At 41.7% G+C, this 144,179-nt stretch overlaps 2 protein-coding genes and 2 long non-coding RNA genes across 6 annotated transcripts; all 4 read right to left on the bottom strand.

The window, feature by feature from the left end:
* Window positions 1–40,792: 40,792 nt before the first annotated feature.
* On the bottom strand, window positions 40,793–42,906 carry LOC125309781 (eotaxin-like). Of its 2 annotated transcripts, none has more exons than XM_048266888.1 (4): window positions 42,773–42,906; window positions 42,174–42,246; window positions 41,386–41,456; window positions 40,793–41,068 (listed from the first exon to the last, which is right to left on the bottom strand). In XM_048266888.1, the coding sequence occupies exons 1-4, from the start codon at window positions 42,843–42,845 to the stop codon at window positions 41,049–41,051; spliced, it is 237 nt and encodes a 78-aa protein (XP_048122845.1). In that variant the 5' UTR covers window positions 42,846–42,906; the 3' UTR covers window positions 40,793–41,048. The 2 variants fall into 2 exon arrangements, with proteins under 2 accessions (XP_048122845.1, XP_048122844.1); XM_048266887.1 differs by having other exon boundaries at window positions 42,073–42,190.
* Window positions 42,907–47,923: 5,017 nt separating this feature from the next.
* LOC125309963 (C-C motif chemokine 8-like) lies at window positions 47,924–49,442 on the bottom strand. Its single transcript, XM_048267092.1, has 4 exons — window positions 49,370–49,442; window positions 48,758–48,872; window positions 48,363–48,433; window positions 47,924–48,221 (listed from the first exon to the last, which is right to left on the bottom strand). Exons 1-4 carry the CDS (start codon window positions 49,428–49,430, stop codon window positions 48,205–48,207), a joined length of 264 nt encoding a protein of 87 aa, XP_048123049.1. The 5' UTR covers window positions 49,431–49,442; the 3' UTR covers window positions 47,924–48,204.
* Window positions 49,443–54,026: 4,584 nt separating this feature from the next.
* LOC125309745 lies at window positions 54,027–69,650 on the bottom strand. Its single transcript, XR_007196182.1, has 4 exons — window positions 69,607–69,650; window positions 54,965–55,088; window positions 54,777–54,847; window positions 54,027–54,598 (listed from the first exon to the last, which is right to left on the bottom strand). It is a non-coding gene; the product is annotated as an uncharacterized LOC125309745 (long non-coding RNA).
* Window positions 69,651–86,539: 16,889 nt separating this feature from the next.
* LOC125309529 lies at window positions 86,540–90,260 on the bottom strand. 2 transcript variants are annotated; one of them, XR_007196141.1, is made up of 8 exons: window positions 89,466–90,260; window positions 88,718–89,336; window positions 88,464–88,508; window positions 88,175–88,302; window positions 87,790–88,048; window positions 87,518–87,635; window positions 87,258–87,335; window positions 86,540–87,088 (listed from the first exon to the last, which is right to left on the bottom strand). It is a non-coding gene; the product is annotated as an uncharacterized LOC125309529 (long non-coding RNA). The 2 variants fall into 2 exon arrangements; XR_007196142.1 differs by having other exon boundaries at window positions 89,194–89,336.
* Between the last annotated feature and the right edge of the window lie 53,919 nt (window positions 90,261–144,179).

Genomic DNA, 144,179 nt, shown 5'->3' with positions numbered 1-144,179 from the left:
TACTATGAAAGGTGGATAGGTTTTAACCGAGGTATGCTGCCATGGCAATTTACGCTGCATCTCAAACCTGCTCCGAGCAGGTTATGTTCTTGGTTAACCCGAGGTTTCCGTTAACCACAACCTTTATAAGTACCACCCCTCCACTAACAATTTCTCCCGAGACATGTCGGCGTACCTGTGGGGTATACTACGAATCTCGATTAGTGGGTTAGCGAGGTATGTTGCGCTCAAAGTCAGGGTATGCTGTGACACGAAAGTGGATCTGTTTTAGTGTCGCTATATCACCATGGTATTGTGGTGAACTGAGGGGGCAATGCCTGGAGATAATGAGGGAGCGTTTGATGCCTAATTGCCCTAATTGGACTCACCTGGGTAGGAGACAATATGAGCATGCAGAGGAGCAACGTCTTGCGGGAGAGAGAGTCGAGGTTGATCTGGGCGCCCAGGCTAAACCGGTACGAATTGTGCTGGTTAGCGGGTCAGTAGGATCGCCGCCAGTGAAGATAGCTGTAGGGGGGGGAGGAAACCTTAGTATAGGCCTTTGTCAAAACCCTAGACCAACGCCGCGACTGGCGGGCGAAGTTGGACTACTGGACTCGTGAGCCCCCTGCACGAACTCCTCAGAACTTTCATACTGGAATTACAGACTAGAACTTTCACACTGGAACTACATACTGGAACTTACACGGGGAATTTACATACTGGAACCTCGCTGGCCACCTGAAAGTTCGATTAAGCTGTCCCTTGCCATCAGCCCCAGGGGAGGGTCTCAGGGAGCAGGAAGTCTCCCTTTAATAACTCTCATTTGACTAATATGTATCTGTGTCTGTTTTTATAATTGAAAGTCGGGTAGCTTTTGTGCAACATAATTTATTAGTGACAGGGTTGGGTGGGAACCTTTTATTGAGAACACTGGAAAGGTGTGCTGTGATAACCCGAATGGAGATGTTTTCCTCTTTGTGGTGTTTATGAATTGCTGTGTTTTATTGGATTGCTGTTTTGCACGGAGTTGGGAGTGAGGATCCCAAATCATGTCAGTTGATTAATTATAATGTCGGAGCTGCCTGGCTGTGCTTGTGGAAATAAATAAAGCTACTTTTGTACCGTCCGTGGTGGTGTGGGGTCTACACATTCTCTGAGTTGTCTACCTGGGGGAAGGGACAAAGGGGGTCGCTAGAGGGGACCTTTTCCTACCCAGCAGATTTATTACAGTATCTTATGCTGTCAACCAAACCTGGTCGGGAGGAGGTTATGTGCTAAGTTATAGCTCAAATCGTGTATTCTACGCCCACTGACCAATCAATTGTCTTAAAAGCGAAGTTCTCTCCGTGTAGGATTCTGTCATATATCTTACAGGTGGAGCTCCGCCGCCTCTACTAACATTTTTGGATCACCGAATGCGCTTTAATAGTGCTGCAATGGTGCAAATATCCCACTATGGGCGTGCATACCATACAACAACTGATGACAATTGATTTATTTGATGTTATAGGTTAGACACAAAAAATTACCGCAGTGTAGACTACACTATCGCTCATAAATGCGGAAGTAATTGTTTTTAAATAGAGGCGGTCTTGTGCGTCTCCACGTTTCACGTTGGCCAACGTCATCCCAACACCGAGAATGCGCACAGATCTGAGCTGAAAGCCTAGTTTGACATAGCCTGGCTAGCGCCACCACTTCTCAATGAGACATGGTCTGGGAACCAAGCGTTAATTTTCTCATATTTGAAAAAATGCCCAGATCCGTTTATTAGGTGCCACGGATGTCTATCAAATGCGTCTGTGCATAGCTAATCATCGTCTTGCTTTCCCCCTTGTTCTGTGATTGGTCCCCTATCTCAGGCGAAAATTTGCTCCATGGTCTCCAGGCTGCCTTAGCAGCGTGAATCAAATCGCGCGCAAGGCAGCATGGGAACACCCAGGCTAAGACAAATATATCACATAACTGCTATCGTAGTATCCCTTAACGTATACCCCTGAGTCAAGGCTTTGTCTAGCCTCAATATGTCTACATAGCCTAGATATGTCTAACGTGCTTCGTAGTATACCCCACTGCAGGGTCGGACTGGGAACAAAATTCGGCCCTGGACCGCCCCCCCACACACACACACACAAGCCCACCGATGCAAAATCCCCTGATTCCCCATAAATAACAAACACACAGTATCATGCTGTAGCTACACTTCATAAACTGAACCCAAACATTTAGATTCGGACCTATAGGTTATTATATAATCAGTATCGTAATTTCTGTCAACTATGACGATCTCCATGCATGTTCAGTAGCCTATATTTTTCATTTAGTCAAGCAGTGACATGTGGTTTAATCAGTGTTGGGCAAGTTACTTCAAAATCGTAATATATTATGTATTACTTATTACTGTCATTTCAAAGTAATTCATTACATTATAATATTACTGTCTCTGAATTGTAATGCATGACACTACTATTGTATTACTTTTAAGTTACTTTTACCAAAATATCTGGAAATATGGATTTGGAATTCTAAATGCAGTTTATTATGCTCAATGCAGCTCATTGCACTTCTAATGGAGGGTGATGTGGTACAACATAATTACTGAGCTAGGCTTAAGGCTAACAACAGTGGAATGCAATAGGTGCAGTGATGGCTCATGATGCAATACAAGGAACAATCATAGCCAGAATTCTTTTTACAGAAGACAAAAGGTCAAAGTCTGGTCAATTGTGATAGAAATTATGTAACTTTAGGCTTAGGCCTACTCATTAAAATCAACAGAGAGCCCACTACCTGTATATTGTAACCCAAAACTTAAAGACATGTCAAGATAGGCTACACAGTGCAGCTCCTGGCCATTTTGTGCCCCCTAACTGGTGAAATACAGTATTAACCTAAGTATGTCATTATATGGCCAACTATAAAGATGTAATCTGCCTGTTCCCAGGGATGGGTAGTATTTCTGAAACATGTAATATGTGTTTCAAATGCAAAATAATAATTTTGTAATTTTAAAAATACTGCAAAATACTATATGTGAAAAACACAAAAAAAGTAGATACTACAGACTGGTGTAATGAATAATTGGTAATTAGGCAACAATGGTTTATGTTTATCGCAGTCAGCTAATGTGAGAACAGCTGTGTTCAACAACACTTACAGCTTTTCAGTGACAGCTATTGCTGAAGCATCAGCTCTGGTCTGAAGCACTGGTGTGAAGTGGTACGCAAGTAAAGATGAGCAAGTTTACCAAGGACAAGTTCACATAAGGACACTGACAAAGGCAACCATGTCCCATTGTCTCCATGCCAATCTTTAACAGAAAAATGTCAGATATCTCAAACACAATGACATCAAGATGGTAAGGTGTTGAGTGTATTTGAATTCCCTTCCGTGTAGCAACAATTCTATTTCCTTATTGTGCTGCCAAATCAGGAAGCAAAATCTGTGGCACGGGTCCTGGTAGAACAGTGGGTGTGTCGGTTTGGGGCTCCACGCAGCATCCATTCTGATCAAGGGAGAAATTTTGAGTCCATACTGTTCAAAGAGGTTTGTCAATTGCTCTGTATACATAAGACACGAACATCTCCCTACCACTCTGAATCGAATGGGATGGTTGAGAGGTTTAATCGCACCCTGTTGTCCATGTTGGCATTGTTTGTAGAGGACAACCAGTGTAATTGGGATGTATTGTTACCCTATGTGCTCATGGCCTACAGGAGTAGTGTTCACGCCTCCACTGGGTTCACACCGCATAAGGTATTGTTTGGGCGGGAGATAATCCTTCCTGTGGATGTGATGTGGGACACAGGTCATAGGAAAAGGTTCTCTGCAGTGACTGATTATGTGGCGGGGCTTACTGACACATTATCTACAGTGGTTGACGCAGTGAAGAGACATCAAGACAGGGCTTCAGTGCAGCAGAAGGCTGCATTTGATTTCAAAGTCAACCATCAGTACTACACTATCGGGGAGTTGGTGTGGGTCCAAAATAAAGCCAGGAAGAGGGGTCGTTGTCCAAAATTGCAGAGGCGTTATAAAGGCCCATATAAAGTGTTGGGATCCATTTCAAATGTGCTCTATAAGTTGGTTTTGCCTGAAGGGGGTCCTGAAATGATAGTACATTTTAACCGACTGAAACCTTTTGTTCGTCTGTCTGCTTCAGGGGAGCCATCGGAAACCCCAAGGGACAACACAGTACCCAATGACCGACCTGCCTCATCAGCATCCCAGGCCAGTCAGGCCACAGGAGGAATGCAGCCTGATGGGGATGATGCTGAGAGGGATGTGCCATCAAGTACGTCTCCCGTGGCTGGAACGTTGCTGGAGGCGACAGGGGCTGTAGCTGTTTCAGAGCAGCAAGCACAGGAGGGGAATGGAGGCTGGCCTACCGAGCCAGGTTCTGAAACCAGCGGGCAGGACCCAGAGGGAGCCAGTGAGGTGGGGATGGGTGATGGGGCCCATCCCCCCCTCACGGCACCAGCACGTCCACGTCGGGATAGGCGGCGACCTGCCTGGACTAATGATTTTCAGCTAGGATCAGACTGACTCGGGGACGAGTCTCTTTTCATTAGGGAGGGAGAAGTGTGGTGAACTGAGGGGGCAATGCCTGGAGATAATGAGGGAGCGTTTGATGCCTAATTGCCCTAATTGGACTCACCTGGGTAGGAGACAATATGAGCATGCAGAGGAGCAACGTAAGGGAGAGAGAGTCGAGGTTGATCTGGGCGTCCAGGCTAAACGCTGGGGGCGTTGGTCAAAACCGGTAATGCAATTGTGCTGGTCGCGGTCAGTAGGATCGCCGCCAGTGAAGATAGCTGTAGGGGGGGAGGAAACCTTAGTATAGGCCTTTGTCAAAACCTAGACCAACGCCGCGACTGGCGGGCGAGTTGGACTACTGGACTCGTGAGCCCCTGCACGAACTCCTCAGAACTTTCATACTGGAATTACAGACTAGAACTTTCACACTGGAACTACATACTGGAACTTACACACGGGAATTTACATACTGGAACCTCGCTGGCCACCTGAAAGTTCGATTAAGCTGTCCCTTGCCATCAGGCCCCCAGGGGAGGGTCTCAGGGAGCAGGGAAGTCTCCCTTTTAATAACTCTCATTTGACTAATATGTATCTGTGTCTGTTTTTATAATTGAAAGTCGGGTAGCTTTTGTGCAACATAATTTATTAGTGACAGGGTTGCGGGGAACCTTTTATTGAGAACACTGGAAAGGTGTGCTGTGATACCCGAATGGAGATGTTTTCCTCTTTGTGGTGTTTATGAATTGCTGTGTTTTATTGGATTGCTGTTTTGCACGGATTGGGAGTGAGGATCCCCCAAATCATGTCAGTTGATTAATTATAATGTCCGGAGCTGCCTGGCTGTGCTTGTGGAAATAAATAAAGCTACTTTTGTACCGTCCGTGGTGGTGTGGGGTCTACACATTCTCTGAGTTGTCTACCTGGGGGAAGGGACAAAGGGGGTCGCTAGAGGGGGACCTTTTCCTACCCAGCAGATTTATTACAGTATCTTATGCTGTCAACCAAACCTGGTCGGGAGGAGGTTATGTGCTAAGTTATAGCTCAAATCGTGTATTCTACCGCCCACTGACCAATCAATTGTCTTAAAAACGAAGTTCTCTCACGTGTAGGATTCTGTCATATATCTTACAGGTGGAGCTCCGCCTCTACTAACATTTTGGATCTCGAATGCGCTTTAATAGTGCCAAAGTGCAAATATCCCACTATGGACGTGCATACCATACAACAACTGATGACAATTGATTTATTTGATGTTATAGGTTAGACACAAAAAATTACCGCAGTGTAGACTACACTATCGGCTCATAAATGCGAAGTAATTGTTTTTAAATAGAGGGCGGTCTTGTCGCCTCCATGTTTCACGTTAATAACGTCATCCCAACACCGAGAATGCGCACAGATCTGAGCTGAAAGCCTAGTTTGACATAGCCTGGCTAGCGCCACCACTTCTCAATGAGACATGGTCTGGGAACCAAACGTTAATTTTCTCGTATTTGAAAAAAATGCCCAGATCCGTTTATTAGGTGCCACGGATGTCTATCAAATGCGTCTGTGCATAGCTAATCATCGTCTTGCTTTCCCCCTTGTTCTGTGATTGGTCCCCTATCTCAGGCGAAAATTTGCTCCATGGTCTCCAGGCTGCCTTAGCAGCGTGAATCAAATCGCGCGCAAGGCAGCATGGGAACACCCAGGCTAAGACAAATATATCACATAACTGCTATCGTAGTATCCCTTAACGTATACCCCTGAGTCAAGGCTTTGTCAAGCCTCAATATGTCTACATAGCCTAGATATGTCTAACGTGCTTCGTAGTATACTCCACTGCAGGTTCGGACTGGGAACAAAATTCGGCCCTGGCAATTTGTTGTACCACATCACCCTCCATTAGAAGTGCAATGAGCTGCATTGAGCATAATAAACTGCATTTAGAATTCCAAATCCATATTTCTAGATATTTTGGTAAAAATAACTTAAAAGTAATACAATAGTATGATGCCTTACAATTCAGAGACAATATTATAATGTAATTGTTATGTCAGGTATCAAGCCAGACGAGACGTATACCAAGTTGTCGTAGTTTATTTATAACAAGTGCTGCTGCCGACATCCAACATGAACTTCTACACACGCTGTCTGTTTTACATCTCCTGCGCATGCCTAGCTCTACTGAGCATGCTGGGAACTGGAGTACTTAATGTTATTAACACATAACACCACATCTTCTCCCCTATAAAGAGATCTAAGTTTCTATGTAATAAAACTAACCAACAAATGATGTCCCCCCCCCCCACTTAAGCATTTAGAACCATGGGCCCTACAACATTATAACATTGTCAGGTTTCACATTTCAACATTTTCATTACAACTCACATGTTTTTTCTCTTTTTTTTTTCTTTTCAGGACAACACTGGTAAGTAAAGGTAGGTAATGTAACCATAAACAGTCCTTTTTTTTTTTTTTCAGGAATTCGTATTACTAAACAGTCAGTGTTACTTTTCAGCAAATCTCAATCAACCTCTGAGTTGGCTTAGTATCCCTCCTAGGTCTGGAAAGTCTCTCAGCAGCTGGTGAGCTAGACACCGCTGTCAAATCACTGTCAGCATGGTCCTGCTTGCTGCTGAATGGTACAGGAGATTCTGGAGTGTGTTGTGAAACCTCCCTCTCCTGAGCTGTTGTTTCTTCATCAGTCTGTTGCAGCTGAAGATCAGTGCGATTTCTCCTCAGGGACAGTCCACACTCCGTCTGGACCCTGTAGGAACGTGGAGCAACTTCTTCCTCAATGCATCCCTTCTGTCTCCATGTGCCTGAGTTGATGTCTCTGAGACATACTCTGTCTCCATGCTTCAAGGTAGGTAGTCGTTTAGCTGTACTTTCCGGGTGTGTATAACATCTGGACGTCGTACTTTTGCAGTCTAATTAACATGCGTTGTATTCTTACAGGGCAATCGTTCAGTGGCTTGGACATGATCGACACGAGTGGTTTATGGTCCGTTTCTACTTCAAATTCTTGGCCATAAACATATTGGTGAAATCTTTCACACGCGTACATACTCGCCAAAAGTTCCTTTTCTATTTGGGCGTACCTGGTCTCTGCGCTCGTCAAGGCTCTGGATGCATAGGCGACCGGTAGCCACTTCTCCTCCGCATGTAGTTGTAGTAGCACCGCCCCCAAGCCGTACTGTGATGCGTCTGCAGAGATCCTGGTACTCCTCTCTGGATCGTAGAACTTTAGCACAGGCTCCTGTGTTAGAGTCTTTTTCAACTGCAGAAAGCATTGTTCCTGTTCATGTGACCAGACAAACTCATTTTTCTGATCGAGAAGGCTTCTGAGAGGTGCAGATTGTGTAGACAACTGTGGAATAAACTTGGCGAGGTATGTTACCATGCCGAGAAACCGTCTGACCTCGTCTTTATTCTGGGGTTGCTGCATGTTGTTGATCGCTGATGTCTTCCTTGGATCCGGCTTCACCCCCTCTTCACTGACAACATCTTCTTCTCGGGTAGATCCCCACACTATTATGTCGTCCATCATGGTGTCAACTCCTGGTATGTGCTCAAATATCATGTGGATGGTTTTGTGGTAAACCTCAGGTGCCGACAAGATGCCATATGGCGGCCCGGCGGTACCTGCCCTCAGGTGTGTTAAAGGTACAAAGCTTTGAACTCTGCTCTTCAAGCTTTAGCTGCCAGAAGCCTGACGAGGCATCCAACTTGCTGAACCATTTCGCTCCAGCAAACTGCACCATGATTTCTTCTCTGGTTGGCAACTTGAAGTGTTCTCTTTTAATGGCCTTATTGAGATCCCTCGGATCGAGACATATTCTCAACGCACCAGTCTTCTTTCGCACTATAACCAGCGAGCTGACCCATTCTGTAGGCTCATCGATTTTCTTTATGACCTCCATTTTCTCCATGCGTGCCAGCTCCACTTTCAGCTTGTCCCTGAGCTTGAACGGGACTTTCCTGCAGGGATGCACGACTGAGGACACACTTTTGTCTACATGTATCTTGTGTTGTCCAGGTAGACATCCAAGTCCTTCAAAACAGTCTCTGTACTCCTCCATGAGCGAGTTGTGGTCGTTTGCAGCCTTTGGTGATGTCACTACGAACACCCTTTTTACCAGATTGAGCTTCTCACATGCCCAGAGTCCGAGGATTGGTTGTACACTCCCTCCCTTTTCTCCTTTTTTTTGGTCGGTAGGTTTGACAAAGTTCACAAGATGCTGTTGTCTGATGTATGTCGTGATTGATTCTTGGCCAGTACATCACCTCTCTGGCCCTGCGCTTGCACTTGACTTAGGTGGCCTTCGTGTATCTTTTGGAGCATTAGTTTCCGTAGCGAACAAGGTATGACCAACTTGCTTCCCTTGAGAACGATGTCATCCACCACTGTAAGCTCTGCTCTGTGATTCCAGTAGTCCTGTATTTCCTTTGGACAGTCTCTTTTGCGTTCAGGCCATCCCTTTCTGTATCAATATTTCAAAGTACTTTCATGGTTTCATCTTCATTGGTTTCTTTTCTGATGTGCTCAGTTCTGTCAGCTGTAACTGGTAGTGATGACACGATCATGTTCACATCGCCTGTATGTTCATGCTGTCGACGCTGTTTCCTCCTTGTCCACTGCTCTGGACAGGGTGTCCGCGGTGAACATGTACTTTCCGGGTGTGTATAACATCTGGACGTTGTACTTTTGCAGTCTAATTAACATGCGTTGTATTCTATATTTGTATGTAGGTTGCTATGCAGCTGCCTTTCACTGGTACGACTTCTCCAGTGTATCCTGTCATTTTTACAGGAAGAATCTTGCTTTTCACAGCCAGGGTTTTGTAGTCCTCCATCGATAGCAGGTTTACCTGGGCTCCTGTATCAAGCTTGAATGGTATTACGGTCTTATTTACCTCTATAGGCACAATCCATTCGACTTTGTCTGCTTTCTCACAAGTCTGCACACTGTCACAAACAAAGTCACTATCACTATCCTCATCCTCTTCAACTGTGTGAACTTTCTTTATCTTTTTCCCTTTATTTTTGTCTGCTCTGCAGCATTTATAGAAGTGATTGTTCTTTCCACAGTTATTACACGACTTGCCATATGCTGGGCATGATGCAGGCTTGTGGCTGTATCCACATTTACTACACTTAAACTCTGTAGCTTTCCCTCCTTCATCTTTTTGTTTAGTAACTGGTTTTCTTCTTTCGTCTTTTTCCACTGCCGTTTCACCTCTGCGCAGCTCCTTGGCCTGTGCCCGAGTGGTTTCTGCTGCTCTACACGTAAGAACACACTTCTCTAGCGTCAGTCCTGTGTCACGGAGCAGTCTTTCTCTGAGAACATCGTCATGAAGTCCACAGACTATTCTGTCTTTGACAAGGGAGTCCTTTAAAGTTCCAAACTCACATGTTTTGCTCAGTGTGTGAAGCTCTGCTAAATACTGATCAAACGGTACACCTTGTTTCTGGTCATGAGTGAAGAATTTGTACCACTCAAACGTTATGTTCTGACTAGGCACAAAATACTCAAATTTGGCTATTAGAGCCGCCAACGTCAGGGTATCTTCATTTAGTCTCCAATGACATGCAATAAAATGGACGCTTTAAGTTTGTCATCCTCACCCCCTGCCCCACTTGCCGCCAAATAGATGTTGAATCTTTGCTTAAAACGCTTCCAATTGTCAGCAAGATTACCAGTCAACTGCATGCACGAAGGTGGAGTGAGTTTATCCATGACGTGTCTGGGCACCAGGGCTTCCACTGCTTGAATTATTCCTTGACCTCGCTGGTTGTTTTCAGGAACTACATTCGCATCTCTCTGTGGTAATGGTTCCACTTGTTCTTCAGCATCAACGAAATTTTCACTGTCCAACATGCAATCACCGTCGATCTAGCAAGCTAGCTTGTTTCATAGTTTGTTTTCATTGCTAACCCAGTGGCTATCCAAAGCGACCGGACTTTTTCTCCCACAGCAAACTTTCACTTTCTTACGGCTCTCGTTGCAAATCGCGGATCTTCTATCTTCCTTACTTGCAAACGTCCACTTCTGACACCATGTTATGTCAGGTATCAAGCCAGACGAGACGTATACCAAGTTGTCGTAGTTTATTTATAACAAGTGCTGCTGCCGACATCCAACAGGAACTACACACGCTGTCTGTTTTACATCTCCTGCGCATGCCTAGCTCTACTGAGCATGCTGGGAACTGGAGTACTTAATGTTATTAACACATAACACCACAGAACCATGGGCCCTACAACATTATAACATTGTCAGGTTTCACATTTCAACATTTTCATTACAACTCACATGTTTTTCTCTTTTTTTTTTTCTTTTCAGGACAACACTGGTAAGTAAGGTAGGTAATGTAACCATAAACAGTCCTTTTTTTTTTTCAGGAATTGCATTACTAAACAGTCAGTGTTACTTTTCAGCAAATCTCAATCAACCTCTGAGTTGGCTTAGTATCCCTCCTAGGTCTGGAAAGTCTCTCAGCAGCTGGTGAGCTAGACACCGCTGTCAAATCACTGTCAGCATGGTCCTGCTTGCTGCTGAATGGTACAGGAGATTCTGGAGTGTGTTGTGAAACCTCCTCTCCTGAGCTGTTGTTTCTTCATCAGTCTGTTGCAGCTGAAGATCAGTGCGATTTCTCCTCAGGGACAGTCCACCTCCGTCTGGACCCTGTAGGAGCGATGGAGCAACTTCTTCCTCAATGCATCCCTTCTGTCTCCATGTGCCTGAGTTGATGTCTCTGAGACATACTCTGTCTCCATGCTTCAAGGTAGGTAGTCGTTTAGCTGTACTTTCCGGGTGTGTATAACATCTGGACGTTGTACTTTGCAGTCTAATTAACATCGTTGTATTCTTACAGGGCAATCGTTCAGTGGCTTGGACATGATCGACACAGTGGTTTATGGTCGTTTCTACCCCAAATTCTTGGCCTCCGGCTTATATTGTGAAATCTCTGCGCAGCGTACGCCACTACGTAAAAATTCCTTTTCTATTTAGGCGTACCTGGTGCTTTCGTCAAGGCTCTGGATGCATAGGCGACCGGTAGCCACTTCTCCTCCGCATGTAGTTGTAGTAGCACCGCCTTTAAGCCGTACTGTGATCGTCTGCAGAGATCCTGGTACTCCTCTCTGGATCGTAGAACTTTACTTTGAAACTCTGTGTTGATCTTTTCAACTACCGAAAGCATTGTTCCTGTTCATGTGACCAGACAAACTCATTTTTCTGATCGAGAAGGCTTCTGAGAGGTGCAGATTGTGTAGACAACTGTGGAATAAACTTGGCGAGGTATGTTACCATGCCGAGAAACCGTCTGACCTCGTCTTTATTCTGGGGTTGCTGCATGTTGTTGATCGCTGATGTCTTCCTTGGATCGGCTTCACCCTCTTCACTGACAACATCTTCTTCTCGGGTAGATCCCCACACTATTATGTCGTCCATCATGGTGTCAACTCCTGGTATGTGCTCAAATATCATGTGGATGGTTTTGTGGTAAACCTCAGGTGCCGACAAGATGCCATATGGCGGCGGTACCTGCCCTCAGGTGTGTTAAAGGTACAAAGCTTTGAACTCTGCTCTTCAAGCTTTAGCTGCCAGAAGCCTGAGGCATCCCAACACTGAACCCCCCGGCTCCCGGCAAACTGCACCGCAGTTTCAGCTACTCTGGTTGGCAGCTTGAAGTGTTCTCTTTTAATGGCCTTATTGAGATCCCTCGGATCGAGACATATTCTCAACGCACCAGTCTTCTTTTAAGCTATAACCAGCGAGCTGACCCATTCTGTAAACTCATCGATTTTCTTTGCCGACCTCCATTTTCTCCATGTCGTGCCAGCTCCACTTTCAGCTTGTCCTGAGCTTGAGCGGGACTTTCATGCAGGGATGCCGCGACTGAGGACACACTTTTGTCTACATGTATCTTGTGTTGTCAGGTAGACATCCGAATTCCTTCAAAGCAGTCTCTGTACTCCCTCCATGTAAAGGCGAGTTGTGGTGGATTTGCAGCCTTTGGTGATGTCACTCTGAGAACACCCTTTTTACCAATTGAGCTTCTCACATGCCCAGAGTCGGTTGGTTACCTCCTCCCTTTTCTCCTTTTTTTTTTTGATTGTTAGGTTTGACAAAGAAGAGTTCACAAGATGCTGTTGTCTGATGTATGTCATTGATTGATTCTTGGCCAGTACATCACCTCTCTGGCCCTCGCGCTTGCACTTGACTTAGAGTGGCCTTAGGTGTATCTTTGGAGCATTAGTTTCCGTAGCTTAACAAGGTATGACCAACTTCTTCCCTTGAGAACGATGTCATCCACCACTGTAAGCTCTGCTCTGTGGATTCCAGTAGTCCTGTATTTCCTTTGACAGTCTCTTTATGCTCAGGCCATCGCTTTCTGTATCATGTCTTTAAGTACTTTCATGGTTTCATCTTCATTGGTTTCTTTTCTGATGTGCTCAGTTCTGTCAGCTGTAACTGGTAGTGATGACACGCATCATGTTCACATCGCCTGTATGTCTGCGATTTCTGTCGGCGCTTTCCTCCTTGTCCACTGCTCTGGACAGGGTGTCCTTGATGAACATGTACTTTCCGTGTATAACATCTGGGCGTTGTACTTTTGCAGTCTAATTCAACATCGCGTTGTATTCTATATTTGTATGTAGGTTGCTATGCAGCTGCCTTTCACTGGAATGCGACTTCTCCAGTGTATCCCGTCATTTTACAGGAAGAATCTTGCTTTTCACAGCCAGGGTTTTGTAGTCCCCATCGATAGCAGGTTTACCTGGGCTCCTGTATCGTTTGAATGGTATTACGGTCTTATTTACCTCTATAGGCACAATCCATTCGACTTTGTATTCTTTCTCACAAGTCTGCACACTGTCACAAACAAAGTCCTTATCACTATCCTCATCCTCTTCAACTGTGTGAACTTTCTTTATCTTTTTCCCTTTATTTTTGTCTGCTCTGCAGCATTTAGAGAAGTGATTGTTCTTTCCACAGTTATTACACGACTTGCCATATGCTGGGCATGATGCAGGCTTGTGGCTGTATCCACATTTACTACACTTAAACTCTGTAGCTTTCCCTCCTTCATCTTTTTGTTTAGTAACTGGTTTTCTTCTTTCGTCTTTTTCCACTGCCGTTTCACCTCTGCGCAGCTCCTTGGCCTGTGCCCGAGTGGTTTCTGCTGCTCTACTGCGTAAGAACACACTTCTCTAGCGTCAGTCCTGTGTCCACGGAGCAGTCTTTCTCTGAGAACATCGTCATGAAGTCCACAGACTATTCTGTCTTTGACAAAGGGGAGTCCTTTAAAGTTCAAACTCACATGTTTTTGCTCAGTGTGTGAAGCTCTGCTAAATACTGATCAAACGGTACACCTTGTTTCTGGTCATGAGTGAAGAATTTGTACCACTCAAAGCGTTATGTTCTGACTAGGCACAAAATACTCAAATTTGGCTATTAGAGCCATAGCGTCAGGGTATCTTCATTTAGTCTCCAATGACATGCAATAAAATGGGACGGCTTTAAGTTTGTCATCCTCACCCCTGCCCCACTTGCCGCCAAATAGATGTTGAATCTTTGCTTAAAACGCTTCCAATTGTCAGCAAGATTACCAGTCAACTGCATGCACGAAGGTGGAGTGAGTTTATCCATGGCGGTGTCTGGGCACCAGGGCTTCCACTGCTTGAATTATTCCTTGACCTCGCTGGTTGTTTTCAGGAACTACATTAAGCATCTCTCTCTGTGGTAATGGTCCCACTTGTTCTTCAGCATCAGCGAAATTTTCACTGTCAACATGCAATCACCGTCGATCTAGCAAGCTAGCTTGTTTCATAGTTTGTTTTCATTGCTAACCCAGTGGCTATCCAAAGCGGGCGGACTTTTTCTCCCACAGCAAACTTTCACTTTCTTCGCGCCTCGTTGCAAATCGCGGATCTTCTATCTTCCTTACTTGCAAACGTCCACTTCTGACACCATGTTATGTCAGGTATCAAGCCAGACGAGACGTATACCAAGTTGTCGTAGTTTATTTATAACAAGTGCTGCTGCCGACATCCAACAGGAACTACACACGCTGTCTGTTTTACATCTCCTGCGCATGCCTAGCTCTACTGAGCATGCTGGGAACTGGAGTACTTAATGTTATTAACACATAACACCACAGTAATGAATTACTTTGAAATGACAGTAATAAGTAATACATAATATATTACGATTTTGAAGTAACTTGCCCAACACTGATTAAACCACGTCACTGCTTGACTAAATGAAAAATATAGGCTACTGAACATGCATGGAGATCGTCATAGTTGACAGAAATTACGATACTGATTATATAATAACCTATAGGTCCAAATCTAAATGTTTGTGTTCAGTTTATGAAGTGTAGCTACAGCATGATACTGTGTGTTTGTTACTTATGGGGGGGAATCAGGGGGATTTTGGTATCGGTGGGCTTGTGTGTGTGGGTGGGGGGGTCGTCGGTCCAGTAGTGGGCCGGTCCAGGAGAAAATTGCCAGGGCAGAATTTTGTTCCCAGTCCGAACCTGGCAGGGGGGGGCGGCGATCGTAACACACACTGAACCTGTCATGAAGAGGCCAAAATGATTGACCTGTCACCCCCCAATCCAAATGGATGCAACTGCATTTATAGGCTCACAGGTCACCGGCCCACCGCCCGGTTGTACAGATTACCAGTCCGAGCCTGCCCCACTGGATGATCCATACGACATTGGAGCGCAAATCGTGAGGACTCTCTTCGCAGGGCCAGTGGCGCAAAAAGTGGGTATGCACTATATCGCATAAGGGGCGCAACTCCATGGGGTACCAAAAGCGATGGTAAAATATATATATATATATATATATATATATATATATATATATATATATATATATATATATATATATATATATATATTTGGTATTTTCTATATGTAGCTGCTGTCCGTTTCTAAATCATTTCAACTTTTTCTCAACGTTCTATAACATTTTAGAGGACTAACAGGCTAGAGTAAAGCCCTATCTCATAAGATTCCATTATAGAATTTTTGACATAAGAGGGAGTGAAATTAGTGGAGCTGGGAGAGCAGATAGGCCCTACAGTATTGAGTTGCCGTCTATGGAAAAAGATGGATACAGCAAAAAAAAGCTGTTGACGACTAAAATAGAAAAAGAAAGAGGGAAAAGGAGATGGCATGTCAAGGGATGCAAGCGGCAGTGGGAAAATAAGTCCCATCGGGGCGAAACAAGACCCCTGCGGCTGGCTGCCGGGTCCGGTTAAGCCTGTAGGGACTTATTTTCTCCATAATGACCGGCGTTCTATACATTATCCCTTACTTATTATCGGCTCTTCACAATGCAAGTAGAATGCTCCACTGACTTGATTTCCGAAAGTTCTAGCGGTCATTATTTCTTGGGAAAAGGACCTCTGGTAAGAATGACAGCTGTCAATGGCAACAGAGTTTGTGCTTGGAACTTCATTCAAAAGTGAAAGCAGGCGGTTGATCAGCTGCGTTCTAAAGAATGTTTGATTCAAGTTCACGCGTGTGTTGCTAACTATTTGTTTCTCAGCAAAAGCCCGCGACAAGCGGTGGCGCAAATAAATGTAAACAGACATATCATGAGTTTATTTTTTCATTTTTGGCAAGTAGCATAATAAGATGATAATGTATAGAAGCGCCGGTCATTATGGGAAAATAAAGTCCTTCAGGTGAGAAACAAGAACCCTCGCTGAAGTCGTTGGTCGGGTTAAGCCCACTCGGGACTTATTTTCCCCATAATGGCGTTCAATATATACATAATGACCGGTTCTATACATTATCCTTACTTATTACGATCGCTCTTCATAGTGCTGCAGAATGCTCCATTCCTTGAATGGGCCTTCCCAACGTTCGGTCTGCTAATTCTGAATAACAGACCGAATTTGCTAAGTAGCCTATAACGGACCAGCTGTCAAGGAAAATGGGCTTTGTGCTTCTAAGTCAATTCTTTCATATCACTACGCTTGGGATTGGAACTTCATTCAAAGTGAAAGCAGGCGGTTGATCAGCTGTGTTCTAAAGAATGTTTGATTCAAGTTCAGCGTGTGTTGTTGCGAACTATTTGTTTCTCAGCAAAAGCCATGATGAAACGGTAACAAATAGGCTATAGCCTAGGTTATGTAGGCTAAAGAGTCATATCATGGGGAGTTTATTGTGTCGTTTATTGTGTCTCCCGACAATGACCGGCGTTCTATACATTATCCCTTACTTAAGATAACCAGGTTTTGTCAACCCCGGTTTAACAAAGTAACCCTGGGTTACATCTGGGTAGGTTAAGCTCCCTTCGTAGTACAGGCCCCTGTTGTCACAATACCAAAATTATTGTTTCAATACCAATACTAAGTGAAGAATCTCGATTTCGATACTTTTGCGATTTTTAAATTTGATTTGGTTTGTGTGATTTGTGCGATCATTCACATCAGTAGATCATAGAATTTGATTGACCCTCCACACACACACACACACACACATAGAAAGTGATGGTTGTCATCAGTGTTGGGCAAGTTACTTCAAAATCGTAATGTATTGTAGCGTTCTGTGCTTAATGAAGAACTAGTTTATCATAACGGGTTTAATGTTGACTGTTGTCGGCCACCAGTCCGCGCCACAGAACAAGTTTACACTCCGTGCTGGGCCCAACTCGCACACCTCATCGTAATTTTCCTTACTGTTTTCCCCAAAACTACACATTACCCGAAGCGGTACTAACCAGGCCCGGGTAACAGAGCCTATCATAACCATACACACATTAGAAACTTAGACCACTACTTTAGGAACTTAAGACAAGCTACATTACCCCCCCTTCTTAAGTCCTCGTCCCGGGGACAAAGTCTTTAAACCTCAGCGGTCCCGCCCGCCTCCTCCTTCTCGATGGGCCTGACGGCGTCATTATCCTTCTGTTGCCCCAGGTGTTGTTCCTGGGTCAGGTGGCTTCAAACCCGCCGAGATGGCAACTGCATGCACTTGCAGTGTCCTCGGGCTACCTGCAGCGACTTCCCGGTTGGGTGATGCCGCGACAGGCATCCAAGGTGTTTCCTCACCTCCACCAGCTGTCTGAGGGGAGGCGATGCCCAGGTAAGGTGCCAGCCTGTCCGGTTAATAGCGCCCACCCGGCCCCCTCCCAGGCATCTCTGCACCCGGTGAGCGACCTCTCCAAGCCGCATCCAGGACCAGACACAGTCCCACCCAGTGGCTATCCAGCTTGGGGCACCTGCCTTTCTTCCGCTTAGGAGTGTAGGTCCACACCAGCTCCCCAGCCACAAAGTGTCGCCCCTTGGCACGGATATCATAATTCCTCTTTTGTCGCACCCCCGCACTATGCATTTGCCTCCAGGCATAAGCATGTGCAGAGTCTCGCCGGTCCCTGCAGTAGCCTTGGCGTAGTTTGGGCCCACTTGGGGACCTGCGGCGCATCGAGGGGCGTCCAAGGCCAGCTCTTTTGGTGTTCTCAGCTCTCTGCCCAGCATGAGGAGGGACGGTGTACATGAAGTGGAGTCATGGACTGCAGTGCGACAGGCCATTAGGACCAGGGGGTAAGTGCATATCCCAATCCGCTGATGGTGGTTGTCAGGATAGATAGCTGTTCGCCCAGAGTCGGGTTAAATCTTTCCACTAATCCATCACTCTGGGGGTGGAGTGGTGTTGTACGGGTCTTTGTGATGCCCAGGCGTGTACACATAGTGGCAAAATTTTTAGATTCAAAATTTCTCCCCTGATAAGCTATGGATTGACTCTGGGACCCCAGCCTACTGATTATTCCCCTCCACTGGGGCGTGGCACGATGGTCTCGGCCTCCTGGTCTTTAATGGCATGAGCCTCAGGCCATTTAGTGAAAATAATCCACAGTAAGAGCGGTATGTGGCGATTACCTCTGTCTGTGAGGTGGGAGGCCCCAGGGCATCTACCCCCAGCAGCTGCATGTGGGCTCCCCACTGGAAACTGCTGCAGCTGAGCCCTGGACTGGCCCTGTGGTCCTTCCATGAGCCGTGCAGAGATCACAGCAACACCGACAAAAGTCCTCAACGCGTCTCTCCCTCAGCCGCCCCCCAATAGGAAGGCTTGGCCTTTTCGCCCGGAGTGTCTTGGTGCCCCAAAGTGACCCGGACCTGCCATGCATGGCTTTGAGAACAGCCCCTGCATCCCTTTGGGTACCACTGTTTGCCACTTTTTCTCTCCCGACGCTGGTTCCAACCATGCTCGCTGGGAGGACCCCATCAACCAGCTGCAAAGAATTAAATTTAGCCCACAGCCCTTTTTTTGTCCATGGGAGAGAGCTGCCACCTCCTCCCAGGGCGGCCGCTGCCGTGCCTCCACCCACAGCATCACTGGCTGCAGGTCCGGGTCTTGTTGCTGTTCGGCGGCCCAGACAGCATTGTCCACGACCAGCAGCTCTCTACAAGCCATGACAGTCTCTTCACACCCCTCTCTGTCCCGCTTGTCCGCCCCTAGAACCAGCTGCTGTTCTCTGGCCTCTCTGCGGTCACAATACCGGCAGTCGTCTTCACTGCAGGGTCGACGGGACAGTGCGTCAGCATTGCCATGCCGTTCTCCAGCGCGGTGAATCACGCTGAACTCGTAGCCTTGCAGCTCCTTCAGCCAACAGGCCAGCTGCCCCTCAGGCTCTCTGAATGTCATCAGCCACTGCAGTGAGGCATGATCAGTGCGTATGGTGAAGGGGCGGCCACACAGGTAGTACTTAAAATGTCGTGTGGCAAAGACAACAGCCAGCAACTCCCCACGTGTGGCCCTTAATGCCCCGCTCAGCTTTATTCAGGGCTTTGCTGTAGTAGGCCACAACCCTCTCTCCTTCCGGCCATGCCTGTGATGGGACTGCCCCCACCCCTCACCGCTTGCATCTGTGTCCAGGACTTAAAGGCACTTCCGGGGTCAGGGGCTGCCAGGATAGGTGCTTTGACAGAGCCTCTTGGAGGGTGTTGAATCTGCGATTTTACAGTCCTCTGCCCAAACAAAGGGCTGGTCTTTCTGCAGTAGCCTGTACAGGGGGCAGCAATGCCCGAATATCCCCCAAGACAAATTTCCTGTAATAGGAAGCTAAACCTAAAAACTTTTTAGTCCCCTCTGGTCTGTTGGGGTGGGCCACTCCATTATGGAACGCACCTTCTCTTCCACTGTGCCGATACCCTCGCTGCCTATTGATTGCCCCAGGAAGGTCAGCTCTCTGCACAGCAGCTTGCATTTGCCAGGGTGTAACTTCAGTCCGCCCCCTTGATCCTTTCCATAACTTTGCACAGTGCTGCCATAGCCAAATCAAATGAGCTGCCATGGGCTAGAATGTCATCTAAAAACACCAGGCACTCTGTGTGTGGCAGGCGCATTACACAGTCCAAAGCAGAGCACTTTAAACTGCCACAGCCCCATTCCTGTGCAGAATGCGGTCTTGGGCCGGGCCTCTTCGGCCAGGGGGACCTGCCAGTAGCCGCTCCTCAAGTCCAAGGACGAGAACCAGGAAGAGCCGGCTACTAGGTCCAGACATTCATCTACGCGTGGGAGGGGGTAGGAGTCTTTTTTGGTGACATCATTAAGCCTCCTATAATCCACACAGAAGCGCCACTCACCTCTTTTTTTCGGCACCATCACGACTGGTGATGCCCAGGGGCTCTCAGAGGGCTCTATTATGCCGGCTCGCTGCATTTTCTCCAAAGCCTGCTCCGCTGCGTCTTGTCGGCCCAGGGGGAGGCGACGTGGGCGCTGCCGTATAGGCACAGCATCACCCGTGTCAATTGTGTGCTGTACGAGAGAGGTCTGTCCCAGCTCATCCTCGTCACATGAACTCTATCAGCAGCTGCCATAGTCGCTCCTGCTGTTCAGAATCCAAGTCTCCGGCACTCCTTTGCCAGACCTCGCGCAGAGCTGTCATCCTTTTTTCGCGCCCGGCTCTTATGCAGACTCTCACAGCCCTCCGCTGCAGATGCGTCACCCGACAGGAGAGTCCAGGCTCACGTGTGGCTGGCTTAGGGCATAGCCGAGGCTCCGACAGGTACGAACTGGCCACCCTTGTCTGTTTGCCTTCCCCCACACAGCACCTGTGAGGCCCGGCTGTGTGTGTAGCTGCGTGCTGGGAATCCAGCGGTCTCATATGCACCACCTACCCATCACTAAAGCTCAGTGTGGCTTTCCCCAGGTCTAACTGACAGCCCTGCTCCCGCAAAAAGTCCAAGCCTAAAATACAGGCATCTTGTACTTCCGCTACCCACACAGTGTGTCTCATTTTCTGTCCCCCCACAGTCAATATCAGCTGCCCTCTCCCTTTCATTGGTGCTAGCTCACCAGTTACTGTGCGGAGCTGAACTGCTGTGTCCTCCAGCTGTGTACCCACTGGCACCACCTCTGGCCGGACCACTGTGACTGTAGACCCCGTGTCCACTAGGGCGGTGCATGAAACACCCTCGATGCAAATGGGAATGTGGCAAAAGTCTGATATGGAAGTCCTTCCCACCACAACCACATTCTGCCCCCGGCCCATGTTGTACTGAGAGGCCCTGCTGGCCTCCACCAGTGATGAACGGGACTTTTAGGGTGGGGGCAGCATGGCGTCCCGCCTGCGTCCTTGCCATTCCCGGGCTTTAGTCAAGGCAGGGCAATTCCTCACCAGGTGTCCAGCTTGGCCACACCCCAGCAGAGGCGGCTGTTGTTGTGGCCGCACCAGGGCTTGTGTTTGTTGGCGCCTGGCAGGAGGCATAGCCAGCCCCTGATCATCTCGGTCACCTCATCCACCCACAGTGGCCGCTCCGACATTGTCTCTCCTACTGTCCTGACCATTGGAGAGGCATCGTGCTGTCGGGCCCATGACCATCTCCCTCTCCAGTGCGTGCTCCAGTCGCGTCAGTCAGGGTTTGGGGGGCGAGCCAGCTGAGTGTGAACTTCGCGAGATCAGATGGAGAGAGTGCCCTGATGAACTGATCACGTGCAAGCTCCGCTTGGTATGATAAGATATGCTCGCCCGTGCCAGTCCTTCCGATGTCGTTTCGCCAACGCACGCAGGGGTTCCCCAACTCGTCTCTGGCGTCCATGCAGCTCTGAGCGCAGCAGCTCGAGAACGAAAACATTGTCCAAACCGGCGCCCTAGAGCACCAGCCAGGGCTCCATAATTACCCCCTTTCACTCGGGTCAAAAGCAGCAGGCAAGACAGTGCATCATCTGTCAAACAAAGGGAGGCGAGCTGGAGGGCTTTCTGTTCATCTGACCAGCTGTTTGCACAAGCTAAAAGCTCGAACTGAGCATGAAAAGCCTCCCAGTCCGACTTCCCCCGCATATTTCGGGCGTTTTTATGGCTACCGGCACTTGCTGTCCATGGGCGCCGCCATCATTGTTTACATTTTGTCCCTGCACGTTCCGGCTGGCAATTTTGGCGCAGGCCGTGTAGCTAACTTCAGCGCGTAGCAGTCGCTAAGCCAGGACCCCAGCGGATGTTGGTGGCTGTAACTCGTTTCATCTCCCCTCCTTAACTGTCCACGGAAAAACATTGTCCTCCCAGGTCTTGAAGAAGATGAGGATATCCGTACTCGTTGCCCTCCTCCTCCTTCTTGACATAAAACCTCTGCCAAAAGAACGCTCCATCTCCACCAGCAAAAGTGTCCTCCAAACAGTAGTCCGCCAATGCCCGAGCGGTCGACTACGTTATCAGAATCAGACTAAGTTTTCTTCTGACACCAGTTGTAACGTTCTGTGCCAAAGAAGAGACCGTCTATCATAACCGGGTTTAATGTTGACTGTTGTCGGCCACAGATCGCCACAAGAACAAGTTTTACACTCACATTATAGGAGCCCAACTCACACACCTCATCGTAATTTTCCTTACTGTTTTTCCCCCCAAAACTACACACATTACCCCCGGAAGGGGGCGGTACCCCAACCCTGGCCCAGGTAACAGAGCCTATCATAACCATACACACATTAGAAACTTAGACCACTACTTTTAGGAACTTAAGACACGCTACAGTATTATGTATTAGGCTACTCATTACTGTCATTTCAAAGTAATTTGTTACATTATAATATTACTGTATCTGAATTGTAAGGCATTACACTACTATTGTATTACTTTTAAGTTACTTTTACCAAAATATCTAGAAATACGGATTTGGAATTCTAAATGCAGTTTATTATGTTCAATGCAGCTCATTGCACTTCTAATGGAGGGCGATGTGGTATAATATAATGACTAAGCTAGGCTTAAGGCTAACAACAGTAGAATGCAATAGGCACAGTGTTGGCTCATGATGCAATACAAGGAACAATCATAGCCAGAATGATGTTAAAAGCAGACCAAAGGTCCAAGTCTGGTCAATTGTGATAGAAATGCTGTAACTTTAGGCTTAGGCCTACTCAATAAAATCAACAGAGAGCCTGTATATTGTAACCCTAAACTTAAAGACATGTCAAGAAAGGCTACACAGTGCCGCTGCTGGCCATTTTGGTGCCCTAACTGGTGAAATACAGTATTAACCTAAGTATGTCATCATCTGGCCAACTATAAAGATGTAATCTGCCTGTTCCCAGGGATGGGTAGTATTTCTGAAACATGTAATATGTATTTCAAATACAAAATAGTATTTTGTCATTTGAATTGTATTGGGTTGAAGGAAATGGCTCTGTATTTTGTATCAAAATACTTTATTGGTGTGTATTTTTGTATTTTAAAAATACTGCAAAATACTATATGTGAAAAACACTAAAAGAAAGTAGATACTACACACAGGTGTAATGAATAATTGGTAATTAGGCAACAATGGTTTATGTTTATCGCAATCAGCTAATGAGAGAACAGCTGTGTTAAATTTATTATAGATAGAATTAGTGCAATCCCAATTAGTGAAACACACTCAGCACACAGTGAACACACAGTGAGGTGAAGCATACACTAATCCCGGCGCAGTGAGCTGCCTGCAACAACAGCGGCACTCGGGGAGCAGTGAGGGCAGGTGCCTTGCTCATGGGCACTTCAGCCGTGCCTACTGGTCGAGGTTCGAACCAGTAACCCTCCGGTTACAAGTCTGAAGCGCTAATCAGTAGGCCACGGCTGCCCTGAAGCAGTGGTGTGAAGTCGTACGCAAGTAAAGATCAGCAAGTTTACCTGTGCAAGGACACCGACAAAGGCAACAATATCCTATTGTCTCCATGCCAATCTTTAACAGAAAAATTGTCAGGTATCAGGTGTTGAGTGTGTTTGAATTCCCTTCCTTGTAGCATCCTGTAGTGTTTTATGTAAGGAATGACGGCGTAGGCAGAGTATAAGGGACGATACTTTACTCAGTCACGAAGCATGGCATCAGTAGAACATGGCAGCATGTCCGGAAGCATTACTACATCATTTGTAAACATCCTGTATACCTACTTCCTGTAGTTTTAATTAAGCAGTGAACACAACACATCCTTATCTGCTGTCCACAGTGGGCAGAAGTTCACCTTGTTTAAATAAATAACAATTCTATTTCCTTATTAGCTGCATACTTGAGGTTGGAGATATTAAGGCAAGTCAAGTTTCTCACATACTGGAAGTTCAAGATACATAGCCTTATGATTTTCTTATTCAGTTCTGCACTGGACTTGACGAAATTCGGCACAGATACACAATTATGATTTTGGCCTATTGATTATAATGTGGTTAATTAAGTAAGTATAAGTATATATACTCTTTTGATCCCGAATATTTAATCTCTGCATTTATCCAAATCCGTGAATTAGTGAAACACACTCAGCACAGTGAACACACAGTGAGGTGAAGCACACACTAATCCCGGCAGTGAGGGCCACGGCTGCCCAAGCTTTTTTTTTATCCCAAACATTGAGCCTATTAAAACTAGTAAAAAACAATACAATTTGGCCCCTGTCATGCCAAATAGTATACCGTATGCAAGTTCATGGGGGTTCATGTAGTGTGATCAGAATTAAGAATAATTCAAGAATTTACATTTACATTTAGTCATCTAGCTGATGCTTATCCAAAACGCTGACAGAGCTTTCAATTGGGCAGCTGTGGCCTACTGGTTAGCGCTTCGGACTTGTAACCAGTGAGGGTTGCCGGTTCGAACCCCGACCAGTAGTCACGGCTGAACTGCCCTTGAGCAAGGCACCTAACCCCTCACTGCTCCCCGAGCGCCGCTGTTGTTGCATAATAATTCAGTGGAAATGCATGGATTCCAGTTTCTTAGCAGCAACTGGAATCCATGCATTTCCACTGAATTATTTTTGGAATCTGATCCCTTATCATACCTGTTCATTCTTACTTTCGTTGCTCGACTTATCGCGGACTAAATTCAAGATGGCTGCAAACGCTAAACTTCGTGAAGATACTGTCTGTATAAATCGTCTTGTAAGTGAACTACCAGTGCTTTTTCAAAGTTCTCAATGTCTCGTTTTAAATGTCAGGGCCCTCGGAAGTCTACCAATGAAGTGTGGAGATACATTGAGCCTCGTAAATAGGTGTAAAACAGTGATTTATTTGCATGGCTAGCCCGATGCCGAAGCACCACTATTGAAAAAGCTGTTGGTAGCATCGGCTAACTAGCGCCAGATTTTGGAGTGCAGGGGACAAGCCGAGATGGGCTATGAGACATACGTTCACACTCAGTATCATGTTTCAATACACTTTAGGTCAATATCACACCGGAATTCTCCTTTAACATTAGATTATGACATCGCAATAGAGCAATTAGAATCTTATGCCAGGTGTTCAGGCCACCTGGAGCCACTGTCTCAGGCTTTAAGCATACAATATGGCTGTATTAAGACTGCAGATCCTGTTCAACTGCTTCCTGTGCCCACAACTGTTTCAATATAAAAGTCCCTTTAAACTATCCAACTTTTTAACTGTTCAACTGTTATCAACTGTTACTGTAACTGTTTGTCAACTATGACTCCCATCAACTGTATCCTCTGCCTTCAACTGTTTCAAAATAAAAGTCCACACTAGCTAGTTAGCATTGTTAGCATAGTTAGCATTTTAACAGAACTGCTAAAAATGATTAGCTAAGTTAGCTGAGTCACATGGTTAGCATACTTAGCATAGTTAGCATGTTAGCATTTTTAGTAAAACTGCTACAAATGATTAGCTAAGTTAGCTAAGTAACATGGTTAGCATAGTTAGCATAGTTAACATTGTTAGCATAGTTAACATTTTAGCATAACTGCTAAAAATGATTAGCTAAGTCACATGGTTAGCATAGTTAGCATGTTTTCCAAAACTGCTAGAAAACATGAGCTAACCCACTGAGCAAAGAGACGTTCACAGGACGTCTTTCTAAGTCATTATTGGACGTCAAATGTAAGTCACCTGGACGTGCAGACTGTTACTCCAGGCGACGTCTTTTTTGACGTCTATTGAACGTCCATTTATGACGTCCACAGTACGTCCGTATAGGAGCTATTTCTAGTCCAAATGTGGTCTTTGTGGACATTTTTTCGACGTCATTTTGTGGACGGTTTTTGACGTCATCTTTGTGGACGTCTTTTTCGACGTCAAATTCGGACTCATTTTAGACATTGATTTTATACTGTACTGCTTATAGTTTCTATGCATAACTGCAGTCCCATTTCAGAAGGTGGTATGCTGTTCCAGTAAATTTTCCTATAGCTTTATTTGACTTTCTCACCAGCAGATGGTAACTGGAAATGCCTACATTTCCACTTCAAATCTGCTACCGAGCCAAATGAAGCTTCAGTAAAATTAACTGGAACAGGTTCCTACCTTCTGGACATCAGACTACAGTCAGATTAACAATAAATCACAATCCAATCCCGACTGTTGTTTTCCCCATCTTTATTGCAAACATGACCAGATTATTGCAAACATGACCAGATTCACCTAATGGAAATAAAAACTAATTCTGGGCTCTTTTTTTACACAGATAAATGGTTAATGGAATGGAACAACACACATTCCCTTTGTCTATCCTATCATAAAAAAAAAATAAAAAAAATACAACACACAGAGGACAGCAGCTACAGTGTCACATGCACATGTAAAACAACAATATGAGCTACATAGCCTCTTTTTTAACACAGATAAATGGTTAATGGAATGGAACACACATTCCCTTTGTCTATCCTATCACTAATAAAAAAAAAAATACAACACACTGAGGACAGCGGCTACAGTGTCATATGCACATGTAAAACACTATTAGTTGCATAGCTAAGCATAGTTTCTTGACCAGAATCACCTAATGAAAATTTTAAAAAATGAATCTGGACTCTTCTTTTTTTACACAGATAAATGGTCGATGGAATGGAATAACACATTCCTTTTGTCTATCCTATCATTAATAAAAAAAAATAAAAAATAAAATACAACACACTGAGGACAGCAGCTACAGTGTCATATGCACATGTAAAACAACAATATCAGCTACATAGCCTCTTTTTTTAACACAGATAAATGGTTAATGGAATGGAATCACACACAACAAAAACAAAATCAGCCTTGAGTGACTGTGAAGCCCCCCCTCCATACATGAATCTATTTTCCCCCACCCTAGAAGTCACTCATAATTGAAAAGCTGAGTGAACAATAGAGGGAGAGAAGGTGGTGGTTTCAAAAGTGTCTCTTGCTCAGCGTCCTGTCGTTCATATTAAACTACACACTTACCATCCCAAGGCAATGGGAACGTCCACCTTCCACTCCCAGTCACTGCATCTGCACCACAGAAAGTATGTTTTAGAAATTACCAAATGACAAAACTTGACAGATACACAGAATACATCAATGCTACTAACTGAGGTGTTTTGATATATAATTGCGGTCTTTGAACAACTCACTAAGCCTTGGTGTGTGATGGGGGGGGGGGGCTGGTGAAATCACATCTGGAGCTGGTGGGTGTCCTTAGAACATCTCTGTTGCTGCCGAATCTGTGGCGATATCTGGAGTCATCACTGTTGCTGCCGGATCTGTGGCGACCTTTAGAGGAGTCTCTCTTGCTGCCGGATCTGTGGCGATCTTTAGAGGTGTCTCTCTTGCTGCTGGATCTGTGGCGATATCTGGAGTCATCACTGTTGCTGCCGGATCTGTGGCGATGTCTGGTGGTGTTGTGTCTGCGCTGGGACGTGGATCTGGACCTGTATTGGGAGACTTTGTTGCGTTGGTTGTAGGCATCAATTACATGACCTCTGGCTGCATGTCAAGATCCTGAAAAACACAAAGAATGTTCTTCACAAGGCCTGATAAAATAGCAAAGTGATGAGATGAACACAGAGAGAGCTTTAAAAAGATAAAGAATGTTCAGAGATGGAAAATTATCAAAATGTAAGCAAAAATATGAGCATTACTTCTGATAAATATTTACCCAGTGTTGACGTTTCCCTTTCCCCAGATCCACTGGCACGCTCCACCAGACCAGACAAGGCTGAAACATATGATTGAGCCTGTAACTACTGTCTTGTGTGTAAATATGTGTATAGTGAATATTGCAAAGGGAGAAGTAAATACCCACAAGGACTGGACATTTCCCTGCCCTGAGAGTTGTCTGCACACTCCGCTTGTACATGAGGCTGTTCATCTCCAGAGGCTGAAACACATCCAAATCAGCCTGTAACCATCATGTTGTCAATACAACACATTACCATGCTTCATAAGCAGTGTTTGGAATAACGTTGTTTAAAAGAACGGCGTTAGGTAACAACGTTATTTTTTCAGTAACTGGGTAATCTAACTAATTATTTTTCCCATCGTTACAACGCCGTTAACGTTACTGGACGTTAAAGGGAAACTTGGCAGGATTTCCCCCTCTGCTGGAGAAATTGTGCATTATGCTATTTCAAACTGTGGGAAAAGGTAACGATAAAGCACATGGATTTGTTTACAAGCTAGCGAACGGTTAGCATAAGTTTGGCAGAACTATGTGGATGTTACAAGGTAAGAAACACGATTTAAAAACGAAGTTTCTTGTTTCTCACTTCTCTTTCGGGACGGTAAGTCTCAATGTTGCAAGGTTGGTTTTTCGCCTGGGGAAGAAGCGGGGAAAGTCACCATTTTCACCGGAACAGGTCATTTAACCATCCGAATGATTTCTAAACGGGTTTATTACGTTGAAATAGTTGCCAAGTTCCCCTTTAAATGCGGTGCGTTACTATGCTTTGATTGAATAGAGCTGCACAGTCCCGCCCACAGCCAAAATGCGGTTAGGTGCCGGATGTAAGATTCCTATTCATTTGTCCCATTGACGTTTGGAAAAATCTGTATCTAAAGAGTTTTGCAGCATGTCTTAGGCTAACCAGCTACGGCATAACTCAGAAGCATACAACATATCATTTCCAAAATCCAAAAGTCAAAGGTACAAGACTGTGTACATATTTTCATTTCTGAGCGAAGGAACTACTCATCCCATAAACCACCGCGCCTCACTGAATAATATAGGCAAAATCGGCGCAATTTATTTTGCCATTTCCAACCGGCGACAGCACGCGAACCCTTTCCTCCAAACAGTGATTTTTATATAATGAATGTGTTATGCAGTTATTTCAGGAGTAATCGTGTAAATAATAGTGTTTTGATATTGAATTTTATATTTATCATCGTGTATTTTATATCGTGTGTGTGTGAAAGCGGTTAACGTTAACGGCAGTGCTTCGTAATGTTACCTGACTCATCCTATGCTGTCATCACTGCTCAGTCGGGCTGATGCATGGACTGGTGCATGGTCTGCTCTTGGACCACCATATTCAGTTTATTAATTTGCCGTGAATTATTACACAAAATGTTCATTAAATGCACGAAGTATTCCTAGGTTAATATGAATCATACAGTATGAAGGCTACAGTAGCCTAGCTAATGTTAACTAGCACTGCTAGCAGCATTAACGTTACCAACCTCCCTGCTTAACTCACCACAACTTTGTAGGTCTTGTCCCTCATGCTGGCCCTTACAAAACCCACAAATCTACTCTCGGACACACAACAGTCAATAATGTGACCCGATTTAAAGTGGCTTTCACCCCTTTGGACACTCACTAAAACAATATATTTCATACCTGTGTTGCAGCATGTAGGCTAATGTTAGCTGCATTATGTAATGACATACAATGTCGGAAATGCTAAAGGTTAGCCTGTCGGCTACCTGAAAAGTTTAAGTGTTTAAACTAACATTTACAGTGGTCTATTTGACAGTGTATTGGCCCTGACTAAGTTCGTGTGATGTATAAACCCCAATCCTTGTTGATACAAGTACCAATATTCGTCAAGAAAGTTTTTAATCACATTAAGATTTTCGCCATAGGCAGTAAAAGACTCCGCCATCTTTGTCAATATTTTTCGCTGAGAAAGTTTCAAACTATGACCATAGCGGCCTTTCCACCAATCAGAGGCATCACTGTGGGATTGTGGGATTGTTCAGGATTGTGGGTAATGAAGTACTTATCCAAGAGATCGCGAATAAAAGGCATTTATCTCAAAACAAGGTTAGTGCCCCATGAACTCTTGGTGTCTATAGGAGCATATACAATCGCTTAGTACAGCCGTAGCTGGTTTTAAGTCTACCAAGTGCAGTTAAGTTTTTATGGCTTATACCGCAATTGTCAATGGAGAAATTGCATTGAATTTTTACATCCGGGATCGGCTGTGGGCGGGACTGTGCAGCTCTATAGCCTAAACTGTGTAATCCGAACGCACCCCTGGCTCACAGCTAGCGAGGAGGTGGGTTAATAACGACGTAGGCGATTAGAAATGGCTAAGGCGGAGTCAGTGTTTTTACACACTTGTCAGCACACGCGCCACACACGTACACGCAACAGCTAAACGAGATTTGACGAAACAGCAGAGGTCAGGAGCAATCCGACGATGAAAAGTTGGCATTTTCAAGGTGGAGATATAAGCACTACTTCAATTCATTGTGGTCAAAGGCAAGGACGTGCATGTAATGTGTACATTATGTCGAAGCGAAGACTTTGTCGACATCCGTTGTAAGCAACTGTAATTTAATGAAGCATCTCACACACGCATCTAAAGCTAGTGGCCAAAAAACACCGATACCTCCATCACAGATGATTGCTAGTGGATGGCGAGCTAAGAAGGACTCGGAGCAAAGTCCTCCAAGCAGCAAAAGCTAGATCTTTCTGCCTCACAACAAAAACCTATGACACAAGCTGAAGTCAACCGTAGGTCTGTGGATGTGCAATATCTTTGAATTTCCCCTTGGGGATCAATAAAGCATCTATCTATCTATCTATCTAATAAATATCGAAAGTTATGTAGCCTACAAACATCTGTCTGTTCTACTAATTTCAACTGGCTGCTCAAAACTGCTAAAAAAAAATCCAAATTCTTTGACATATAGCAACTTTTTTTTTGTAACAGTAACGCAAATAGTTACTTTCTCTGGTAACGAGTTATCATATCATAGAGTAATTCAGTTACTAACTCAGTTACTTTTTGGAACAAGTAGTGAGTAACTATAACTAATTACTTTTTTAAAGTAACGTTCCCAACACTGCTTATAAGGGCCGTTGTGGTGAGCTAGTTCGATGCTAACTTCGGCTAGCGGTAGCGGTTAGCATGCACCGCCAACACCCGCTTCCCAGCTCACCAAAACTCACTACCTTTACGACTACACAAATAAACATGTTTCGTTGTAAACGGGTCGTGTTCAAAAGCAACTAAGTAACTTGGTCAAAATAATTAGCTTTGTTAGCATAACTGCTAGCAAACATTAGAGCCATTCCGACTGTCAGTTGTCGTCAACTATCTACCTATATAGAGCCTTTAAACTATTTGTCTATCAACACGCATTAAACTATCAGTCTGTCAAAAACTTTTAAACTATCTACATATAACTTTTAAACTTTCAACATTCATTAAACTATCTGTCTATTAAACTATCTGTCTATTAACAACTGTTAAACTATCTACATTCAACTTTTAAACTGTCTACGTCTAAACTATCAACTTTTTATTAAGCTATGCTATGTCTGTCCAAGCTTCATTTTCATGCACTCGTAATTCCCTGGAATTACATTCTCTAGTTCTATCTATAATACATTGTAACAGCTGTTCGCACATTAGCTGATTGCGATAAACATAAACCATTGTTGCCTAATTACCAATTATTCATTACACTTGTGTGTAGTATCTACTTTCTTTTAGTGTTTTTCACATATAGTATATTGCAGTATTTTTAAAATACAAAAATACACACCAATAAAGTATTTTGATACAAAATACAGAGCCATTTCCTTCAACCCAATACAATACAAATGACAAAATACTATTTAGATAGATAGATAGATAGATACTTTATTGATCCCCAGGGGAAATTCAAGAAATTCATTTTGTATTTGAAATACATATTACATGTTTCAGAAATACTACCCATCCCTGGGAACAGGCAGATTACATCTTTATAGTTGGCCAGATGATGACATACTTAGGTTAATACTGTATTTCACCAGTTAGGGCACCAAAATGGCCAGCAGTGGCACTGTGTAGCCTATCTTTCATTTGATGTATATGTTCTGATGGTTAATTTATTTTCACATCTTCATCACCGCCGTCATTATCTATCAGCCAAACATCATACAGTTAACCTATTGTCATTCCATTACTTTCCTGTATAGTGAAATGAACTGTTAAAGTATGTTTTACAGTTCAGATTTCAGTAACTGCAACATACAGTTACTGGATTACTGAAGCATCCTTTTCTGCATTACCGACGCCCTTGTCAATGCATGTTTTTTTTCTGCTGGAAATGGAAAGTTCTAGTCATGGGCTAAACTTGAATATTTATTTCTCTATTAACAAAGACTTTTGAATTGCCCTGATGAAGGCCAGTTCGGCCGAAACGCGTAGGCGTAGTAGCCAAATAAGAAAATACATTTTTGATGCATCCTTTTTGAGTGCCTCTGATTTGTCTTAATTTTTTATTAAATCTGGAATCCCTGCGCCGAAGAGCACCAAAAAGGACTCATACCCTCTACCACTCCAAACAGACCTGTTTTTTAATGATTCTATTTTTCATGATGCTTTGCTTGTAGCTTCCATAATCTTGAATGTCCCACCCTCCAAACTGGCTTTTCTTGTAAACTGCCACTTAAGAATAAGACAATGCTGAACATCCATTTCACCGAAAACGAAACCCAAGCATACAGGTCTCCCAACCTGCAGAGTGAAACCACTTCAGATGATCCAGAACGCGGCGGCACGCCTGGTCTACAACCAACCCAAAAGGGCACATGTTACCCCGCTGCTCATCCAGCTATGGCTACCTATGGCGGCCTGCATCAAATTCAAGGCTCCAACGCTTGCCTACAAAGTAGTCTCTGGTTCTGCTCCCACCTACTTGAATACCCTCATACAGACATACGCTACCTCCAGACCATTGGGCTCCTTAGACGAACGACGTCTAGCTCTACCACCGGTACGCTCAGGCCAATCCAAACTTTTCTCATCTGTTGTTCCTCATTGGTGGAACACACTGCCAGTTCCTACAAGAGCAGGGACATCCCTTTCCATTTTCAAAAAACTCCTGAAGACCCTGCTCTTTAGAGAACATCTCCTCTCATAGCACCACTTAAGTCTTGCTGATCCTATCACTTACCACCTGTCTTGAACTGACACTCAACTGTTTAAAAACAGCACTCACTGATGCACTTATTCCCACTGTACTCTACCGTTTTTAAATTGTCCTAAATTGTTGATAGATTTGCTTTAAAACTTAAACTGTTTACCATGTTGTTAGTCGCTTTGGTTAAAAATGTGTCAGCCAAGTATAATGTAATGTAATGTAATGTAATACTTTCTTGCTGACTAGATCTTCTGTTTTGAACTGGACAGGACAGAATGTTTCCTTCATGCAATAAATTCTAGAGGTGACACCCTCACAGTGATGTGAAGAATGATAGTCTTCTTTGCCGTGGAGCTGATGGGTTGGTATCGGATGAGCACTGCATTATAAAATGAACGTGTTGTGGTACTCACTTCTGTTTCAGATGTTTTAGCGTTGACTCAGTTTAAATTGATCTTTTAGCAAATCATGGATGAAATGATAAGATAGGTCATTATCATACAAACATCTAAACCTTTTTAAAACAGGCATGGTGACATTGTGACATCTTCTTATGCAAATGGCTTCACCTGCATTCTTCATGAACACTGCATTATCAAAGGAATGTGTTGTGATAACATTCACTTCTTTTTTTTCAGATGTCGGTTGAAATAGTTTAAATTTATCTCAGTAAATCTTTTCTTTATCATCATTATCGCCATTATCAGACACACATCAAAAAGCCTTTTCAAACAGGCATTGTGACCACCTACAGTATGCCTCACCTATAATCTTCATAAATTTTATTTGATATTTCCCTGATGGTTTATTTACTTTCACATATTCACTGCAGTCATTATATCAGCCAAACATCATACAGCTAATACCATTGTGTCTAAATGTGAAGTTCAATACATTTATACCGTTAATTTCAGTATAGTAATATTTATAGGGACGTTTATGAAGTGATTTAACATCTAAACATCCTTTCCTGTGTTCTGAACTTCCTGACACCCTTTGTTTCTGCTGGAAATGGACATTTCTAATCCTGGACTAAGCTATGTTTATTTGTGTTACTGATCAGAAACAATGAAGCACATTCAAAACAGTGTGCTCTCAAACAGTGTCTCTATTCTACATTATGCTTTGCTCATGCTTCCAAAAACCTAAAAAAAAACCTGCTGCCCCACCCTCCAACCTGGCTTTACTTGTAAACTGCCAATGCATTGTGATTATAAAACCAGGAACCATTTACTCATCATCACCGGAACCTTTCATATAGACCAGAATGTTTTATAATCATGCAAATATTTTAGTGATGACTCACCCCTCACAATGTTGACTCACCCTAACACTTGTTTGCAAGAGACTGGATATGTTTCAAAGTTTTTACTGTATTGTTCTGTTCATACTGCAATTTCTTGACATTGTTATAGTATAATGAAAACAAAGGCTGTTACAGCATTGAAATGACCAATTTACAGGAAAACACTACTTGGGTAGAGCTGTGCACCACTGTAAGCCAGATTTACTGTATAGGTAAATCTTTCTATACCAAATGAAGGTTCATGAGATTCACCTCTGAGCTATTATCACAGAACTGGTTGATCATTGGAATCAATATGTACATTTTGACCAACATAATATTAACAATTGAAAATTAAAAAAACAAAAACATTTGTACACAATCAAGTTGCATTGATGTACTAAATCATTTGTTGTTTGTTCCAGGTTAGGAAAAAATGCTTTTAAGATGTGCACAAATTATAGGATAATATACAGTTTAAGCAAGCAGTTTTCAGAATTTTGAGAAATAGTGACTGAGCAAACCTGTAAATCTATTGAGACTGAGGAATGTACATTACATGAATTCACCACATGGGGTCAGTGTTGACTTGGTTACACCTGCACTTGACCAATACATAACATGAACATGAACCTGAAAAATGCATAAATGAACATGAAAAATGGCTGTAATGGTCATATCATAGCAATAACTGTGTCTGATAGAAATAAACAGGATGGCAATGAATGGAATCAGCAATATTACAATATGGCAAAACTAACCTAAGTCCTTCATGATAATGTTAACCGATTCAATAAAGAGCCCAACAAATACAGAGTAAGTTGAGATAAATAGCAAGTAGTATGGCCACAAACTCACTAAACTGTAACACTACACTTCAAGACTGATTAATAACTTCTAAACTGATACATATGAACATCATATGATTTAATATTTCTCTCAAGGGTTTTGAACACCCCTGTTATAATGTGTGTGTGTGTGTGTGTGGTATACTTTACAGCCAGTAACCTTAAGCTGGTGTGCCATGGTGTTTTGGTTTGACCTTTGTGCATTAGCCTCAAAAAAGGTTGAGAACCTCTGGCCTAATGCATCAAAGTTGAGGTGAAAGGTGCGCATGGTTTTATGTTGCTGGTTTGAGGATTGTCAGCAGTTTGTGTTAGTGGAGTTATGGCAATTTCAATTCTGAAAATCTTCTGCGTCCCACCGAAACATTTATTTGCAATTCTCAGACGAGACTAAGATAAAGTATTTCCTTATTATTTATTTCCTGTAATTACACATGCATTGTCAAAAAACTAAATTAAGACCGCACACAGACATTCAGGTCCCACACTAGTGAATCAGATAGTCATCACACTAAGAGTCATTTTTTTCACTGATTCACTGTGAACCAGTAACAACTGATTAACAACTTTACTTTTACTTTTATTTGGACTTTTCCTGACAAACACCACTCCATTATAGCACACTTAAAGGTGCTCTAAGTGATGTTACACGGTTTCTAAGCTAAACATTTTTTGTCACATACTGCAAACATCACCTCACCATCCGCTAGCTGCCTGTGCCCTGAATACACTGTAAAAAATGTGGTCTCTGTGGACAGCCCAAAAAACGGCAACAAAAACAACTTGGTCCAACCTGGAGTATAAAAACATAACAAATTGTTCCAGCAAATCACCGACGAGATGCGCGTTTAGGAGAGTTTCAATTGCACAGGAGCAAGGACGAGGGAGTAGTGAGCTAACTCTCTGTTTTGTTTGAACGTCAACAGAAGTGACGTTACCCAACAGCTTAAAGCACCTTTAAGTTTAGCGTTCCCCAATGGTGAACCCATAAAATAAGCTCCGGATCAACATCAAATGTACATCAGTTTGAAGAATAGGCTTATAATGTAATTTAAATATCTGGCTACTTTTGAATTTGAACTATTTAATAATTGACTTTTACTGCATTTCAACCTTAATGACAAAATATTGAAAATTAATAAATAATTAATGTAGGCTCTCTCACAGCCTACCTGATGGCCTACCAGTCGGCCGAGGCCCACACTTTGGGAAACACTGATTATGCAAGTAATAAGTTTTACTAGTAGTACGTTTTACTTTTTGTCCATAACACTCAATAATCACTTTATGAAAAAGTATCTGTATAAGAAAAAACTTTAATGTTCTCAAGAGCACATTTGTAATACAGAACAGACATACATACAGTGTGTGTGTGTGTGCGCGCGTGCATGCGTGCGTGTGTGTGTGTGAGCGCGCATGCATGAGCATATGCTTAAGCGTGTGTGAGAAAAAAATCTATCAAACACATTTTGTTGAAGTCAGCAAAAACATACAGTGATATTCAGTTTTGATTTAACACTCATTTTTGAAAAGTATAACATTCATTTCACTGTTTCCACTTCCTTGGTGATGTGTTATAGAACTCCAGTCTTGTTCAATTGGTCATAATCAGAGCTGTAAAGATGATAAATGAACAAACAATCAAACAAATACACAAGCACACAAACAAATAAGCAAACAGAGAGACAAAGCAAACAAATAAATTAATTACAGTTTTTCTCAGCTGCTTTGGTAAAAAAACAAACAATTAATGTATACTGCAGCAGACGATGGATTACCTGCAAAAGCATGTAACTTGCTCAAAATGCTTAGTTTATGTCTCAAAAGCAACAAATTATGCCAATTAACATGTCAGTCTTATCAACACATGTGATGAACAAGTCATACCATCATTAATAAATATGTGTCACCATAGAGAAAGGTAACACAACTTAGCATGCATACAGCTTTTTAAAGCCTACCTCTCAGAACATCAGGCACCCAGGGGGCTTTTGGATTGGTGCAGAACTGTTTTCCATCATTGGTGGTAAAGCTGCAGTTAAGAAAGTGTACACAAACTTGAATCAGAAATTAGAATAACATACAATGGTGCAATAGAAAATAATCTTGTTTTTCAGGTGTGTCAACTTAGAACAAAGAGCTATTGTTAGTGGCCCTGTAGCTTGACAATTTACACTGGCTGTTATTTTCTTTAATCTACTGACATTGGCCTTCCTACATAGCCTGTATGTTTCTGCACAGTTGAGAATTTAGCATAGCTAGCTAGCACATACATCTCTGGAAAAACTTAAGACACAACTGCAATTTTCTGATGTCATCCTATGGTTGATGAGTGACATTCATTGTTCATTGTTCAACTGTTTACCATGTTGTTAGTCGCTTTGGTTAAAAATGTGTCAGCCAAGTATAATGTAATGTAATGTAATGTAATACTTTCTTGCTGACTAGATCTTCTGTTTTGAACTGGACAGGACAGAATGTTTCCTTCATGCAATAAATTCTAGAGGTGACACCCTCACAGTGATGTGAAGAATGATAGTCTTCTTTGCCGTGGAGCTGATGGGTTGGTATCGGATGAGCACTGCATTATAAAATGAACGTGTTGTGGTACTCACTTCTGTTTCAGATGTTTTAGCGTTGACTCAGTTTAAATTGATCTTTTAGCAAATCATGGATGAAATGATAAGATAGGTCATTATCATACAAACATCTAAACCTTTTTAAAACAGGCATGGTGACATTGTGACATCTTCTTATGCAAATGGCTTCACCTGCATTCTTCATGAACACTGCATTATCAAAGGAATGTGTTGTGATAACATTCACTTCTTTTTCAGATGTCGTGTTGAAATAGTTTAAATTTATCTCAGTAAATCTTTTCTTTATCATCATTATCGTCATTATCAGACACACATCAAAAGCCTTTTCAAACAGGCATTGTGACCACCTACAGTATGCCTCACCTATAATCTTCATAAATTTTTATTTGATATTTCCTGATGGTTTATTTACTTTCACATATTCACTGCAGTCATTATATCAGCCAAACATCATACAGCTAATACCATTGTGTCTAAATGTGAAGTTCAATACATTTATACCGTTAATTTCAGTATAGTAATATTTATAGGGACGTTTATGAAGTGATTTAACATCTAAACATCCTTTCCTGTGTTCTGAACTTCCTGACACCCTTGTTTCTGCTGGAAATGGACGTTTCTAATCCTGGACTAAGCTATGTTTATTTGTGTTACTGATCAGAAACAATGAAGCACATTCAAAACAGTGTGCTCTCAAACAGTGTCTCTATTCTACATTATGCTTTGCTCATGCTTCCAAAAACCTAAAAAAAAACCTGCTGCCCCACCCTCCAACCTGGCTTTACTTGTAAACTGCCAATGCATTGTGATTATAAAACCAGGAACCATTTACTCATCATCACCGGAACCTTTCATATAGACCAGAATGTTTTATAATCATGCAAATATTTTAGTGATGACTCACCCTCACAATGTTGACTCACCCTAACACTTGTTTGCAAGAGACTGGATATGTTTCAAAGTTTTTACTGTATTGTTCTGTTCATACTGCAATTTCTTGACATTGTTATAGTATAATGAAAACAAAGGCTGTTACAGCATTGAAATGACCAATTTACAGGAAAACACTACTTGGGTAGAGCTGTGCACCACTGTAAGCCAGATTTACTGTATAGGTAAATCTTTCTATACCAAATGAAGGTTCATGAGATTCACCTCTGAGCTATTATCACAGAACTGGTTGATCATTGGAATCAATATGTACATTTTGACCAACATAATATTAACAATTGAAAATTAAAAAAACAAAAACATTTGTACACAATCAAGTTGCATTGATGTACTAAATCATTTGTTGTTTGTTCCAGGTTAGGAAAAAAATGCTTTTAAGATGTGCACAAATTATAGGATAATATACAGTTTAAGCAAGCAGTTTTCAGAATTTTGAGAAATAGTGACTGAGCAAACCTGTAAATCTGGCTGAGACTGAGGAATGTACATTACATGAATTCACCACATGGGGTCAGTGTTGACTTGGTTACACCTGCACTTGACCAATACATAACATGAACATGAACCTGAAAAATGCATAAATGAACATGAAAAATGGCTGTAATGGTCATATCATAGCAATAACTGTGTCTGATAGAAATAAACAGGATGGCAATGAATGGAATCAGCAATATTACAATATGGCAAAACTAACCTAAGTCCTTCATGATAATGTTAACCGATTCAATAAAGAGCCCAACAAATACAGAGTAAGTTGAGATAAATAGCAAGTAGTATGGCCACAAACTCACTAAACTGTAACACTACACTTCAAGACTGATTAATAACTTCTAAACTGATACATATGAACATCATATGATTTAATATTTCTCTCAAGGGTTTTGAACACCCCTGTTATAATGTGTGTGTGTGTGTGTGTGGTATACTTTACAGCCAGTAACCTTAAGCTGGTGTGCCATGGTGTTTTGGTTTGACCTTTGTGCATTAGCCTCAAAAAAGGTTGAGAACCTCTGGCCTAATGCATCAAAGTTGAGGTGAAAGGTGCGCATGGTTTTATGTTGCTGGTTTGAGGATTGTCAGCAGTTTGTGTTAGTGGAGTTATGGCAATTTCAATTCTGAAAATCTTCTGCGGCCCACCGAAACATTTATTTGCAATTCTCAGACGAGACTAAGATAAAGTATTTCCTTATTATTTATTTCCTGTAATTACACATGCATTGTCAAAAAACTAAGTTAAGACCGCACACAGACATTCAGGTCCCACACTAGTGAATCAGATAGTCATCACACTAAGAGTCATTTTTTTCACTGATTCACTGTGAACCAGTAACAACTGATTAACAACTTTACTTTTACTTTTATTTGGACTTTTCCTGACAAACACCACTCCATTATAGCACACTTAAAGGTGCTCTAAGTGATGTTACACGGTTTCTAAGCTAAAAATTTTTTGTCACATACTGCAAACATCACCTCACCATCCGCTAGCTGCCTGTGCCCTGAATACACTGTAAAAAATGGTCTCTGTGGACAGCCCAAAAAACGGCAACAAAAACAACTTGGTCCAACCTGGAGTATAAAAACATAACAAATTGTTCCAGCAAATCACCGACGAGATGCGCGTTTAGGAGAGTTTCAATTGCACAGGAGCAAGGACGAGGGAGTAGTGAGCTAACTCTCTGTTTTGTTTGAACGTCAACAGAAGTGACGTTACCCAACAGCTTAAAGCACCTTTAAGTTTAGCGTTACCCAATGGTGAACCCGTAAAATAAGCTCCGGATCAACATCAAATGTACATCAGTTTGAAGAATAGGCTTATAATGTAATTTAAATATCTGGCTACTTTTGAATTTGAACTATTTAATAATTGACTTTTACTGCATTTCAACCTTAATGACAAAATATTGAAAATTAATAAATAATTAATGTAGGCTCTCTCACAGTAATAAGTAATAAGTTTTACTAGTAGTACGTTTTACTTTTTGTCCATAACACTCAATAATCACTTTATGAAAAAGTATCTGTATAAGAAAAAACTTTAATGTTCTCAAGAGCACATTTGTAATACAGAACAGACATACATACAGTGTGTGTGTGTGTGCGCGCGTGCATGCGTGCGTGTGTGTGTGTGAGCGCGCATGCATGAGCATATGCTTAAGCGTGTGTGAGAAAAAAATCTATCAAACACATTTTGTTGAAGTCAGCAAAAACATACAGTGATATTCAGTTTTGATTTAACACTCATTTTTGAAAAGTATAACATTCATTTCACTGTTTCCACTTCCTTGGTGATGTGTTATAGAACTCCAGTCTTGTTCAATTGGTCATAATCAGAGCTGTAAAGATGATAAATGAACAAACAATCAAACAAATACACAAGCACACAAACAAATAAATTAATTACAGTTTTTCTCAGCTGCTTTGGTAAAAAAACAAACAATTAATGTATACTGCAGCAGACGATGGATTACCTGCAAAAGCATGTAACTTGCTCAAAATGCTTAGTTTATGTCTCAAAAGCAACAAATTATGCCAATTAACATGTCAGTCTTATCAACACATGTGATGAACAAGTCATACCATCACAATAAATATGTGTCACCATAGAGAAAGGTAACACAACTTAGCATGCATACAGCTTTTTAAAGCCTACCTCTCAGAACATCAGGCACCCAGGGGGCTTTTGGATTGGTGCAGAACTGTTTTCCATCATTGGTGGTAAAGCTGCAGTTAAGAAAGTGTACACAAACTTGAATCAGAAATTAGGAATAACATACAATGGTGCAATAGAAAATAATCTTGTTTTTTCAGGTGTGTCAACTTAGAACAAAGAGCTATTGTTAGTGGCCCTGTAGCTTGACAATTTACACTGGCTGTTATTTTCTTTAATCTACTGACATTGGCCTTCCTACATAGCCTGTATGTTTCTGCACAGTTGAGAATTTAGCATAGCTAGCTAGCACATACATCTCTGGAAAAACTTAAGACACAACTGCAATTTTCTGATGTCATCCTATGGTTGATGAGTGACATTCGAATGAATGGACGGTCATATTCAAATTTGCAGTGGTCTCCTAATTTTGAATATGATTGTCAACTCATTCAAATGTCACATAGCAACCGTAGGATGACATCAGAAAAATGTGCAGTGGTCTCTTAATTTTTTCAAGAGCTGTATATTGCCATAAGGCCTTGTCGCAATGCATTTAAAGTGTCAGCGAGTTAGGACTTATATGTCCCCTGCAAGTCTAAGTAATAAGTCAATGTGCAGTATGTCCTGTGAGTTATGTCCTTATTTGTGACGGCGTTAATTGCATGTGTTCACGGTAAAAGCACTCACACAATAGCCTCTACACATGGATGCAGAGCACTCTGGGCCCTGGCACTCGTGATGTTGCGGATGACGGCATTGTTAACTCTAGTACAGCACAGAGTGCTCACCTTGGTAGGCCTGCGGACTGCAATGAAGAAGCACAGTAGTCAAGTAGAAGCAGAAGTGAGGAGGAAGTTGAAACTGGCACACAGAGATAGGTTAGTCACAGAGACATTTTCCAAAGAAAACGCAAAACCAACAAAGAAACTCAAGTGACAGAGAGGCAAAGCCACACATGTGAATAGGTGTCAACAGGAAGTCACACTTTGACGTGGTGAATGTAAGCTGTGCACATCAACATTATGGCAAACGTGCTTGTCATTATTCCTGCCACTAAACAACAAGTTATATTAAGTCTCAAATACGAGAAAGAAAATTAAACACCAATAAATAGGCCTACAAAATACAGACATCAATAAATAAGCCTACTTTGTTTTTGCTTATGTGTGCTGTGTGATGATCCATTCCATTTTGGCCCAAGTAAAAGTATGACCATCATTACGTAATAATTCACTTGAGTTTAGTACTGTATGTATGTATATAGGATATAGAATTAAACAAAAAATTCCACTCATGTCATCGTAATAAGGTAAGCATTTAATCTGTAGTGAATATCCGTATCCATATATATGCAAATGTTAGGGATCTCTTTTCCCAAGGTACTTACATTGACGGCGTGGCAGCGCTATAGCAGCCACAAGCAGGGCCCCCAAGATGGCGATCACCAAAGTATACCTCATTGTGCTGATTACTCTCTGTCTACTCTATTTTTCACTGACCAAAACCAAAAGCTATTTGCTATGATAGGCCTACAGCTTCAATAAGGCTTGTCATCGTTACCCGAGATCACTTTTTGAGTTGCAATAACAGAGGAAGTAACAACTCCTCCCCAAAACCATACCACAAAACGACATGCCAGGTTTAGGTAATTATCTGACTCTTAGAAGTGTTTGCACTTCATACCCATGGACCAACATGATATATGAATCCTAGTCTTGCTGATTTGCTTGCAGGCCTGACAACATTGCATTGTAATGGGTGCTAACTGGAATGGCCTCTAGCATGTCACCCAGTGGTAGCCTGTTGCAATCACAATATAAATACTGGCTGAGAGATATGCATACAACATAGGGCCCTGCTGTGTTAACATTACTTCGAAGTTAAAGTAAACCTGCTAACAGCTGTACCCACCCTAGTAGCGTCACAAAGCATGGGCACATTTTGTAGACAACAAACAGGAGATCTGAAACACTTACATCTCCCCACTTTACAATTCACCCAGCCAGACAGCAGGACCAGCAGGGTCAAAATCAAAATTTGTTTCATCATCTCCAGAATCAGGGCACGTTGGTTTGATGGGCCTGTATAGGTAGATGTAACAACTGAAAGGTATTGATGGGGAGTCTTTTCTTTTTGTAGCCGAATCAATCAAGGTGATTTTGGAAAACCTGACTATGTCAGTCAATGTGACATCAGCAGCATCTAAGTTTGACAGTAGTATTGGTCACAGATACAGGTTTCACTCACTGATGACAGAGAATGAGAATGGGGGAGGATTATGGGTGAGGGGTTGGTGGCCCTGAGATGCAGGCTTTTGTAGAAGTTTTAATATTGCAGTAGTGTCACGCTAGAGCGTAGTGCATACAATTATAATTGTGTCAGCGTTTTCTGGAATGTGTGGAAACCAGATTTGATTAGTAGGCAACATGCAGGTGAGTTAGTGAGTGCCAGTTGTACATGTTCATTTAAAAAAATAAAAATAATAAAGAGGTCAGTTTGCTTTGCAAGTCACAATTATATTAGGGCCATACTTTGATGAATAATTAGCCAATTTAGTTTGTTCATCTTTGAGTCTACCAGGAGTCTTCTACTTAAGGCCTCAATTGGCTACATAAATTGATATGAGTCAAAGCAGGTAGGTGCACTGGATGAGTAGGTTTGCACATTTGAGACAATTTGTTCCACTACAGGAACACTGTAACACATAAATGTTTTAATTAGATGTGAGCATCATCAGAAACTTCCACTCTTAGCAGAAGTCCTAACCACAACCACACATTTGGCATAGCACCCTCATCACAGTGTCACGGTGGATTAAGTGCTTGGGTTTATGTTTGATTGTGTTTCTGCACATCACACACCATAGTTCTAAGAAATCAATTGATGCAACCAATCTCTGATTGGTTAAATAAATGTATATCAATTTGCATGCCACATAACAAACATGTTGTAACAATCTTGCAAAGTTGTTTTCAAAAGGTCTTTATTGGTTACGCACCAAAACACACGAACGCATAATGCCAGGCCAGACCTGGCTCTTATGCTCCAGCACTAAACATCTTTGTGAGGCTGTATCTACAACACACACTAGTTAGACCCGGTTATGAACACTGTAATCAACTATAAACATAAACACGACAGTCAGGACGCACAACATTGGTAACTTGCATGGTTAACATTAACATTCAACATAACACATCAACCGAACAGCATCATGGGAGCACAGTCATCAACAGCTAGGCTCAGATCATTACAATGTTTTATAGGTTAGGCTAGGTTAAATTGAACATTGTCTAAAGGTTTCAAATTTATAGACTGGGTGGCTTGTCTTCCCTTGCAAATACTTTTTCATGTGAAAGAAGAACCTTCATCACAAACACAAACACGGATATATTTAGATAGATTTGTTTCTCACACACGCTTAAGCATACGCTCATGCATGTGCGCACGCACACACGCACACGCACGCACGCACGCACACACACACACACACAATTTTGTATTTAAAGGAATTATCCGGAGTAAAATGCACTTTAGATCAATTTACGGATGATTGGGAGTACATGCGTTGAGTTGACATCAAAATCATATCATTCGGATGTGTTTTGAAAAAGTTCGATTTTACCGTTTTTAGTCAAAACTCGTTAGCCTGGAAGTGACCAGGGCATGTCATTTCGCCACTACAAAACGCTATTTTTATACCTCTTCTACAGTTCCAAACAACATTAAACTTACGTGGTAGTGAGTAGAGGGTCCCTAAAGCCAAACCAAAGTATCCCGAGGTCTTTATGTGGTCGGATAGAGAGTCCAGAATGAACTTCATCAAGCCAGTACCTTTCCGGAAATGTTGCTGCTGCAGCTGGCATCTTTAGGGGAAAGTCCGTAGGAGTCGATTGCCGAGTGTGGAGAAACACGCTCTGGAAATTCACAATTTTGTCGCCGTTTAAAAAAAATAAATAAAAAAAACATAGTCCAGTATTTCTTTCGAAATTGAAATGAAGTTGTATGCAACAGCAAACCCTAGCTTACTAACAGGTTGGAATTTTGAAATGTCATGTGACATGATGTCGTGCAATGCAATACTGGTAAGGGCTTTGGGCTTGTAACCGAAGGGTTACCGGTTCGATCGCCAACCAGTAGAAAAAATGTGGGCGGGGGAAGTAGTTGAGCACTGCTCTCCCATGCCCACATCCACAGCTGAAGTGCCCTTGAGCAAGGCACCTAACCCCTCACTGCTCACCGAGCACCGCTGTAGCAGGCAGCTCACTGCGTCGGGATTAGCGTGTGCTTCACCTCACTGTGTGTTCACTGTGTGCTGAGTGTGTTTCACTAATTCACGGATTGGGATAAACACAGAGACCAAATTTCCCTCACGAGATCAAAAGAGTATATATACTTATACTTATACTATACTTAAATAGATCCAATGTTGGAGGTCTATTTCTCTCGGTCTAATGTATATTGCAAAGAGGACAACAGCTTCTGCAGTCACTTAAAAATAGAGAACAGTGGCCAAGTGCAGGACTGGTCCTGCACAAGCATCACAGCTCAGTTTGTTTTAGTATCATCAACTTCTTTGCAGTGAATTCAATGTATGCAACGTTCGCTAGATTCAAGAGAGGTGCTGAATAGGAAACTGGTTTAAGATAGGCAACCAGATCACACAATTCTGGGGGGGGGGTGTGATGATGTATATTTTACATAAATCATGGGCTCTACATTGGAATTGTTAGACACACTTTTAACCTGGCAACTAAATATGTGCATTGCAAAATAGTGGTGGTTAGGAGTTTTTTCAGACCACAAATGCACAGTGTTTTCTGTTTTACACCAGAAACAGAGAACATGAAGGATCAAGTTTAGGTTTTGAAAAGTGCTCATTCCTACTGTAATGCAGTGATATAATAATGAAACTAACAGATACGGTAATGTGGGTAATATGCAGAGTGAGACTGAAGGGCGTGGATGTGCAGGGCTTGTGGTTAAGCTACAATTAGACATTCAGTCAGGTCAGCGTGGATCATAAACAGGTCCAGGAGGAAGATGTATAATAATACTAATACTAATAATACTACTACTAATAATATATACAGTATATACCTCATATATAAACTGTATATAAGAGGTTCCACCTCTTAAGGCACTGCTATAGTAGGTGATGGGCAAAATGTAGTATAAGTATAAGTATATATACTCTTTTGATCCTGTGAGGGAAATTTGGTCTCTGCATTTATCCCAATCTGTGAATTAGTGAAACACACTCAGCACACAGTGACCACACAGTGAGGTGAAGCACACACTAATCCCGACGCAGTGAGCTGCCTGCTACCATAGATATTAGAAAGCTAGATACCGCATTGGCCGTTGAGTTCTCGGTGGCATAGTAAACGCGGCCGCCATATTGCTTCGGGCAACACCTTTACTGTCTATAGACCTCTCTAGAATAAGTCCCGCCTCCGTAACTTCCGTATTCATCCAACTTCCGGGCGTCGATTGTCTATGGGAAATAACATGGCGTTTCGAAATATCATACCGGTAAAATATCTGTAGGTAGTGAAGTAGAAGCTGGTGGGCAGATTGGCCTACACACTTCTGCCATCTAGTTTCCACTGGATTTTTTGATTGTCGTGCCGTTTAAGTAGTATACTATAGACTATACTACTTAAGCGCACGAAAATCAAAAATCCAGTGGAAACTAGATGGCAGAAGTGTGTAGGCCAATCTGCCCACCAGCTTTTTCTACTTTGTCACCTACAGAGTTTGACAGAATACGATCTTTCAAAGCGCCATGTTATTCCATAGTGACAACGAACGAAGGTTGGATGGATCTGAAGTTAGGAGGCGGACTTATTCTGAGAGGTCTATTGGCAACACTTGCCAGTAATCGGAGACACCTGTTTCATTTCCAGTCAGAGTCACATGCTCCTCCATTGGCCTCCAGTGATTGCTGCCCCCACCAAGATGGCGACGCTATTTACGTACGTTCTGAAGCCCAATGCGGTGTCTATTTTAAAAAAAAAATGGCCAGAATATAATAAGGGGATTTGTAGCCTAATTAAGATTGTGAGTAACTAAATTGTAGGTAATTGTGCGGGTGTGTGTGTCTGTGTGTGTGTGTGAGAGAGAGAGATTGAAGGACTCCGGGTTAGGCTACATATGATCAAGAACTACCTCAGCGGCCAGAAAATTTAATCATGCTCCATAGATGTTGGTAACACACACATTTCCTGTCATAGTCTGTGGACTCTACGAAATAGCCTCAGCTACCCTCCGGCCACCCTGTGTCTTGTTCCACTACTGTAAACAACCCCTAAGTTCATGACCATAATTCTTGCTGGATAAGAATGCATTATGATATGCATGTGTGATATAATTTGGGGACCCACCACAAGTGAACAGTTAGAGTGGTCCATCATTAGATTGGATAGAGATGTCGATTGTGATGATTTTAACCATATAACTCAGGAATATGACAAAAGGCTCTAATGATCATCACACAAGTATTAAAGAAAAATAGTTTTAATGATCACAGCTGCAACACAGACAGAAAATTAAACAATTAAAAAATGCAGTTCTGTATTTATTCCAAAATGCCATAGTCACACCCATGTTAAATGCAATAAATGTGATCCTAAAACCTTTCAGTAGTACAAACTGTGCAGATTTCCACCATCAAGATTATTTATCAGTGGATTTTTGAAGTGTAAAGCTTAGAGAGTAAATATATTAGCATTTGAATATTATAGAGAAAGACAACTTCCTGATCCCGCTGCAGGTTCTACTCCAGGGTAGCTCTTTGTTAAGCAAAGATGTTGGTATTCATTGTGGTTTCAGATCTGGAAAAAGAAGAGCAAGTTTTATTTATTTACCCACTGAACTGTATTGGTAAGTTAGTTTGAATATGCTGTAACAAATATGATCATTCATGAAAAAAATAACATAAGATTGTAGGCTACAAGAACAGAGAGAGACCTGACCTTTCAGCTTTTTTGCCACCCATCGTGCCTTTGGGTCAGTGCAATAATTCTTATTATCCTTTGTGGTAAAACTGAGAAAAAAATATAAATATTATAATTACCTATATTTTCCTGTTAGAAATATAAACATAATACTTCTATGCGATAACAAGCATACAATCACAGTGTTATTCAACTGGAACAGAATTAAATAAATGATGGTTATTACAACATCTTGCCAAAGGACTGCAGTTGAAAATTAGCTGGCTGGCTCACACTGGCACATTTACAGAAATGTTAATCATTGTGTCCTGCCCTTATACATAAATAAATTAAATTAAATTAAATAAAAATGGAAATACTGATTTAAATGTGTTTATTGTCATTTAAAACACTATCAGCCTCCTTGTACTCACACAATGGCATCGAGGCATGACTGGTGTGCATGCAGGCGTGTAAAGGACTCAATGTTTTTGATTGGAGCATTGGAAACTTCCTCGCAGCATGGAGGATAGTACCTTGGCCTGCGGTCTGAAAGATAAGATAATGCTTAAAAATAGGTTGTGACTTTTTAAGGTATGTTTTTTTAGAAACATCAACCAGTGTAACAGAGAATAATTCTGTAGGCAGACACAAAGAGATGGTTGGAGGAGTCAAGTCAACAGAAATACCAAGAAGGCAAACGCCAGCACTAATGAGTCAGTAACGTAATTGAGGATCATGGAAAGAGTATTACAGAGAACAAGAGAGACATCATATACAAATACAGGTATGCATCCACTCACACAGACGCCTGCACACATAAACCCACCTCCACTTAAGTGCATTGCATGTTTAATGTTTAGATATGGTCACATATGCATGTTCTAATTCTATTTAGGGGCAAAATTGGCAAATATACAAAAAGCTTGTTTATTCTAGGATGAAACATAGCTTCGGCTCATAATATCCTGCTCTGAAACAGAATGCTTGACATACTTAACCAAACAATAATAACAACAAGAAATGTCTGCCACTGATTTACTTACCACCAGTGACGGCGATAACCAGTGCCCCCACTACAACAATCAGCAACATTTGCCTCATCATGCTCTAATCAACAGCAGGTTTCATATGAACAGAAAATAGCAAAGTATGTTAGGTTTAACCCCAGACCATATAAACGTCACTCACACAGGAAGTGGAGGCAATTAAAACTCCACCCTCAACCATGAAATAAAGCTAATGTAAAGGTTTATTAATATAAAACAAGCCCCTTACTAATCATTAGCATATCTGTTTATTTATCTAAAGCGACTTACATTACAAAACGACTTACAATTACTACAAGGACCATTCTCCCCAGAGTAACTCAAGGTTACGTGCCTTGCTCAAGCGCACAACAGTGGCAACACAGAACACAAACACCTTAGCCACTATTCTACCCCAGCTCCGGCATAATCAATAATAGCATGGGGACAGGATTAGAAGAGATCATTTGAGATAATGATCTTTCTTGAAAGTGCAGTGCAAAGGTATAGGCCTACTGCCTCAGTGTGTCAGTGTAAGTGTCAGAGGCTTGATTGTCTGTGTTTGTGTGCTTGTCTTGCTGGTGGACCATGTCAACCTCTCTTGAGTCAGAGGGATGAGCGCAGTGTAATTCAATCACATGTTCTTAGGGGTCACAACTCAAAAAAGGTTCAGAACCACTGGTCTAAGAGACAGTGCACCCATTTATCATTTCCACTGTAAAGGGTTCCACATGTGTATTAAAAATGCTCTGGAACAAGGGTAACATTATTTATATACAGTTTGTGATAACATAGCAAAACTATTTCCACAGCCTTTCACAGGATGTCACAGTCTTTCTTTAGATGTGTGACAACAAGGGCCATTAACATTTTCCACCATTGTTAACAGAAGCTCTGACAACATACAATGTCCAGTGTAATGTAATGCTCAATCATCACACTGTCTTAGGATGACACAGTAGTATGCTGATCAACGTATAATAGTGAAGCCAATGAAAAATGAAAATGTCAAGCATGGATATATGACTCTGTGATCTATGAGCTTATGTATTGTCAGGCCCCTCAGAAGTAGAAAGTGGTTGACTGCAACAATGAGGTTGGAAAGTGAAACCATGACATGTGGACCACATATACATTGGGGGGCTATGTGAGATGCAATATTTGCACAGTGCACTGAAGAAATTCTCAGGCTATGGTTAAAATGTGAGGTCAGACTTGGGTGATATATGCCTTATGTCACGTCTGCATGCACCACACACTAAAGCCGATGATTTTGTTGACACAATTCATCTCTTCTTTACTGGTCTATGGTATGGTTCTTAAATCGTCAATGCAGGTATCAAAACACTCAGATTTTTTTTTTAGGAAGAATATTTATATCTTTTTTGTAGATTGTAGAAATCAACCTATTGTGAAGGGAAACAGAATATTTGTCATGTCCTGTTGGTGATACATTTTTAAAATTAGCGATTGTAGAGAAATTAGTATTGTTATAACGGTTTGAGCTATGGCTTATCAAACGTATCCCTAGCAATGGAAATATATGCTTGGTCATTGGTCCATGAATGCCTACTAATCTACACACGTCAAGGATTAGTCGAATACCAGATATCCGACTATGTCACCAGGTCTCCAATTCCTGTATGTTTTTCCTTTGGTAGACCTCAGATGAAAGCACTTTTGGGGTGTTAGCGGACATCACTCGCATGTGATTTCCGCTAATGGCATCCCAGGACCATGGCCAGCTACCAAGCCAAATTTGCTATTCTCTACACTCAGTCTAAGCAATTTAATGGGCAAACTAGTGAAATTATGTTTTCTAAACAATGTTCGGGAAGAGCCCATATGGTTGACAGTGTTGGGTAGTAACTGATTACAAGTAATGTGGATTACGTATAATCAGAGTAAAAAAATAAGTAACTATAATCAGGCCAGATTACATAAAAAACAGATTATAATATAAGATTACTTGATTGCATTTTGTTTATGTGTTTCAATACATACAGGGATGGGAGAAAATACATCAGGGTGTGGCCTATTTTAAAATAAAATACCAAATTCCCTGTTTTTTAAATTGTTACGACCCCGTATCCGTATTATCCGTAAATTAGTGAAACACACACAGCACACAGTGTACTGTACACACAGTGAGGTGAACCACACACTAACCCGGAGCAGTGAGCTGCCTGCTACAGCGGCGCTCGGGGGAGCAGTGAGGGGTTAGGTGCCTTGTACAAGAGCACTTCAGCCGTGTATGTGGAGAGCAGTGCTCAACCACTTCCCCTGTCCACATTTTTCCTACTGGGTCGGGGATCGAACCGGCAACCCTCCGGTAGCCAGTAGGCCACAGCTGCCCCTGTAGCCAGCTGGTACATATCTGTGCAGTAAGTATGTTGTGTAAACTTCCTTCCCAGTGCCTCAGAGTTGTGCTAGCTGTGCCAGCAGCCTGGGCTTCTATCTTGATTGTTAGCACACTCGACTCCCGAATCCAAGGTGTTGCTGTTTACGGGGCGAGTGCAGGACTGAGCGTGCAAACCAACACAAGGCATTGGTGCCGTGACCCGGATCAGGGCCTAGTTTCCCGATAACGACGGAGACACGCTCTTACGAGGGTTTTCTACGATTCATCTTACGATCGTTCGTTTGGTTATTCCGACTGTTTCCCGAACATGCTCGTAGCGGGAACGCGCGTGCACTGCTCTTAATATGCTCTCAAGGAGAGCTGTCCACGTTAATAGTTCTGAAATATCCTCTCATTTGATGGTAATGTCAGGTGACTGCATGTCACAGCTGTAGGCCTACCGTTTAAACTTCGGATCTACACTTTAATTCACATCAAGACGAAAATAGAAAAATTCTGACATCCGCATGTAAGCATCCCAAGTAGGCTATATACCACACACAGACATACATAATGATTATTTAAGATTAGATTGTTGCACCGTTTATGTCTATGTCACTTAAGAAGACATTTGAAGATAAAGAAGTCAAGTAGGCTAAGAAAGTGAGGAAATGTTTAGGCTTAAATAACATATAAGCCTACAATATGCTTAGATTTTGACGCAGCACAGACTAAACCACATGTTCCTTTCTCTGTTTTTACCTCATAGGCCTAATAAAATATAGCCTTCACTTAGCAAAGATAATGGCAAACTATTCTGGCAACGTCTCATTTCATAACTTGATTGCATTTTTGTCCGCTTTTAATCACATTATTATGACCATGAAATGTATGCTATTTTGCACGTTAAAATCTGATTCATCACAAGTAAACACAATAAAGAATGGGAACGTAAGTTGGTTAATGTATTCTAAGTTGTAATTCCCCTGTATGTCCTGTTGGTGACCTTAGTGAGAAGTACTGTTAAGACACTGTTAGCCGGTAACGAGAACTCTGGAGCACTCGTAGATCTACGAGTGTTTTCACGACGCTCTTAAGCTACGATGGTTTCGGGAAACAGTCGGCAAATCTTAAGAGGTTCGTAAGAGGGACTTTACGACGCTCTTAGGCTTAAGATGCTTTCGGGGAACTGGGCCCAGGAGTGGGTAGAGTACTGAAAATCTATACTCAAGTAAAAGTACAATTACTCCCTTCAAAAAATACTTGAGTAAAAGTAAATATTATCATCTCAGAAATCTACTGAAGAAAAAGTACTTTGTTAATAAATTACTCAATTAACAAGTAACTTTTTTTTTACATTTTGATACTTCTGATGGCCCTTTTAAAATTAGGCCTATCCTTTACGCCTGGCTTCACACACTCTCACGCCAAACCCCCGATTTCTCACAGTGAAGTATCAACCCGGTGGGTCAAGCACCTTTTTACTGGGGTACGTGGCCCAATACTGAACTGCTGTACCCCACTAAAAAGTCCAGGTTCAACTAGACCTACTCGTCACACAGATATCACACAGCATATCACATAAACAAGTGGAATCTAAGCTCACCCCCACACACACACACACACTTTACATAATGCAATAGAAGATATTCTGGACATTCTTGGCAATGGCAGACATCCTATTCTCCGTAAATATCAGTGTAGCATCAAAATGATCTTGATTGAGTGTCTTTTTTATTCAATGTATGATTTTTGAGTTTTTTATTTGAAGTAATCCAAAAGTATTCAGATTATGTTACATTATTTTTGTAATTCAATGGGTTACGTTACTGATGACAAAAATTGGTGTGTAGTCTGTAATGGTTTACATTTCAAAGTAATCTGACCCAACACTGAGGGTTGATTGACATCCATCACTCACCCCACTTCCGTTCATAGGATATAAAACCCTCCTTACTGCCCTTTACGTCATGCTAGAGTTGCAAAGCCTTGCACCTCCTCCCCTGCTCCTCCATTTCACTATCAGCACTAAGCTCTAAATCACCCCTCATCCATAGGGGTGGTCAGTGGACATCACTCACATTGTTTCCGCTATTGGCATCCCAGGACCATGGCCAGCTACCAAGCCAAACTTTTCCAACCAAGCCAAGCCAAGCTACCAAGCTATTCTCTACACTAAGCAATCCAATGGGCGAACTAGTGAACCATATAACCCAGGATTAATGACAAAAGGCTCTAATGATCATCACACAAGTATTAAAGAAAAATAGTTTTAATGATCACAGCTGCAACACAGACATACAATTAAAGAATTAAAGAAGGTTATATGAAATTAATTTCAGTTCTGTATTTATTCCAAAATGTCATGTTCACACCCATGTTAAATGCAATGAATGTGATCCTAAAACCTTTTAGTAGTACAAACCAGAATGATTTTCATTTCGGTTCGTTCATTATTTTTTCGTTCCTGTTCCAGTGTTCCCAGGCCTCTCCTCTAAATGGTAAACCGGTTAATAACGGTTAATAATGTTCCTTTAAAAATTACATTGTCTTTACAAATTGATTTATGGCCAACTGTCAACTGCATGACAGGGCTAAAATGGAAAATAATGTTTTCACTTCGGAACAAGTGAAATTGATTTTGTTCCTGTTTTTGGTTACTTCCATCCAAAAACTGTGTTCTTTTTTTCTTTTGTTTTCATTATTTGAACTGTTTCTAATCCCTGGTACAAACTGTGCATTTTTCGCTCCATCAAGCTTATTTATCAGTGGGTTTTTCAAGCGTAAATATATTAGCATCTGGATATTATAGAGAAAGACAGCTTCCTGATTCCGCTGCAGGTTGGTTCTACTCCAGGGTAGCTCTTTGTTAAGCAAAGATGTTGGTATTCATTGTGGTTTCAGATCTGGAAAAAGAAGAGCAAGTTTATTTTTTTTTATCCATTGAATTGTATTAGTAAGTTATTATGTATATTAGATGAATATGATGGAACATATATGATCATCCATTTAAAAAAAAAAAAAAAACCTTAACATACAATTGTACAAGAAACCTTAAAGTTTAACATTTTTTGGAGACCAGACCTTTTATAGTTTTTTCCACCCATGGTGCCTTTGGGTCAGTGCAATACTTCTTCTTATCCTCTGTGGTAAAACTGAGATAAAAATACAATTATAATTACCTACATTTTCCTGTTAGAAATATAAACATAATACTTCTATGTGATAAATGTGTTTATTGTCATTTAAAACACTATCAACCTTGTACTCACACAATGGCATCGAGGCATGGATGCTGTGCATGCTGGCGTGTAAAGGACTCGATTGTTTGGATGACAGCATTGGAAACTTCCCTGCAGCATGTAATAGGCCTAGGGAACTTGTGTGGCCTGCGGGCTGAAAGATAACACAATGCTTGAGATTTTTTTTTATCTTAAAGAAACTTCAACCAGTGCAACAGAGAATAATTCTGTAGGCAGACACAAAGATATGGTTGAAGGAGTCAAGTGAACAGAAATACCAAGAAGCAGGCGCGTCGTTGGACCTGGGCATTCGGGGCTATAGCCCCGGATCCTCTGGGGATAGCCCCGGATCTATGGGCCGTCAACAACAACAACAAAAACTCTAATCGTGAATGAAATAAATAGCCCCGTAGAAGAGACTTTTGTGTTTTGTGTCCATTGTGTGCATTAACAGCAGCGCAAGAAAATGAGGTATGTAAACACTCGAAAAACGCAGAAGAGCCCCGTATAAGAGCTCTGGTGTGATAGGCTGGTTGCGGTCATGTGACACACGCAACCAACCACGTCAGCAACGCCAGTAACGTCAACGCTGGTGTCTGGAGCATGTGTACGTAGAGAGACGAAGTGACACGAACGAACGCCGAAGCGCTCAACTCGGAGAGGTTTTGTAATTATAAAAGTAGTATAAAAGTATAATTTTACGCAGGAAAATGGCTGGAAGTAAGTTGATACGTTTTTTTTCCATTTGGTTGCATTTTATGTTTTTTGTTTTAGGTGTTTTTTTATAGTTTCATCAGGTTCTTATAATATAGGCCAGGGCTCTTATTGCGCTCGGGGCTTTTACTTTGGGGGACTTTTGCCAGTGACTGCATACACATCTTTGCAATTGCAAAATTCATTCACCTAATATATTAATGTTTTTGTGTTTTTGTTGTTCTTGTTCTTTTGTTGTTTTATAGCTCCATCAGCCAGGGCTCTTATAATATAGGCCAGGGCTCTTATTGCACTTGGGGCTCTTATTCTGTAAATTTAAGTGATTGCATATGTGTTTTTGTTTTGATAGATTCATCAGCCAGGGTTCTTATAATATAGGTTAGGGCTCTTATTAGTTAACACTCTTTTGTAGGTTATGAAGACCTTTGTAATCACACCTGCAGTGTATTAGTTATTAATGAGATAGATTTTATTTGTGCATATTATTACATTTCTAAGGACTCTTATTCTAGTGACTGTAGGCTATACAAATCTTTACAATTGCAATTGCAAAGTGCATTCACTTTTATATATATATATATATATATATATATATATATATATATATATATATATATATATATATATATATAAAATGGTCAGACCTTATATGACACAGGATTCCACACAACTTATTGTACTGGTGTAATTCACTGTTAATTGACCTACCTGTTTGTGCTCCTATAGGGGCCAGAATAAAATTTAAATGTCAAATTCAGTGGTTCCTCGTTTGTGTCTAAAGATCTGTTATTAAGATCTACATCTGGTGTCTAAAGATCTGGTTTAAAGATCGGTTCAGCATACTCTAAAGCATACACTTAATTAATGAAAGGGTTGTTTTTGTCTCTAAATCATAACCATAACTATAATGAATATGATTTTTTGTGTGGCTGTTTTTTCCGCTTCATCTTTAATTGAATTATATTCAGCTCTATCTTTGCAACTATGATGCAATTAATAAAACAATCTTGTCACACTTTCTGACGCTGACCAGTGTGGTAAAGTCTGAGAGCAGCAAGAGAAAAGGACCTGCGTTGAAGAAACCTGTCACTGAAGGAGGACAGCCCACTAGGCGGAGCCCAAGTAGAGAGAGCAGCTTCAAGTATGTTGGAGTACATATAGGCTATTTGAGGACTTGACCTTTGACCTGGGTTAATCACATCCAAGCTCAAGTAAACAATTAGGAGGGAGGGGGGCGGGGTGGGGTTGTGGTGCAGCATCCATGGCTGTATAGCGTCCATACCAGCTCTTGGGGTGTTATTGGGCAAGGTGGATGATATGTGCCTGACGACCCTTACATACTGAGTGTGGTTTGTCCTGAATCCAGTTGCATATGCTGGAGCTGTTGCAGGTGCTGAGTCCAACTTCATGTAATTTGCTACGGAGTTTGTTCGGCAAGATTGTATTTAAAGCTGAGCTAAAATCAAAAAAGAAGCCTTGCATGTGTGTTCCTGTGCTCTAGATGTTCTAGCAGAGGGTGTAACACAGTCTGTGCCATCCTCTGTCAACCTGTTATTTCTGTAAGCAAAACTGGTATTGGTCTAGTGAAGGTGGTATGGCAGATTTTATCTGTGTGATGACCAGTCTCTCAAAGCATTTCACTGCGATGGGGGTGAGTGCCACAGGCCTGTAATCGTTCAGGCCTGTGACACTTCATTGCTTGGGAAGAGGAACTATTGTCGCTGATTTGAGGAATGCAGGGACCCATGAAGTTGCCAGAGACAGGTTGAAGAAGAAGACTGGTACGGAGTCTGACATCATGGGTGCTCAGGACCGGGCTGGTGTCATTAGAGAGGAGAGGAGGCAACAGAGAGTCTTTGTTATCCTGGCAAATTAGACATAAAATAGGTTTAGCCAGAGACTTTCTAATGAGACACCGCACTCAAATCTCCCATAGAAATGAATGGGGTTTCCACAGCTAAAAGTTGACATGTGAATACATCACGCCAATCATGTGGTGTGTTGTGAATACATTGTGCCAATCAGGTGTTGTGATCTTGCAGCTGGAGCGAGGTTGGTGTGTTGTGATTCATGAAGCATTGTGCACGCGCAGTTAAGCGAATAAGTGTCGTCCCACACCTGCTGGGGGTTTACTAAAAATGGGCTTCAATGTAATTTTTGTACGTCGGTTTGGCATATCTAATGCCCTTTCTCAGAGCTGTCCTGGCTGCACTGTATGCCTTGATATCCCCAGATCTATATGCTGCATGCGTTAATTAATGATTCTGCCTTTTGAAGTCATCCAAGGTTTTTGGAGTAGTTTTTGGCTCAGAGATCAGGGGACAATGGCCTCAGTGAGGTGTCTAAGAGGACATCCTTGAACTTTCAGCACAGTCCTTCAGCACCAATCCAGGAATGTTGTCTGGTGGTTTGTAGCAAAAGGTAATTTTCCCTGAATTTCCCTAATGTTTGATTGCTTTGTTTTGTATGGTACAGGATGCTGCGTTATTTGAAGTTATTTGGGGTGATGGGCCTCTTTACGACTTCAGCAAAGTCCCTAAGAGGAAGAAGAGGCGAAGTGCCCAAGAGGTGGGAGAAACCAGTAGAGACAACAGGATGGCAACAGGGCCATGCATTTCAGAAAGCAGAGCTGCACTAGAGTCAGAAATTGTATGTATTCGTTCAAAATCACTTGTGCATTGTGTTCTGAATCATCCAGTGTTACATATGCCTTGCATTACCATTTTAAAGGCAGTCACCCAACCAACACTGCCTATGTTGCATTGCATTACTCATTATCATATTTAATTTCTTCAGGGTTAAACCATCAATGCGTTTGTGTAGATCTCTTGTTGAATACATTCTTAACCTTGTGATCATTATGACCGCCGCGCAGCGAAGCGGCGGTCATATAGGTTTAGTCAGATTTTTTTGTTTGTTTGTTTTTTTTTTTCTTTTTCGCATGGCCAAATTTCCGTCAATGATTCCCGGGACACTGAAAGACCGGGGTACACGAAACTTGGTGGGCATGTAACCCCACATGGATAGCATGGAACCATCGTTTTTCGTTTTGATCTGTAGCCCCCCCGCTGGACTGGACCCCCCGAAAGGAGGGTAGGGCAGAAACAGTTTTCTGTGAATATCTCGAAAACCGTAGGGTTTAGGAGGACCATTTTTTTTTTGTATGTTGATCTCAAGGGGCCATGTCAACCCATTCCATAACCACTCATTTCATGTATAGCGCCACCTAGTTAAACACAAAAAAGTAAAAATGAGTCAAAGTCAAAGTCAAAGTCAGCTTTATTGTCAATTTCTTCACATGTTCCAGACATACAAAGAGATCGAAATTACGTTTCTCACTATCCCACGGTGAAGACAAGACATATTTTACCAATTTTAAGTCCACAGACAAACATAACATTCAAGTAAACAAAAAAGTAAGTAAATAAGTAAATAAGAGGGCACATATAATAATGAAAAAATAAGAGCAGCAAAATTTTGTTGAAATTGTGCATAGACAGTCAATAAAAAACTAGTGCAAAGTCAGGCCAATAAGAGGCTTGGGTAGTTCTGTTTGACCTGAGTAATAAAGAAAGTGGCATAGTGGTGCAAGTTATGTAAGAGCAGCAGAAGTGTTGTGTTTTCAGGATAACAACACCAAGTTGTAAAGTGTACAAGTGTGCAAGTGTTCAAGTGTGCAAGTGGAGTAGTGCAGGCGGCCATTGTGGGTCCAATGTCCAGGATGTTATGTAGCTGAGGGTGGAGGGGGAGAGAGGGGAGAGAGTTCAGCATCCTTACAGCTTGGTGTATGAAGCTGTTGGTGAGTCTGGTAGTGCGGGGCGCAGAGGCTTCTGTACCTCTTCCCAGAGGGCAGTAGATCAAACAGATTGTGAGCGGGGGTGACTTGCATCACTCACAATTTTGGTGCCTTGCGGGTGAGGTGGGTGGTGTAAATGTCCTTCAGGAGGGGGAGGCGCCAATGATCCTTCCAGCTGTGTTCACTATGCGCTGCAGGGCTTTCCTGTTGTATTCAGTGCAGCTTCCGCCCCACACAGCGATACAGCTGGAGAGGATGCTCTCAATGGTGCCTCGGTAGAATGTGGTCATGATGGCTGGTGGAGCACTTGCTCGCCTGAGTTTCCGCCAGGAAGTACAGGCGGCGCTGAGCCTCTCTTCGCCAGTGATGCAGTGTTGGTGGTCCAGGAGAGGTCTTGGCTGATGTGCACCCCAGGAATTTGGTGCTGCTCGCTCTCTCCACCACAGCACCGTCGATGGTCAGTGGCAGGTGTTGGGTGTGACCTCTCCGGAAGTCAACAACAATCTCTTTGGTCTTGCTGGCGTTCAGCAGGAGGTTGTTGTCCCTGCACCACGTGGTCAGATGGTCGACCTCCAACCTGTATTGAGTCTCGTAAGCCCTTGGTGATGAGACCCACCAGAGTTGTGTCGATCAGCAAATTTCACTATGTGATTGTTGCTGTAGGTTGCAGTGCAGTCATCGTCAGCAGGGTGAAGAGCAGCGGACTGAGCACGCAGCCTTGGGGGGCCCCTGTGCTCAGTGTGATGCTGCTTGAGGTATTGTTGCCAACACGTACTACTTGGGGCCTCTGACAGAGGAAGTCCAGTAGCCAGTTGCAGAGGTAGGTACTGAGTCCCAGTTTGTCAAGTTTGCAGATGAGTTGTTGTGGTATTATGGTGTTGAATGCAGAACTGAAGTCTATAAACAGCAATCTCACATATGAGTCTCTTTTTTCCAGGTGGGTGAGGGCTGGGTGGAGGGCAGAGCAGATTGCATCCTCTGTAGACCGCTTGGCTCGGTATGCAAACTGGAAGGGGTCCAGGGTGGGGGGAGAATGGCTTTGATATGTGACATGACAAGCCGCTCAAAGCACTTCATGATGATGGGTGTCAGTGCCACAGGGCGGTAGTCATTGAAGCAGGATGGAGCAGTTTTCTTACGCACAGGTATGATGGTGGCAGCTTTGAAACATGATGGGGCGATGGCTTGCTTCGGGGAAGTGTTAAAGATGTCTGTGAAGACATCCTTAAGCTCCCCATGAGTCCTTCAGCGCCACGACCTGGGATGTTGTCTGGACCTGTTGCCTTACTGGTGTTGATAGCAGCAAGTGTCCTCTTCACGCTGTCGGCAGAGAGGCACAGGGGCTGCTCATGTAGAGGGGATGGGTCTTCTGTGGGCAGGTGCTGTTTGTGCTTCAAAGCGAGCAAAGAAGCGGTTCAGGTTGTTGAGCAGAGGGATGTTGCTCTCACAGCTCTGTGGCTTGGGCTTGTAGTCCGTGAGGGCCTGAATGCCCTGCCATAGGCTTTGTGAGTTCCTGCTGTCTTTTGAAGTGGGTGGTTATCTTGTGAGTGTATTCCTTTTTTGCTTCCTTGATGCCACGGGACAGGTTGGCTCGCTGTTTTCATGCCAGCTTCATCCCCAGCTCTGTAGGCTTTGTCTCTGGCCCTCAGCAGCCTGAGGACATCCCTGTCAGCCATGGCTTCCAGTTAGCCCGAGTGATGATGTCTTTTGTGTGGGTCACATCATCGATGCACTTGGTGATGTAAGAGGTTACAGTGTCTGTATACTCCTCTATGAGGTGGTGTAATTGAAGGTATCTGTGACCTAACATAGTCAAAACTGCACGAAATTGGAAGTGTAGGATCATTATGACACCCTCTGTATGCACGCCAAGTTTTGTGGAATTCCGTTCATGGGGGGCCACACAATAAATTAATTTATGTTACTATACACCAACTGGCCTGTAGGTGGCCGGAGACAGTTTTCTGTGAATATCTCGAGAACCGTAGGGCCTAGGAGGTCCACCTTTTTTATGTATGTTGGTCTTAAGGGGGGCATGTCAACCCATCCCATTACCACTTATTTCATGTATAGCCACCTAGTTAAAAATTAAAAAAAAAAAAATTAGGTGTTTTCATCACAATATCACTGGCTGACAAGGTCAAAACTGCACGAAATTAAAAGTGTAGGATCATTATGACACCCTCCGAATGCATGCCAAGTTTTGTGTACTTTTTCGTTCATGGGGGGCCTTACAATAAAATAATTTATGTGTACATTTAGTGGCGATACACCAACAAGGATTCCGGGACACTGAAAGACCGGGGTACACAAAACTTGGTGGGCATGTACCCCCACATGGATAGCATGGAACCGTCATTCTTCGCTTTGATCTGTAGCCCCGCTGGACTGGACCCCCGAAAGGAGGTAGGGGCAGACACAGTTCTCTGTGAATATCTTGAGAACTGTAGGGCCTAGGATGACCAATTTTTTTCCGTTATGTTTGCCTCCAGGGGTCATGTTAACCCATTCCATGTGCACACATGTGCATGAACAGATAGATACACTTTCACACACATACATTTACAGTAATCATACATTATGACACATACTCACACAGTAGACATATATGCGCATGCATGCACATGCACAAACACACATACGCAGGCAAACACACAAGCACACATATACACACACACACACACCCACACACATAAACATAAATTTGTACTGCGCACACATGCACACAATTCAAAATTTTTCCCGTCATCTACTCCCTGAATTTTTGGTCATTGATACCGGGACACCGAACCACCGGGGTACATGAAATTTGGTGGGTATGTAGCCCCACTAGACTTTTACGGACAAATTTAATTTCGTCCCCGGGGGTATGCCAAGTTTCGTAGAATTTCATCCATGGGGGGGTCTAAAAAAATTAGGTTATCTGTACATTTAGTGACTGTACACTCATTGGCCTGTAAATGGCGGTGCACACATATACACATGCACACACACAGGCACCCACATACTATCGGTATTAGAACGGCCGATACATAATTACAAATTCAGTAGGATTAAAAGAAAGCCAAAATAAATATTCATCATCATCATGGCTGCATTTTCAGTATTGGCGATAAGTAGTCGTTTGTCCAGTAGATGGCGCATCGTTGCAGTGAGACGTAATTTTGTTGGAAGTTAAAAGTGGGTTGGAAAAAACAATAGACGCTTCCTACAAGGACTGTAATTTATGTGTAATTTTAATGTTATTACAACTTTTCGCCACGATATGACAGTTTAAGTCCGCTTGATACTGTAAGGCGTAAGCCATTGGTTTCCCAAGGAGATTTTATTTGTGTCGCCAGCATAGCCTATTGACAATTTATGTTGTAAATAGGCCTACCTTATAATCCTACCTGTAGCTTAGGGAAGCTAACAGCTTTCTATTAGGATCTAGTTTGTTAGTTACCGTTTTGTCATAACTCTCTGATGCATTTTTGCATTTAGAATAGCCAGAGCGTGTATATCTCAATCGGAAAATTAAACAATATCGGGTGCCTATGGACTAGGCTAGGTGAACCCAGCCTGATCTGCCGCTATTTATTTTTTGATTTCTTAAAAGATTGAGCTTGGTCTGATGAAAGCCAGACTAGCCATGGACCTCAGTTACACAATGCAAAGGAACATGCATTCAGCCTATATTTGCACGAACAATAACGGACAAAAGCTCTTCAACTTTGGCCCGTTAAAATGTGTATGAACAGTCTAGCGACGCATTTCATCAAGGCCCATTTGGACATGTCAGTTATTTGCACCACTGGTTAGATGTAAAACAGCATTTCGTTTCAGACTAGGCTACTGTTACTTAATTTGTGCATTAACAATAACGTTTTCAGACTACTGTTACTTAATTTGTGCATTGACAATAAAAGTATTACATGAACTAAAGATGACTAAAATCTTATGTAGAAGAAGAAACATTCACAAAAATCCATCCATCCAAAATGACCTTTGTTTTGATAGCTGTTGAAAACGGCATGGAACTGACAGAGATGTTTTGTTTATAAATACATAAAAATAAATAAATAAATAACATTATGCTGATACCTTTTGCTTTTCCCAAATACTGTAGCCTACAGGTGTAAGTGACCTTTCATCAATCCAGTTGCAATGGATGAACTGTGATGAACTGCCCTACTTGTGATTGTTTAGAGATTTTAAAGGTTTTATAACAATGTTACATCTTCTTTGGCTATTCTACAATCTATTCACCTTTTCAGCACCAGTAGGCTACTTTCTGTGCAGCCCTTGCACACACACTCAGGCATGCCAAACAAGCATACACAAAAGTTTCAAGAGGGGGGGATGGAGTAAAATATGGAGACAAATTGAAGTGTGATTTATTTTCGCGGAACGGATGTACAGGACTGAGCGGCGGTCATATTTTGTACCGCTATGCGGTACATGTAGTTAAGACCTAAACTATCTGTATCTTCCTAAACAGTGATAAGGCAAAACTATTGTAGCCACATCAAAGCTGTCGAGCAGATTGTGGAAGGGTTCGACAGTGGATGTGGAATTCATCCAGTGATCTTTTCAGATCACAATTACAATGCTGCTGACAGCAGTTGTGGAGGACTTGAGGTGTTTCATCTTGACATGTAATTATTATAAATATAAATTATTAAAAATAAACTGTGGTATGGTATTAAAATAGTTTTCTATCTTTTCTTTTCATGATCTGTGATAAGACAATATGTCTTAAGTCTTCGGACACCTTCTGCTGCCTCACCTGCTGCAACTCCAAATGCTGTCATGCATCCGAAGTTAAGATACATCTTTATAAGATGTCCTGCAGGGCCTGTGGATTGGCACAGGGAAGCCCTGGTGAGGGAAAGGATGTTCCTCTCATTGCAAGGAACTTTTTGTATGAATGCAAAGGTTGGTATACTAACAGTGGATGCACCATAAGTCATATTTCTGCAAAATGTCTTAGCTCTTCCATTTGGTCTTGTATTTATATAAGAAATTGCCTGAAATTTGTGTTCATGTGTCTTGTTACAGTGTCTTCCTATGTATGTGTCGAGTGTGGCAGTGTGATGGTATGGTTATGATGGTAGTGAGGACGCCATTCTAAACATGGGGGCATATCTTGTCTCCCATGAAGTGCTAAAGGACTACATGTACCACTTCATGCAGACTGGGTGAGCGTTTTAACTCTGCAGTACATATCTGATCTGGTTCCATACTATCCATGTGGGGTTACATGCCCACCAAGTTTCGTGTACCCCGGTTTTTCAGTGTCCCGGGAATCCTTGACGGAAATTTGGGCATGCGGAAAAAAAAAAAAAAAAATAAATTCTGACTAAACCTATATGAATGCCGCTTCGCTGCGCGGCGGTCATAATAATTGTATGAGAAAGCTCAAAGTAAGTATCTTTATAAAGTACAAAGTAAGTATCTTTTTTCCTAACAATACAAACTAGATCTTTTTATCTTAATATAAGATTATTACACTTGGTTAGATGTCAGATTTTGCAGCACATGGTACAGAACACAGGGCACTGTGCCCTGTGTTCTGTACCATGTGCTGCTTTGTTTTCCCTTGTCATGTGCTTTTGTTACTTCCTGTGTTCTGTACCATGTGCTTTTGGTTCTTGTCTCCTCCCCTCACCTGAGCCATGTTCCCTAATTGTTGCCTTGATTGCTTTCCACCTGTGCCTTGTTAGTCTTGTTATATGTTGTGTATTTAAACCCTGTCTTGTGCGCTTTACTGGATTATTTCGTCAGGTTCGTGCTATGTTCTTGTCTGTTATGCAATTGTCAGTCTGTGTGAAAGAATATGCATTAAAATCTAGTTTGATTCCACTTCCGTTCCACTGATTTGGTGTTTAGGTCCAATCAAAAATGCCTTTTGTTTTGCCTATTTGTAACAGTCGGGCATGATTTATAAGCTTTGAATGTTATGTGATGCTTGGTTATGTCGCTTGTTTGGAGTGGGTGTGTAAGTTTCAATTTACTGTCACGTCTGCCCTGATTGGACTGGGGGATTCACGGGTTGATTGCTTATTGAAGCAATTAGGAGGGAAATGCATCCATTTAACTGCCCGTGGCTTCCTCCACTCTTGCACAATGGTGAAATTGTTAATTGGGAGGAATTATTTGACTGTCATGCTGATTGCGGAACTGACTCCTCGACATGCGATGTGATATGTTATCTAATGTGTGGCGTGTTGTGATCTCTACTGTTTGTTGTGATCTCTATTGCTTGCAGTGATCTCTATTGGGTGTTGTGACCTTTATTTTTCTGTGAATATCTCGAAAACCGTAGGGTTTAGGAGGACCGTTTTTTTTTTTGTATGTTGATCTCAAGGGGCCATGTCAACCCATTCCATAACCACTCATTTCATGTATAGCGCCACCTAGTTAAACACAAAAAAGTAAAAATGAGGTGTTGTAATCGAAGGTATCTGTAACCTAACATAGTCAAAACTGCACGAAATTGGAAGTGTAGGATCATTTTGACACCCTCTGTATGCACGCCAAGTTTTGTGGAATTCCGTTCATGGGGGGCCACACAATAAATTAATTTATGTTACTATACACCAACTGGCCTGTAGGTGGCCGGAGACAGTTTTCTGTGAATATCTCGAGAACCATAGGGCCTAGGAGGTCCACCTTTTTTATGTATGTTGGTCTTAAGGGGGCATGTCAACCCATCCCATTACCACTTATTTCATGTATAGCGCCACCTAGTTAAAAATTAAAAAGCAAAAAATTAGGTGTTTTCATCACAATATCTCTGGCAATATCTCAAAACTGCACGAAATTAAAAGTGTGGGATCATTATGACACCCTCCGATTGCATGCAAGTTTTGTGTACTTTCGTTCATGGGGGGCCATACAATAAAATAATTTATGTGTACATTTAGTGATGTACACCAACAAGGATTCCCGGGACACTGAAAGACCGGGGTACACAAAACTTGGTGGGCATGTACCCCCACATGGATAGCATGGAACCGTCATTTTTCGTTTTGATCTGTAGCCCCCCCGCTGGACATGGAGCCCCCGAAAGGAAGGTAGGGCAGACACAGTTCTCTGTGAATATCTTGAGAACTGTAGGGCCTAGAATGACCATTTTTTCCGTATGTTTGCCTCCAGGGGTCATGTTAACCCATTTCATGTGCACACATGTGCACAAACAGATACACACACACACACACACACACACATACATTCACAGTAATCATACGTATGACACATACTCACACAGTAGACATATGTATGCTTGCATGCACTGGCACATGCGCAGGCACACACACAAGCACGCACACACACACACACACCCACACACATAACATAAACATAACACAAACAATCAAGAATTTCTCAGAATTATGCACAGGCAAGATGGGGGTGGGGTCAATTTTACATGTGAAATCTATGAACTAATCATGTTTTGGTACTTGTTGTCTAGCAGATACCAATGAGAATTGAGTGCGGATAATGCAATTTAGTGAGACAGTTAGAATCATATAGGCCTTTCAGCGTGATTTATTTTTGTGGAAAAAATGTGCTGGACTGGGCGGCGGTCATATTTTGTACCGCTCTGCGGTACATCTAGTTTTATTATTTTTTTTTCTCATCTGGGGGTTGTGCTATCAGTGGTATTCTGTTCAGCCTGGGCCTTGGGAGGAGGGGTAGTTGCCTACAATGTCGGTTCTGGTTTAGCTACTCTACCAGCCTGCCTGTCCTGTTATTGTGTGTTGTGGACCATGCTCTCTGTACAATAAAATAACATTGCCAATATTTGTGTGGTATTGTGTCTCCGAACCTATCAGTGGTGGAGTTAAGGCTACGACATATTCAATTGCCTATTCATTGTAAAGTTGTCTGTCTTTAATAAATGTAATATATGTTATTGCTACTCCACGTGTGACTTTTTCTTTCCTGTGATCTTGCCCTGAGCCAGGCTATGTAATGCTTTTTGTAAAATGTCCTATTGAAACTCCCCATAGGACTTCTGGTAAATCAAAATGCATACTGACAAAAGCCTTATTGTGTGGCAACCTCTTGGTGTAAAGCATAATTCTGGTCTCAAATGAAAGGTAACACACTGAGGTTTCTTGTAGACTATTTGGATTGTATGTCCAGTTCTGATGTAGAATGACTACACAAATAATATCTAATGGAATATGGAATAATAACACAAAACACTATTTTTGCATTTTCTTTTGGTTCAGATAGTTCTGTTGGTTCAGATAGATAGATAGATAGATACTTTATTGATCCCCAGGGGAAATTCAATTCAATGGGTGGGTATTAGATGGACTATACATCTGCACAACTAATATTGAATGAATATTCAATTTCTATGGGTTCCTGTAAATATTTCAGTACCCAATATGCTGCATCTACCTATTCCTAAGGATACACACTGCAGCTAAGGTAGGGAAGCACCAAAGGTGGAGGAGAGGGAGGTGTGCATTTTTTATACAAATTAATTGAGACATATAAAGATTAATCTGACAATGTAAATGCAGCCCAAACAAAGGCAATGTCCTCTGTCTGTGGTAGTTTCAGAGGATGCTGCCTTCAGGAAAGTGAAAGTATCATAACTCACAAATATGGGTTTGTGTCTGTCAATTATACCTAGGGTGATGAGAATTAGTCAACACATTAATGTCTCTCTATTAATGTCGTTAATTAATTAACGACTCCTACGACTTTCCCCTAAAGATGCCAGCTGCAGCAGCAACATTTCCGGAAAGGTACTGGCTTGATGAAATTCATTCTGGACTCTCAATCCGACCACATAAAGACCTCGGGATACTTCGGTTTAGCTTTAGGGACCCTCTACTCACTACCACGCAGGGGTGAAAGTAAGCCGGTACTGGCCGGTACGGAGTACCACTAAAATATTTGGAGAGGGTACGCCGTACCGGAAAGAAAACTATACTGTCTCTGAAAAATATAGCACTTTCAGCATGACAACACAACTGCTAACGTCAAATTACCAGAAGCAACACGTTTCCCCCAAAATATATTTCATATACATCGTTCTGAACTGTATCTGAATTGTGTCTAAACCTCCCGTGCAGCTGGACAGACAACGAGCAAGCTATAGCGCGCGTACAGTTGCCTACAGTAATTGCGCCAACGTGCACTGGTATCCAAAGTGTTTTAGCAGACGGACGTTTCTTGGAAAGTCTCCCAAATAAAAAAAAAAATACAGGCTAAAGAAAAATATGTTGATGTTTCAATAGCCTATTCTGGTTTTATGTGTGCAGTGTTTCGCTGGAGAGACAGGAGACAGACAGTGCGTGTACGGCTTAACCAGATCTTGCGCAGCAATAATGAAAGTGTTTTAGCGGACAGAAGTATGTTGCAGTCTCCCAAATAAAAAGGCATGACTCAAAGAAACGTGTTTCATGATATACAGTAGCCTATATAAAAAAAATTGATTGGAAGTGGGAGCGAGCAGAGTAACTAGGAAAAATAAATAAATAAATGATGAAATTAAGTGTTTGCAATTTATTCATAATCAAAAACAGATGCAGGTGGGTTAAAGAGTGATACTAGAGTGATAAGAAGTCCTAGTGAATGCTTGATAAGTAGACTATAATACAGTAAATGAACAAATAAATAAATAATAAATAATTAGGCTAAGTGAAATCTTTGTAGCTCTGGCTCTGGCATTATAACTCTATATCATAGTACCACCAAGAAATAAAAACTACTTTCACCCCTGCTACCACGTCAGTGTAATGTTGTTTGGAACTGTAGAAGAGGTATAAAAATAGCGTTTTGTAGCGGCAAAATGACATGCCCTGGTCACTTCCAGGCTAACAAGTTTTGACTAAAAACGGTAAAATCGTTTCTCAAAACACATCCGAATGACATGATTTTGATGTCAACTCAACGTATGTACTCCCAATCCGTAAATTGATCTAAAGTGCATTTTACTCCGGATAATTCCTTTAAGTGCATTGCATGTTTAATGTTTAGATATGGTCACATAATTCTATTTAGGGACAAAATGGCCAAACATACAAAAAGCTTGTTCATTCTAGGATGAAACATAGCTTTGGCTCATAATATGCTGCTCTGAAACGGAATGCTTGACATACTTAACCAGACGATAATAACAACAAGAAAAAATGTCTGCCACTGAATTACTTACAACCCGTGACGGCGATAACCACTGCACCCAGAACAGCAATCAGCAACATTTGCCTCATCATGCCCTTATCAACAGCAGGTTTCATATGAACAGAAACTAGCAAAGTATGTTAGGTCTTAGCCCCAGACCATATAAACGTCACTCACACAGAAAGTGGAGGCAATTAAAAGTCCACCCTAAACCACAAAATAAAGCTAATGTAAAGTTGTATTAATATAAAACAAGCCCCTTTACTATTCATTAGCCTATCCATTTATCCATTTTCCTGCGACTTACATTACACAGCGACTTACAATTACTACAAGGACCATTCTCCCCAGAGTAACTCAAGGTTACGTGCCTTGCTCAAGCGCACATGGCAACACAGAACACCAACACCTTAGCCACTATTCTACCCCAGCTCCGGCATAATATATCAATAGCATGGGGACAGGATTAGAAGAGATCATTTGAGATAATAATCTTTCTTGAAAGTGCAGTGCAAAGGGATAGGCCTACTGCCTCAGTGTGTCAGTGTAAGTGTCACAGGCTTGATTGTCTATGTTTGTGTGCTTGTCTTGCTGGTGGGCCATGTCAACCTCTCTTGAGTCAGAGGGATGAGCGCAGTGTAATTCAATCACATGTTCTTAGGGGTCACAACTCAAAAAAGGTTCAGAACCACTGGTCTAAGAGACAGTGCACCCATTTATCATTTCCACTGTAAAGGGTTCCACATGTGTATTAAAAATGCTCTGGAACAAGGGCAACATTATTTATATACAGTTACTGATAACAAATAGCAAAACTATTTCCACAGCCTTTCACAGGATGTCACAGTGTTTCTTTAGATGTGTGACAACAAGCGTCATCAACACTTCCCACCGTTGTTAGCAGAAGCTCTGACAACATCGTGCAATGCTTAATCGTCACACTGTGTTAGGATGACACAGTAGTATGCTGATCAATTTATATTAAAAACCTTTTTAGATTCAAATTACAATGTTAAGCCAATGAACAATTGTGCCAAAAATGTCAAGCAAATGTCAAGCATGGACATTTGGTTCTCTGATCTATGAACTGGCCAGGCCCCTCAGAAGTAGAAAGTGGTTGACTGCAAAAATGAGGTTGGAAAGCAAAACCATGGCATGTGGACCACATATACAGTACACTGCACTGTGTTCATGGCTGGGGGGGCTATTTGAGATGCAATATTTACAACGAAGAAAGGCTCAGCCTATGGTTAAAACGTGAGGTTAGACTTGGGCGATATATGCCTTATGTCACATTTGCATGCACCACACACAGCCGATGGTTTTGCTGACACAATTCATTTCTTTACTGGTCTATGGTATGGTTCTTAAGGTGTTAAAACTCTCAGATTCTTTTTTGAAATATTTCTATGTTTTTTTGTAAATTGTAGAAATCAACTCATTGTGATGGGAAATATTATTCATGTCCTGGTGGTGACACATTTTTAAAATCTGCGATTCTGGTGCAAATTAGTATTTTTATAACTGTGTGAGCTATGGCTTATTGTGATGAAATTAAAGTCTCAGACTCAAGTGCAGTTTGGTATTTTTATCAGCAAAGGTACTTAGTCCACAATCCAAAGAGTATCCAACAAAACAAGCCAAGGTAGGTACACAGGGACTCCAAAGACAGGGGGAACAATCCCAGACGTAATCCAAATAAGCGTTGTTAAAAAACAGTCAGGTAAAGTCAAAATTGAATAGTGGATAGGCTAAACAAGTTCACTAATTACAGCCAGGTACACTAAACAACTGTGTAAGATCATAAGGAAGGCTGGATATGTTGGGGACAGCTCTGGAGCCCCTGAAGTTGGTGGTGGAGAGAGGGATGCTGCACAAATGGTTTAATATATTGGACAATACCTCACATCCACTACACAACTTACTGGTGAAACAAGTTTTTTTAGTTGGAGGCTACGCCAACTAAGCTGTAAGAAAGAAAGACAAAGACTTACAGTATTTACCCACTGCAATAGCACTTTATAATGACTCTCCTGAGCAGAGGGAGAGGAATAATATTTTTAGAAAAAAATATGTATGTAATGTATGTATGCATGTATGTACAGTATGTATGTATGTATGTTTAGTATGAAATTTCCCTTTAATATCTATCTATCTATCTATCTATCTATCTATCTATCTATCTATCTATCTATCCATCTATCTATCTATCTATCTATTCTATCTATCAACACTTAGTACTTTTAAGTCTTACCAAAAGTCTTGACAACGTTTGCATATACCACATCAGTGCAATCTTAAGGCATTTTGTTCACTTGATATGAAACTTCCTTCAGAATCCACACAAAATAACAGTGTTAAGCCAGTAAATAATTATGTGAAAATAAACATGCCAGGTAATGCATTTGCTGTACACTTCTGTGAATTATGAACTTTTTCACAGAAGTAGCAAAAAGTGCACAGAAGTAGACAGTAAGACATGTTGGAAAGCAAAAGCATGTTATTTAGACCACATGTAACACATTGCACTGTGCTTTTCAGCTGGCTGGTGTAAGGTGTGATATTTGCAAGTTGCACAAGCAAGGCTCAGCTTTTGACGTAACATAAGGTTGGGTTTTTGGGAGTCACGTATGCCCCCACCACACAACTACTGATGAGATTGTTGACTCAGATATTTACCAGTTTATGTTCAGTCGCTCTATTGTCAGGTGTCAGACACATTTGTGGCAAGTGATTGCGCTGAGCAAAGGCAACAAAACACTGACACCGCAGTACTATGGCTCCCCCCAGCATGTAAACATTTCTGAACACCTCAAAGGACATTTTTATATGACAGCTTTTGGATTGTGATCATCTTTATCCCTCTTTTGGACACTGATGATAAAACATCAGCTTGCACACAATTCGCCACGTCCTTTTGCACATATGCATATTTTAAATATAGATATTTAAATGGCTACAGTTGAGAGAGGTTCAAATTTGCAATCTCCAAACTACCAGCATTTGCTCTTTGTCAGCAGTTAAGTTGTCAACTTCCTTTTCTAAAGAAACACTGAGCCCACTTCCCTCCACAATTAGCACCTCACCCCCACCTCTCCTACCCCGACACACATACAGTACATACACATACTTATGTCTTGATGTGTGATGAGCTAAGATATCTCTTCGGTGATGGAACTCGCTGACTAATTTAACTTACAGTCAAACCATATTTTCGAAATAACTTAGTCATGGTGTCTAGATTACGCTGTGTTTAAAAGTTTATACTCAGAATCCTTTTCTTGTAAATTTGTCTGCCAACAGAAGGGGCCAGTGTCTAAATTCAGCAGTACAGCAGATCAGTGCATAATGTGTTACAGCCTTTAGCCATATGAAGCGCTGTCATCATCTCCACGAGCCTGGGATTGTGGTTTTGATAAGAACTTCAATAATAGTATACTTATATATAATATATCATTATATACAGTGTTATATAAAGTACTAGAAAGCAATACTTGAGTAAAAGTACAAGTATTGTACTAGAAAAAGACTTTGGTAGAAGTGAAAGTTACCTTTTAGAATATTACTTAAGTAAAAGTCTTAAAGTATCTGATATATACTGTACTTAAGGATCAAAAGTAATTTTCTGATATTTAATGTACTTACAGTAAGTATTTGAAGTAAAAAGCAAGCGGTTTTATTTTGAACTTTTATTGTGAACTTTATTTTGGCTTTTTTATAGTAAAGCATATTAAGGGTTCCCAGGTTAGGTTAATCTCACTCATCAAGAAATTTAACTTTTGTATGAACTTCAGGTAAAAATGAAAAATAAATAACTTATTTCTTTTTTTAAAAAAATGACCTGCTTGTAGGGAGAACATTTTGGTCATGTGGTATGAACATTTCTAGGGCTTACTCCCCAGGTCACCATCTCACTCTCACACACACTCACAGGCCACCTATGTCCAGCAGCTACTAATATGCCAGTCATTAATTGAAACGGAAAAGGTGTCTGTTCATCTTCAAAAGAAGCTGGTTTTCAAAGTTGCCAGAATTCAGTGCCCGGGAGTTTCAGGCCCAAGACCGGCCCACGTTTTCCATATGGTGGAAATTGGATAAATGAAGCAACATTTCAGCTCTTACTATCCTTGTCAGACACCAAACAGGACGAGGACCACAAAAGTGTCACGTTCAAAAGTTTATTTAAGGGTTGGGGGTTAAGGGGGTTTCAGGGGTTCCGGGGGGGGGTACAGGAGTTCCAAGAGTCTGCGTGTGTGTGTGTTCCCCCAGTAGCCGAACAGCGATGGCAGGAGCTGGATGATCCGGGAAGTCCTGGGGGAAACACACACACAACAGCAATTGAAACGAAGCAGCAGTACAGTCAAGGACTAGGCGGTATTTGTAGAAGAGGGACGGAAGGCAGGTCAAGATTACGGGGCTGGAGAACACAGAAGTAGTCGAAATGGTCCGGGATCACAGGCAAAAGAGTCAGAGGCGTTTTCCCAAAACAGGCAGGTAACTGGTGCTGGTTGCAGACGATCTGACAAGTGTGGACTGAAAAGCAAGGCTTTATATACAGGGCATGATGAGTGGTGAATGCAGTGCAGCTGGTAGGTAAACGAGGGTGAGGCAGAGCAGAGCAGGAACAGGTGGAGGTCATCAGACTTCAATCAGCGCGTGTTACCAGGCAGAGAGAGAGCTCATGACAATCCTGTAGTTTTTATTAGTACCATGGTTCAACAAATGTGTAAAGGTTATATAATAATTCACTTCAACTGAGAAGTTAACAAAAAATATTCCACTATTCCACAAGTTAACAAAAACAGAAAGAAAGAAAGAAAGAAAGAAAGAAAGAAAGAAAGCCTTTGAAATGTAGCCTATCCCACGCTTCCACAAAGAGGCATATTGAACTAATGTTTAGGCTACATGTTTTTTGCATGGGTAGGCTATATTGTTGTTTGGTGATTTAGCCTACTCCTTTACCCTCTTCTGAGCAAACAAGGCATATAGGTTTATCATGTGGGGTAATTGCTCTTTCTTACATTAAATAACTTTAATTTATCCTCTCTACTTGTCCCTGTAGTCATGGCCTTCTCATCACTAATTTAGGGCTCATCATTTTCAGTGGTCGACTGGTTGATCTTCTGCTCAGTCTCTCCTGGCCACTTTCTACCATCCATTCTTCCTGACGCTTGTGTCTAGCCTACTGTAGGGCCGGCTCAGCTATCCGTATCTGAGAAAACTTTTTGGAAAAGACGGGCTATATGGACCCAACCAACTCTTTTTGGGAGGGGAGTACTGGCTACAACCCATGCAGAGGCATTGGTGTCATGCACAGAATGCGGAACGTGTCCTACTTTAAGAAAAGATAGACTAACGTGACAAATGTCAATATTTTTTTCCTCGACCAGCCCAAAAGTGAAGCGGCCCACCGGGAATTCTCCCGATTACCCACCCCGGGCCTGATTCAGTCTTACTCTTCCTGGACTGAAGACAAGTCCTGCCATGCTAAATAGCCTTTCACAGGCCGCTGAGGCAGGTAGCGGAGTGTTCAGCTACACAGAAAGCTGCCAATGTACAGAAACATTTCTTGCAAATACGGCCAATAAGAGTAAAATGTTTTTATGCGCCATGCCATTTTGCATTGCATGCATTACTAAATCTATGAAGGGGGCATAACAGAAAAAAAATACTAATGTCCCTCTAGGGGGAGCAAATAAGCCAAGTAAAGTGTGTAGAGTTTGCAGGACATGCTAGAGGATCCAGACACTAACCGCTTTGTTTTCAATACCAGTTTCAAGTTTTTGCCTGAAATTGCACAGCGCCTGCTTTAGAGGCTACTGTTCCCACCTAGTTTGGCCTAATCAAATGCTTGACCTCTTTGAAAAGCTGAGACAATGCAGTTTATTGGGGAAACAAATCAGAATAACTGTGTGATGTACAGGCACAGAGTTAGGCTAGAATATTGTTTTTTCTTTCTGCTAGATTACAAGCATCTCTGAACTGACCATATTTCAGCCCTCTAGGTCACTTGATACGCTTAGCCCTCTAGGTCACTTGATACACTTAGAAACGCATCTGAGCCCTAGTACCAGGTCTTGTGAAGCTGTGCTTTTATTTGTTATTATTGTTTGGTTTTGTTTATGTAAAGCACATTTAATGACCTCTGTGTATGAAATGCGCTATATAAATAAACTTGACTTCACTTGACTTGTGTGTAAAAGTTGACAATTTTGAATTGAGACATAGTAAGATAAATTTGATCATGTAAAGCACTACACATATTTTACATGAAAAAGAGTGTCATTTATTGATTCCCAAGAGTTCAAGCTTTCAAATGCCACTGTACATAACAATCTGATGTATAAAAATGATTTAGAATGCTGGGGGGAGGTGGGGGAAGGGGGTAGTATTTAGTTTGTCAAGTCTAAATACAATACATTTCTGTCAAAAAAAGCCTACAATAAAGTCAGATTGGGTCAGGTGTGACTAGTGACTATAGCAGTGTCCTATACCATTAATGGGTTTAGTGCCCATGGGGGCCTAAATTCGAGTCTAGTCTGAGGTAATTTCTCGAACCCTCTCCCCATCTCTCCCTCACTCATTGCCTGCCATCTCTTCACTAACTTGTCAAATAAATGGTAAAAAGCTCCCAAATACAACTTGAAAGATAAAACCTGTGAAAAATAAAGATGGCGCAATAAGATAAAGCCAGCCATAACTGGGGGGTTTGGGGCCATGTTCTGGGAGAAATTTCTGCTTTTTGTCATTTCATTGCTTAAATAAGTCCCGACAGGGCGACAGGACCCCAGTGAGCCAGCTGAGGGGTCTTCCTTTGTCCTGAAGGCGTTCTAAACATTATCCCGCTTATTACACGGCTACTGGCGGTAATTATATGTTTGCAGCGGTAATTACATGAATATATTTTACCGTAGAACATTGGGAAATATTCAAGTCAGTGGAGTCTTCTACTAGTATTGTGGAGAGCCATGTAATAAAGTAAAATAAAGGCCAAACCCTAAAGTAAGGGGAAAGAGAGAGAGAGAGACAGAAAGAGGAAAAGAGAGAGAAAGAGAGTAACCTCCAGCCAGCAGTAGATCAGAAGAATACGAGGTAGAATAGCAAAGAAGAGAGGAAAAGAGAAAGAGAGACCAGAGAGAGCAAGGCCTCCAGAAGAAGTAACAGGCAGGGCAGAGCTTAAAGACAACAGAGAAGAGAGGAGAAAGTGAGAAGAATCTGTGTTCTTCCCTTTATATCTAAACCAACTTAACATATTAACAGATGGCATTCATCTGGAAACCCTCGAAATCACCAGGGTATCTCTGTTATCTGAGATAGATAGATGGACTTTAGATAGAGCAGAGGGTGTGGGCGCATCCCATCAGAGAATGCATCAATATCTTAGGTTACAGAAACATCGTATGCATTAACTTTACTGTTCTACAGCTGACAATATATCACATGGAGACTTTTAAAATGATATCAAACACGAACAGATTATAATTTGTCCTTTAACAAGTATAATTAGAGTTCAGGTATTTTTCTGTGGTCCAGGAGAGGCCTAGGACTGAGTTAAAGCCCTAAGCAGGGTATAAGTATAGTATAAGTATATTTTGATTCTGTGAGGGAAATTTGGTCTTTGGCATTTATCACAATCTGTGAAATAGTGAAACACACTCAGCACACAGTGAACACACAGTGAGGTGAAGCACACACTAATCCTGACGCAGTGAGCTGCCTGCTACAGCGGCGATCGGGGAGCAGTAAGGGGTTAGGACTTGCTCAAGGGCATTTAAGCACTTTTTGCCGCCGAGGGTGCTGAGTGCTGTGAACGCTGAACTTCATAGGATATGTATAGAAAATAGCCGCCGTCGGCGCAAAAATGCGGTTGGTGGACACAGGCCCTAAAAGCTGTCTCATGCCACATGACGCCATTAGTTCATGCGTAAGAACTTTAACAGCACTTACATTAGAGCCCTTCATCCTTACAAACAGCAACTCTTTTAAAACATCAAAAATGACCGTAAGAATGCTTGATCACACAGCAAACTTCAGTTTTTTCCTCTTTTTATTTTGTGGTCAAGGACACACATTCTACAGTCAATGGTACATTGTACACCGTGTAGGGAAAAAAAATCATAACTGAGTTAAAAAACAAATTACCATCACTCATGGATGAAAGTGTAATAATTCTCCAGTGCACACCATTTCAAATGTGAAATAAATTGAAGAAATACATTCTTCCAAAAAAAGTGCGATAGAATTATTATTAACACACAACATTTTTTATTATCAAAATATTACCTCATCTAACCACAGCATATGTGTCAGTTTAACAAATTCTGGTCTTGAACACCATACTTTTTGTGTTGTAATAAATTAGATAAATACATAATTCAATATGAAATATTTAACCATAAATCACTTAAATAAAAAACATTTAAAAAAATGTTGTAAATCAGACTGGTGATCTGGTGAGTTGCATCTTGGTTCTTTAAGCCCTTTGGCTGGATGTTGTGATACGAGACAGTAGTGAGGGCTTAGTCTGTGTCTCCCTGTCCAGGTTCCTCCTATTCCAGACAAGAGAAGAGAAGATGAGATCAACATGAGGAAGATTCTCCTCCACCGCAACTAAAGTGGATGGCTTTAATTTAATTTTGTGAAAAAGGCATTTGATGATTACTGTTACTTACATGAACTCCATAATCTTGGGTTTCAACCATTTAGCATGAGGAGAGCAGCAAAACTGTTCATTTTTCTCCGTCTTAACACTGCATAGAGATACAGAAGAGATTGAGTTCAACACTGATGGAGACCACAGAGTTGATATGACTGCTGGTTACTGTTTCATTTTATTTATTGGACATTTCTGAAACTCCAGAGGTCCATGCATCATCAGTTCTTTCTTAGCAGAACCATCTATGTGAAATAGCTGAAAGAAGGAGATTTTTCTTACATCACTGCAGCGACACATCCAGTCACATTGTTTGGCCTCTGTGCTTTGAATCCAGTGATTGGGTCCATCACCTCTTCATTAGACACTCTCGTGCAGCAGGACTGATACTTTTCTGGTTGCGCATCTGGAGGACATGTGAAATGTATATCAGTTTCTGTTTGAATTTACACACACTGCACTGACAACCACATTGTCAAGAAATACTGTGCTACAGCATACAATAACAAGTATGATACTTCTTCTGTCTTCTGTTAAAAAACACAAGAAATAGATAATTGTTTTACCTGCTCTTTGCCAGAAAACTGAAGCAATGGTAGCCATGATGGCCAGGCTGCTGATGAATGTCCTTGAAGACTGCATTGTTATTGCTCTGTGGCCTGATGAAGGAGAATGTGAAGTGGAGGACACTCTCACCGCCGTATTTAACAGCCACAGAAAGCAGCAGTGGGTTGTGACACACTCCCGCAATATTTCCATTCTCCTTGCTTCCACCAACTCAAACACCCCTTCCATGAGTATGACATGAGGTCATCATTAGGTCTGCTTCAGCTAATCAATTACATGTGGTTGGCCATGACAGGAAGTCATGTTTGATTATAAAAACTAACTTTTGTGGCATTTGTTATCACTTTTATCATCCGATTAGTGTTATTAGCCCTAAATGATAATTTACCTCTCTATCGCTGAGGGTATTATAAATATGCTGTTGTTCCAGTCATTCAGTCAGTCACTATGTGGTTCATTTGAAACCACATGTTGATGTGTCTGTAATGCAACTCTGCTTCCTTCCTGTTCATAACTGCCTCTCTACATCAAGTCATGAGAGGAGGAAACCTGCAATGATTAAACATAGCATCACACTATTCTACACTACACACTACACACACTATTCTATTCTATTCACTATACACTATTCTACTAACTGTCTTGAGAGAAACCTGGAACTTCTAGTCTACAGTACTTTCCATTTACACAGGGTAATTTAGAGTAATGGACAGTGTTGAGCAAGCAAACTGGCACTAACCACAGAATGAAGAAAAAAACAGCTTGTATATCCATCAACAGGGCCTGTTAAATCAACACGTCCTTAGTTTTATTTTCAGATGATATAACAAGTTATAAGTGAAAACGAAATTGATTAGTTTCACTGGTAACATTCCAAAATAAGGTGCCATAATAAATAGCAAACTAGTAATTACCTAACCTTTGTTAATATTTGTTAATTGTTACTAAAATATCTATTTGGCACAAGTTAATAGTTTTTTCATCATTAATTAAATATTAGTTGTTTGCATAAAACATGTTAAAGTTTTAACAAATCTATTAACTAATATTGTATTAATATATGTTAATAGTTAACTAAATATATTTTTGGCACTAATTAACAGTTATTTCTTACATCATTTAAATGTTAAATGTTTATTTACAAACTATATGCTAATATAAAAGTTAATGACATATTATTATTTATCTAGCTTTTCTGATTAGCTTTGTGGATAATTTATGGAATTTATGGTTTATGGCTTTATGGTCTTGTGGGGTGTATAAGGCACCCTACTGCCAGTGGTTGGTTGTGTGAGAGTTTGCGCTCCTCTTCTTCCACTTCATCCTTATTGGATACCTCTGTGGTTGGCTGTCCTGTAATTGGTGACTCTCTGTCTAGTGTTTGAAAGTAGTGTACTCTTTGCCTTTGGAAGTACTATTTGGTTGCTGCTGGAATTTGGTGAAATTCAGGGGAGGGGGGTGTAACAGAGTTAGACATGTAGTTTAGTGTTTGTATGTGATTTTCGCCGTAATTAAGCAGCTTTATTGAGATTGGTATTTTGGAGCCCCCTTTGGAGAAACGCTACACTGCAGCTCTGCTGCATTTTGTTCTTGTATTGTTGCCATAGCCGATCAGAAGCGGTATGCTTTGCATTGCGTAGGTTGACTGTATACATGGATTTCTATGCAACGTCACGAAAACATGCGTGCGCAACCAAGAGGCAGAAAGCACCATAGAACAGCATAGAGCAATGCAAAAGAGCAAAAGAATAAAATGAGTTTTTGTGCTGAAAACTGCACCAATTCGAAATCACGATGGTTAGAGAATGTTAAATATGTTCAATATCCCTAACGGAATGCATGTCTTCGCCAAAAATGACAAAATACGATATTATATTAATAATGCAAATGAACATCAAACTTTAAAATAGAGTCTGAAATGAGATGTTATTATCATTGAGACAACAGGGGTACACAAAAAAATCCGATTGTAGCTTACAGCAGCTGACTATTTAGGTTAAGTTTATAACCTTGTGGACGGCCACCAAGCGTCTTCTGCCTCGCGTCTGCGCGCGCATCTAGTTTTGTTGGTAAATGGGAAACCCGTGTATAAAGCTCTCCCCACTTTGTTTTAATTTTGTAACTGGAAAATGTCGTTTAAGTTGAAAACTTTGATATACCACCTGTATTATGTTACTTTACATGTATTGTTAAGAGTTGTGTGCAATTCTAGCAACTTAGAGAACGTTTATTAATGTTTTCATTATGACCACGAGTTCATACACACTAAGTCTAACGTGACTAGCTGTAAACTCCGCTAGCAACTTTCCATGCATTCAGTGTAGTTTAGCTTAGTGTGCATGGAAAGTGCAATTTAGTCTAGCAGGAAATGAATGTACATTTAGTTTAGCATTATGTTTATGCATTACCTCTGTATGGTCTACGTCTGTGAGTGTTTAGTGAGTCTCAGAATATTAATAAACTGTCGTTCTGTGCACCTGAACATTCCATGTCGCATGTCTCCCTTGCTAGTACTAGGGCTGACAGTGATGGTATAGGAATGATGCATGTAATATAGCCCATTCAACAACTTGTTGTTTTGTTTTAACTTTTCCTAAAGGAATAAATGTGATAAGCCAGTTTTGGTCTCAGTCTCTTCACCGTCTGACTAGTTATATATAATTAATATATTAATAAAGCTTAACCAACTTTATTATAAGGCTCCCCCATACTGATAGTTATATATTACTAATATATTAATTAAGCTTAACCAACTTTATTATAAGGGGCTCCACACTGATAGCTATATACTACTAATATATTAATTAAGCTTAACCAACTTTATTATAAGGGGCCCCACGCTTATAGCTATATACTACTAATATATTAATTAAGCTTAACCAACTTTATTGCAAGCGGTTCCGGCGCCGACAACAGTGGCAGCATGTCAAGGTAGCTCCGTGTTTTTTTCTTGAATTTCCCCTTGGGGATCAATAAAGTATCTATTTATCTATCTATCTATTGTAAGGGTCCTATGGAGAGCGGTTCATATTGGGATAGGCAGAAGCACAGTTTAATAACAATTAGTTAAATAATAATAAGTCATTGACTTTTCTATTAACATATAGTTTGCAAATAAACATTTTAACATTTAAATGATGCAAGAAATAACTGTTAATTAGTTAATTAGTAATAGATTTGCTAAAACATTAACATACAGATTTTATGCAAACAACTAATATTTTAATTAATGATTAAAAAACTATTAACTTGTGCCAAATAGATATGTTAGTAACAATGAACAAATATTAACAAAGGGTTAGGTAATTACTAGTTTGCTATTTATTATGGCACCTTATTATGGAGTGTTACCGTTTCACTTTATTCACAGTTATTTAGTTTCTTTTTAGCAAATTGCCTTCATTAAAGAGACTGAATTAATTAGTTTGATAGAATTTGATTAGGTTTCCTGTTGTCAATCTAGTTTTAAGTCTATTATTTTCTTTCTTACTTTAGATTTCTTAGATTAGTCTATTATTGAGGATTCAGGGATAGGAAGTCATCCTTTTCAATCTGTTTATCAGAACAGTTCGAACACAGGCTTGAACAGTTCTTGCTCATGTTCACTTTTCACATACTGTTTTCACTTTAGGAATCCAAACACTCCCACACTCGGTCTTTGCACATGTAGGCCTAAAGGTAGTTTACAAAAAATAGAGCACAGGGCTTTACACAGAATATAACTGGCAGCCAAAAATGTTAATTAGGAATTTGTCAATGTAGCCTGCTAATTTCCTGTACCAGGTTTGGAGTGCCCCTTTGAAACTACTTTCCCAGTATAAATCTTCTGCATCCATAGACATGATTGTTTCTGATATACGGTCATTTGAAGAAGGGTGATTTCCCCTAATGTTTGACATTTTCTGCTGACATTTTCTGCATTTCGGACTTCTGTAGTATAACATATTACAGGCATTAGCTTGCATGCCCCACTAGGCAGTGTCCCACTTTAGGGCAATTTATCCGACATATAAACACATTGTTTACACCAGCCATCAAGTGTATGCACAATGCAGGGTTAATTTACCAAATAGTTGATACTGTAACTATATACAGACGTTCACAAACACTGTTATTAAGTTTGATGACTGTAAAAGTGAATTCAATGTCATTTATTTAATAAGGTAAGCCTATATGAACAAATGAATAAACTTGTTGACCAAAGGATTTAAAAATAGAAGTAGCATAATGAGCTGTCATTGCTTTCCACAGTGGAAGAGTTGTACTGCAGCATGCATGGAGATGTGGTTGTGAGCGTAACCCTCCCTACCCCTACAGAGGCAATGCTATTTTTGCAGTTGAGTTAGTCCCCGAGATGATGGGGACTTCTTTCTATTGGCCATTTACGGCTACATGTTTTCAAAAATAGCCATGAAACAGTTAATTAACACCTTCATTATTCAGTGTGGCTTCAGTGGTTAGGGTAGGAGGTGTGTAGGCCTAGTTGCTAATGGTTGATGTGGCTCCGACTTTTCTCACGTAATAAAATATTATAGGAGCCTTATTTTCTGTCTAAAGCATTCCGCCTTGTTCCAAATTGTTATACTGTACTTAGAAGTCTGGTTTTACAGACTGTCTTAGACTTTTTATTTTCCTGTTATAAAGTTTTCCATGTCTCAACAAATATCAATTAGAAACCTAAATATATTTATAATTATTCATTTGCAAACAAATAACTGGCGTCAGTGACGTCTTTGACATGAAGATCCCTGGAACTATGCTTCTACTAGCATTCTACCACAAGTCGAGAGGTGTAGTTGTAACTACACAACTTTACGATAGTGGTTGCGAACATTCGTTCTATGCTACGCTACTATGGTTTTGGGAAACACTAACGTAGTGTAACGATGCATTGGACTATGTAAGTTCCAAATATGAATGTAATTCTGCGGCATAAAGCAGATGTATTTGTTTATTGTACAGAAAAATAAAAATGACATGTCAAACAGTCAATTGACTATGCAGTCAAGAAGTAGGGCAAATTAATTTATGAAACCAAAACGTGGGTCATAGGCTACTGTAGTTGTCTAAGCCTCTATAGCGTAGCCTGTTAAAAAACGTCGCAGAAGCCTACCCAAGGCTACAGATTAATTCCAAAGATCCTTGATTACTAGCTCCGCTTTGACCCTCTCTGTTAATTCTGAACAGTTATTTCTCTACCACACCACTTTATCACACCACTGTTTCGATTTGCGTAGTTGCGTTACCCCAACACTGACAATAATGTAGACAGCAAATTTCGACTTCGATTTTCGTTACCACCGTGTAGTCAAGCCTTAAGCCATACCCAAGTAGCCTAAATCGAGGTAAATCGAGCTTTTTCAGAAGGGGCGGCAGGCAGAGCGATGTACAGTGGCAGAGCGACGCACAGTGGCTGAAAGTGGTACTAAAGCCTCACACAGCTTCACGCCAGAGACTTTCTAATGTGGAGACACAGCACTCAAAAAATACTCCATAGAAATGCATGGGGCTAGTTTGTCACGCCAATATGGCCGTTGTCTACACATATCCCACCCTTTTCTCGGCAAAACGTCGACATGTGAATACATTGAGCCAATTATATGGTGTGTTGTGAAGACATCGTGCCAATCATGTGTTGTGATCTCGCCGCTGGAGCAAGATTGGTGTCGTGAAGCCTTGCGCACGCGCATTTCTGCCGAAATGGATGCCCGACAAGTGCCCAAAAAGCGTTGTCAAATGGCCGCCGAGTGGAGGGACTTGCCTAAAAGGACTTTGTTCATGCCTCGTAATGCGCGACTGAAGTGGCCATTTGAAAGCGATGCCCACTGTAGACTTGACCTGCAATCAGTTCATTGGATAAACCAGAAACTCATTCCCCATTCCCAGGAGGCTTTGTTCCATTCTAGCCTAGGTCTGCGTTCATTTAAGAACAAACAAAGAAATTAAATTGTCATTTTTTTTTTTTTTTTTATTTATGACCATGAAAGTTCTGTAACGCCTGAATAAGACAAAAATTAATTAAGATAAAAAAAAATAACACAAAATTTTCACAAAAATCAGCATGGGAGAAATGAATGTGCAGGGTAACCATGAATGATATATACACAGTAAGCGAGTGGTATAAATATTGGTTGGACTCCCCTGTAAATTGAAGTATATATCTCTGAGATTTTCGCGGAAATGTTTACATGAATATCTGATGAACGACTCAGGGCCGCGTCAAAAGCTATGAGGGCCGGCCCGCACCTCGACCGGCCCACCGGGAAAACTCCCGATCTTCCCGATTGCCACTCCGCCCCTGGTGTTACTGAACTTATAACGGCTTGGAACAACTTAATATGATGCATAGTATTGTAGCGTCGGTGGATGTACATGTTTAACGTTGAATGAGTGTCTCCCAGAATGCAGTGCGAGTGAATGCTATAGTGTGTAATGTCGGTTATAATAGTTGTAGGTTTACCATGTTGTGTAGTTGTTAGCGTGTTAGTCTCTTTGGTTGTACCTCATGTGTTATCCTCGTGTTGATGTGTGTGGTAACCCCTTATTGTGTGTTACATGTGCGGCTGAGACTACCCCTGTGTTGCCCTATGTAGTTATCCTAGTATGTCTGATTGTGTTTGAGTCTTCCTGTTCCAATAAATGGCCGTCCTGGCCAAAGGTGAATCTTGTCTGAGGGTGATATCGCTACAGTATTGTTAATATTGTGTTATCAATGTGGCACAAACAAACAAAGCTAGAGTTTATGGAATAGCCATATCTTACAAGAGCTGGTGAAAGGGTTTTATGAGAAAGCTTAGACTGAGTGACTTTAAAGTGACAATGCACCATGTAGGGGCATTAGAGGGCTTTTTGCTGTGAACGCTGAATTTCATTAACCTGACTCCGCCAGATGGATTTGCTCCGCATATCTATCTGGGAACTTTTCATTGAAGAACTTTTGGGAAGGGGCGGAAATACTGGTTAGCTGATTGGATAAACCATCTGTCTATCACCACTTTTGTTGGTTATAGACGGGCCAAATCAACCAATTAGATGAACAAAGTGTTCTTCTAATGACTTCGTTTAACATACAATTAAGTTAGGTAACATGACTAACGTTAAGATGTTTTAACTTACCATTTGTATGTGACATGAACCTAATCAACGACAATTCCCATCAAGTTTTCACGGTAGGCCCTGCACTTCTGAAGAAAGTATATACCTCCATTATGAACTGGAATCAGCCGTGGAGGATGTCTGTGTCGTTCATTCCTCCCAGCTACATGGCTGAGATTCATAGCTTCACAGCTTACCCAGGAATACTTACTAATTTTAATAAAACTTGCGCGATAGCTATGCTCATCTCTGTGGATGCTGTCATGTTGTTTGTTGCGTCACACCTCAACCCGCCTCAAAGCCAATGCTGATTGGACGTTCGTTTGGTGAACTACTCCAAATTCTCTAACGGAAAGTATCCAGACTGATCTGCGAGTGAAACCCTGAAGCTCGCGAGATCAGGATGGTCTCGCGAGGCTAGAATTTCATAGGATATGTATAGAAAATAGCCGCCGTCGGTGCAAAAAAGGCGATTGGTGGACACAGGCCCTAAAAGCTGTCTCATGCCACATGATGCCTTAGTTCATGAGAACTTTGCACAGCACTTACATTAGAGCCCTTCATCCTTACAAACAGCAACTCTAGAACATCAAAAATTACTGAAAGAATGCATGATCACACAGCAAACTTCAGTTTTTTTCTCTTTATTTTGTGGTCAAGGACAAACATTCTACAGTCAATGATACATTGTACACCGTGTAGAAAATAAAATAACTGAGCTAAAAGCCACCATCTCTCATGGATGAAAGTGTAATTATTTCTCAAGTGCACAGTGCATTTCAAATGTGAAATAAATGAAAGAGTTACATTCTTCTTTAAAAAAGTGCGATATTGACACACAACATTTTTCATTATCATAATATTACCTCATCTAGCCACAGCATATGGGTCAGTTTAATAAATTCAAGTCTTGAACACCATACTTTTTGTGTTAAATAAATTAGATAAATACATAATTCAATATTAAATGTTTGACCATATAAATCGCTTAAATAAAATAAAGCTCTGTATGAATTAAAACAAAAAATTAAAAACAGCTCTGTATAAATCTGAAAAAAAAAAAAAACATTTTAAAAATACTGTAGACCAGATTGGTCATCTGGTGAGTTGCATCTTGGTTCTTTAAGCCCTTTGGCTGGACGTTGTGATACGAGACAGTAGTGAGGGCTTAGTCTGTGTCTCCCTGTCCAGCTTCCTCCTATTCCAGACAAGAGAAGAGAAGATGAGATCAACATGAGGAAGATTCTCTTCCACTGCAACTAAACTAGATGGCTTCAGTGTCATCACCTCATATTTCCCTCATTAAGACATCCTGAATTATTAATTTAATTTTGTAAAAAAGGCATTAGATGATTGCTGTTACTTACATGAACTCCATAATCTTGGGTTTCAACCATTTAGCGTGAGGAGAGCAGCAAAACTGTTCATTTTTGTCCGTCTTAACACTGCATGGAGATACAGAAGAGGTTGAGTTTAACACTGATGGAGACCACAAAGTTGATATGACTGCTGGTTACTGTTTCATTTTATTTATTGGACATTTCTGAAACTCCAGAGGTCCATGCATCAACACTTTCTTAGCAAAGAAATCTATGTGAAATAGCTGACAGAAGGAGATTTTTCTTACATCACTGCAGCGACACATGATTTGTCTGGCCTCTGTGCTTTGAATCCAATGATTGGGTCCATCACCTCTTCATTAGACACTCTCGTGCAGCAGGACTGATACTTTTCTGGTTGCGCATCTGGAGGACATGTGAAATTTATATATCAGTTGCTGTTTGAATTTACACACACTGCACTGACCACCACATTGTCAAGAAATACTGTGCTACAGCATATATAATAACAAGTATGATACTGTATCTTCTGTTAAAAAACACAAGATCATTGTTTTACCTGCTCTTTGCCAGAAAACTGAAGCAATGATAGCCATGATGGCCAGGCTGCTGATGAATGTCCTTGGAGACTGCATTGTTATTGCTTTGTGGCCTGACGAAGAATGTGAAGTGGAGGACACACTGCCGTATTTAACAGCCACAGAAAGCAGAAGTGGGTTGTGATGCACTCCCCAAATATTTCCATTCTCCTTGCTTCCACCAACTCACACACCCATTCCATTGAGTATGACGTGAGGTCATCATTAGGTCTGCTTCAGCTAATAAATTACAATTGGTTGGCCATGACAGGAAGTCATGTTTAATTATAAAAAATAACTTTGTGCCATTTGTTATCACTTATCGGCTTTATTGATTAGTGTTATTAGCCCTAAATGATAATGTACCTCTCCATATTAAAAATATGCCGCTGTTCCAGTCAGTCAGTCAAACACTAATATTGAACATGTTGGTGTGTCTGTAATGTGACTCTGCTTCCTTCCTGTTCATAACTGCCTCTCAACAGAAGGGAAACCTGCAATGATTAAACATAGCATCACACTATACTGGTCAAACAATGAAACTATAGCTGTCTTGAGTATCTTGAAATGAAACCTGGAACTTCCAGTCTACTTTCCATTTGTAAAGGATCATTTAGAGTAATGGACAGTGTTGAGCAAGCAAACTGGCACTCACCACAGAATGAAGAAAACCACAGCTGTGTATATCCATCAACAGGGCCTGTTAAATCAACAAGTCTTATTATTTACAAGTTTTATTTTCGGATAATATAACAAGCTATAAATGAAAACAAAATTGATAAGTTATGTAGTTTCACTTTTTCTTTTTAGCAAGTTGCCTCCATCAAAGAGACTGAATTAATTTGATAGATTTTGATTAGGTTTCCTGTTGCCATTCTAATCTTAAGTCTACATTATTTTCTTTCTTACTTTAGATTAGTCTATTATTGAGGATTTGGGGATGGGTAGGGTGTCACACAGGTCATCCTTTTCAATCTGTTTATCAGAAGTTTAAAAATGACATCACAGGCTCGAACAGTTCCTGCTCATGTTCACTTTTCACAGACTTTTTCACTTTAGGAATCCAAACACTCCCACACTCAGTATTTACTCATGTAGGCCTAAAGGTACAAAAAAATAGAGCACAGGGCTTCACACAGAATATAACTGGCAGCCAAAAATGTTAATTACTGTAGGAATTTGTCAATGCCTGACAATTTTCTATACCAGGTTTGAAATGCCCCTTTGAGACTACATTCCCACTACATATCTTCTGCATCCATTGACATAATTGTTTCTAATTTGGTGATTTGAAGGAGGGTGAATTGCCCTAATGATTAACATTTTCTGCATATTGGACATGTATGTAGTATAACATATTATATTCTGCCAACACATTAGCTTACATTCTCCACACAAGGCAGTGTCCCACTTTAGGGAAACTTAAACACATGTTGTTTCCACCAGCCATCACGTATACTGTATGCACAATGCAGGGTTGCGTTTGGCCTTGCAGCTGCAGAGATAAAGACGTCATCGGAGGCGGGCTCTACTCAAAACAGATAGGAAGAGAGAAAACGAGTGAACGATATGCAACCCATGAACGATGTATGACCTGTGATCACTGTATAAACTCTGTGTAAACCTCTGAACTTGTGTTACGGTGAAAAGTTTGTACCCTTGGCAGCAATAGTGCTGACTTGCAAAGATAAGACCGATCAACAATCCTTTCATAACGCCATCTGTGGGATCGAAGTTGCCAAATGTTGTGTCAGCATCTAAGGAGGGGTATAAATGTTGGTGTTGGTGTTTGATGTAGTCATTAAAGGAATTTTGCACTGAACTCTGCCGGACTTTTGCGTCTTCTTTTTGGGATACGTTTTTGACTTCAGCACTTATAATGACGTATTTTTGTTACGTTGTACATAAGATATTTGGACTCAATTTCTGGCCCGAGTCTAAATATCTGGTACGACAATAGAAGTAGCACCTTTGATGAGCTGTCATTGCTTTCCACAGGGGAAGAGTTGTACTGCAGCATGCATGAGATGTGGTTGTGAGCGTAACCCAGAGGCAATGCTATTTTTGCAGTTGAGTTAGTCCCCGAGATGATGGGGACTTCTTTCTATTGCCCATTTACGACTACATGTTTTCAAAATAGCCATGAAACAGTTCATTAACACCTTCATTATTCAGTGTGGCTGTCAGTGGTTAGAGTATAGGACGTGTGTAGTTGCTAATGGTTGATGTGGCTCTGACTTTTCTCACGCAATAAAATATCATAGGAGTTACACCAACTTATACAGTACCAGTGCTTGTCTGACATATTCCATCTACCAGAAGTAATACTATCGTAACTTCATGGAAGTATTGGGCCTTTGGAATTGTTACACTGTACTTTGTTCCTTCAGAGAAGTCTGGTTTTACACTCTAGTCTGGTTAAGACAGACTGTCTTAGCCTTTTTATTTTCCTGGTATAAAGTTATTACTTTGTCCATGTCTCACAGTAGTCATAACAACTCAGAACTAAACTACTGAATCTCAGGTGAACAAATGACTAATCTTTTGTTAATCCAAAAGTGAAACTAATTATGTTTTGTATATTATATGGGCAGACATGTGCTCTATTCTACAAAGTACTGCAAGGTAACAGAACATCAGTTACTGTGAGGCCAGTGGTGATTGCTGCTCTTTGGAACAGGGGAAGCTCTGATAAAAATGGTAAATTATTAAATTAATATTATTAAGGTGCTATATTGTTCTTTGAGGGCAAAAAGTATCCCAAACAGTAGGCTATAGAGTTGGCATGGCAGACGTGGCATGTAGCCTACACGCTACCTAATTTAGCCTAATACACAAGTGGAACAAAAGCAAGTCACAAACTCTGGTTATATTTAAAACTACGGTTTTATTTACAGTATGCTATTTACAAAGACAAATAGAATCCGACTGTATTGCTCCCAAATTATGAGAATTTGAGCTGTAACTTGCCTTGTCTCTCAGCTTCACCTGCCAACACGGTACCGATTCACTTCATTTTGTCGTGTCGCATAGATGTCGCGCTGCCTCCCCACGTTCAGTCGTGTGTGGGCGTTTTGTTTAAAATGTCAGTTACCAGCTCATACTCAGTTTGTTTTAACGTATCTTAAGTTTTTTTCCATAAATGGACCACAATTTTAGGCATGTACTTAACAGTATACAACACATTAATAGCCTAAACAAACTATGCAAGCCATTTCGAAATCTTGTTTTATTTAAACTACTCAAAGCAATCTCAAATCCTCACCAGAAACACCAACAGTCAATATATTCATCCGCGATGTTATCCACCAAAAATATTGTTCAGTGTCTATACAGTAATAATCTTCTAACTGTGAAAATGTCAGATCCTATTTTGCCTTATTTAAAAAAATCAAAATTACTCCTTTTGTCTCATAAACGAACTACAAAAGAAGTCACGTGACTTTACCCTTCGACGTTACTCACGGTAGCATGGTTTGTTTATAAGCCTGGTTAGCATTGACACTTAACACTTACAGCTAGCTCTTCACGTGAGTAGAAGCACAACACCAGTTATCCAGACATAAAGGGTATCACCACGCGGTTTACATCACGTTCCGTTATTACAAAAATATGTTAAGCCAGTTATGCAAATTGCCGTATTGATCAGTTAGAGATTAAGCGCCCAAACCTGTGACGTCACATGCAACTGTAGTTCGTTATCACCATGTTATGACAAAAGCTCAAAACAATTCAACTGATCCTAAAAATAAGGTATGCCCACTTGAAGCAATAGAGGTGACCCCAGTTCCTAACATATGGAAGGCATTAAATTAAGATCCCAATGTGCACCGAGATTTATTTTTTCAAAAAAAAAAAAACGCAACCACTAGATAGCGATGAGATTACGTTCCCTCCCTATAAGCGCAAAAAGACATTGCTCACGTGCACAAAACATGGCGGACATTAGTTTTTTTGTCAGCAGAAAGTGAAGAATTCTGAAAGGTTTCGGCACTAATATCTGTTCAAATTAAGTTAGATTGAAAAGTTGTGTTTTATTTTTTATAATATTCGTTCAGTGAACACATACAACCGTCAGTTTGTTAGTTAACACCAATCTAAATGTGGATGTAGATAGTGCAGTGGTCACAGACATGGTTAAGTATGTGGGAGACTGGGGTTTGAATCCCGCACAACCCAGATAGCAATTACTCATTGAATCTGTTAAATCAACATTATTTTGTCAATGTTAAAATCATTGAGTCAACGTCGCACTTAAACATTGATCCTATAACATTTTGCACCCTCTATTAATATTGAAGCAATGTTGAAATTCCAACTACAGATCAACGGAATTTCAATGGTATTTCAATTAAAATGAATATTGAAACAACGTTGAAATTACAACCAAACTAAAGATCAATGCGATTTCAATGGTATTTCAATTGATATTAAACCTCAGTAGAAGCTAAACCACTTTAAATCTGGAAAAATATTGGGAAATTCACATCCTGCTTTATATACAGCCAGGATAAATTTGACTAGGCCTAGTATGGCTGGTTTAGGCTACACAATCGTGCATAAATAACCAGACAACTTATCAGTTTGAAAATCAAGTGCATTTATTAACTCTTCTTCATTTAGAAATTCACGTGTGTTGTGCTTCCCTGCCATCCATTCAGTATAGCATTCATAGACCACCCGTCAAGAAGTTAGCCCTCCACCATCCAGTAGCAGAGTGAAGTGGCACCTAACAGAAACAGAAGAAAAAAGAGATAGACAGTGTTAGATAAATATGTTCAACTGAAGGCTACTTATAATTGAAACTTTAGAATAATCATAGAATATATATTCTATATGTTTGTTGAGTTTGCTGTCAAAATGCCAGGCTGAAGATGGTGTTAGAATAATTCAGTTTCGCAAGCTGGGTGAGCTCATTGAACATGCCGTGTTTGCTAGCAGCACCAGCCATTCGGGCAGCTCTGTTCGTCCGAACACTTTTGCTGCCCAATGAACGGTTAATGATAGCAGTCTAGTCAGATATGACTTAAAGTTGACTTATATCAGTATTGCTAAAGTTAGCCTATTAAACTCACAAAAATATGATCACCAGGAGTTACATAAATGTTAGCTAAATCTCCACGTAAACCAGCAGCACATCTTCAGCCTATAATTTTGACAGCCTAGAAGCTAACGTTACCGGTAGGCCTAGCACTACTTCATATTTTATTATCATGAGTATAATAAACGGTAACTTACTGACAACAAAGGTAGGACCTAATTATAAATCAGACTGCCGAGTAACGTTAACCTAACATTATGATGAACTGCCATAACGTAAGTTAGCCTAAACATTAATTTGACAACAGCAAGTAAATTTAGCTAGCCTAGCATTTGAATCAGTTTGTAAATCTGACAGTACGATGTACATAGACTGTAAACATGACCGAATTTAATGTAGTACACTTTTACAATAAAACATTATCGTTTGATAAATAAATGCTTGCTTACCATTAAGGAGGAGTGAACTTGACAGAGAGCTGAACACCCTCGTTGGTCTGACTGAACTGTTGCTGAAAATGAACTGGACAGTTCAAAAATTGCCGCTACGTCAACTATAAATCCACTACTTTTCAATCACCACGTTAAGATTTCCCAGTCAACCACAAATCCATGACTTTTCAATATCTTTTTAGTGAACTATGTATCGATGCTCTATCGATTATGGCAACATAAACTATAAACCAATGTTGTTTCGATATCTCTCTTATCGATATTCATGCACTGTCGGGTTTTTGTCAGGATCGTAATGCTGATTCAATGTCTATTTACCATTGAGATTTCAATCTCAACCAAAATGATGATTTGGATGGAAAATCAACATCATATCAATGTCACCTTGCTATCTGGGAATGCATTTTGGCAGAGTGAGTGCGCACGTGTACAAACGTCTCTGGAGAGAAGGCGTGCAATTTGAACAAGAAATCGGTTCTCAAACGGAACTTTTGATTGCAACAATTAGCTAGTTCACGCACCAGGGTGTAAATAGCATACATTACTATACACCTGGGCAAGTATAGCATTCACTTCTAATTATACATTGATGCAAACAGCATACCTTATTCAGAGTGTCTATTACACAGCTGAGCTATTCACACCCTGTGACATAACAAAAACATGTTGCTCATTTTTTTTAATTTTTTTTATTACATTGTGTGATCAATATGCCAGAGTAAATGCACAGGGGTGCAAATAGCATACACTGATATTTGTACCAGACGGGGTATTAATAAAACACATTGCTGTGTGCACCGGGGTACGAATAGCATTGACAGTGTTTCCCCTACAGTGTATTTAACAGCGGCGCAGCGCCGCCGCTGGATTTTCAGCGCCGCTGCAACATAATATCACGAGATTCACTTAACACACTGTAAAAGCACAACGCCAACGCCATCTCGAAATTGTTTTCTGAAAGTCTTGAGTAAGTTAAGTGCATCAAACCGCACTTAGCCTCTCATTATTCAGGGACATATATGCGGCATGATGTGTCAGGTGATTACAAGCCCAAAGACAAGTCTGCAGCCCATATGGCTAGCCTACGTTCTGAACACGGTTACATTGTTTAGCTATCAGACTGATGGGGTCTTGCTCCGCCACAGTGTAGCCTGTGGTGTCATCGTTCACTTGTAGGTTACACAATAAATAGCCTACTTATAGGCCTGGTGACAATAAAAAATTATATTAGTTATATTTCATCACGAAGCTGTTTGTATGCGTGAATTGCTTGTAGCCTATGCCATATATTAAGCTTGAGCAATTCCTCTGATCCAAAGCCTGCTTTGACACATTGACACTAATGTGAAACATGCATCCTCCTCTCTAGCCTACATCAAATAAAAGAAACCAATTCATGATTACCGAAATGAATTTAACATGGGGAAAAAAAGTGTGTTGCGATTTAGCCTACTGTTGTGATGCGGTTCTTTCTGCTGATTGATTTCGTCCGGTGTCGTCAACTCTGAGAACTCTTGTCCGGCTGACAATTTTATCCAGAGAGCTGATTTCCCAAAGATGAGCCTCCATCAACATTCAACCGACAAATTATTAAAACGTAAGTAATGCAATAGAGTAAACCAATGTGCTACAAGGTGTATGGTCTTAACGTTAATTGTAGCCTAGACTTGTAACGTTAGCGTAGGGCTACATGTAATGTTTGCATGGGAAAGCTAGGCTTAACACAGTCTAGGCCTGTTTAAACTTTCTGATAGTTAAAGGAAATATGAGCATATGTTGGCATATACGTATAGCCTAAATTCTGTCCACTTAGCTATAATAGGCTATCACAAACAGACCTTTTCTACGTTTGCGGCATTAGACATAGAAGCCTACATTCTCTTATCAGAAAGACGTGTTCTCATAACTTAAGCGTTCTCTTGACGGTGAGACGAACGGTCGCACTTCAATCAAGTAGCCTAGGTCCTTTTCGAGTTAATTGTGAGTGAGTTGTATGGTAACTGTGGGAGTGATCAAAGTCAAAGTCAAAGTCAAAGTCAGCTTTATTGTCAATTTCTTCACATGTTCCAGACATACAAAGAGATCGAAATTACGTTTCTCACTATCCCACGGTGAAGACAAGACATATTTTACCAATTTTAAGTCCACAGACAAACATAACATTCAAGTAAACAAAAAAGTAAGTAAATAAGTAAATAAGAGGGCACATATAATAATGAAAAAATAAGAGCAGCAAAATTTTGTTGAAATTGTGCATAGACAGTCAATAAAAAACTAGTGCAAAGTCAGGCCAATAAGAGGCTTGGGTAGTTCTGTCTGACCTGAGTAATGAAGAAAGTGGCATAGTGGTGCAAGTTATGTAAGAGCAGCAGAAGTGTTGTGTTTTCAGGACAACAACACCAAGTTGTAAAGTGTACAAGTGTGCAAGTGTTCAAGTGTGCAAGTGGAGTAGTGCATGGCCATTGTGGGTCCAATGTCCAGGATGTTATGTAGCTGAGGGTGGAGGGGGAGAGGAGGGAGAGAGTTCAGCATCCTTACAGCTTGGTGTATGAAGCTGTTGGTGAGTCTGGTAGTCTTGGGGGGCGCAGGCTTCTGTACCTCTTCCCAGAGGGCAGTAGATCAAACAGATTGTGAGCGGGGTGACTTGCATCACTCACAATTTTGGTCGCATGGCGGGTGAGGTGGGTGGTGTAAATGTCCTTCAGGGAGGGGAGTGAAGCACCAATGATCCTTCCAGCTGTGTTCACTATGCGCTGCAGGGCTTTCCTGTTGTATTCAGTGCAGCTTCCGCCCCACACAGCGATGTGTGGATGTAGAAGAAAAGTGAGTATTTACTTTTTTATACGTGGGTTTGTTGTTTTGGGACTGAGAAATAGACTACAAGGAGAGCATCTGGCTACGTGCATGCGTGTCAGCATTAATGACCCCCAACAATTCAATTCAATTACCAAAGAGCCTTAGAGATGTTCTTTGAAAAGCCCAGAAAAATTAAGTGCTCGCAGATTGGGTGTGGCCTTTGCCATTAAGACAAATTTAAATAAATTGTAAATAATCTTTTTTTCTGGGTTGTGCCATTTCTTTTTTCTTCTATCATTTTTAACCAATAATGTAAAAGAAAGCTGAAAATGTCCACAAAAGAAACACGAAGGTATGATATAAAAAAAAATAATTTTTTTTTTAAAAAAAAGCGCAACCCCCCCACCCCAAGTAATAGCACCGCTGCTGGAAAAATTTCTAGGGGAAACACTGATTGATATTTGTACCAGACGGGGTATTAAAAGAACACATTGCTGTGTGCACCAGGGTACGAATAGAATTCACTGCTAATTGTACCAGGGGTGCAAATAGCCTTACCCTTCAAATTGCAGTTTCTACGCAGTCTCTATGCTGTTTCCATGGATAGTTACAGGAATCCACGTTGTTTGTTGTTTTAAATATCGTTGCTTAGCTCATGGTATCTCTATGAATGCACATATTTTGCATGAGCCAGGCGCGCGGGAACCTATTTTTAACCAGGGGTGCTGAATAACAAAAATAATGGATGTCCGGAGATTCCCCGGAATTTTTCTGATTTTGACTGCTAAATACGTCATTTTAGTGCGGTGTGCGGGTGATAGCGAGAAGTCCTGGGCAGCCACAAATTCCAATGTTCTGCGACAGCACTCCGAGTCCACTGCGCCCACCCTAACCCCACAGGAGCGCACTTGACATCATTAGCCTATTTCAGTATAGCTAAGGAAAATTACTTTTCTGATCGTCAAAACCACACCAGAGATGTTAGGCTTTAAATATAGGCTAATAATCAGGCTGCAATGATCTCGCAAATAATTTCTGAATAGCTTAAAGTGTGTCGTTTCCACAGCAAGTATGTGTCCTAATAATTTCTATCTTAGCGACTAGGATAGTGAAATGATTTCACTAGCTATACATTTATTCATTTTGCAAAACTGTTTTGCAAAACACAATTAAAGTTTCTTTCAGCTTATCCATGCTTTTTTTGAACGTGTAAATCGCATAGAATATGTAGGCCTATGTCAACCGTAGGCCTACACACTTGATCGCTATCACATAGCTGAAACCACGCTATGGTTCTTACAGTAACTGACTCACGTTCACGTTGATCTCTATAACTGTTAATTTTTAGTAGCCTATATTCGAACCTATCCATAACCCTTTTTTGCTATTTGACTCATCATTTCACATACAAAAATATAAATAATGTCAGACAGGGAATTAGTAATTATTTTTAAATATATATATATATATATATATATATATATATATATATATTATAATATTTTTTAAAAATCTATCTCCTGCCAGCAGGGGGTGCTGCAGCACCCTCAGCACCCCCCTTCCCGCGCCCTTGGCATGAGCACTCATACCAATTGTAGGCTATACATCTATAGTTGATGACACCAAATTAATAATTATTTCCTGATTGGGGAAACTTTTAGTTTCTTTTTTTTTCAGTCTGCCGTTCCATAATACCATTCAATCTGGCTGCAAATGATCCAACGTGACAGAAGCACCGGCATAACTTAACTTCACAGCTCCGCAAACCAGTAATCCTTTTGTCGAGGAGGCCTAAACTTGAGAAAAGCTGCAGATCAGAGATCAGACAGAGAAAGCATATGCTCTGAGAAGAGAATGCAGTTGTGTGTCTATTGTAGCCAAGGGGCTGTCTACACAGAAACAAGTGGCTTGGTGAGCGTACGCCCACTTTCAACGTTTATGACTCCCTGCATTTCTACATTTTCGTCACGAAAAGTAGGGGGTTGCGTTTCAGCAAAAGGGGGTGTAACACCCATAAACCTGAGTGACTGAATGTTCTCACCGACCCTATGCTATCGTTTGATGTACAGATAATAGTTTGGGTTGTTTAGCAGTTGACTTCACACATGTACATGCACACATTCCACATGCACAGTGGAAGGTGGGGGGTTCCGGGGGTGTTTAAGTGCCTTCAAAAGCGCAAAAGTGCCCTATCCTAAATTTCAGGGCCCTCTAGAGTGCCACTTCGTGAACGTGTGTCATAAACAAGTCATAAACGTGTATGACATAACTCTTCTGTTATTAGGTGTCATTTGGTTTTTGTCATAACGAGTCAGGGTTAGGATTAGGATTAGGTTTAGTGTCAGGGTTAGAGTTAGAATTAGGGTTATGTCGATACTGTCAAGTAAAGTGTTGCCCAACATGTCTTAATAAGTGCCCTTCCAGTGTTGTATTGCCCGACATGTCTTAATAAGTGCCCTTCCAGTGTTGTAAACTTATTGCAAGACCCTTTAAGGTGTAATGGTCTATACTTGCCATTACGTATGTGTGCCCTTCCATTGGAAAAGGATGCCATTATGGAGTGCCCTCTATGCTGCCCCTACATGCCAGTGTTCAAAAGGGTAACGCAGTTCTGTATATTGTCCTACATGTTAGAAAACTTAAAGAAGTGCCAAAGTACAGGCTCCTCTAGTGGATAAAATGTGATGCAGTGAAGTGAAGGGTGTCCCTACTTCTATCGATTCCCATGCAGTGGTGGAAAATATATGATGAATAGGTGCCTATACAATAAACTTGATGTTCAATACAGGTGCCTTTTCCGATGTGGGGCATCCGTGGCCTACTGGTTAGGGAATCGGATTTGTGACCAAAGGGTGGCCGGTTCGATCTCTGGCTGGTAGGAAAAATGTGGGTGGGGGAGTGATTGAACAGCGCTCTCCCACATGCACATCCACGGATGAGGTGCCCTTGAGCTAGGCACCAACTGCTCCCCGGGTGCCGTGTGTGTGTGTGTGTGTGTGTACACCACCGGATGGGTAAAATTCCTTGTATATGCAAAATGATTTACAATTACATTTACGATTTACACAGAAGGGAAAACAAATCATGAAGTTCTACTTTCAGATAGCACTGTGTCACTATGAAGTGCACTTGCATTGGAATGGAACAAATCCCATAAATCATCATTTAAGGGGTTATTTAAAAAATATATATATATCACCGGACCCCCCAGCTTAGCTGAGTGACCAACTTTATGTGGTGAGACCTCTTCATATCTTTGCCCAGGGACCCAGTGCCTATAATCTGTCCATGCTTGATACATTGTAGCCTTTTACGTGGGGTTGGGACACCATGTCGTGAGATAAGTGCCCTTCTGTTTTTTCACTCCTACCCTTCAAGAAGTCTCTGCACGCCAGGGTGGAAACTGATATTACCTAAAATGTCATGCACAACACGTCTGTCAAATAAAAAAGATGTGCCTCATTTGTCTCAAAAAACAAATATAGAAGGAATTAATGAATACATAAGCAGTGGGCTTTCCCCCACCCACATATATAGATTTTTTTTTTTTTAGAGATCACATGGTTACTTTTTATCATGTTCCAAGTTATTTAAAGGAGAACTCCGGAGTCTGTCAGTAGGATTTTTTTTTTAATATAAATCCATTCACATCCAGTCACATTTTTGAGTCTGTTAAGAGGCGCAAACATAGTCTTAAACCTGCCCCCATAGCATACTTTTGTAGCTGCCTGGCTGTGCGCTAGCCATTAGCAGAATATCTCGAGACTAGCTTTTTCCCTACCGACACTACATTAATAACTAAGTAGTTGGCCTCAATCTAAGCACACTGATACATCAATGTAGAAGGTTTATAGCTAATAATCTGTCTCCTATACGGACACTTAAACTGATGCTGACAAATGAAATACTCTCCATCAAGAAATACAAATGAATTCAGATAAATATTACCAAACAGATAACACCATTCCTGATAGTTTCCAAAAATAGGAAATCAAGGCTAATGGGTGCAAAAAATGGAATTAGACCAATTGAAGAGTTCAGATGCAAAACCCTCTAAATCCGTCTGGTGTGCCATAAAAGGTAAGTATCCCTGTATGGCATACTAGAAGTCAGAATCAAGAAAATATACTGTATAGGACATCCAAATAGCACATTGTTATTTTCTACTCTGGTCGAACAAGTAAAACATTTTTGTAACTCATCTGTCAAAAGGTGTACTGAGAAAGAAATTTGCCTTTGGACTTGTCTGCTAACCATAGGGCCTGCATTTGGATAGTTATAAATTACTTTTGTACATTTACATTTACTTATATATAGTTTTTGTTTTGATGTTCAAATGGCCTATAGATGCAGTGGCCCATTGGAATTAGTCCCTGTATGCCAAATGTGATGTGGGGAAACCCATCACATGGTGAAATGTCACCAACTTAAAATTCTGATGGTATCCAGGATGTTGATAGGATGATATCAGAATCTTAAATTGGTGACATTTCACCTGCAAGGGTTGAAATGGAGCAGGAATCAAGTATTTGTGATTTCACCATGTGATGGGTTTTCCCAGATCCCATAACAAATGACCAGCACACGAGCCTCAAATGTTCTGACCCAGCGTGCAGTTTGTTTCTCTCTCTCTCTCTCTGTGTGAGAGAGAGGTAGTAAGTGTGGATGTGACCTTTGGTGAAATATTACAGTTTTTCTGTCAACCAGTCAGTAAACAATACACCAAAAAATAGAAAATATTGTTCAAAACATTGACAGTTCTCCGGGGAAAGTACATTTTTAATCTCATATTTTTCCATCATGTTCTACATGTTCCATCACAGTAGCTCAGAAATTACTAATTTGCTTTGGTCTTTGCAATTTTTTTGTTCTTCCTCCTCCTTTTACCCTTATTTTTACAGTAGGCTACTGTACCTGCATCTCACAAACTTGTCCTTTGTCTCTATTGTAGGCTAATTCTCGTTCTTTGTTGATATGAACTTGCAACCAGTCAAAATCTATTGAGCAGTACTGTAAACAAATGGAAAGCACAATGTTCAGGGCTATACAATTTATTTATTGTACAGTATACAATGCACTGTACTACAGTATAAACGGATTTACCTGTGCTCAAAATCAAACTTTCGACTGAAAACAATTTTACCAGTGTCCAAAACCAAACACTGCTCTCAAATCATAAACAGCGATCAAAATGATACACTATCAAGCAGTCAGTAAGCAATAGACCAAACAATAGAAAACACATTGCTCAAAACATATAGTTCCCAGGGACAATAAACATTTCATATTTTTTCACATTGTCTTTTGATGAAAGAAAACATGGTGTCCAGAAGTGGGCTGTAACCTCATTTCCAAAACATCCCCTGCATTCCATTAACTAAACACACCCACTACCCACCCCTGTCTTTAACTTTGCATGAAGTGAAGTCATCGGTCTACTGCCTTGTAAATTGAGGCCAAACCAATCAAGTAAAGAGAGAAATTGCTTAACTCCCTGACATGATTCAGTCTTCCACTGAAGATCCTACGCTGTGTTATGCTTACGGTCTGCTAGTGATGAAACACATTTCTTGGAGTAGTTATCTATGAAAACAATGTCAGCGGTACTCACTCAAACGTCTTCTTCTCTTACATGCCCATCTGTCAACAGCCAGTAAGCCTCACGATTTGCAAAAGAGGAAGGAACTGAAGATGTCTAAAAATAACTTCTCACCATGCTCTTGGTGTCTTGCTGCTGAAACAGAGCGTGGCAAAGAATGACACAGCAGATTTGTTGCATGACGTGTAGAGATGGGGGGAATTCCGTGAGTGTTTTTCCATTTATCCAGGGGTCCTGAGAGGAAATTTCCCTCCATTAAAATAGCCTCCCCGCAGATATTCCAGCATAGACAACAGAATGAAGTGCACCACAGTAGCAACATTGTGGCTTTTTCCTCTGTCTATCCACTCAAGTTACTGGGTGGGTCCTTGAGACACTAAGATAGGGAGGTAAGATAAATTACAGTTTTTGCCATTTAGTCAAAGGTCCAGAGCCATGATTGACCGTAAGTCAGTTCAGTTCAGTCTTGTGTTGTGTTGCGTTTGTGGTGGAGTGTGTTTCATAAAGGTTAAACTACAGCAGTGATCAAGTTGATTGAGGTGTACTAAAGTTGGCCTGCAGTGGCTTTGCATATCCTTTAATTCTCACATCCTTAGACACTTCATTGAGTGTGACAGAGAAAGAGGGAGGGAGAGTGAGAGAGATCAAAGTAAAACAAATCATGAAACAAAGCAAAACAAAAATCTGGAACATTGGGACAATCAATCCAAATCACAACCCAGGATTAGGATGCTACTAGTCACTAAAACAGATCATGAATTAGCAGAGCATATGGTCATCGTTCGAGATACAAAGAGGAGACAGATTCCACAGTGACTAGTGACCACAGTCTTGCTATAGAGAAAGGCAGATACAAAAAATACATGACTTCAAAAAGAGCAGCGGATCTGTTGTGACTGTACAACTGGTGAGGTCCTGAAAGTCTCCTGTACTGTCCTGTACTGTCCAAAGTTGAGCAGATTAAAAAGGGCATTTTTACCATTCTCAGACAAAATTCCCAATTTTAGCTCCCTTAGAGACTGATCAATTGACTAGGACACAGACTAGGACTTCTTCTCCATTGTTTGGCTGCCAAACGTGTGTATGTGTAAGTAAGTAAGTAAGTTTAATTTCTAAAGCACATTTAAACACAGCATAAACTGACCAAAGTGCTGTACAGCGGACAGCTAAGGATAAAGAGTGTGTAAAGAGAGAGTAAGTATAGACACCATTTTTCATGTTACCGTTACATACTCTTTTGATCCCGTGAGGGAAATTTGGTCTCTGCATTTATCCCAGTACGTGAATTAGTGAAACACGCACAGCACACAGTGAACTGCCTGCTACATTGGCACTTGGGGAGCAGTGAGGTGCCTTGCTCAAGGGCACTTCAGCTGTGGATGTGGGCATATGGGAGAGCAGTGCTCAACCACTTTCCCCGCCACCATTTTTCCTACTGGTCAGGCATCGAACTGGCAACCCTTCGGTTACAAGTCCAAAGCCCTAACCAGTAGGCCACGGCTGTTACTATTCCTAATCCCCTTTTTCCCCTCAATGTTCTCAGTGTTGCAATGTTGCAAGGTGTTATGCTGTTTTTGGCAACACTGTATCTAATGTCATGCTAATAAAGCAGCGTTGAATTGAATTGGAGAGAGAGAGAACGAGAGAGAAAGATGTCTCTACAGTAATTCCACCACCTCTGTTATTATTGTGACCTCTAAGACAGTGATGTGTCTGAACTCAATAAAGAAACACGACAAAGACATCAGATATAGATGAAACTTTACTTAGACACATTTTCATGTCTGAACCAGCATCAATCTCATTGCGACTAACATCCCTCAGGGCCACACATACTGTACATGCAGTTACCCTTAACACATGTGAAATGGAATAGTTTACAGACAAGTTTTGATTGTACATTTATATCATTGCGAGGAGAATGTAACTTGTTGGAATGCAATTAAAGCCAGGATAAGGCAAATTGAACATGACTGTGACCAAGCCTCGTGTCATATGATGCCCTATGAATCACCTTGCTCATATGTGTCATTGTGAACGTCCTTTTCACTCCCATAACAGTAATGGTGATACACTGCTATCATTTCTCCTTACTTTTTGTAGGCAGAGGTGGATACAGATATTTGTACAGTACAAGTCATGAGTGAAACAGTGAGTGATTATGAGGAACAACCTAAATATACAGATATTTGTACAGTATAAGTCATGAGTGAAACAGTGAGTGACTTTGAGGAACAACCAAAAAAAAACTGACGAGATGTTAAGCTTTTAGGAAAGGTACATTTTAGGAAATTAGGGATGTCTCTTTAACCTCTCAAATTCTATCAAATTCTACACACACACACACACACACAAATCTGTAGGCCTGGAACCCCTTGTGGAATGATTTGAGATAGAAAGCATCTACATAGTAATTTATAGAACAGCGAAGCTTCCTTGAGTTAGTGAAACATGATAAGGCTAATGATAAACAGGTGTGTATGTGTGTGTGGCCACTCCTCCTCTCACACAGTAAAGTCAAGCGGGTGCTGCACAGGAGGCTGATGTTTGAATGATTGTCATGTTTGATCTCATCAATATAAAGACTGCCTCTGGATGCGGTATCCTTGCATTATTCTGCAGATTTTGCAGCAACACACCATCCCACATGTGTAACCGATGCATATGAAACATTCAGTACAAATTCGGTGTTCATAAAATGCCACTTTCAATACCCTACTTTGGTCTGTCTTTGGACTTTGAATGAACAAATGGCAATTCCGACTGCATGGTCCCAAATTGAAACAAGCCACAGTGTCAACTGCTATGTCCTGAATTTAAAGATGGTTTCAGAGTGCCAAACATTAAAAGCATGAACAGATAGAGAGGCAGAAACAGAGCATGATGTCGCTTATACCATAGAATGTTTGTGTTGTCATACCTGTTTGTGTTGTCATACCGGTGCAAATTCCATATGACCATGCAATCAATCACCCAAATGGTGTTTGTCCTCTCAATCATCAAGTTATTCAATTAGGCTAAATATAGCCTCAACTCAAAACAGCTGTTAGGCCTACTGTTAGGCTTATATCCCTTTGATCTGTAAGACATGTAAAGTTATGCTTAAATTCTGCTAACTGCACATTTTTATAGTACAGCCTGATAATATTAATGTTCATTATTGAATGCTTAGCTGGAAAGATGTTTTTCCCTCCATCCTATTTTTAAAGCAGGCCTAGCTGTGGGCATGCAATTGGGCTGGTTTTCTACAAGAATAAAATTTTTGAATGGCCACTACACTAGGTATATATAAATAAAATAAAATAACCAAACAATCACTGAAGTTAAATTTAAACCTTTTGTCTTTCCTGAAAACAACAAACAACTCAAAACAGTATGCAGTTTAATTGGCCGACTTAACTGTAAGCTGTAGGCTACATGGAGAGCCAATTGTTTACTGGTGGTACTCATTTTGATTCATTTCAATTAATTGAAAATGAAAATGAAATTACAAATTCATATAATTACCGGCTGCCAATAGTAATACTGAAAGTTATGGAGTGGGTGACTGTCAACTCAGTAACTGTGAGTAATCAGTGGTTAAACCTGAAGCTGTCCTGGTTGCTCTTAACATTATTCACGTCTAGCTTACTCCAAAGACTCTAGGTTGCCACCTGCTGGAGGCTTCATCACATTGAACATGTTAATTCCAGAATTCAGATGTTCCTCTAACAAAATAAGGAAAAAATAAATAAATCTGTCTTTCCAAACCTATAATTGCTTGGATAGACCGACCCTCTACTACAAGAATCAATTACAGTGGCATCAAAACAGATCAATATTGTTTGGTTTGTTCTGCACATAGCACAGACTTTGCACATTGTGCTGGAATTTGCTATAGCCACAGTTGGCTCTCCTGGTAATTGCAGTATATAATTGAAATGCATATGCAGTTGGATATGCTTTTACATATGATTACTGAAATATAAGATTAACATTCTAGCAGATTTAATGCTTCTTTAAAGGTCTCATTCACTGAGAAACCGTTTAATACTTGTTACTTTCAAAATACTATAGCTCACTCCAAGTTGCATATGCATGCTGCACGTGAAAATGATCTTCTACCCCCATTGCCCGCATTAGCCAATGAAAGAAAATACACAGAAAAACAAGCGAATCAGAAAGAGCCCTTCCCAATGACTTGAAGGGAAACTGATTATTCATGGCCTCGCCCACCTTGGCTTGTGACCGCCTACAGGAAGACTGGAAGATTTTGCGGCTAGGGGATTGTCTCTCTGCAGCTAGTAGGAGCTAACAGCAAGTTGCTAACATGGCGGGCTGTAAGTACAAACAAACTTTTCCACCTAACGTCTGTTACAAAATAGCATGTTCATATTCTTCACGTTAGCATGCATGAAAAGGGTACAAGCTAGGCTTAGGCTAGCTTATATTACAGAAAGCTACACCAGGGACGTAACTGAAGTGTTCTGTTCGCGACGTGTAAAATCAGAGAATGTCTAATAGGAAGGGCTCTGGTAAAATCCATTAGAGGAATGGTCTATTTTCCCGAACGTAGCCTACAGGCCACTAACATGCCAGGTGTAGCTACTTCCATTGATTAGGCCTATTGGAAGCTAATTGTTGCAGTACATAACGCAAACAGAATGCTTCAGTTACGTGCCTGGTGTAGCTAACGTTACACTCATAAGAAACTGACCACACTACCCAGAGATTTAGCTTGTTGAACCTATAATCTTCTAACCTAAGCGTTAAACCACAAATAATAATATTAGCAACAATATCTTATGCTCAACTAAGTACGGGTATTGTTCTAGTCTAAACAGGGAAAATCAAAAACACAATACCCGTGCACTATTAGGCTAAGTTGCTGTCACTAGAGCCCAGGTATTTACACTTTAGTCTAATTTATGTCTTCTTACCATTATTACATTGACCTTTGTAGTCCTACAATGATGTTTTGTTTGATTACTTGCTGTTTACTTAGTGTTTTGTATGTCTTCCAGAGCACATCCTCATGTCAGGCTACACCGCTTTCTAGCCTACATTAGGTCATCACGTTAGAAGCAAAGGTTTGTGATCTAACTTTTTTATTGTTGTGCTAGTTAGTTTCTAGAAGTCTTTTTCTAGTAGGCTAATACAGGTTCTTATGTGCTCGTCAATGTTTGGGAAAGTCAATTCATGGGTTTCTTCAGGTCACTTTCCACAGGTGTATAAAATCAAGCTCCTCGATTATGAATGCAGACTGCATGGTGCTTGATTAATACACCTGTGTAAATGGACCTGATGAAACCCATGAATTGCATAACCGATAGATATTACCGAATGTCTTCTTGTGGGTGTGCTACTTAGTACATCATACACCTTACCACAGTCACTAAAATATTTTTGTTTCCATTGTGCCAGTACAGTTTTGTGTGAGATAGTGAATGTCCTGTGTACTATTTGTATCTTGTAACTTGACAGTAATACACATTTATTTACTTTAGGTACCCAAACAGAATACTTCATGAAAAGTATGAGTATTGATACAAGCACTTCGGATACACCATGGGCATGGGGGCCTGCTACCTCTTCCTCTATTTCAAGCCTGTTCATCCAAGGCCAGCTAGAAGACCTCGGGTAGATCAAGAGGAGGAGGAGGATGAAAGCGACATCTCCACAATAACACCTGATGGCTCCACCTATGGCCCAGCGCAATCAAAGAGCAATGTAATAGAATCATCACAGCCAACTTAATGTGTTTTGTGTGTTGTCCCTTCGATCCCCAGGACAATACAAGCCCGAAACAACAACTCAGACCTTTTCCCCTAAATAATCCCAGCACCATCTTACAAAGGATCTGTAGGCCAGATGTCTGCATCGCCTGGCAAAAAAGAGGACATTGTTAATTCTGTGCATAGTTTGGATGTTCTTGTTTTGTGTTTACATTATTTTAATAGACTGCAATATTACTATTTGTCAGTGTTTCACGGACCACCTAACAAAAAAAAACAAAAAAACGGTAGACCTACTTCAACAGTATATTACACAATAGGCCTTCTCACTGAACCACCTTGCTTATGGTGTCAGAGGATTCATATGATTTAAACTGGCATAGGTTACATCAGTGTTGCAGAACTGTTTGGATTTACATACAAGTTGGTTCAATATTGCAAACAACTCATCTATTATATTTTACCACATCTACTTGTGGAACACTTGAGATAGCTTTACATACACTTGGTGTATGTAAATATAATAGTTATTTATTGAAAATTGACCTGTTTTGTATATTTGTTTTAGGAGTTTCATCAGTTTTTGTCCCTTTCAAGCTAAAGGTTTATCTTACCTTTCATATCTTCTGTCTCACAGAGGGCCATAGTCGTCATAGCATAATGTACTCCCTTCAAAATGCACTAAACATTCAACTAAGGCAGACTGGTTCTAATCCTGGGTACAGGGTCATACAGACAACAGGGGTACTGGTGTTGCCCAATTTTTTTAACCACATGAGCAATCCCCTTACGAAAAAGTAGTATAAGAATCTTATAGTATTTGGGACAAAATATTATAGTAATCTTATAGGAATAATTATTGAATAACTGGGACATACTGTAGTAGTACTACTAATAACTATAATATCCTGTAACTGCTATAGTTTTTCTATAGTAGACTTATAGTACCTATAGTATGTCCAAATACTATAGTATTCCTATAAGATTACTGAGTATTTGGGGACTAAATATTTAAGATTCCTATAGTAGGCTACTTTTTCCTGTCATACGTGACAGAAAACAACTTGAGTAGGCTAATCTCTGCCAATGTCAGGCTATCAAAGCCATAGTTCTCATTAAGAAGTCTTGCAGCACACATTCTCTGCTTCTGTAGGCATTCTGGTACAATTCCAGCAAAATATAGCTAGGTAGGTGTGTTTGCATTTAGATCTATATATATATTGGGCTATGACCAAGTGGTCTTTCAATGATAGATAGTATCATGGAATTCAAACCATAACTATTCCGATAGCATTAGCAGGCTAGGTCAGTGGCTGAACTGCATTTAGGGTGCTTACTTGTGTTGTGAAGTAAAATATCTACTAGGAAGATTGCAAAGACTTTTGACTGTGTAAAGAAATAGGTCTTTATTTTAAAACGTTTCCAACTGTTTATTAGGGCTACTTGAAAGCAAGATGACGATTGTCACAAACGTTTACCTCTTTTAGGAGAAATTAAGCTGACAGGCAATTGTTACCATTCTATTAAACCAACGTTCATGACAAACGATCAGGAAGCGGTTCTTCTTCCTACTCGGATACTAGGATCAAACACATGAAGTTGTATCTCCGAAGACCTTTTGTGCAACAGTTTTGACTCGAGTTTTAGCACTGTAAAGTTGAATATGGAGCATAGCACAGGCAGAATTGGATGAGGACGCACTGGAGGAAGAATCATAGTACTGTTAGCCAATCAGAGGTGAATTAATTAGCATGTCATTAATATTCACGACTAAAGGTGAAATCCAGTCGTTCCTCCCCGCCCACCTTCCCCACCAAACTAGAACAGCATGAAACAGACGCAGGACAGCATTTTTTTCACCAAAACCACTGCAAAATTAATGAAAAAACGATGAGATGAGACCTGTAAAGCGGGCTACTGGTTGGGGCTTCGGGCTTGGAACCGAAGGGGTTGCCGGTTTGATCCCCGAACAGAAGGTACGGCTGAAGTGCCCTTGAGCAAGGCACCCAACCACTCACTGCTCCCCGTCCCCGAGCACTGCTGTAGCAAGGCAGCTCACTGCTCTGGGTTAGTGTGTGCTTCACCTCACTGTATGTTCACTGTGTGCTCTGTGTGTTCACTAATTCACAGAAGGGATAAATGCAGAGACCAAATTCCTTGTATATGCAAGTATACTTGGCCTAGAAACCTGATTTACATTTACATTGATTAAACAATTGACAAGAAATATTTATAAACAAGCCCAGTTTAGCAAAATTATATTGATACTCAGACATTTTCCATCTTGGATAGATAAACCATTTATTGTTGAAGATTATGGTGATAATATGAGGGGTTTTTTTTGCCATGAATGTGAGAGTTGTATTTACGGTCAGAATGTGTTACCCATGTTCAAAACAAATACATTGGTGCATTATAAGGTACAATCAGCTACTTGAACCAAATCATTCACAGAACGTATCTTGGCACTTCAAGAACGGGATCTTGGCACTTCAAGCTCTGCTCTAGAGGATCAACCCTGTGAACATGGCCTGCCTTTCTGTGGGATTCCGGTAAAAAAACAACATACATTTAGATCTCCTTTCAGGCATGATAGGAAAATATCCTTCTACTCAGAAATGGATAGAACAAACAGTTAGTGTGTTAGAAATTAGGGTTTATTGATAACAAAGTCCTTACCTGTGCCAACTCTTTTACTGTTTGCTTCACCCATCTTGCATTAGGAGAACTACAGAACATTTTACCGTTTGTGCTAAATCTGAGGAAGAAAAACAATGAATATGCACCCCTTGCACTGACAAAGAGACAAAAACACAAGAGACAAAAGATGTGGTTTATGCTCTGCTTACATGACAGCGGGGACAATACTCTCTGATTTGCCTTGAATTATGCAACTGGTGATCTCCGTTCTGATGATTGCTGGACTTGTTTTTTTGCAATATACCGCTGGCCTTCCTTTGTCACCCAAGTCTTTGAGTCAAATAGAAATCAAACTTAAAGTTGAACAAAGCTTAGAAAGGAAGAGGAGCGATTACAAGAGACTGTCAGGATAAACAACAAATCTGATCTCACAGCTTAAAGTCTACTACTTACGTGGCAATGCACTTCTCTTCACCAACTGCTTTGCAGCTAACCCCTCTATATAAAACATAAACAACATACGTTGTTGTAAATCATTTGTGATGACAGCTGCCGATAAATTCTCAAAACAGCTCTGTTACCTCTGTAGGTAGTGGGTGAAAAAAATGTATTAATGTAGCACTCACCAAATGAGCAGGTCAGCAGGAACGCTGATAGCAAAAACAGGCCAATCCAACGGTTATTGGTCAGGGTGTCCTGCATGATGGTTTGGACAGTTGCACTGTTGAACAGTTTGGACAGGACACTGGATGTTCTGTAGCGCTGTAACCCAAGAGTGTGAGTCTTCTTATATGTCCACAAAGAAAGACAGTCACCAATTAGTATTCCAAGAATAAAAGCAGTGTGACATATCTTGTGATCCAGGAGTTTCCCCTAGATGAGGGAACTGGCCTCGTCATTCCCTCAGAACTGGCGAAGTCATCCATTGGGTCATGTAGAGTAATCATCAGTTTTAGGTGTTGACAGTCTGATGTTACGCATAGTTCTTCCCCAAGAGTGGTAAGAAGTAAACCCACATATCTGGTTTTACTAAACAAAACACAAAAACGTCAGAGTGATAATCTGATAATGTTTGTACAGTAATCCAGATGTTTCGAATGAGATAAAAAAATAAAATGATTATGAACAACTAAGAGAGCGATATAGTCAAACCCACTCATGGTGATTAACACACACATGATACCAACGCCCAGTGCTGAGCAGGAAAGCGTAACCACAGAGTTCAGAATTCTTGCTACACACTTCCCTCTCTTTGAGCGTTTGCATTAATGGTCAGCCATTCCATGCTCTGCTTATCAATGCTTTAATGCTTGGAAAGAATACATAACAGTCACGTGCAAGACTATTATTGTGGTGGGCGGTGGTAGTGTAGTGGTTAAGTAGCTGGGCTAGCGTGCAGTAGCCTGAAAGTTGTCGGTTCAATTCCCGGCTTCCACCGTTGTGCCCTTGAGCAAGGCACTTAACCCCATATTAATTGCTCCGGGGACAATGTAATCCCTTGTAATATAGCTGACATATGTAAGTCACTTTGGTCAAGAAGTGTCTGCTAAATGCAATGTAATGTAAAAATGTAATGTATTATGAATCCAGATGCAGAGACAGGAATTGCGTTTACGTATCTTTAATAACAGGCCCAACACACACAGTCAGTTGTCTTGTAGACCAGAGTTTGTGAAATCAGCAACAGTCTATTCACAAAGTAAATGTAGCCTCGCTACTCACGAAAAGGTAACACAAAAAGTTCCAGTGAAAGTCTGTAATCCTCCAGGTCAGAAAGTCCACAAAGCGTCAGGCAGAAACAAATCCAAAGACAGTCCAGAGATCGGTAACCAGGAAAATCCGCCTTCAAAGTGACTAGCAACCTAGAAGCCGAGTGAGCCTGTTTAAATGTAGCTGTCAATCAGGCAACCAGGGACAGGTGTACAGGTGGGCAAGGGGAGAAAAGGGACTGGAGACCAGGGGGCGCAGCTGAGAGACATGAAAAGATGAGTGAATGCGTCGCATAGACGTGGGCAATGATAGCTTGACAGTAGTTGGATTTATTATTCTGGAGATGGAAAAAGGACCGACAAACCAGGGAGCCAGCTTGCGGGAGGAGACTTCTGGCCCTTACCCACGCTCTGCAGCCTGAACAGATTGAACTGCCGCGTCCTCCTCCTGTGGTGGGAAAAGTGTGGACTGGTACCCAAGGCAGCACTGGAATGGAGACAACCCACTGGACGATGACGAAAGGCATATTCAATCCACGGCAGTGTTCGGCTCCAAGAAGCAGCATCCTTCGAAGCTAAACATCGCAGGGCAACCTCCAAGCTCTGGTTGGTACGCTCCGTCTGCCCGTTCGTCTGTGGGTGGAAGCCTGAAGATAAACTTGAAGAGGCACCAATGGATTTGCAGAAATGCTTCCAAAAATGAGCAGTGAACTGTGGCCCCCTGTAAGAAACAATGTCAATAGGAAGTCCATGAATCCGGAACACGGATTAAATAAGAGCTCTGCAGTCTCCTTGGCTGAGGGGAGTTTAGGGAGGGGAACAAAGTGTGCTGCCTTAGAGAAACGGTCAACTATGGTTAGAATACAAGCATTACCACCAGAGTTGGGGAGGCCCGTAACAAAATCCACAGCAACATGAGACCAGGGGCGGTGAGGCATTGGTAAGGGTGTCAGGAGGCCGGCCACAGTTGTATTGGTGGACTTGTTCCTGGAGCAGGGATCACAGGCCGCAACATAGGTCCTAACATCCCGTCTCGGGGTCGGCCACCAGAAGCGTCGTTTGATCAGGGATAGCGTCCGCGACATCCCTGGATGGCACGCAAGGAGAGAGCCATGGCCCCATTGGAGCACCTGTGATCGTAGAGAAAGAGGCACAAAGAGGGGTGTTCGGTGGCCTGTTACCTGGTCCTGGGTACTTGGAAAGGGCATTCTGGACTGAGTTCAATGTCAAGTCGAGCTGCAGCAACCAACGCTCCGGAAGAATGGTTTCTGCGGAGTCTGTCTGGGGGTCGGGACTGAATTGCCTTGATAAGGCATCGGGCTTGGTGTTTTTCGACCCAGGTCTGTAAGAGAGGACAAAATTAAATCTTGAAAAAAACAAAGACCACCTGGCCTGCCGAGAGTTAAGGCGCTTAGCTGACCGGAGATACTCTAAATCAGGGGTCGGCAATTACGTTTGGACCCGGGCCAATTTTTTTTCAGACAATGGCATCGCGGGCCATAGCTTTTGTAATGGGGGGGGGGGTTATAGGCCTACTATTTTAATTATTAATTATTATATTATATTAAAATAAACATCTAACTTTTAAAGTGCATTTAATTTAATTCCATTAAAAACGTTAAGTTGCTTATGTGGGCTGTTTTTATGCCGCCTGCTGCATCTCCTGTCGTCTCTCATGAAACAGGCGACTTGCCTAGCAACCTGCCGTAACTAATTCATTTACAAGGAAGCTGGAGTTGTTCCATTCTGATCTATCAAGTGGAAGGCTCTTGCACTTTGCAACATTAAAAATCACAGGGAGGGGGGCGAGTGACAGGAATGACTGAATTCATTGACAAGCTACGGGCCAACTTTCAGTCGCGGTTCCGAGACTACTGCGTCCCAAGGGAAATTGTTGGCTTTGTCCGCGACCCATTGTCCACGCGAAGCGAGGAATTCTCCTCACTGGCCAAAACAACCATGAGCTCGTTGAACGAGGCAACGCTTCAGTTGGAGCTCATTGATTTCCAGTCAAGCTCCCTCGTCCGTGATGCGTTTAGTGCGCATTCCGCGGAGGATTTCTGGATCGGATGCTCAGAAGAGTACACAGGGATCAAGAAACTTGCCCTTTATGTGCTGACGATGTTTCCATCTACCTACACGTGTGAGTCAAGCTTTTCCTCAATGAATGTAATCAAAACACACAAAAGGAACCGTCTGACCAATGCAAACTTGGAGAACTGCTTGAGGATAAAAGTGACATCCCTGTCGCCCGACATCCACAAAATTGTGACTGAAGGGAGGAGCCACTTTTCCCATTAAGTGAGTACTGGCTTTTTTAAATAGTTAAAAAAATATGCCCAGTTATATTGTTTGATCTTATTTAAATTGTAATTCCCCTTTTTTCTGTCTTTATTCAGGAGCAGCACAGATCCTTCTCCCACACGGCATGTGGGATGTGCATTCATCTTTTCTTTCACTTGGGCTTTCACTTTCACTTCTTTCTTTATGTTTCCTTTTAATTGGACCATTTCATATTTGAGCAGACCTTGTTATGTTAGTAATTTAACGAAACATAGGCTATTTTTGACCTTGCCCACTGGAAGAGGGAGACAGGACACTTGTTTTTTTTGCACAAGTGTACACGCACTCGCATGCCAATACCGTTCCGACCTGTGCGTCATGGATAACTGCAAGGATGTTCCACCCGTTGTTTTGTCACTTTAGTAGGACTAACATCTATACCTCAATAAATGTTTCGAAATTGATGGGATTGCTGTAGGCCTTTTTTCCTTTTTAAAAACATGGGGTTAAAAAAAAAAAAAATTTTTTTTTATTTAAACAGCAAATTAACGTCATCTCGCGGGCCAGATAGTATAGATGGCGGGCCAAAATTGGCCCGCGGGCCACTATTTGCCGACCACTGCTCTAAGTTCTTGTGATCGGTCCACATGAGAAATGAAGTCTCAGTCCCCTCCAGCCATGAGCCGTCTCCATGAGCCGTTGTAGCACCTGCCTGACATGAATGCGATGAGTCAAGTAGAGATGCGCGGTTCGCGGTTACAGCCGCGGACTCCGCGGTTAAACCGCGGATCGGGTGGGAGACATGAAGAAATATAATATTTTAATTAAATTCGGGCGGGTGGCGGTTGAACCAATCAAATGGGTCTATTGGGATCTGAAAAAACATGAAGAAATATAATATTTTAATTAAATTCGGGCGGGTGGCGGTTGAACCAATCAAATGGAAAAAATATATAGTCTATTGTTAAATTGTGTTACCTACATCTGAAAATCTCCCATGTCGCATCTGGTTGCAGAACCTTGGTAGGCCACTAAGCAAATCTGCAACCTATGAGCCCAGCTGCCAGTATTGGAGGAGGCCTAAACATCTCGTAGATGAGACTGCCTGGGTTATTTTGTTTCGATATTATCAAAACACAGTCATTGTAGCCCACCATTCAGGGAATAGGCATTTAAAAGAGACACAGATTATGAGTGATATTACTCAGAAATGACATTGTGCAATGGCAGTGCAAGATGTTCAGAACGTAAGAGTTAAAACTTCTACAAGCTCAATTACATCCACAGCGGAAAAAAAGAAGTTAAGAAAAATAGTCGGAAAACTTAGATGTGTAAGGCAAGCAAGCAAGTTTGGCGGTTGTTACTAAAAATGTGAACATGCACGTTGCACTGTTGTGCCGTGGACTTTCGGAATGAATAGAGTCGGCGTGTATTTAATATCGAGGCGCCATATAGTTTGTCCGATCGGCCTGCTGGTAGGCTATAAAATCAATTGTGCTGTCTGTCTGAAAAAGACGCGTTCTCTTCCCATGCAATCAAAATGAATAGGAGTCTTCAGAGCAGGCTTGTCATAGTGTCATGACATCTGACATGACAGTGCGTAAAGTAGCCTATAATGTGAATGACTTGTTATTTTAAGGATTTCTTTCTTTTTGCAAAAAATAAAGTACAATAGGCATTAATTAGTAGGCTAAATAGCAGCATGTTGAAATTATGTGCCAAATTGCGTTTTTTATTACAATGATAAAATTGTAGGCTACAGGCCGATGTGCGTTTTATTTGGAGACTGTTTTGCGAGACAGAGACCGAGTTTGCGGCTGATATTCTGGGGATAGGCTACAACATAGCCAATGTAGGACTTTAGCCTTTTAATATATTTGCTGCATTGGATCAGTCTTTCTAGAACAGGCAAGAGCTTTCTAGCCTCACGTCAGCAGCGCCACATCAGCCATATACATTAAAACAACCAGCGGATGGCGGGTGGGTGCGGTTTTGAAAATTGGTCAAAAAAACGTTGGTGCGGATGGATGGCGGATGGATGATAAGTTTTGCTATGCAGTTACGGTTGAAATAATAGCCCATCCGCGCATCTCTAGTGTCAAGACTAGGAGAAAATATTCAAATGTTGTCGAGATAAACAAAAACAAAAAGATTAATGAAATCTCGGAGCACGTCATTGACCAGAGTCTGAAAAACAGCTGGAGCATTGGTCAACCCAAAAGGGAGGACCAAGTACTCATAATGACCCGTCGGGGTATTAAACGCTGTTTTCCACTCATCCCCTTTTCTTATTCGGACCAAGTGATACGCATTGCGGAGATCCAACTTGGTGAAATACTGTGCCCCTTGCAGTAATTCAAAGGCGGTAGACATGAGTGGCAATGGGTAGAGATTCTTGCTAGTTCTCATTCAATCCTCAATAATCAATACAGGGCCTAAGGGACTTATCCTTCTTTCCTACAAAGAAGCCCGCACCAGCGGGAGAGGAAGAAGGCCGGATGATTCCTGCTGCCAGGGATTCGGAGATATATTTGTCCATTGCTGCCCTCTCTGGTGGCGAGAGTGAGTAAATGCGACCCTTGGGAGGTGTGGTTTTGGGCAACAGCTCAAAGCTCAAAAAATGAAATGGACTCGATATGATTCTCTGAAAACTTCAAATGAACAGGTTCAGTAACCTTAGGCTTAATCTGACGCCATTCAGAGCTCTGGTCAGTAGGGGGAGCTCAAGTTAACGCAAACTGATTCCCAACTCCTCAGCTAACGAAGTCTGGATGAAATTCTGGTCTGCGCCTGAGTCAATGAGGGCCCATACTGAATGAACATTACCATGAAGAACTAGCTCAACAAAAAACATTGATCTTTCAGCAGGAGAAGAGTGCCCCACTACGCCCACCTGTATCCCTGCATCTACTGGTGAGCTGGCTCTTTTAAACTGCATCGAGAAGCGAAGTGGCCCTGATTGCCACAATAGTAGCAAGAGTCGGTCTCACGCCATCTTCTTCTCCAGAGTTCGACCAATTTGCATTTGCTCCGGTTCCACGGTGGAGGGTATAGTTATAGGGGGTTGAGGAGCTTGATAATAATTCTCAGATAGTCACAACCTTCGGAAGTCTCGCTGCCGCAATCTGGAATCCACTCTGCCGGCTAAGTCAATAAGGTCATCGAGATCACCTGGCAATTCATGAGAAAAGAGTTCATCCACAATGGAGTTATTTAGGCCGTGATAAGGCATCATACAAGGCACTGTTGTTCTAATCAACTGAGGCTGCCATGGTGCAGAACCAAAATCATACACCAACCTATTGTCTTGTCTTAATCCCATCAGCTGTCTCGCCAACATCTCCTCCGAGAACTCCTCGAAACTTGAGCAACATGGGGCTCTAGCGTCCCACACCGCTGTTCCCCATTCCCGAGCCTTGCCACTTAACAGTGTGATAACAGATGCGACTTGAGAACCCTCAGTTGGAAAGGCAGAAGCCTGGAGCTGCATAACCAAAGAACACTGTGATAAGAACGAGCGGCATGTGCCGGGCTCACCGTCATATGGCTGTGGAGCAGGTAGGCGTGGTTCTCGTGGAGGATTCTGTGGATCCGGACCTGGAGCTGGTGAAGGCACACCAGAGGCTTGGAGCTTGCTGATGAACACCAAGCAGAGTCCCCTGCTTTTCAATGGCTGCTTTGACTGTGTCTATGTCTGCTGGGTTCATGTCGTGGCCGATTTATTCGGTCACGGGCAAGACTATTATGAACCCAGATGCAGACACAAGAGGCAGGAATTGCGTTTAAGTATCTTTAATAACAGGCCCAACACACACAGTCAGTTGTCTTGTAGACCAGAGTTTGTGAAATCAGCAACAGTCTATTCACAAAGTAAATGTAGCCTCGCTACTCACGAAAAGGTAACACAAAAAGTTCCAGTGAAAGTCTGTAATCCTCCAGGTCAGAAAGTCCAAAGCGTCAGGCAGAAACAAATCCAAAGACAGTCCAGAGATTGGTAACTAGGAAAATCCAACAATGCAAGTGCAGCAGTCCGTGAAAAACGGCTTTCAGTGGATATGGCAAGCGTGATAACTCGGCAACCTAGAAGCCGAGTGAGCCTGTTTAAATGTAGGAGTCAATCAGGCAACCAGGGACAGGTGTACAGGTGGGCAAGGGGAAAATATGGAACGGATTACAGGGCCTGGCATAGGACAAATGAAGGCAGACAGAGCAAAGCAGCCAAGAGCAAAACACGGATCACCACGGAGAGGGGCCGGGCTGGATCGTGACAATAATGTCATAGCAATCTCATCTTTCCTAACTGTAAATAAAGCCAGGGTATCACCACACTTGTTTTCAGACTGAGAAAGGAACAGCACCATCCAAAATGATTCTCACATTTTGTCTACCCACTATATTGTTCAGCTGTATGGGTGGTAAGTGTTTTAACATGGACATACATTCAGTCGACATTCATTCATTCATTCATTCATTCATTCATTCATTCGGACATCACGTCACACACAGAAAGACGAAGGACACAACACAGAACACAGTCCAATCCAGCTGGTGAGTGAATCACGCTAGCTGCGAACGTTGCTGTGTAAATGTTGGCGAAACAGTGGTCAGCAAAGCAGCAGTATTTTCAGGTGTTAGTTAGACCAGCGTATTGGTTGCCGCTCCCTTGTGCGGACTGGCCATCCCTGCATTCAAGTGAGGTCTTATTTCACGAAGCCCAGGTAGTGTGACTGGCGTGAATGCCACGGTAATCTATGATGCACGCTTAGCAGGTGGACGTCTAACACAAGGGATTCTTTAAAGAGGAAGTGTCACAGGTAGGAGGCGCTAGAGCCACACCCGTTAATTCTTTTAACCACCGCTGGGGAGCGTGCTGTACCCTTCAATAAAGCCAGGGACTAAAAATTAGTATAAAAATATATTTATTGCTTTTAGGCTAAAATGTGCTAGTCAGAGTCAAAGTCCACATGGCAGTCCAGGTAGTAGTCCTCAGATGGCAGCACACCAGTCTAGAGTTCCTGACCCCACCTCGGCCCTTCTTGGGGATTAATTGGGCGAAGGCTGGCAAATGGAAGGGTGCCCCATGTGGAATCCTGGCCCACAGTCTCCATCTCAATCCTCTGTGGTAGGCTAGAAAACAGGCGGGGGCAACAGTGTTTGAGTGTCGATTCTGCTATGCACAGCAATTTTCCCGCTGCTTAGGCCCATGAGATAACAGAAGTTTCTTATGATCACAATCACAACACAGGTGAAAAGCACAACATCCAATGTCCACTACCCCCGCTAAATGGCTACTGAAGGTAGCAAAACTTGTATCAATACACCAGTATGAAAGGCAAACTTCATTCTCAGCAACCAATAAAAGCACTGAAAGTAGACTGCTACTATTCCGCTGCTACTCGTCAGGGCGTTGGAACATGCAGGGAGGTCGCTATGACAGTATTTAAGCACAAACACATTTGACCAGCTTAGTCCAATTTAGTCCAGGGGTGTGGCGCGAGTGGGCCGCCACGGGAGAGGGGAGCAAAAGCAATAGGAGGGAGAACAACGCGATGGACGCCACAGGTACGACTCAATCATTTAAAAGTAATTTCCTTCTCAGGCAATACGGTCAACAATCAGGGAAACCCTGAGGTACAGGAGGGTTACTTAACTCGGCGTTAACTCAGCGAGGGGTAAACGATTTCACCCCTCTATCATTTCTCAGAGCCGTGATCACAAGGGGATTATCCCAGGCTTCGTAGCATTCGAGGTTCGTAACGTTCGTGGCTCATATCCCAGGCAGCAACACTCCAACCTGGCCTCCAAAAGATCCGTTTCCACAGTCCGCGGCTTAACCGCTGTGGGCGACATGTCTTGTCCCCGTCCAGCCCTCTTGTGCATTGAAAGCCTATGGTTTAAAAACCCAAGCCCAAAACCCGTGCACCAATCACCACCACCACATTTTCCCGCTACACACCTGTAAGCCATTGTAAACAATCTCCCGGCTAGGGAGCGGCCATCTTGGTGTTCCCCCAAAAGGGTCCCCCACAGAAGCTCAGTGTCAACCCATACTTAATTCCCCCCGCACTGTTCTTTCCCCATTTAGTCACCCTGTGACAGAAGTGTTAGGTGTAAGCAGCAATGTAAACAGATTTAGTAGCCAGTAGTAGTAACAGAAACACTGGGAACACCATCATACAGTGGCAAAAACTGGGTGGGCCTTTGACGTCTGGCATCTCGTAACAAGAGTGATTCTGGATTTAAATAGAGGCGCTCCATATCAGTTGGTTGGCTCACCTCTTGTTACAGAGAGCCATTCACAATGCAGCAGTCGGAGCACAAATGAGGGCACTACACCACTTCATCCTGCTACACATGCTATGAGCCAACATATACAGAACTGACATTTGACTGTATGGAAGTAGCACTTACTGCTGCACTAACTTGTCCTTGTCGTACTCTACAGTGATTGTTTCCCTTGTTGAAAGATGCTTTGGTCAAAAATCGTTAGCCAAATGTAATGTAATGTAATGTAATAGGATTGGGAATGTTACTGTCCCCGGCCCCCAGCAAGACAAAAGATGGGCCTGCCCTGTCTTGTTTTTGTTGTGAGAGACATGTTGAAATGCCATGTGCTTATTATTAACATTAACATGAGATGGGGTGGGATCAGGGATCAGGAAATGACCCCCCTCCATCAATTTTACAATCGTATGATGATTTTATACTTTGCTGAAGAATGAGCCAGTTGTTATCACTATCTCCTTATCTGATCACTGACAAATTGCTCTGCTCTGTGTCAAGTATGTAATGGTGTGATAATGGTAAAACATGAATATGTGGTCAATTCTGGGAAGACATCAACCTTTTTTCAGTCTCCTCTCTCAAAGTCAATACATTTAAGGTAGTTTCTGGGGGGTTGTATATGTACAAATTGACAAATTCATGGGGTGATATGTTTGTATGTTTTCTTTTTAACAATAATGTATAATAATGCTGTTTTCCTAATTTTCATGTGCCGATTTTATCTTATGCCATTTGATGGTTGGACAAATTACAACCATAATATATAAATGTAGCTGCAAGCAGCAATGTGGGGGCCTAGCAGTACACTAGCAGGAATAGCGTTGCCCGAAATAGATGCCCGATAAGTGCCCAAACTGTATTGCAACATGACTGCCAAGTGGAGGGACTTGCCTAAAAGGACTTTGGTTAAGCACTACCCTAGTTCAACTTAAAAAGAACACTGATCACCGCAGTGCGTAATTTCACATAAATAATGTTATTTTGCGTAAGTACTGTACACAACTTTGGAAGAAAGTTGCTGATAAATGTTTAAAACAGCCCAGTTTCACAAGAAATGTTTTTAAATGGCCAGACATCTTAACAGGAACTTCTCACTGAGGTCACCAGCAGGACATACAGGTAAATTACAGCTAAGAATACGATTATCAAACTCACCTTCCCATTCTTTAGGATATTTATCAAATTAATCAGATTTTAGCCTGAAAATATATTCATAAATGTCATGTTTATTATAATGTGATTAAAACAGACATCATTGTGAAACCAGACATTGGCAGAATAGTTTCTGATTATCTCTGTCTAACTATATATTTTATTAAGTAGGGCAAAGATAAGACAGCTAATGGTCAAACCCACTCGCTGACTAACACACAGTACCAGAGCCCATTTTTGTTTATGTAACTCCCCTTTTTAGAGCGCTTGCATCAGTGGTCAGCTGTTCCGTGTTCTTCTTATAAATGCTTATAAGATTTGAGGGAAGCCCTGACATGAAACTGCTCTCACCATAAATCTCACAATTGTTGTTGTCAGTCTGAGAAAAAAACACCATCACTGAATATGGCTCTCCATCAGATGATCATCCTGTTTTGTCTGCCCACTATATTGTTCAGCTGTATACAGGGTGGTAAGTGTTTTAACACGTACTAGAATTTAACATGTTTGGGTTGTGTGTTTGTTTGTCTTACTGCTCATTTCATGGTTTATTTTCTCAGAGACTGTGACGTTTTCTCTCAGTGGACCGTCTCTTGAATCAAAAGAAAACAATTCCAGTATATACGGAAATAAGAGTAAGTGCTTGACCATGGCTGTGTCATTTCTTAATAATTCAAAATTATTCTTCAACATCCAACATCTTTAAAGAAAACCTCAGAAGATATCATGTTGCATTTTTTTTTTTAATCTCATTTTGTTTTGGCTTGTTTTGTTTTGTATAGCATTCAGGGTTGACCCAAAACCTATTTCATGCTGTAAGAAAGTTAGTCCTGTGTGCAGCTTTGATGAGAAAGAGATCACACGTTGCATCAAGACCTTAGAAAAAGATGGATGTGTCCGTGCTGTTATGTAAGTTGGAGTAAACTACACACATTCTTTAATATCTTTATTCTATTCTCACTGTGAAAAGGCTTATGCTTATGGAATGTCTATCTGATTCAACAGATTTTTTTCCTCTGACGAAAGTAGAGATCCATGCTGTGTTCCTCCACAAGCATTATGGGTTCATAAAAAAATGACAGAATTAGCACAGGTAAGAACCAAATTTACAATGTGCAAAGGCTTCAAAGAAGTCACAGAACTTTCCAGTTATGAAACAAATCAGTCGTGTATGAAAGGACCTCCCTACTGTGTGCTATCGTATAAGCAAGGAACTGAAGGACACTTGATTAACCTCTCCTCCCTCCCACAGAAAGGCAAGCCATGTGAGGATGACTCAAAGCCTATCCCCAACGCCATGCTGTGAGCCAACATAAATAAGGTGGACATTACCACACCTTTTCACAGTTTTACACACATTTTTTGGGACAGTGTTTGCAGTAAATTATAAGCTTCTGCTTAAATGAGTGCCAGTGAATGAGTGAAATGAGTGAAATTTAACACATTTGAGAATAATTATGTTAGGTTAAAATCAAGTAGGAAATGCTATGATATAATGGTGTATTTCTATAATGATAATGCACAATCACAATATGAGTCCAGTCCACTGCAGTGTTTTACAAAGAAAAGGATTTACAAAATCCTTCTCGTTCTCATTTTGTACATGAACTATAAGTATCGTGTTGCATGTGGGAGTATTGAACATCAATATTTGCCCACCCTTCAAATTAGGACCATATACACTGTATGTACAGTGAATTTTACAAAATAAAACATTGAAACAGCTATCTCACTTTATTGTTTCATTTATTTCATTAATTTTGTGTGATTGTGTTTTATTTTCCAAAATAATGGCCCTGAGTTTGGCGGCAATGTATCACCGGCGAATATGGTAAAGCATGCATAGTAATGCACGAGAGAATTGCCAGAGGGAAGGTGTGATCAAACGCAATTAGTGAGTTGAGCCAGGTCAGATTCAATTAATGAAAGGTTTGGTTAAAGCTAACCAATAGCAGTGTTGAGCAATACCTTTATATGGAATATGTGAGACGAGATTACAGTAGCCTAGCTATTGAAATCTCAATATTGCACATCTGAATAGTTTTTAAAAGAATAATATGTAGGTCTAGCCATTCTTCTGCTCTTCTAAACTTTTCAGACCTGTTTTAAATACCGTATAACATCTGACCAGGGGCACGTTTCCCAAAACTGTACAGTAGTTGCTAACTAAGTTAACAACTTTGTTGGTTGCAATTTCCTATTGGCAACCAACTAAGTTGCTAACAAGTTAGCAACTATGGTTTTGAGAAACGTAGCCCAGGCTGTAAATCTATGTGGTAGGTAAATACAATTTTGAACAAAACATATGGTACATTCAATTATGAGTCACGCTGAATCACGTTTAATCACCAGTGGAATCCCAATTTGATAGCCTATACTCTGTGATAATGCCAAGAATGATCTTAAAGTCTAGTTAATATTTGATAACTAAGGCCAACTATTTTGGCCTTTTATAATTATTATTGAAGTAGCCTACATTGCACACATCCATGTTATATTTGCCTGAAATTTTGTGAGTCAGCTTTTCTGTAACTGACATTTGTCAGTGTCATTTGTCAGTGTGATTAACAGTCATAGACAAGAGAAAACAGTTGGGGTGTGGACTTTGAAATAATAGTTGAAGATAAAACTCTTGAAAACTACTCTATATAAATGATTTTACATTACTTTAAAGTGTGGTCATATGCTGGCTTCTGATCGACCAAGAGAACAATGTGTCTGCTGTAATGACAGATTCCTATACTTTGTCATACTCATTCCAACATCTATATGGTTCTGATTTTAAATAAGTAAATAAATAAATAAATAAACAAGCTAACAAACTGAAAACATAATTTATTCTTTTGCAAAGTAAGACTTTATTAAGGTTACATTTATCTGCACAAAATGACAAATAAACAAAGGCAGACTGATTTTGTTTTGAATGCCAAGATGATTTAGACAGTGAAAATGTCCCGATAACTCAATAAATATGCTTTATTTGAATGAACAGATGCATAAAAAATAAAAGGTGGAACGGGACATAAGTAAGAATAAAGATGAATATGAATGAATAAATATAGGACTAGGTGTACTACTGCATGTTAAATATACACACTACATACAGTAGGCGCTTCCCTGTGTGTCTTGAATAATAAATAAATGAAACATCGCAATATCTTAAAAAAAATAAATTTTATTACGCTGTGTTCCAACAGGGCCTGCCTTCCTGTGGGTTGATTAAAGTAAGATACTCAGTTAGCTGCTATTTATTGCCTATTTCTATATGTCAGATTGAGATTCAGAGTGTTTTTCAAAGCTTAAACATGTTAGAGGAGGGCTAATTACCTGGGCTAATTTTTGCGCCATCTTAAAATATGGTCCGGCTCTGGGAGTGCAGATCTTTTTCCCTTGGGAAATAAATCTAACAGAAGTGTTAAACTACTGTTAGACAGAAGGCCACATACAACAGTATGAACAACTTACAATATATAATCTCTCTGACAAATAATTATTAAGAGTCCACTCACCTCCCAATGTGCAATTAGTAATGTTGCCAGGAGCAGCATGCTGAATTTCTGGTGCCAAGAGACAGAGGATACCATGATGGACAGTCCAGCTGAAGAATTGCAAAGACGAGGACAGAGCTTTTTTTATCACTACTGTGTGTATAGGCTGTGTGAGTTTGATGTTTTCAGTTTGCGGTCTCTTATATAACAAAATGAGGAAGTCATCATCATTACCTCCTGGCTTACAATTCCACATAGTGGAAACTATGAATAGTTCAAGACTGCACACATGCTTTCAGAGCATACTGTATATGGGCATTTTAAGAAGCAATACTTCTACTACTCCTGAATGATATTGTTTGCAGTCATTCAGAGTTCACAGTTAAGCTGTCCAAAAATAACGAATGGTACAACAGGTGAAATCACCAGTGCACACTGAAGAAAAGCGTCACGTCATGTCATTTTGTGAACATGGCACAGAAAAGGTTAGTACAGTACAGTACATGTTCCTTCATTCATCAAATGAGTCATTATGTGGCTATTCTGCCCAATAAAACTGTGCAAAATCCATGGGCATATATATAACACAGAAAAGAAGTGTAGTTGTCCGCACACTGCAATCTCCCAGAAGAACTAAATTTATTGAGTTAAAAACATAACACAACGTTTCGACCCAGCAGGGTCTTCATTAGGCATGAGTATGGTAATCACCCAAGGATATATTTATAGGCTCAGGTGAGCTGACATCACACAGGTAGGCAATCAGCTACACCCAATGAGAGGGGACACACCAACTACTCAATTAATTAGGTGTGGACTCAATACATTTTTACATGATACATGATCATATAAATTAGAATACACTTTTGGCTCTGCAGGGGGAACTCTACACCTTCTCATTAGCTCTTGAATTTCCCCTTGGGGATCAATAAAGTATCTATCTATCTATCTATCTATCTATCTATCTATCTATTAAGTGCTTATAATTAACATGTGTCCCCCTGTTGATTCACAGTCATATGGTTTGTTGAAGAATGCACCAGCTGTTATCTTCACGTGATAACTGACAAATGGTTCTGTTCTGTCACCTAGTATGTAATGGTGTGATAATGGTCAAACATAAATATGTGGTAAATTCTAAGAAGACATGAATATGTGGTAAATTCTGGGAAGACATGAATATGTGGTCAATTTGGGGAAGACATCAGCTTTTTTTCTCCAGTCTCCTCTCTCACAGTAAGATAGTTCCTGTACTGTGAAACACAAGCGTGAGCCATCAGTAGCCTGAGCTGAATTACATATGAATGAGCACAAAGTAGTGTATGAGTTTGTTTTACACACACTACACACAGTAGAGGTGAATGTGTTCATCATGAGTATAATGACTCATGGAAAAGTATAATGTGGAGAATTGAAGTTGATCCATTGGCATAAATTAAATATATTCATAATGTTTTTCAGCACATGATTATATGCATGCTTGATTTATGGAGAGGTATTCATTTATTTGTAGTATCACCACTAGATGGCACTAAATCCAACATGTGCTGTCTTTTTTCCCCTTTACCTCAATTTGCCTTATTCACCCGGCGGCCAGAACGAGGCTACAGGGTACACTTCAGTCCAGCAGATGGTGGCAATGCCGTTTGCAAACTGCAAAAAAAACCCAGTAAAGAAGAAGAAGGTCACTCTTTCGAGTTGAACCCTTTTTTGGCAGTTTGCAAACAGAGTGCATTATACAGCACATGTAGGATTTAGTGCCATCTAAACATCTGGGGCCGTATTCACAAAGCCTTTTATCTTAGGAGTACTCCTAAATCGCACTTTTAGCTAGGAGTTTTTTTCTTAAAAGTTATTCACAAAGCCTTTCAGACTTAGGCTACTCTTAGTAAGGAAAAATGACAACTCCTAAACTAACGCGGGAATGATGTAACGCGGGAATGATGCCAACTAACGAATATAATGTGGGAATGATGCCATCTAAACATCTGGGGCCGTATTCACAAAGCCTTTTCTCTTACCACTAGGAGTACTCCTAAATCGCACTTAAAGATTTTAGCTAGGAGTTTTTTTCTTAAAAGTTATTCACAAAGCCTTTCAGACTTACTCTTAGTAAGGAAAAATTACAACTCCTAAATTTTTTTTTTTTTTTTTTTATTATACAAAAATTACCATACAAATTATAACAAATAGGGGTACAAGAATTCAGCACAAAGAGGACATAATATCAGAGCATATACATATAGTTCTGTCAGCTTTTCGGCTGTTGAGTCCAACAATAGTGTCCATGGACAACTCCTAAATTAAGAGTGTCTTCGTTGCTTTGGATGACGTCATTACTCATGCACAAGCTTGACTGAAGTGACCACCTTGATTGGCTGATGATTGTAACGCGGGAATGATTCCAAACACCTCCCTTACGATGATGAGGGACAGGTGACAGGTCTGAGAATGCGTGCGCTACACAAGTAGTGAGAAGGACGGAAGATGATGAATAACTGAATAAAAAGGCCTAGCCTAAATGAATAAAGAGTAAGGCAAAACAAATAGCCTAGTAGCCTAATGAAACATAGGCCTACGGATTGATGCAGTATCTTTGCAACATTATTAAATTAATCTGTCCCCATATGCCTATGCTTGCAAAGAGGAGAACATTTTAATTTGATTCACAATGAAACGTTACATTTAATTTACATGTTGACAATGAGTCGTTTTGGTTGTTGTTGGTGGCATTATTGCATTCCTTTTATGCCTACAATGCAAAATTGTTCCCTCGCGATTGGAAGCTCCTGTTGCCGCATACGCATTTCAAAATATTGCGACGTGAAATGCCGCAAAAAAGCTGTTTGTGAATAGGTCTTAGTGAGTTAGGAGTCCTCTTGACTTCTTTTAAGCTGTCCCAGACTTAGGTGCTACTTTTAGGTCTAAAATACTTCGTGAATTACTTTTAGTGAAAAAAATGATGAGTCCTAAAGTTAGGAGTGACACGCCCATTATTTTTAGGAGTTGCTCCTAAATTCGCCACTTAGGAGCTACTTTTAGCCTTAAAATTCTTTGTGAATACGGCCCCTGATAAGTATTTTTATATAACTTGTTATGACTGTATTGATTTAAAAGCCTAATAATGTGGTGGGTACACCAGACCTGGGAACAAAAATATGAACACCTTACAAGGGTTAAATGTTAGTAGCCTAAATGTTATTCCCATTGCTGTAAGTCACTTTGGACAAATGTGTCTAGAAAATGAATAAATGTAAATGAATAAATGCTATATAAACCTAAAAAAATCTTAAACATAAGTGTTACTCAGTCATTTTCTGCTACCTTCAAGCATGGAGATGCAGATGTTGTAAGTATATTTACAATCACACAGTGTTTTGGTCAAAGGTGATAATGTGTGTACTGTATTTTTGTTCCTGTTGCTCAATAGAAATTGAGCAAGAGATCAACACAGAGATCCTGAGTTTAACACCTGGGGAGGGATCAACACACCGATAAGACTCTGTGTTGCTGCACACAACTTTGGATAAAAACTACTGATAGATTTTAGATAGATAGAACAGTCCAGTTTCAAAGGAAGTATTTCAAAATGACCACACAATTAAATAGCACTTTCCAAATGAGCAGATCAGTAGAAATTAAGCCAGCAAAAAAAGACCATGTTACTGGGTAGGGTAGATTGCACGATTGATTAGACAACAGTGCTATATTATATTACATTACATTACATTACATTACATTTGGCTGACACATTTGACTAACAACATGGTAACAGATTAAGTTTTAAAGCAATTCTCAACAATTTTAGGACAATTTAAAAAAACGGTAGAGTACAGTAAGAATAAGTGCATCAGTGAGTGCTGTTTTAACAGTTAAGTGTCAGTTCAAGACAGCTGGCAAGTGCTGGTATCAGCAAGACTTGTTGTAAGTGGTGCTATGAGAGGAGATGTCTCTAAAGAGCTGGGTCTTCAGCAGTTTTTTTGAAAATGGAGAGGGATGTCCCTGCCCTTGTAGGACCTGGCAGTGTGTTTCACCAACGAGGAACAACAGATGAGAAAAGTTTGGATTGGCCTGTGCGTACCTGTGGTAGAGCTAGACGTTGTTTGTCTGAGGAGCGCAGCAGTCTGGAGGTAGTGTATGTCTGTATTAGGACATTCAAGTAGGAGGGCACTTTGTAGGCAAGGGTTAGAGCCTTGAATTTGATGCGGGCCGCCATAGGTAGCCAGTGTAGCTGAATGAGCAGCGGGGTAACATGTGCCCTTTTGGGTTGGTTGTAGACCAGGCGCGCCGCCACGTTCTGAGTCATCTGAAGGGGTTTCACTGCGCAGGCTGTCAGGAGGGCGTTGCAGTAGTCGAGTCGTGAGATCACTATTGCCTGAACAAGAAGTTGAGTAGCATCTTGAGTCAAGTAAGTCCTGATCTTCCGTATGTTGTAGAGTGCGAAACGGCATGACCGGGCGACTGAGGCAACATGATCTGAGAAGGTTAGTTGGTTGTCGAGAACAACTCCTAGATTTCTTGCAGTCCTGGTAGGTGAAACAGACAGGGAGTCAAATTTGATGTTGATGTTGTGGTGTATGGTAGGTTTAGCTGGGAGGACCAGCAGTTCAGTCTTTGAGAGGTTCAGCTGGAGGTGGTGTGCCTTCATTCATGTAGCTATGTCTGAGAGGCAATCCGAGATCCGTGCTGAAACCGAAGGGTCATCAGGTGGAAAGGACAGATAGAGCTGTGTGTCGTCTGCATAGCAGTGGTATGAGAAGCCATGCGAACGGATAATCTGTCCCAAGGAGGTGGTGTAGATAGCAAAGAGAAGGGGGCCCAGCACTGAGCCCTGGGGAACCCCTGTGGTGAGAGAGTGAGGTGCAGATAGCTGACCAAGCCATGATACGCTAAATGAGCGTCCTGTGAGGTAGGATTCAAACCAGGAGAGAGCAGAACCGGAGATTCCCATGTTAGAGAGTATGGAGAGAAGGATGCGGTGATTAACCGCGTCAAAGGCAGCCGATAAGCAGAATGAGTACTGATGACAGAGCGGTCGCCCTGGCTTCTTTTAAGGCTTCTGTTACAGACAGCAGAGCCGTTTCAGTAGAGTGGCCACTTTTGAACCCAGATTGATTTGGATCCAGAAGGTTGTTCTGTGAAAGGAAGTTAGAGACCTGTTTGGAGACTGCTCGTTCAATACCTTTGGATAGGAAAGGCAGGAGTGAGACAGGGCAGTAGTTCTTGACTTGAGCAGGGTTGAGAGAAGTTTTCTTAAGTAACGGTGTTTCCCGGGCCATTTTGAACGCTGTTGGAAATGTGCCAGAGGTTAGCGAGGCATTGATCACATGTGTGATAGCTGGTGAGATGGTCGGGCTGATGAACTGAAGTTGGCTCGTAGGTATAGGGTCCAGCAAGCATGTGGTAGGACGACTACATGTCAGGAGTCTAGATACTTCACTCTCGGAGAGAGGCGCGAATGCTGAAAAAGATGTTCCAGCAGCCCCTGGAGGTTGTAGGAGTGCGGTATCTGAGTCTGATGCGTTGTGTGGGCATGTAGAGAATTGACTGCTGATTGCCGCCACTTTGTAAAAAATGAGGCAAGGGTATCCTCAGTAAGGCTGGATGGAGGAGGAGGCAGCTGCGGGTTGAGTAGCGATTTGAAGGTTGAGAAAAGTTTTCGAGTGTCTGTAGAAGGCCGTCTTAGCAGCAGTGATGCTGGATGAGAAGGAGGTTAGGAGTGTCTGGTAGTTTTTGAGGTCATCAGTTAGTTTGGATTTGTGCCATTTCCTCTCCGCGGCTCTGAGTTTGGTGCGCTGCGATCAGAGGGTATCATTTAGCCATGGATGAGAGTGTTTTGATCGAGCTGGCCTTGTGGTTAGAGGGCACAGCTCGTCTAGACACGAGCTCAGTGTCGAGCAGAGTGAGTCTATGGCCTCATTAACCTCCAGAGAGGAGAAGATGTTGAGTGGAGGTAGACCGGAGGCAACCACCGAGGAAAAGTGGTTTGGAGACAGGTTCCGGATGTTGCGGTGGAACGTGACTATCGGCTGAGGAGCCAGAGGCTGTTCTCTCAGGCTGACGTTGAACTGGATGAAGAAGTGGTCAGAGAGATGGAGAGGCGTCACCATGAGGGTGTCTGTGCTGCAGTTCCGAGTGAGGATCAAGTCAAGCTCGTTGCCAGCTTTGTGAGTAGGTGGGCTTTGAACCAGTTTGAGGTCAAAAGAGTGGATCAGGGCCAAAATGTCCGCTGAGCCAGGGGCATCTAAGTGGATGTTCATATCACCGAGGACGAGAAGCGGACAGTCATGCTCAGGGATGGAGGACAGCAGAGTGTCAAGTTCGTCCATAAAGTAGCCTAGTTGGCCTGGAGGGCGGTAGATGACCAGGACGTAGAGTTTTGCTGGGGCGATCACTGTGATGGCATGGAATTCGAATGAGACATATTTGTTAGCGGTGTGAATTTCCATTTGTTGGAGATTAGCAGGCCTGTCCCACCTCCTCGTCCAGATGGGCAAGGAGTGTGGAAGAGGGTAAAGTTAGTGGAGAGTGCAGCCGGGGTGGCAGTGTTCTCTGGTTTAATCCAAGTCTCAGTCAGAGCAAGGAGTTCCAATGAAAGGTGGTTGGCATAGCCAGCTATGAAGTCCATTTTGTTGACTGCAAGCCCATGGAGAAGGAGGTTTTTGTGAGGACCGTTTAAGTTGCTGGAGGTGAAGCAGATTTCTGCTCCTTTTGGCATGATGCCATTTTCTGTGATGGCCGGTGATAGCAGATATGGTGGAATGGCAAATTTTTTGCCTTTGTCGGCGCCTGTGCTCGGTGAACTTGCACAGGTAAACTTGCTCGTCTTGACCGCGTTCGTCTTAACCCTCTAGGCGCCACAGTCGACTATAGTCGACAAGATGCGGTACTGAATAAAACGGCCGATTTAGTCAAATAGGGTGTCATATTTCGTTCGACTTCCACTCCACTAGATGGCAGACATGTCATACGTCATCCCCGAGTCGAAAAAAGGACACGCTTTAAACAAAACTTTCTAGCTACAGCGCATTGAATCAGTGCATGAAATACCGGAGCTAGTGTGCGTGTGAGCAGCTATGTCAGCTATGGCAGCTTTGTCAGAGCGATATTGTCAACGTCAGCGAGTATTTGCATTAGATTATCGTCTAATGGCATCAAAAAAGTTTACCTGAAATGAAGTGTTGGGTCTTCTATTCGCGGACCCTGATTCTGAAGGGGAATATCTGCCTTCAGAAAATGACGGTGATTCGTTTAGTGAGGCTTCAGATGCGTCCCTGCCTTGCAATGATGCAGCTGGACAAAGTGAGAGTTTACTCCATAGTTTAGCTTACACCAAGCACAAACGTTGAATCGTTTGCCCAATGTCACTGGTGGGAATAATGTTTCACGGGTTCGGAGTGTTCATCGGGGAAGTTAGCAGGGTGTTAGTGGTGTGGCTTAACGAGGCTGGAGGTAGCCTAATATCCATAGCGCTAGCTTCTGTCTTCTGAGCGTGTGCCTCCTCTGTCATGGGGCGACAGTAACGTGGTGGAGCCTTTCTCTAATGCCACTGGGTATGTTAGACGAGGTCGAAGTGCTCATAGGACAGTTAGGGGGGGAACGTAGTGGCAGTGTGGGGAGTCGCAATGAGAATGACAGTAGGCCTAGTCCGAGGCTGCGCAAATTCTCTCCCACTCGGGCTTGAGGCAGATCTGGCCATGCTGCTCGCATGGTGGAGGTGGTGACACGCCTCTCTCCCTCTCCCACACACACACACACACACACACACACATTAGGTCATGCATAGTCTATCACAAGATGATGGGAATGCCGGCCCTGTATGGATAGGGATAGGGAGTCATTATCTCTACAGCAAAAGGCCTGCTACATAAAAAAAAAAGTCAGCCATTTAGTAATGATTTACACTGTTGATTTGCTATCTACTTCCCTGATCATTTAGGACATACAGTACACTATGTGTTCCTTTTGTGTGTTCCATGTCCTTGTGATGTGTGTGTCTTTGTCAGCTAAGAAAAAAAAACAAAAAACATCAACAAAACAACAAAAAGAAAAAAAATACTAACATTGTCTCTTGTCTTGTCTCATCATCTCACTCCTGATCTGTGCCTTGCCGTGGCAAATGAGCTTTTGAACTAAACAGGTCTTGTCTACTTGTGTTTGTGTGTCATCTGAATAATATATATGTGCCCCATACATGGAATCAGAGTGCCTACTGTATGTAGTAAATGGAAAATCTCTACAGCAAAAGGCCGGTCTACCGCTACATGCATTTGGTTTGTTTCTGCCATTTATTAGTAATGATTTACACAGTTTGTTCACTACTTACTATTTACCTGAGCATTCAGTATTGTGCAATATAGCATACAGAAGGTGAGGGACATTTTGGGGGGAAAGAAGTGGTGCATTTTATCATTCAAACATGCAATTTTTCATGAAAATTCTATAATCCAAGATGGCCGCCACCATATGACGTCATATTATGCAAATTAGATATAAACATTTAATCTCTACATAAACTTTGGGTCATCCTTAATATTTCTCTAATTTACAGAAAGTCTCTAGATCTTATCACTTTTAAGATATAGCCTTTTGAAATGAAGATGTCAAAATTGATCGTTTCGGAAAAAAACCTCTGGCGCCTAAAGGGTTAAATGAGGATGGCTGAAACGAGGGCTGACACTTATGCTGACGCTTCAGCAACAGTCTCTATTGTTATGCTGACAGGAATCGCCTGCAGCTGTTCTCGCGTCTCACTAATGATGAATCAGCATTGACCGCCCTCTGACGTTAGCACAGCTTAGATTGAAGGGTGTTTATTACTCTCTACTGAAAGTCCGCTCGCTCACAATGGGCAAGTAGGCGCTGGCCACAATGGGCAAGTAGGCGCTGGCCACACTAGATATACTTGACTTGACTCGAGTCACATTTTTTAAGACTTGAGACTTGCTTGATCAACATGTAGAAAAAAGACTCAACTTGACTTTGACTTGCTATTCATGACTTGAGACTTGACTTAGACTTGAGACAAATGACTTGAAATGACTTGACTTTTAATTTTTTTCATAGATATTAAGGAGTTAACTTTACGATTTTAGAAAATCTGCTTAGGTGCTTGCCCATCGAAGCACACGCTCCTTGTCTTGGTAGCGATGGAATCTAACAATGATGGCTCGCGGACGTTGTCCCAAGGCCGGCTTTGGAGCTAGTGTACGGTGCGCTCTGTCTAGCTCTGGAGAAGTAGGGAAAACATTATTTCCAATGACTGTTTGCAGAAGCTCCGAAATGAATTCCAACGGTGAACGTCCTTCCAGACCTTCAGGTAAACCAACGATTCTTAAATTTTATCGTCTGGAACGATTCTCAAGGTCCTCCGCTTTGGATGCAAGTGCAGCATTGGCTTTCTCAAGCTGATCCAGTCTTGTTGTTATTTCGGCTAGCTCGTCACTATGGGTGGTGAGTGTATCTTCAATGGTCTTTATCTTTTGGTTATGAGAGTCTTTTGGTTTCGAAAGACGTCCGTATCGGTGTAAGGGAGGTCTCTAGCGATGTCGTGAGGAACGTTTTGAGTTCTCCGGTCAAACTTTCTTTGAGTTTTTCAAGTTCCTGCACCAGGCTAGTCACTGTTAGCGACTCCGCCATCTTAGCTGCAGATGCTGCTGGAGTTGTAGAATCTTTTCCTTGTCGCTGTTGTCTCGACATTGTGAGCCAGTTGAATCGTTTCAAAATGTAGGCAAGTTCACTTTCAAGATAATGAATACGGTCAAATAGGGTAAACGTCGAAGTAGTGCACTTAAATTGTAAAATATGTGGGAGCTGTCCCTAAGCGTGACCGCCCTCTTACATTGCAAAGCCGGAAGTCCGCGACAGACCAACAGCAAGTGCCAGATCAAATGAGACAGACTGAGGTAGACTAACTTGCAAATATGGAAGGCTCTACGTTTATACCAAAACATAATAATGTTTGGCTTCACAGATGATGTATCTGACAAGTCAAAGGAGAAATGTACAGCAGTCTGCAAGTGTGGAAAATAGCGACATAGCCACCACCACGTTGATTTTCATCCGAAGTTAGTCGTGTTAGAAACCTAACGTCAAATTTGAGGCATGTTAAGAGTTGGCTTTGAATCTATTATGCTTTTTAGTTAACGCCATAATTAGGTTAAAATGTGTGAAATGGCAAAGTGAAACATTTTCTTGTCTAAGTTTAATCTTGATATATAGCGAAATGTTGCCAATGTAACCTAAAGTAAGCGCCTCTCTTTCTCCCTCCCTCTTAAACACGTCCCTCCCTGTTCCATACGTTACAGCCTAGTAGTAGGCTAACAACAGTAAGTAGGCCTAGCTAACTGCCAGCAATCAGCATAGAAAAGTAGCTTATTTCACATGTTAGGCTTATGTATAATATGATATAGCATTGACGGTCCTAAACCCTCCTGAAACCCAGCTGTCGCGCTTGTCAAAGTTTGGCAGTGACATCGGCGGCAGCGTTTGATTGATTGATTAGTTCACTTTTTCAACATTATTGGTTCCCTGGATGTGACCGGTCAGGACAGGTAACTTGAACTGTTTGAATATATTTTCATGATTTGATGTAGCTAGGCTACCTAATATTTGAGGTATATTGAAACAATAATAGGCTATTTTATAATAGGTCTACTTGAAATACATTTATTTTTATTCATATACATTTCATCTTATTCTATAAACCGTTCAGATGTAGTGTCACGGGGTGACAACGTTTGGTGGGGGAGGAACTTTAGTTGGGCCGAAGGTAGCAAGAGGGACCGAATTCGGTGCAGTGCAATGCCTCCCGGCATAGTAAACAAACCGGCCTGAGGCTGTGACAAGGCTTATTGTTTACAGCTGTATGTAATGATTCTATCACGTTCACGATTGGTGACTATGTGGATTGGAGTGCTTTATAAACCGCAGATACGGCAGTAACGAGCAGACGGGCGGAGGGTGAAGACACGGCATTTGACAGCAGCAGCGCCGCCTAGGATAACGAAGCAAGGACTGAGTAACGTTAACAACCGGGAGATGCTCAGCTACGTCAAGCTAAGTACTGGGAATGTTGAATGTGTATGGCAACGTGAACACTGATAAGAGCCGGATACGTAAAACATGAGTGTGCAGTGCTATTGATGCTTTGTTTATCCTGTGGAGTAGAGCTGCTGCAGTGGTGCTTGTGTGGGAGGACGTGCTACTGATGTGTGTGAGCCAACAGGACTCTCAGGAACGAACCGGAGGGTTTAGAAGTGGCCTAACCATATTGGGAGTGCCCGTGTGTGTGCATGAGCCCGTTCTCCAGTTTGTGTGTCTCTTAGTCCAGCTCCAGACGTGACTAACCCATCCGTTGTGAAGAGGTGTCTCCACGTCAGCTCCACATCAGCTATTGCTCTCCCTCTCGACCCTCTGGTAATTCTATCCTGGTAGCTACCCCTGTGGAAACTACATGTGAATGTCTAACAACTCTTGGCTGGCTGCCGTGAGTCTTGGCCTGTGTGCCCTTATGTATGAATGTCCGATTGTGCTGTGCAACCTCCACTTGTGTTAACGCTTGTAGTGGGAATGTTTTGTGTGAACACACCCTCCTCTCCTAATGTGTGATTTCTGTGCAGACCGGCGGGGTGTAACGCTCTATGCATGTAGTGAGGTTACGGGTGTAACCGCCCACCGCTTGGAGAGTTGAGCCTTGAATGCCATTCTTCTACGTCATTCCCGCCCTCCCGTTGTTGCCTGCTGCAGCAGAGCCCTGTATGCCGTCCCTCCACCCCAGCGACTGCCCTGCCTCCGTCCCATCTAGCTGAGCCCTGTGTGCTGTTCTTCTACCTCAGTGACTGCCCTGACGCCGCCACGCAGAGCCCTGTACGCTGTTCTTCTATTCCCGGACGCCACTCTGTTAAGCGGAGCCCTATGTGCCGTTCTTCTACTCCAGTGACTGCCCCCCCCCGTCGCCCTGGCAAGCAGGGCCCTGTACGCCGTTCTTCTATGCCCGGAAACTGCCCGCTCAGCAGAGCCCTGTGAGCCGTTCTTCTACCACTGCGGACGCCCCGCCCAGCAGAGACCTGTACACCATCTTCCACGGCCCTGCCCCGTCAAGCCCAGTGTGCCATCTCCCCTGCCCCAGCAACCTGTCCCGTTGCCGTGCTACCCATCGACGCCCCGTTCCACTGGCCCCCGCTCTTGCAGCCACCCCCCCCCCATACCCCCAGTGCCTATTGAACCATCAGGTGGCACTGCTCCACGCCCTCCCAACACTTGGGAACACCCCCAGTCTGCTGTTCTCGGCCCGTGGCCGTTTGGAACATTTATCCCTCTCCCCATCTCCTTTTGTTAGTAATTAACTCTTAATAAAATAATTCTTTGTGTTGCTCCTCAGGGAAGAAGGTGTGGCAGTGTTGGCGTGTAGCGCCCCCTGCCGGTGACATTTGGCGTAGTCGGCAGGATTTTTTCCCTGAGTTGAGCAACTCTATTCTCCCCCACAATGGCTGAAGACTTAGGCTCTGAGAAACGCCCCCGGGTAATGCCGGTGTTCATGGGAACTCCTTGGGCGCAGAGGTTTGGTGAACCCGGATCGGACGTGAGTTTTCAAGACTGGAAGGCACAAATAGAATACCTGGCGGATCTGCAAGGACTGGACGAGGCACAGCAACTGAGATTTGTGTTAGGCTCCCTAGAAGGCGAAGCTAAGAGGGAAGTTAAAGCGGCGCCGGAAAACAAACACAGTTCTGTGGCGGAGGTGTTTGACTATCTCAAAGGGCCTGTGTTGCGTTCTCAGTTCTTCAACTGCAAACAAGAACCCGGACAAACGTTGCGGTCCTTTGCGTTGCAGGTGCGGGAGCTAGCCACCCGTTTGTACCGATGACAAGACCATGGCTTGGGCAGGGATGAAGTCCTGATGCGCGATCAGTTCCTCCTGGGGCTGAGGGAAGGCCCCGTCCGTCAGAATTTGAGGCTGCAGCTTTGCCAAAACCCCGAGCTGACCTTCGAACAGATTCGGAAGGAGGCCATCGCACTCGAACGAGATCACGCTGCGGAGATGGAAGCACCCGTGTGTGTGGCAACCTCCAGTGCTACACGGCCTCCTGCCCCACCTTCAGAAGCAGAGTGGAAACGTGAGCTGCGTGCAGAAATCATGACAGAAGTGAAGGAGCAGATGGATGAGCTCTCCAAGAAACTCCTAGAGGAGCTCCGTCGAGCACGACCCACGAGTCCACCGCCACGAGGGAGGGCTGATGCCAATGGGGGACGTGGCCCACAGCGACACCAGAACCGACCCATTGGCTCCAGACTGCAGTGGGACGAGCAGGGTAGGCCAATATGTCTCTGTTGTGGTGTTGCAGGGCATGTCAGTCGGCACTGTGGAGCCAGCCGCGCCTCGCAGGTTTTTTTTTAACTTTACTGGCTACTGTGGGGCAAGTAGTCGGAAACCCTGAAGATGGCGCCTCGCTCATTTCTAAACATGTATTAGTTGGTCAGTGCCCGGTAGTTACTGTACATATTAATGGGCATCCAGTCGAATGCCTTGTTGAGACAGGTTCACAAGTTACCTTGCTTTAAAAAAGTTTATGTGATGAATTATTTGATGTACAGAAACTACCGGGGGCTGAGGCACCGTGGCTCTCCTTGCGTTACGGATTGGACATCCCGTATGTCGGCTACATTGTAGCCGAGTTTCACGTTCGGGGCGTCAGGGTGCCAGATAAAGGGGCTGTGGTCGTAAAGGACCAATGCTTGGGGGCCCACCGTGCCTTGCTTGGCATGAATGTCATCTCGATCTGTTGGGAAGCACTCTTCAAGGATGAGGAGAATCAGGCCAGACCGCCCGGCCACACCACCGGAAGTGGGGAATGGGAAAACATTTTTGCAGACTGCCGCCGTATTCAATCCAGGTGAGTGCAGATGGACCGGGAGGATACGGCGCGTGTCACCTGTCATTATGCCATCTCTATACCTCCCAGCAGTGAGACGGTAGTATGGGCACGGCTGCCTGCCCGGACCTATGGGCGGGACAACTGGGTGCTGGTAGAGCCCCATATCAATAGCTCCGAGGTAGCGGTTGAGGTAGCTCGTTCCCTTGCTACTGTACAAGGGGGGCGGATACCTGTGAGGGTAAGGAACACTCACCCTTACCCCGTTCAACTCCATCGCCACCAGGGGCTGGCCCGAGTCACAGCGGTGGGCCCAGAGCAAGTACGGGGAGACCGAGACCTGAGGCTGGACCAAGTGGGTGAAGCAGTGGTGGAAGTGGGCGTTATGCAGGTCAGCCAAGTGGACGGAGAGGTGAGTGAGACACTGCCCGCACACTTGAGTTGTGAGTCTTTACAGGGAAGTGGCTTGGAGGAAGAGCAACAACGTCAGTTGCAACATCTGTTGGCGAAGTGGCAACACATCTTCTCAACCCATGACGAGGACTACGGCTGCACCCGGGTCGTCCAACATCACATCCCGACGGGAGACGCAGCCCCCATTCGTGAGCGTTATCGTCCTGTACCACCAACCCTCTACCAAGAGATCCGCACTCTCCTACGAGGTATGCTAGAGGGGGGAATCATCAGAGAGAGTAGCAGTCCGTGGGCCGCTGGGATAGTGCTGGTGCAGAAGAAGTCCGGGGTTTGGAGATTTTGTGTCGATTATCGAAACTCAACCAAGTAACCAAGAAAGATGCGTTTCCCCACCCTAGAATCGAGGACTCCCTTACCAGCCTGACCAGAGCCGCGTGTGTTGTGAAGAATTCAGTGACTTCAGCTACTCTAAATGATTTCCACAATTCCTTTAAATCCTGGTTGGCTCTTTTAAAGGTCTTTGCATTGTCAGAGTAAATGGTCTTACATAATCCTCGCCTGGCAATGAATCTCCTTAAGGCTAGTAGAAAGTTTTCTGCAGTCTGATCTGAGACCAACTCCAAATGTACTGCCAGTGTAACAGCACATGTAAATAAAGCAATGTATGCCTTTCTCAGTTGACCATTAGCCTTGACATACAATGGGCCAGCAAAGTCGACCCCGGTCACCTGAAATGGCGGGGACTCCGTAACTCTATCTCGGGGTAAGAGGGCTGTTGCCTGCTGAGCTGGTTTTGCCTTGAGTCTTCTGCAAATATAACAATGTCCTATAATCTGCTTAACAAGCTGCCTCCCCCTTAGAACCCAATACCTCTCCCTCGACTGCACTAGAGTATCCCTCACCCCAGCATGCATTACCTCCTCATGACAGTGTTGAACCAGCAACTCAGAGTATCGGTGCGCCTTGGGTAGCACCCATGGATGTTGCTCTCTAAAACTGAACTTGGATTGCTGTAACCTCCCTCCCAAACTGACAAGACCATTTGCATCCAAGAATGGCTCCAGATCTCTGATTTTTGAATCTCTTCCAACGTTTTTCCCTGATTTCAGTTGATTTATTTCCTGGTTGAAACTGCATTCTTGGATCATCCTCACCCAATATGTTTTGGCGGTCCTCTGCAGTAAGTTCTCCTGTTCGTTTCTGGGGTGAGCGGGCATTGACAATGAACCGCTGCACCCAAGCTGTGATTCTCAGTACAGTTTTTAACCTGCTATATTTTGTCAGGTCCAACAGCAATTCAACTTGTTCAGCACTAGTTAATTCAACAGCAACATGAGATCCTGTCCTTAGTTCTGCGTTTGCTTCGTTGGTTATGGAGGGTTCATCAATTAGAGGTGGTTCAGCGGCTACCATAGAGGAGGAAGGTCCCCTCCACCACAACTCACTGTTTATGAGACTCTGTGCACTCTGCCCTCTTGTGGGTAGGTCCGCAGGATTGTTTTTGCCATTACAATGGGTCCAGGACTCAGGATTAGTAAGGCCCTGTATTTCAGTCACTCTATTTCCATCTCTGTGCAGTGCTACATATCCAATGATAAGCAATCATGGAATCTGTCCACATCGTTAACTTTAGCTTTAGTAAATTATTTCCCAGCCTTGCACCAATTAAAGCCCCTATTAACTCAAGCCTTGGCAAAGTTATCTTCTTCAAGGGAGCCACCTTAGACTTTGATGCAACAAAGCTGGTCACAACATCACCATCCTCATTTTCCCCTCGCAAATATGCAACAGCGCTGTAAGCTCTTTCACTTGCATCACAGAACACATGCAGTGTGTTTTCTTGGGGTCTTTGCGGTATTTCAATGTGGTACCATCTTGGAATCGCCACTAGATGGAGCTGTGGCAGCTCTAAACACCACTGATTCCATCTCTTAGCTAGGTCTGTTGGCAACGCCTCGTCCCATTCTAAGCCCCTCTCCCACAATTCTTAAAACAAGCATTTTACACGTATGGTGAATGGAGCAAGGAAACCTATTGGATCAAATATACGGGCAGCAGTCTGAATTACACTTCTCTTCGTGTTTTTCTTGTCTCTCAGTATATTTGTTAAGGCCTCCAAGTCGAACACAAAGTTGTCCTTTTCGGCTCTCCAGACTAGCCCTAACACCTTAAGTACCCACCTTAAGTGTCTGGGTCTGCTGCACATTCCATCTCACCTTTAGTCCATTTTGCCTGAAGTTCAGCTGAATTGGTGACCCATTTGCAAAGATTCATGTGGGCATGGGACAAGATCTCCCTTGCCGTTGTAGTGATTGAGTATGGCTCGTTCACATCACTTGAGCTGGAGATGAAGTCATCAACATAAAGGGATTCTAGCAAGGCCTTGAATGTATGTGGCTGCTCTTTCTCATACTGCCTAAGATGGTTTCTAATTGTAGCAGCCAACAGAAAGGGGCTTGGTGAAACTCCAAACACCACTCTGCACATTCGCATTATGCGTGGCTCTGCTTCACTAGCCTCAGCAGGAGGTCCATGGAGAATCTCACTGCATCCTTGTCTTCATTTGCTAGGCCTATCTGCAGGAAAGCTTTCTAATAACTAATTTTGTTGTATAACTCTCACTCCTCCTTGTCCACAGGTGGCAGCAGTACGGTGGAAGCAGAGTGGCAGCAGAGCTGGCCTAAACAAAACAGTCTTCAGTCCTTGGAACCGCACCTGGCTCTTTGGCCCCAAGAACAAACCTTCTGTCATAGGTGCCTCTGATAGTGCATCACTCACAAGAATGGTAACTGTTGTGGTTCTTAATGCACTTAAAGAATGCCCTGGCAGGAGACAGTTCACAGACAGTTGAAGTGCTTTGCCTCCATGAACAATGCCATCTTGCTGTAACTGCTGCAACTCCTGGAGAAAGTCACTTAAGTACTCTTCCACTGAATTTGGTTTAGCAACTCCACAGTAGATGGCCACAATGAAAGGAGCAAAGTTGTGAAAGTTGCAGAGTATGGGCCACATTTGGAAGTTGGAGGATTTTAAAAGTGGCACACCATCAATGTTAAAGCACAAATGTAGGTGCTCAACGATTCCTGGATGCTGAGACAAACGTTTGGTTTTGGAGTAGCATTGTCGAGAATGGTCAGAAAAATCTACCAAGAAGTTTGTAAACTAGATGTACCGCATAGCGGTACAAAATATGACCGCCGCTCAGTCCTGTACATCCGTTCCGCGAAAATAAATCACACTTCAATTTGTCTCCATATTTTACTCCATCCCCCACTCTTGAAACTTTTTTTGTGTATGCTTGTTTGGCATGCCTGAGTGTGTGTGGCTGCACAGAAAGTACCCTACTGGTGCTGAAAAGGTGAATAGATTGTAGAATAGCCAAAGAAGATGTAGAATTGTTATAAAATCTTTAAAATCTCTAAACAATCACAAGTAGGGCAGTTCATCACAGTTCATCCATTGCAACTGGATTGATGAAAGGTCACTTACACCTGTAGGCTACATTGTATTTGGGAAAAGCAAAAGGTATCAGCATAATGTTATTTATTTATTTATTTTTTATGTATTTATAAAAAAAAACATCTCTGTCAGTTCCATGCCGTTTTCAACAGCTATCAAAAAACAAAGGTCATTTTTGGATGGATGGATTTTTTTTTGTGAATGTTTATTCTTCTACATAAGATTTTAGTCATCTTTAGTTCATGTAATACTTTTATTGTCAATGCACAAATTAAGTAACAGTAGTCTGAAACGTTATTGTTAATGCACAAATTAAGTAACAGTAGCCTAGTCTGAAACGAAATGCTGTTTTACATCTAACCAGTGGTGCAAATAACTGACATGTCCAAATGGGCCTTGATGAAATGCGTCGCTAGACTGTTCATACACATTTTAACGGGCCAAAGTTGAAGAGCTTTTGTCCGTTATTGTTAGTGCAAATATAGGCTGATTCATGTTCCCTTGCATTGTTTAACTGAGGTCCATGGCTAGTCTGGCTTTCATCAGACCAAGCTCAATCTTTTAAGAAATCAAAAAAAATAAATAGCGGGCAGATCAGGCTGGGTTCTCCAGCCTAGTCCATAGGCACCCGATATTGTTTAATTTTTCGATTGAGATATACACGCTCTGGCTATTCTAAATGCAAAATGCATCAGGGAGTTATGACAAAAGCGGTAACTAACAAACTAGATCCTAATAGAAAGTTGTTAGCTTCCCTAAGCTACAGGTAGGATTATAAGGTAGGCCTATTGACAACATAAATTGTCAATAGGCTATGCTGGCGACACAAATAAAATCTCCTTTGGAAACCAATGGCTTCGCTTTACAGTATCAAGCGGACTTAAACTGTCATATCATTGGCAAAGTTGTAATAACATTCACGCAGCTCCATGAGTCAAGGAAAGCGCGAATGAAGTAGCCACTCTAAATGGGACCCACTACACAGTAGCTTAAGGTGTTTTACTAAAGCAGCCATAATGAAATGAAGGTGTCATTGTTTGGATACTTCACACACACATGCTTTTTAATTTCACAGACTACAACTACCAAGCTGTAATCAAAGCACATCGATTCCCTCTCTCACCCTGCACGCACTTAAAACAAAATAAACAGGCTGCCTCAGTCTCCGCATGTATAGGCAAAACTGTATCAGACCGTGTAACGTTGGTAAATCTTCCATTGCACTGAATGATTTTGTAGCACGTGCAATAAATGACAGTCGAAAAGATACAAACAGTGCTGCTATACATTTGCTTGGTATAACCGCATTTATAGTTTTCTACAAATGCAATAAATCAAATGCCTCCATCATTCAACCAACGCTAACGGTGACATTACCTAGGTCCTTATTGATATTACAAGATTAACGTACCTGCAGTAAAAACCAAGCATGTCCGATAAACATCCTCAGATTTATTTCGGCTTC

The sequence above is a fragment of the Alosa alosa genome, chromosome 16, assembly GCF_017589495.1.
Source record: "Alosa alosa isolate M-15738 ecotype Scorff River chromosome 16, AALO_Geno_1.1, whole genome shotgun sequence".
Classification (NCBI taxonomy): Eukaryota; Metazoa; Chordata; class Actinopteri; order Clupeiformes; family Clupeidae; genus Alosa; species Alosa alosa.
This window is presented reverse-complemented; position numbering and strand designations above follow the sequence as displayed.

Excerpts from the sequence above, each read along its gene's own strand:
- LOC125309781 (XM_048266887.1), bottom strand. The coding sequence starts at position 42,845 with ATGAGGTATACTTTGGTGATCGCCATCTTGGGGGCCCTGCTTGTGGCT. Across the intron at positions 42,191-42,772 it reads AGCGCTGCCACGCCGTCAAT|TCCGCAGGCCTACCAAGGTG; the intron begins GTAAGTACCTTG and ends TCTTCATTGCAG. Across the intron at positions 41,457-42,072 it reads CCATGTGTAGAGGCTATTGT|CTTTACCACCAATGATGGAA; the intron begins GTGAGTGCTTTT and ends TCTTAACTGCAG.
- LOC125309963 (XM_048267092.1), bottom strand. The coding sequence starts at position 49,430 with ATGATGAGGCAAATGTTGCTGATTGTTGTAGTGGGGGCACTGGTTATC. Across the intron at positions 48,873-49,369 it reads GGTTATCGCCGTCACTGGTG|ACCGCAGGCCAAGGTACTAT; the intron begins GTAAGTAAATCA and ends CTTATCTTTCAG. Across the intron at positions 48,434-48,757 it reads TCATGCCTCGATGCCATTGT|TTTTACCACAAAGGATAATA; the intron begins GTGAGTACAAGG and ends TTTTTTTCTCAG.